The sequence below is a fragment of the Salmo salar genome, chromosome 26 (genome assembly GCF_965601325.2).
Source record: "Salmo salar chromosome 26, fSalSal1, whole genome shotgun sequence".
Classification (NCBI taxonomy): domain Eukaryota; kingdom Metazoa; phylum Chordata; class Actinopteri; order Salmoniformes; family Salmonidae; genus Salmo; species Salmo salar.
In genome coordinates this window covers 25,608,693-25,752,871 of record NC_138316.1, presented here as the reverse complement: position 1 = coordinate 25,752,871, position 144,179 = coordinate 25,608,693, and the positions used below count along the sequence as shown (strand labels likewise).

The 144,179-nt window shown below is 43.5% G+C and overlaps 6 protein-coding genes and 1 long non-coding RNA gene across 11 annotated transcripts; 4 read left to right on the top strand and 3 right to left on the bottom strand.

Annotated features, from left to right (window-relative positions):
- The first annotated feature begins 37,629 nt into the window (after window positions 1–37,629).
- Window positions 37,630–59,251, top strand: LOC106587508 (homeobox protein aristaless-like 4). Its single transcript, XM_014175957.3, has 4 exons — window positions 37,630–38,097; window positions 50,518–50,831; window positions 55,709–55,837; window positions 58,746–59,251. The coding sequence occupies exons 1-4, from the start codon at window positions 37,752–37,754 to the stop codon at window positions 59,064–59,066; spliced, it is 1,110 nt and encodes a 369-aa protein (XP_014031432.1). The 5' UTR covers window positions 37,630–37,751; the 3' UTR covers window positions 59,067–59,251.
- Window positions 59,252–63,689: 4,438 nt separating this feature from the next.
- Window positions 63,690–83,117, bottom strand: ext2 (exostosin glycosyltransferase 2). The gene is given in 15 exon segments (NM_001173607.1): window positions 63,690–64,887; window positions 65,060–65,142; window positions 66,522–66,650; window positions 66,949–67,092; window positions 67,744–67,910; window positions 70,758–70,947; window positions 74,469–74,600; window positions 78,855–78,948; window positions 79,111–79,250; window positions 79,817–80,012; window positions 80,200–80,316; window positions 81,341–81,430; window positions 81,636–81,859; window positions 82,031–82,367; window positions 82,984–83,117. Coding segments are annotated over 14 exon segments (2,175 nt in total). The 5' UTR covers window positions 82,361–82,367; window positions 82,984–83,117; the 3' UTR covers window positions 63,690–64,748.
- A 520-nt stretch (window positions 83,118–83,637) lies between these two features.
- On the bottom strand, window positions 83,638–123,809 carry LOC106587509 (diacylglycerol lipase-alpha). Of its 2 annotated transcripts, XM_014175959.3 has the most exons (20): window positions 123,040–123,750; window positions 107,625–107,726; window positions 107,232–107,443; window positions 105,068–105,169; window positions 104,721–104,859; window positions 104,419–104,506; window positions 104,140–104,274; window positions 103,920–103,997; window positions 103,695–103,819; window positions 102,061–102,211; window positions 101,234–101,317; window positions 99,630–99,707; window positions 99,272–99,352; window positions 98,956–99,098; window positions 94,152–94,220; window positions 93,987–94,059; window positions 93,641–93,849; window positions 91,862–91,988; window positions 88,126–88,298; window positions 83,638–87,116 (listed from the first exon to the last, which is right to left on the bottom strand). In XM_014175959.3, exons 2-20 carry the CDS (start codon window positions 107,717–107,719, stop codon window positions 86,042–86,044), a joined length of 3,237 nt encoding a protein of 1,078 aa, XP_014031434.1. In that variant the 5' UTR covers window positions 107,720–107,726; window positions 123,040–123,750; the 3' UTR covers window positions 83,638–86,041. The 2 variants fall into 2 exon arrangements, with proteins under 2 accessions (XP_014031434.1, XP_014031435.2); XM_014175960.3 differs by lacking the exons at window positions 83,638–87,116; window positions 88,126–88,298 and adding an exon at window positions 88,986–91,250 and having other exon boundaries at window positions 123,040–123,809.
- Window positions 123,810–127,096: 3,287 nt separating this feature from the next.
- On the top strand, window positions 127,097–130,579 carry LOC106587510 (uncharacterized). Its single transcript, XR_001324458.3, has 2 exons — window positions 127,097–127,259; window positions 128,099–130,579. It is a non-coding gene; the product is annotated as an uncharacterized LOC106587510 (long non-coding RNA).
- Window positions 130,580–131,973: 1,394 nt separating this feature from the next.
- On the top strand, window positions 131,974–133,055 carry polr2l (RNA polymerase II, I and III subunit L). 2 transcript variants are annotated; one of them, XM_014175963.3, is made up of 3 exons: window positions 131,974–132,123; window positions 132,493–132,609; window positions 132,773–133,055. In XM_014175963.3, exons 2-3 carry the CDS (start codon window positions 132,515–132,517, stop codon window positions 132,879–132,881), a joined length of 204 nt encoding a protein of 67 aa, XP_014031438.1. In that variant the 5' UTR covers window positions 131,974–132,123; window positions 132,493–132,514; the 3' UTR covers window positions 132,882–133,055. The 2 variants fall into 2 exon arrangements, with proteins under 2 accessions (XP_014031438.1, XP_045563987.1); XM_045708031.2 differs by lacking the exon at window positions 131,974–132,123 and adding an exon at window positions 132,151–132,347.
- A 332-nt stretch (window positions 133,056–133,387) lies between these two features.
- Window positions 133,388–137,274, bottom strand: cpsf7 (Cleavage and polyadenylation specificity factor subunit 7). 2 transcript variants are annotated; one of them, XM_014175944.3, is made up of 9 exons: window positions 136,758–137,038; window positions 136,207–136,416; window positions 135,934–136,037; window positions 135,377–135,522; window positions 134,913–135,267; window positions 134,673–134,791; window positions 134,356–134,503; window positions 134,020–134,254; window positions 133,388–133,837 (listed from the first exon to the last, which is right to left on the bottom strand). In XM_014175944.3, the coding sequence occupies exons 1-8, from the start codon at window positions 136,839–136,841 to the stop codon at window positions 134,020–134,022; spliced, it is 1,401 nt and encodes a 466-aa protein (XP_014031419.1). In that variant the 5' UTR covers window positions 136,842–137,038; the 3' UTR covers window positions 133,388–133,837.
- A 187-nt stretch (window positions 137,275–137,461) lies between these two features.
- sdhaf2 (succinate dehydrogenase complex assembly factor 2) lies at window positions 137,462–139,455 on the top strand. 2 transcript variants are annotated; one of them, XM_014175962.3, is made up of 4 exons: window positions 137,462–137,683; window positions 138,386–138,609; window positions 138,883–138,992; window positions 139,205–139,455. In XM_014175962.3, exons 1-4 carry the CDS (start codon window positions 137,657–137,659, stop codon window positions 139,333–139,335), a joined length of 492 nt encoding a protein of 163 aa, XP_014031437.1. In that variant the 5' UTR covers window positions 137,462–137,656; the 3' UTR covers window positions 139,336–139,455. The 2 variants fall into 2 exon arrangements, with proteins under 2 accessions (XP_014031437.1, XP_014031436.1); XM_014175961.3 differs by having other exon boundaries at window positions 137,575–137,707.
- The last annotated feature ends 4,724 nt before the right edge of the window (window positions 139,456–144,179 follow it).

Below are 144,179 nucleotides of genomic sequence, written 5' to 3'. Positions count from 1 at the left end.
AGCGTTAGGGTTAGGGTTGGGGCTAGGGTTAGGGTTGAACCGGAGTGTGGACATGGAACTAGCGTTAGGGTTAGGGTTGGGGCTAGGGTTAGGGTTGAACCAGGATGTGGACATGGAACTAGCGTTAGGGTTAGGGTTGGGGCTAGGGTTAGGGTTGAACCAGGATGTGGACATGGAACTAGCGTTAGGGTTAGGGTTGGGGCTAGGGTTAGGTTTGAACCAGGATGTGGACATGGAACTAGCGTTAGGGTTAGGGTTGGGGCTAGGGTTAGGGTTGAACCAGGATGTGGACATGGAACTAGCGTTAGGGTTAGGGTTGGGGCTAGGGTTAGGGTTGAACCGGAGTGTGGACATGGAACTAGCGTTAGGGTTAGGGTTGGGGCTAGGGTTAGGTTTGAACCAGGATGTGGACATGGAACTAGCGTTAGGGTTAGGGTTGGGGCTAGGGTTATGGTTGAACCAGGATGTGGACATGGAACTAGCGTTAGGGTTAGGGTTGGGGCTAGGGTTATGGTTGAACCAGGATGTGGACATGGAACTAGCGTTAGGGTTAGGGTTGGGGCTAGGGTTAGGGTTGAACCGGAGTGTGGACATGGAACTAGCGTTAGGGTTAGGGTTGGGGCTAGGGTTAGGGTTGAACCGGAGTGTGGACATGGAACTAGCGTTAGGGTTAGGGTTGGGGCTAGGGTTAGGGTTGAACCAGGATGTGGACATGGAACTAGCGTTAGGGTTAGGGTTGGGGCTAGGGTTATGGTTGAACCAGGATGTGGACATGGAACTAGCGTTAGGGTTAGGGTTGGGGCTAGGGTTAGGGTTGAACCGGAGTGTGGACATGGAACTAGCGTTAGGGTTAGGGTTGAACCAGGATGTGGACATGGAACTAGCGTTAGGGTTAGGGTTGGGGCTAGGGTTAGGGTTGAACTGGGATGTGGGCATGAAGTTAGGGTTAGGGTTGTGGTTGAGGATAGGTTTAGGGTTGAACCAGGATGTGGACATGAAACTAGGGTTAGGGTTATTCCCAATTTAACCATTGTGTTTGTGTTTGTGTGCACATGTGTGTGTCTGTGTTACAGTTGGGCAACAAAGACAGAGCCATCCCATGATGCACCTCCCCACCAATCCATTATAGTCTGTGTAATGTGTCTATGTATTTTATGTTTTAGGCCATTACCTTATCTCCTATTTTAAACCATCACCATATTTTCTATACTAGAGCACTTCTGGTTCTGGTACTGTTCAGTCACTGTGCATGAAATCCCTCAACCCTCTTCATTCCCTGAATATAGACAAGAGGTGTGTGGCACACTCCCTTGTCTCCTACCATTCTTTTTTATGAGATGGCGTTCTTTTCAGATGGCCTTTCAAACATGTGTCCCTTGAAGAGATCATACATGACATAAAATGATACTCCTATTACTACTACAAGGCAGAAAATAGGGATCATCAATAATTAAATCCTGCAGGGCAGAAAGTAAAGGGGTCCCAATGGGTACTGGATCTTTGGTTCTCTCCTCCTCTCATCTCCTACGAACTGAGAGGCGGGGTTGGATCTCACACCCTGTGCTGGATCTCAGACTTTCCTCCGGGGGTGATTGACTCCATCCAGGGGTGTTACTCTGTCTCCTACTAAATCTGAGCTCACCCACTGTGATCCAACTGCACTGCTCTTCCATCTCAGATCCAAGCCTGGACACACATGGAGGGGTCACATAGTAGAATGGGAGTCTGTGACCTGCTACGCTCAATGTTGGACTACACGTTTTGTCTGCTTCACTTTAAGTCTCATTTGAAATCAGCATCAAAGCACTTTGTGATATTTCTGTGTGCTCTGCCAATGAAAACCCCTTGGCCACACAAAGAGGGTCTCAACTAGATCACAACAGGAGGATAGGAGAAAAGACAGTGATGAGTTGACCTGAAATACCTAGCTGTGCATTTCTTTAAAACATTCTGCTCTTGTCATCAAAACTCTCTTGTTTTTTCAATTAAGCAGATGGAATCTGTCATGTTTACTTGAAATTCAGATTTTAATCGATTCAGATGGAAATCTAAACCCAAACTTGGAGCCAGAGAGCCTCCGCTTCAGACCGGTGTTTGTGTTCTAGCTTTATGGAGGGTTTTAGACTTCCACTGTTACCTCGGGTGAAATCTATCCATTTACGAAAACCAAAACAAAACTGATCTGTAGATAACAGAAATGGACATTTTATCCAAACGAGTCAAACGAGAAACATGTTTTTGGAGGTATCCTCATTCCTGTTGATGGTATCAATCCACGAGCTTGTTGAAATCTCTGAAGCAGAGCTCTTCGAGTAGATGGTCAGCTCCCTGGATAAATATGCAGCAAAATGAAAATAGTTGACCATTCAGTTTTTAACTAGGATGAGAGACCATTAAAATTATCTCTGCCTAAGATAGGAAGGGGAGGTGAGTAGTAATATTAATGCGATCAAGAACTACCCCTTTCTCCAGGGAACATCTTGCATACAGAAGGTGAAAAATATCAAGTGAGAGAGAAAAAGAGGGACTGGGAGAGGATGATTGAAAAAGAGAGCCTACACTCAACTGTATCACAGATAAAAGACATATGCTCCACATAAATCATGGGGACAGAGGAGGAGAAAGGCCTGCTCTGAAAAACACAGTATGACCGAACCTATGGCAGTGGAATGGTTATGAGAAACACAGGACATGCAATTACAGATCATAGACAAAATTAGCTATATGACTGCGCCCCAAAAAGAATGTGCAGTGCAGAATGCTTTCATGTGCATGAGCAAGCGTGCACAGATTTAGCCCAAACAGTGTGCGTGAGCATTTCTGACTAGCATGCTTACAGCTGAACACACATGCTGATGTCTGGTGTATTTCCATGAGGAGAAGGGTCTATTGTGACTCCTGTGTGTCCCAGAACTCCCCAGTCCTCTGCGGTGTCTCTCTGCAGTCTGGTTGGACTGGACCAGGGCTCTGGAACCTGTCACCGTTTCCTCAGAAGGAGACTTCAGGAACAGAGACAGGCTTAATTTAATTACCTTTGGTTGCTATTCTGAATAACATGAGCCACTCTCTCTCTTTCCTGTTTCTTTAGGGCTGACGTGAGGCGCTGGCTGACCCCATCGGCCCAGCAGGCCTCAGAATGGGCATGGTGATGGGTTGAAAGGCTGACGTGGTGGGGCTCTGTGGATGATCTGGGGTCAGGGTTTAGATTGAGGCTGAGGAGCTGTTAAGATAAGGTAGGGTTTGACATTACACCATGGGCATGCGTCAGTACCAGGAAGTCTGCGGAGCATACAGACTCCACATCAGACACACTTCCTGGCAGGCAATGGGCGGGTGGCGTCCAATCAAAGACCCTGAAAGGAGACTTCAAAACACACTATATGCAGTTGAAAGCTCATAAAGACGCACTGCAGAGATCCACCTACGTGTTTCACACACATCAACAGGCCTGTGTGTGTGTGTGTGTGTGTGTGTGTGTGTGTGTGTGTGTGTGTGTGTGTGTGTGTGTGTGTGTGTGTGTGTGTGTGTGGGTGTGTGTGTGTGTGTGTGTGTGTGTGTGTGTGTGTGTGTGTTTTTTTACGTGTCAGGGAGTGTAAGAGAGTGTGTGTACGTGTATATGCGTGTAAATGTGTGATTGGAGACAGTGTGCAGGCCCTTGCTGCGTGTGTGTCTGTGTTTGTGTGCAATGTTGTAGTCCAACATCAGAGACCAGATGGTTCATTATGTAGTTATAGTTCAGTTCCAGACCTGGTGGTGGTGTGACTGTGCATTCATTGTTGGAGAATGGCCTCACGTCAGGTAAAATAGGAAAACATGGCATATTGTGTACCTCTCAATTGATTTCACCCACAAGGGCCACATCCGCAGCTTTTGAATCCTGTTGGTTTATCATGCCAAGAAATGCTCAAAAGACCAGTCGACGTGTTTTATGCCACAAGATAGTGACTGCAGACCACCAGTATGCATTGGTATGTTATGTGATATTATGTGAATCACATCGTTTATTCAGTATCTTGTTTTTCTCTCGAATATAATGTAATATAACACTGTCATTATCACCTGACCTAAACCAGTCAAAACAAAAAATACCAACAGTGGACAGTGTGTCATTGTAACATAAATTAGATTTCCCTTTGAGAGCCAAAGACTGAAGAAATGACCAGAGTACTATTACTCCACACAAACAAATGTGTTTTTCAAATATGGTAAAACTGATGGTTATCTGGAAACGGAGCAAATGAGATTTGAGAAAAGACCATTACTGCTCACGTCATGATCTAACCATGACAACACACAGTACCAAACAATAAACAACTATAACTCTGCCTCCGAACTCTACGGGAGAGATTTTTGGACAGTGGATTATTATGACAAAGTTATGATGGCGTGTCCTCTGCAGAGAGTTGCATTACATTTGGTTGTGCTAATTCCAACCACTTACAGTTTACAGATCAGCCGAGGCAGAAAACGTCTTTTGGCACTAAATCCTATACTTAGTCACTTTTTCTTATTAAAGAATCAACATGTCTCTGCTAAAATGTAGACGTATGAATCAGGACGAACCTGTCATCAGAAACAGATCCATATCAATCCCATATCATCTCCTTTTCCCACCAAATCATGGAGCAGCAGGGAGTTCCGAGGGTAGACAGCTGGGGTCCTGACGAGAGGGGGAGAGCAAAGCCTAAACATAGTAACAGGCAGCAGGGTTCTGGCCCTGCAGGCTCTCCTGTTAGTGGAGTAAGGCCAGGCCAGGCAGGCTCTACCTACCTCCAGCAGGGCTTGTTTCTCCCTGACAGTGAAGAGAGGAGACCATGAGCAGCATAAACACTGCACTTCCTCCCTCTCCTGGTTTTCATTCACACCAGCTTCCTCCCACCCTGTGGGTCTCTCTCTTCAGGGGTCCAGCTACCCCCAGCCCCCACCTCTTCCCCCTGTGAGACATGGCCAGAGTGTTCCACTCAGTCTTGAAGCTCCCACATTGCCTTTCGGCTTGGCAAGTGGGCCTGGCATTTAGTCCAATCAGGGGTGACCCCACTGACCCCCTACCACCAGAGAGGGGGTTAGGGTCCAACAGAAACAAAGCTCTGTTTACAAGAGAAGGCTGGATACCTACCTAGCTGAGCTGATCTCTAAGTTAACATATGGAGTGGCACTCTGTTTGACGACGCAAATACTGCTGTTCACTTAGGAATGTCTTAGGATTCACGTTATGTGTGACGTATGACCAGTATATTTTCTTGTCAATTTGTTTTGAATCAATTGCAATGGCCTCGTCATATTTTGACATACCATCGGCACAGTCAGAGTAGTTCAGGACAGGCACATGACAAAGTAATTACCATGACCTTCAATGTAATCAAGAGCTCGGCGTCCTCCAGCAGTTGTCCTCTGCTCTCTCTGTCTGTGTGCCATACAACCATCTTAAGCATGTGTGTTTACTGCTTGTTCTACAAAGCAAACAATGACAAGAAGAGCCTCAGCAGTGATTAGAGAAATCAAACAAATCCTCACCAGGACGTGACCTCATGGGCCTCCAGGCCGGATCAGGTTCTTTGGAAAGGGTGAGTCAGTGAGGGTTGGGGGTGGGGGTTAAGGGAGGGTGCTCCGGGACCAGAGGTGTGAACTCAGAGCCAACGGTGCGCCCTGTCTCGATTCGGTTTACCATATCCGTCATGGGAACATCGCCTCTATTTTCTTTTCATTACAGGACCAATCCCTCTGCAATCCTTCCAAACAACAGTAGAATAACAGCTTATTTGCTCTATGTGGCCTAGGAGGAGGGTGGAGTGATTGTAGTATGCACTGAGGTCCATCGAAGACTCTTTGTTGTTGAGCTCGGCCCTCTGCAAAGGTGGAAACAATCTTTCCTCTCAGTGTAAACTTAATCAGTGGGGAATTGGTGAACCACTACAAGATTACATTTTTCCCACGCCAATAACCTGGCCTCCTCACTCAAGCTGGTCCACTGTCTTACTAACTCTGCTATCTGATGCTGTTTGGAAGTAGAACGTTGATGATTGACACAGCTAGGACATACAGTATGTTTTTTGAAAAGGGGTCAAATTAGATTAATATCTGACAGAAGTATCACAGAGGAAATCCAGACTGGGACACATTGAAGGATGCTGGCAGTGGACATTTGATGTGTACCTTTGTTGTATAGCATATTGCAAAACCAAAATATATTACTCTTTTCATTTGTGCTCTGCTTCAAAAAACATTGACAACAAAGAAGAACACCCAATTAAGGATGTTTTTTTTTTTTTAAATCCCCCCAGTTCAAAAACATGAGCAGATGTTGCAGTGTCTGGGACAATATGTCGGGGCAGGTGAGTGATGTAGAATGGCAAGGCCTGGCACGCCCACGTTGTCCTCAGAACAGTCTCTGCCTAATTGGCCTTTCCACACGCAGCCTGCTTTAGATCAGAGCTGACATTGCTGCGTGCAGCGGGAGTCCAGGACAACCAGCTCTACATACATGTACAACAATCCAAGATCTGTTTAGTGTTTCTCTGAGGACTGGTTTATGATGCGTTTAACTGAACAGACAGGTTTGGCTCTGAGACCTGGCAACATGGGCAGTGGGCACGGGTCTATTGAAAGAAGATGATGACAGACAGCAGAGATACAGCAACACCAGTGAGGGAGGGAGTTAAGGTGAGGATCTGCTCTATTATCAACAGGTATATCAAAGATCGACGTTCCGTATGCACCTGTGCTGCACCAAACCTTCCTTTTCTGCCTCCATTCCACATACCAAGGAATTTCCTCTCTGTCACTGTGTTAAAACACAAGAGAATCCAATCTGCGTAAAGAAAAACAAGAACAATGTCCATGTTTGTGATTTGTCAGTGTCATTCATACCATTCATATCAATCCTCAAAAATAGCTGTTATCAGATTAACCAAGACACCACCCGGAAGTCAGTCTTAGTCAATAGGATTGGTATTCTCTTTAGTAAAAGCTACAAGATTCTCAGCAGTCAGGAGTGCTGCAGACAGAGATTCCTGTCATGATGTGTGAATGAGATGGAAATGAAGATGAACCTCTAATTTACAAAATCATGTTAACACCAAAGAGGAGCTGGAGAATATCTCAGTTTGAAAGATAAATCCTGGACTTATTTTCTGAGGGTATCAAAGGGATAATTTGACCATTATGGCGACAGTTGAAGTCTGTGCATGACCGCACTATCCAGCTATTCCAACATAATCTTTTGAAATAGACAGACACCCTGTGTACCCCTTTCTCTGGCTTAGCTTTTAATGTAACTGCGATCAACCACAACAAGATTTTTGAGGTCCGGTGTTCATCCCTCCGAAATCCTGCTGAACGTGAGTAGTTTTGGAATTCTGGAGTGCCATGCCAACCGTGAAGCCTCCCTGCGTCTCGCCGGCACTCCATGGAGGGCAATTTTCCTCTGGCTGAGCTTACCAAAGCTGCCTCACCTGGAACCAATCTGTAATACAATCGAAGGGTCCTGACTTGAAAGCCCAGTCCTTCCCTTTGATAGTCTTTTCCTGGTAGCCTGCGTGGCGCTGGAAACAGTCCCTTTGTAATCTTCAGATACAAAAGAGACCGAGGGATGGAGACAAGTATTCACCCATCAAAGTGAATTATGCAAATAACCCAGAAACAAAGCTCAGATACTCCTTATTTTTCCTGGGAGGGAAAGAGGAAATTGGGCTGGACACAATTTTCCCGAACATCCATTGTGTTTTTTGTTACTTTACCATACACTGTAACCTACAGTAACATCATGGTATGTTGTAGATGTAGTAGTGATGCAGCACTGAGTTCTCAGGCTCGCAGGTGTCAGGTGAGCAGCATCCTCTGAACACCCACCCAGCTAACAATTATAGGGAGAGAGAACATTATCTTATGTTCTGAAAACATGGCAACTATGTTCTGTGAATGTTTGGCTCGACGTTGATGGAAAATTCTCCAAACCCTCAGAAAACTGGACATTGGAATATTCTTGCAATGTTCTGATGAAATTTGTCTACAACATTGAATATTGAATATTCTGAAAACATGGTAACCACGTTCTGGGTAAGTTCTGTTTGATATTAAGGGAGTGGTCTTGAAACAGTCCTTGCACATCACTGGAACGTTCTCATGAAAACATTAGGTAATGGCCTAATGACACTCTTAAGGGAATGTTCTCTAAAGTTGTGAGAGTGTTTGTTGTTAGCTGGGCAGACATCTCCTACCTAAACCATGACTGGGCCTTATTCAACAAATTACCTTCCTTCCCCAGTAGCTCAGCAATTTACCCCTACAGAGCTCTGAGGACTTCCATGATAGGCGAGGCTAGCAATTAAACTTTAATAGCTGTCCGTTGAGGGGTCCTGAGGGGCCTACTCCTGAGTCAACATGCCAGACCCCATTTCCTCTTCTTCACATCTTCCTCTGCAAGCAATCTCTCCCTTCTATGTGTGCTATAGGCCTCACCAAAGCCGTGCAGCTAGTGTTGTAGGGAGCAGAACAGAGAGGAGGGAGAATCCCTGGCTCTAAGTAGCCTGGGAAATAAATCTAAGGAATGCAAAAGAGAGGTAGACATTAAAACATGTAATTTAGGGGAATGATAATTGGATCCACTTTAAGAAGAATTTATATAACTTTAATATTGGTGTCCATATACTGTAGCATGGAGAAAACTACAAAAAGTTGTAACCACTGCAAAGAATAACGGTCCTAAATGAACCTCAGAACCTCCTGAGTGGGGTAGCGGTCTAAGGCACTGCATCTCAGCGTCACTGCAGTCCCTGGTTCGAATCCAGGCCGCATCACATCTGGCCGTGATTGGCCAGGGTAGGCTGTCATTGTAAATAAGAATTTGTTCTTAACTGACTTGCCTAGTTAAATAAAAAAATATACAGTATGTCCTCAGATTAATGTATTTTACTAACGAGTGGCCAATTTAATGGCTGGTTGTATAAAGGTGCTAAAAATGGGATAATGGGCCTGTTCTGCCATGTCATGTAGGAATTCTCTTCACCAGACATTCTGGGGGATGTAGAAATAGTTATTTTGGAGCTGAGGCTCTTGAAAAAGAGGTTACTTGCCCCTGCATGTGATTTTAATTGAGTGATTAGTTGTAATTGAATCAGCAGCAGAAGGGCATGGATGTAAGGCATGAAATGAAAAGGCCGGTTGCTCAGTGGTCTCTTTGTATCCCGACCCGGCCGCAGTCCTTACCTTTGATAGTCCCCTCAGTCACAAGTCCTGATCGGCACGTGGCCAGCAGCCCTTCTGGACCGGAGTACTGCCAGCCCTCGCACCACACACCCCCTGTCCAATCGTCTAATCAACTTAGCCCCTCTCTTGCTTTCATTTTTAGGATTCTCCCCTCACATGTCCAACGTTTTCACATTTTGGTGTGTTTCCATAATCATATTTCATACCCCAGAGGCCCTGAGAGGAATTCCGGACAAATATTAGATTATATTATCTTCCATCCAAACGTTTATCTTCATCCAAACTTGTCAGTTTAGTAATTCACCTTGAATTGTGTGTAAAGTTGAACCTTTTGGGCTGATATCTCACTAATCAGATATGTGTTATGGTCTAACACCCAAGAGTATTGTGACTGATGACTGTCCACATTGTAAACCATAGCAAACAGTAGCAAATCTACCAAATAAACGTGCACCATTTTCAAGGCAACAGTAGTCGATGGACCAGGACTACAACATGGCTGCCGTGCCCTCATTACGGGAGTCTGTGCCATACCAAGCCTGGTGTTAGACTTTGCCAACATCATACAATATCCAGAGAAAGGTCCTCTATAATGGCCATCATTATAGGAATATAATTGCTGTGTTATGCTCTAGTATGCTGCAAGTCACTATATTAGGAAATCATTAAATCTTATGGAAGAAACATGTGTTTCTAAACAACCATAGCTCATTAGCTATGAACAAAGACTGTGAGTCGAGCACAGCAAAGCTTGTCCTGGGGAGTTTGCTATTTCTGATTGGTTGTTAAGTTTTATTTCAAATCACTGCTACTGATTCCCCATGCGGGCAGCGGGCAGGACGCATTGCACTGCTTTATTATTACAGCCGCAGCAGCTGGCACCAAGGTGGAACCCAGAACTCAGCCTTGGATACCGCATGCTGGCGCTACTTATTACCCCTTTCACTACCTATTGTCAAGGTACACTACACTGAAACCTTCTGTACCGCTGGAAAGACATTCTGATGACAGACTGGTTTATCGCTTGACGCACCTGAACAGCTACTGCTCAATCACACTTTCACCATTTGAGTGGGCCCTTGAGATAGTGAAGTGAACATATACAGCCATACTAAATCAATATTTATTATCACGGCTTCTCATAAAACTAATCATAAAGATATCTGTTAACACTTCCATTTAAGGGGTCCTTGTTACAGTGTAATTACATGTGTAATTACACTGTAACAAGTATTGTAGTTAATGGTAACAACTCACAGTTACTGTGTAATAACAACCTGCAACTGGTAGTAATTGCAGTCTGTAATTACAGCATGGTAACAACAAATTATTGTTACCATGCTTATTACAAATGGGCAGATTTCGACTAAATTCACCAACTTCTTCTCAGCTGCATCCGATTCATTAACAACTGTGACAAAGGTTGGGAACCCTTGTGGATGCTCTTGGTGTCTGAGAGATTTTAGCCTATACTCAATAGGATCTAATTACTTACCCATGCACTGTTCAAAATATACTGAACAAAAATATAAATGCAACATGTAAAGTGTATTGTGAGCTATGTTTCATGAGCTGAAATAAAAGATCTCAGAAATGTTCCATACACACAAAAAGCTAATTTCTCTGAAATGTTGTGCATAAATTTGTTTAAATCCCTGTTAGTGATCATTTATCCTTTTGCCAAGAGAATCCATCCACCTGACAGGTGTGGTAAATCAAGAAGCTGATTAAACAGCATGATCATTACACAGGTGCACCTTGTGCTGGGGACAATAAAAGGCAACTGTAAAATGTGCAGTTTTGTCACACAACACAATGCCACAGATGTCTCAAGTTTTGAGGGAGTGTGCAATTGGCATGCTAATTGCAGGAATGTCCACCAGAGCTGTTGCCAGATAATTTTATGTTAATTTCTCTACCGTAAGCCGCCTCCATTGTCATTTTAGAGAATTTGGAAGTACATCCTCTCCACCCTCACAACCGCAGACCATGTGTAACCACGCCAATCCAGGACCTCTACATCTGGCTTCTTCACCTGCAGGATCGTCTGAGACCAGCCACCCGGACAGCTGATGAAACTGTGGGTTTGCACAACCAAATATTTTCTGCACAAACTGTCAGAAACTATCTCAGGGAAGCTCATCTGTGTGCTCGATGTCCTCACCAGGGTCTTGACCTGACTTCAGTTTGGCGTCGTAACCAAATTCAGTAGGCAAATGCTCACCTTCACTAGAGAAGAATCCTGGATGAATCCCGGTTTCAACTGTACCGGGCAGATGGCAGACAGCGAACAGAGTGCCCTATGGTGGCAGTGGGGTTATGGTATGGGCAGGTATAAGCTACAGACAATGAACACAACTGCATTTTATCGAAGGCAATTTGAATGCACAGAGATACCGTGACGCGATCCTGAGGACCATTGTCGTGCCATTCATCCTCTGCCTTCACCTCATGTTTCAGCACGAAAAAGCACAGCCCCATGTTGCAAGGACCTGATCACAATTCCTGGAAGCTGAAAATGTCTCAGTTCTTCCATGGCCTGCATACTCAGTAGACATGTCACCCATTGAGCACGTTTGGGGTGCTCTGGTTCAACGTGTCCGACAGCATATTCCCGTACCCTCCAATATCCAGTAAAAGAGGAGTGGGACAACATTCCACAGGCCACAATCAACAGCCTGATCAACTCTATGCGAAGGAGATATGTCGCGCTGCACACCAGATACTGACTGGTTTTCTGATCGACACCTCTACCTTTTTTTAAACGTATCTGTGACCAACAGATGCATATCTGTATTCCCAGTCATGTGAAATCCATAGATTAGGACCTAATTCATTTCTTTCAATTGACTGATTTCTTTATATGAACTGTAACTCAGTAAAGTCTGAAATTGTTGCATGTTGCTTTTATATCTTTGTTCAGTGTATATCTCCAGTCAATGTTGTTGCTAGCACTTGCCCCCAAAATAATGCATACCACATAGGTTAAATTGGTTGAGTTTATGAAAACAGATCTAATACGAGTGTCATCCCAGATGAGGAATAAGGCACAATTTCAAAGCCTAAGTACAATGTAATTACTAGTTGTCACACATGATTTAGCTAGTTAAAATGAAGTGTATCTTGAGGGGTACTTACTTGTAATTATACTGTACCTACAAAATACATTGCCCATTCTGACAATCTTATCGTCAGCTTCTGATAGTGCCATCCAAATGAAAAATAAACACACTAGTACACCGGAGTACATGTAATATCTGCATAAGTACAATGTAATTACTAGGTGTTACACAGGATATAGGTATTCCTGTATAATTACTTTGGCCTGCTACTCATTACCAAGTGAAAATATCTACAAACAATAGATTAACTTCTACTTTAGTCAACTTTATTGTCAACATGTAAAAAGAACTTGCATTTCTTACAAAATAATTAGGATTTTTATTGTTAGATTAATAATTTGACTCATTAGATTAAACAAGACATAACATAAAAATAACTATTCTAGTTGTGACTCAAATCTGTAGTCTATAGAGTGGTGAGTAGCCTAGATAGGTCATTTAGAAATATAAAATAGAATATGAATAAGAGTTGAATAAGAGTTGAATAAGAGTGAATAAGAGTTTGTCTTATGACCATTTAAGTGCGTTTATAAACCATTATTCAACCAAGCTTACAATTTGGCAAGCAGAAATGACTATTTCACTATATTTACCACAACTGTTTGTGTCTAAAATATTTAAATTGGTGGTTAAAACAATCAAACCATTGTCAAATACAGCGTTAAATGATTTAACATTTTAAACATTTTTTTTTTACGTGAACCATTAGTGAACCCATTTTTGCCATTGCGCTCAAAAGCTTCCATTAATTTGAAATGAAAACTTGACATGGGGCTGGATATCAGACTCCAGAGCTCTTTATTGCAGAGTTGTGTCAATGAGGTGATCGGTTCTAAGTTGGCTACCACATATTATGTGGTTTGTGGAGGCTGAAAATGGTGTGTTGGGATGCTATTGGCAGTGGTGTAAACTAAAGTACCAGTACTAAAAGATGCACTCATAACAAATAGTATGAATTGAATTCCTAACATATCATACAAATTGCACAACAACAAAAAATCAATGTTTTTTCTGCAGGGCGTAACATATCATACAAAATGGATGATGTAGCACACAATTTTATGACGTAGTACACAAAACATGGGGACCACTTTTGGCTCTCTTTCAAAACTACTGGCTAAAATTATACAAAAGTTGGAGTGTGCATCTTCAAGTAAAACCATTTTATTGTACTGTATCTGGACTTTACTATTTATATTTTTGACAATTTTTACTTTAACTCCACTATAGTTCTAACTTACTCTATACCTTTTCCCTGATACCCAAAAGTACTCATTACATTTTGAATGCTTAGCAGGACAGGAAAATGGTCCAATACACACACTTATGAAGTGAACCCCCCTGGTCACCCCTACTGCCTCTGATCGGGCAGACACACTAAACACAAATGCTTTGTTTGTAAATTATGTCTGAGTTTAGGAGTGTGCCCCTGCTATCCATAAATAAAAAACAAGAACATCGTTCCGTCTGGTTTGGTTAATATAAGGAATCTGAAATTATTTATACTTTTACTTTGATACTTAAGTATATTTAAAACCAAATACTTTTACTCAAGGAGTATTTTACTGGGTGACTTTCACTTTTTATTCAAGTAGCTTTACTTTTACGCAAGTATGACAATTGGGTACTTTTTCTACCACTGGCTATCGGTACACTATAATTACCAGTAAGTACCCCTCAAGAAACACAAGATTTGGCTAGTTAAAATGAAGTGTAACACCTAGTAATTACCTTGTACTTATGCAGATATTACATGTACTCTGGTGTACTAGTGTATTTATTCTCCCATTTGAGGGCCAGGTTGTCAGAATGGGTGGTGTACTGTAATGTACTGTATAAATTGGTGAACTTAGTGGAAACCTGCCCATTTGTAACAAGCATGGCAACAAGCATTCATTGTTATACTTCTGTAATTACAGACCACAATTACTACCAGGTACATCTTGTTATTACATTGTAACTATGAGTTATTAGAGATGGGAAGACTCACCCATATGGACATAACATTGTCACTTGTGATGTTTGCTTCTTTTCCCAACCATGCCATCCCCTGCTGGGCTGTAGCTGTGGAATGGGGCTCTGCCTGCTTGGGCCTCTGTCTGTGGCCTCCATTGTTGCTAGCTGAGCTATAGCCGGCCTCAGGCACAGCTAGCAGACCACTAAACTCAGCTTCCTCTCCCCTCCAGGCCCGGCCATCCGCTCCGTCCGCTCCCTTTCACTCAGCGGATGTCATAATAAACTAAGACAAATGGATTATTCTTGCCTTTTTTTGCAGCATGGCTCTAAGTTAATCAAATTAATTGGTTTACATTGTTCTTGTGCAGTTTAGTCATGTTGGTTGTATTTTAGAGTTCAGAGGAGAGGATGAGGGGAGAGACCATAAGGGTCAGAGGTTAGCCAAGTCTGTTCAGATTCACTTGAGATTGGGAGTTTTATTGTAGGATGTGGTGCTTGTCTGAAACCCCTCTGGAACCATTCCATTTATTTTAGTACCATTGTATTATGTTAGGGGATTTCCACCAAATCTGGAAGAGGACAAATCTAGTTTCAGTGTTGTATGGTCCTTAAGGACTGTTGTTTGCTGGCTCTCCTGTAATGTCCAGCCAGACTGAGGAATAGAGCGAGAACACTGACTTTGGATCCTGTGTCTGTGCATTGGGAGACAGGACGAGAGACTCAGGGCTCTGGTCCATACCACGAAGATCAGCATGACCCATGTGACCCAAGTGTCAGTAAACAGCACACACAGCTCTAACTGAAATCATTTGGACCTTCCAAGCATGATGAACAGGACTTTGTTGCCAACCTGGCTGACCCCCACGACCTGCAAAATCTAAGGTTTGGACCACATGGGCTACACTTTAAACTTCTACACCTCTACAATTACAGTGCAAATGTGCCCTTTATGCACTAAGTACTCACTAATAATACTGCTTATGTGTGCCCTATCAGTGACATCCCAGGTCAGGTCTTCTCCAGATGAGAGGGGTCAAACTGATAGCTGACCCAAGTGTATCACAGAGAAAACCATTCAACCTGTCAGGCCGTAACCTGCCAAGCCTTAACCTTCCTCAATGTAATCAGTGGCTACATACCAAGGCACTCACATTCACTTGGAAGGTCTTTGTGCGTCCTTATGTTAGATAATGTGATCAAACATTATTAGTAAATTTCATAAAAAGTCATGGCAGTCAGATTGCTCATTCGCCCAGCCTGTGACACAAGCACACACACTCAAATATACAAAATAAGATCAGATTACTATTGTTAAAGTTAAATTGCATTTACATTGAATTGGGTAGTGGACAAGTGAAGCAAGGAGTGAAATAAATGTTTGGACGTATGTATGGGTTTATGGAGGGAGAGATGGAGAAGACACCAAGCCCCCCCCCCCCCCCCCCCCCCCCACCACCTCTTGTGTTCCTCAATTCCCCTACTCTGGGAATGAATGAACTGTGAATAAAGGACATCTTAATCCATGCAAGTGTCCTCGCAAATGAAATGAAGAACATGACTCTGATTAGGGGGCTGTTTGAAAGGGCTCCTTTCTAGTCTCTGTCAGGACATTCCTAGGTATTAGGCCGATGAGTGGCCCTCTCTGTTTCCTCCTCATGGTGACCTCTGCTCAAGCTGTTTTTTTTCGCAATACCTGACAGCTCTGTTGGGCGGAGAGGATGCCAGCTGCTCCGGCTCCACAACACAACACGCCACCCAGCCCTGTTATCAGATAAACAAATACTGCCTTAGAGAGGCTGCAACTCAAACACGTCTGATCCAACATTGTACTTAGACCAACAAAGATTTGTGGCATTTCCTGTTCATCAAACTGCATCAGACCTGTTTGTCTTTATCTTATCACTGTAGTAATGACGTAGTAATGTCCTCAAATTCAGTGTCACAGAGAGATAATCAGCTTATTGGAGAAGCAAATGTGAAGAGATTATTTTAATGCTTGTGGGAAATCCTTGTTTCTATGAAAGATCAGGAAAAGCATAGTTTAAACTACAAATGTGCCTTACTGAGGCAGAGATTGTTAGTGTGGTATTCTTATGGTAGCCATCTCCTCTGTTGAGCCTAATAAGATCTGACATTGTTCTGACAGCCAAAGGATCACAGACTGTAGTTACTTTGGAGGATGGGCTACCGGCCTTCACAGTAAGAGATGGACTTTCTACCCACAGACCTCCTGGCCCACTGTCTGCCTCGCCTGAGCTTGGTGCCACAGTGCAATATCACCCCCTAACCCTCTAAGAAAGACCTGTGAGTGCAGTGGCAATGTCTATACGTGTCTATGGATTTCTTCCATCAATGGAGACTTGAATGGCCTTTGGCTACAGTCCAGCCAGCCATCAAAATGACCATCATAGTGGGGTTTCATGGAGAAAACACAAACACTTCATTAAGAAGTAAATGATATCTATGAAATATGCAGCTTTTTGTGTTGCAGACAGAAGCTGCCTTGACTGCAGTTTGTCTCTGTGCCACTTTCACTGAGTGTGCTCTGTAGATGGAAGACAGATTTGATTCTTGATTTCTCTACTGCTTGTCCACTGAAATCAAGCGCTCTGTACATTCATGTAGTTTTACTGTAAAGTATGTGATGTGGTGTCATGCTTGTTAAACCAAAGTAAGCAGTGGTGCTCTGTACTGTAGAAAAAAGTTCCTGTCTAGGTCGGAATCACCATCTCAAACCCTTTGATAAACAGTGAACCCCCCTCTGCGGCATCACACAAGAGTGTTTTATGTGGAAACCCATGTAAAATGAGATCGCCATCGAGAGTCTTTACAGCTGCTTCTCTTTTTCCAAATAAATGATAGAGTTCTTCTGGTCGTGTTCATTATCCAATATGGAAATGACTGACACAGCCAGGACAAACCAAGAGGCACACTATGTATCACCATAGAAATAGGACATGGATGATTTTTCTGAAGAATATCAAACCCATATTGACAATGAGACTGAGTTAATACACTGACAAATAGAGAATACAAATATTGGAGGCATATTTTCTTCCATTTCACAGTATTTTTAAAGTAGACGGGTTTTTCATTTGGCTCAGGGCTTCATAGAATTGTGTCCCCTCTTTGTAAGGCTGTTTTACCACAACATGGAAACCAGCATTACACGTCTTCCCTCCACTTGACTAAAGCCCTGATAACAACAAAACACAGCCACAGGTGTGTTCAGATGAAAGACGTATCAGTGGAAGGACGACACTGTGTTCCCATGGCTGGAGAAAACACTGCAAACATTTAACAGATACTCTACCATAAGCACTCTCATCTTCTCTTTATAGACTGTAAGTCAATCTGTATACAGTAAGTCTAGTGGGTTTCCAAGCCGGGTCAAAGATGGACCTTGAGCTTACATTCTACAAAGATGGATTTCTCTGTCCAGATTTGACAAATAAAAGACAGACTTTTAATTTGTGATGTTTTTCCTCTGTGACTGTACAGTCTACAACACAGGGTTATTATATAACATGTGATTGCTCTCTGTGTTGCCATTAACCGTGAGAGAGGCCACATTACACAGAACACGAGAGCGAGACACTTTAAAGGGGTAATTCAAACATCTGACGGAAATCACAGACACTTCACACACATGACACCTTTTATGAGATAAATAACACACTATTACTTTCCACTGAAACAAAACATTTAGGCAAAGTACAAGATATACAGTATTTTACAAGGGTTGTTTTGGGAGCTTGTGAGGACTCGTGAAAATATATGAATTCTTCCTTTTACATGTTGTGCAAAGTACTACGTTAGGTTTTGTAGGCTGCATAGTCAAAGAGGTACTCTACATATTTCATGATATTGAGAGTGAATGAGGACCTCCTGACTGCTGAGGGCATCAGTAAATCCATATGTCAGTATGGCTCTGTGTCCCATAGCACTGAGAGGTTTTGTCTGCAGTATATGCTGGAAGGCCTGTGTTGACCTGTGTCTGACCAGCCAGCCTCTTCCTGCTCCATCCTCTTTAAGAACATATTTAATTGAATTACAATGGCGTGCCTGGAGGGGGCATGGGAGGAGATGGAGGGGCAGGGGGGACACTGACCTCTGTCCAATCATAATATTTCCACTTGATTTGGAGGTGGTAGTTATAGGAAGGAAAAGGTAGTCCTGAGACTGGACTATGTGCCAGCCTGGAGGCAGGTGGCTGACCTGGAACTCTGAGACCCGCTCGCAAGCTTGGGAAGGAGGGAAGGAATCTGTGTGTGTGTGTGTGTGTGTGTGTGTGGTGTGAATGTGTGTACACTGCGTCTGCGAGCAAATGCGTGTGACAATGAGTGTACAGGCTTGAGAGAGAGTATGAGTAAATAGTGTAAAACAAAATAGAGAGTTCCTACCTCAGCCTTGGACACTGTCTGTCAACCGTTGAGTGATAATCTTAGCGTCTGTAGCTAGGTTTCCATCCAATCGGGGACAGATTTTCATGTGAATATTCTAAAATCTGCATAAAAACAATATGCACATTTTCCCACCAGAGATGTGTTTCACTCAAATTGACTTGTTGCGGATAAAAGGCTGTGTCATGTACCGAATAAAGAATACAAGTTAAATGGGTTTCTATCACATTTTCAACTTTACTGATGGTTTTGTCACAAAACATGTTGTGTAATATAGCTCGTCGATACAGTGCGGGTAGGCTACGAATATGATGTGTCACGCATGCTCCCGCTCTCCCTCTCTGGCGCTCGAGGGCGCCAGGCTGCCCATCATTACGCACGCCTGTCACCATCGTTATGCGCATCAGCGCTTCATTGGACTCACCTGGACTCCATCACTTTATTGATTGCCTCCTCTTTATCTGTCTATTCCTTAGTTTTATCCCCGTGTCCACATTAATGTCGTTAAGTTTCCCTTGTCCAGACGCTGTCCATGTTTTGTTTCATGTCTGTTATTTATTAAACATTCACTCCCTGTACTTGCTTCTCGTCTCCCAGCGTCTGTCCCCACATGATGAGATTATTATGGACAAAATAGCGAGATAATTTTTATTTGTCAAACGGCAGCCATGCATCAATCATCATGTCACCAGAATAAGACCCTCGATATTTACTGGAAATACCATGCACTTTCACCACCCTGTGAAGTTCATCATTTATTTCATCTGTAGCCTAATAAACTGCATGCTTTCCCAAGTCGTAGTGGGAGGACCACACAACATAAACGTTCCAAATGACACCAAGTTTCCACCACCATTTCTCGCATAATATATTTTACAGACACAAAAAGATCTCATTGTCTAGCATATTTCCTTTGGAATGTTACCGACAGATTTGCTGTTTCCATCAGGCCTGTCGTGACATTTTATATCTGACATGTTCTTTACTCGCCTAGAAAGGTTGGATGGAAACCTGGTTTGTGTTGCAATGTGTTTAACCTCTTCCCTTCCTTGTACAAAACGAGGGCCAGCAGGATTGGCAATGTATTAGTTACATGTAACACACTCTCGGCACAGACGTGATCCAAGCACACTATTTGCTGTTGACAAGTCCACTACATACCCTTCACTGATAACTATAGCTTTATTTAAGACAAACGCCTGTCCTGTCTGGGGAAAACTCAGCACTACATGAATACAGTTTATCAACTCTGGCTAACACACATAAGCCTCATAGTAATCAGACACTATGAAATGAGGCAGAGACGGTTGATTTTGGAGGTTGAGAGCAGGCTACAGATCTACATGAAGCTGGCTTTTGGCAATTCTTCACCACACTTGGATCAGGCTATTACCCTGTCATTCAGTAGAGATATCCATTGCACATTGGCTCAGAATTCATTTAAACCTCAGACAAAACTCTGAAGGGTAAATAACTGAGAACAAATCTAGAGACCAGATATACTGATGAATGAAGAAGAGAGAATGTGGTCCACTTCCTGACACATGTGCACATGGCCAGCATCCCTGCCCTCTGACCTCTGTGTGATTGTCCCAGGAGCCCCTGCGGCCCTCTTCTCTGGAGTCCTGGGGATTGCCAGTGGCCGAGGCCAGGGGTCAAAGCGATGACAGCGAGCACCTTGCTGCGAGAGTCCTGCCCGTCCCGCAAACCAAACAAAGGAGGGTTAGGGTCCGGCCCCTCCCCACCCCCTGTCCAGCTCCATCCAGGCCAGGCAGATAAAACGCCCAGGACCCAGCCTCCTCTTATGAAAACATTGCCAGGGTCGCAGGATGACCTGGGAGATCACACACCACTTTCATCCCAGAGACTTCTGACCAGGGAATGTGGCTTCACCCTGGTGAAGGGAGAGTCTATTCTGTTTTCCAACGCTGGACTCCCATTTGAGGCCCATTTCACCACCAACACTTTGCTGCCTCAGACACATACTGAGTCAATGTCTGCCTGTATTCAAGCTATATGCAATATACAATTTTTAGAAAAATAATGATATGGGAACTGCAATGAATTTCACAATACTGCGTATATGTTGTCATACCAGAACTCCCATAAAAAACGAGATGAATTCTCAGGGGGGTTTATCCTCCAAACATTTCTAAATAAAGTAAGATAAAATATGCCTTTTTTTACGGCCTTGGGAGACAAATAAAAAAGCTGTGCAGCATGGAGTGTGAGAGGAGCACTGAGCCAAATCTATAACTCTGAACTTCATACCGATGTTCTACCCCTAACTTTCACAGTTCAATCCATAAGGGAAACATTGAGACTGAACGCTTCTCACAAAACCCCAAATGCTATAGAAGACTATTCGTGTTGGAGCCAGGGAGTGTGGGGGCGAGACCTCAGTCTTCACACCCTGATCGTCTACCCATAATTCAGAGCAAAGAGCAGTACAGAGACAAAGACAGACAGGGCCGACGTACACGCACACATGTGCACTGTCTCTCATGCACACATTCATGCAGAATGAGTCTTACTCTCCCATGAACAATGACTAAAACGTTAATGTAGCTTTGTTTAGGACAGAAGAAATGGCTATAAGATCCAGACAAACAGGTGTATCAGTCTCCAGGAGATCTGAACCTCCACATGCCTCAGTGTCTGACGCTTCAAATGACTCTCTAATAGCCATGGTGTGACTGAAAACAGCAGATAGTAATACCATAGTCGTCTATGTCACCTATCACAGAAGTGGAGTCAGATACAGTAAAACCTGCAGGATACCTGGGAGATGACCATAGCAGAAGAACTGCCCAGTCCAGCAGATACACAGCTTGACCAGCTCTGTCTGGCTAGAAAAAGTGCTGTCAGGTAACTGATTTGTACCTAATTTTCCTTACAAGTGTTTCCATATGGTAGTCATATGCAGTAGAGGGGGGAGAGGAACAGAAAGACAACTCTCCTCTCTTCTCCCGCTCCATTCTTCACTCCTCCTCACATGCTCCTACACACTGTGACTGACTGTAAGAGAAAACACAACCTGAGAGCAGTAAAGTTCAGCTTCTGCAGCCTGTTGTCATACACACATACACACACACACACACACACACACACACACACACACACACACACACACACACACACACACACACACACACACACACACACACACACACACACACACACACACACACACACACACACACACACACACACACACACACACACAGCCTTTTTTGATACAAAGGGACACACAAAATTCAATAAAAATAGTTTTGATTGGTCTATAAAACTGCAGATGTCTTTCTTGCTATGACTTTTTTTTCAATGTAAAACGCAAAACAAACATGAAGAGCATTAGATGGGCTAGCTTTCAACAAAAATACAAAAAATGCTGCATAATTATTTACACGTGCACAAGCAAAGTGAAATGCCTTTCTTGCTAGCTCTAAACCCAACAATGCAGTAATCAATGTAATACTCCAAATGACAAGGTAGAATAAAAACACACGAGAAATAAAGATAAGAAATAAGAAATAAGAAGAACAGGAGAAAGTAAGAAGCTATATACCAGGTCAGTTCCAATACCGTATTTACAATATGCAGAGATACTGGAGTGATGGAGGTAGATATGTATAGGGGTAACGTGACTAGGCATCAGGATATGATAAACAGAGTAGCAGCAGCATAAATGTAAATGTACTTCTGTTTAAGTCATATTCACCTGATTTCCCAGCTAATTTAAACAAACTTACATTCAATTTAGTATTCTGCATTTGTTTTCATACCTTTAGGTATGAATTGAGGTTTTCTTTTCTAACAAGATTATAAACAAGTTAAAGAATCAAAGGGTTGTGATCCTCTTTATCAAAACATTGCTGTCATGTCACTTAAGACATTTAAGTGGACCTAACTAGACCTGCTGAATTGATACACATCACTAATAACACAATAACGCTCGTGGGAATACAATGTGCAAAGATGAACTACTCCACAACACTAGCATAATCATATATCCATGCAATTTCAATTATTTCATTGATGTGGATATATTGTATGGTGTGGATAGTGTTCAGCTTAATAAGCATCAGGTAGCGGTTTCCATATAGAACTGATTTTCCTTTAGGGTGCGATACTGAAACAGTGGTAATAAGAGCAGGGTTAGTGAAGGGACAGAGGGAGCTTGGTTTGGAGACAACAGTGCTGAAAATCTCCATATCAAGTTGGGAGGGCTCAAAGAGCCATGTGTACTATTTTCAAATTGAAGGCATTTGGCGTCCCATTAGATGTCCTTGAAAGTGAATAGCAGCTTCAGAAAATTCAGAGCAGTGCTTCTCTGTTTTTTTGGCAAGCACTCTCCTCCAAATGCCCTACAGTGATTATAACGGTCCTTCCCAGAATGCACTAGGACTGGCACTCTGTGTCTTAAATAGAAGTTTTGGACAAGACTGAACAGCCATATAATAGTACTCTATACAGCTATAATATTGTGTTTATGATGTGCTTATAGATGTGTATGCTTGATGATTATAGTAAACAGATAATGTAAATCGTTACCAAACTTTTAAACAACGGTAACACATAGTAAAGCACTGTAGCGATGCCAAAAACAGTGCATAACAATTCACCATCTGGCTTTTTCCACGGGAGAAGAGAAACAAATTGCTGTACATTTGAGTAATTTATTCAGAATACATTGCTGCCTGCAACCGATTTGCACAACATTATCAGTAAGACGTGGTTGTTGTTTGTTACGATGACTGTGAGGTGTTGATAAGGTATTCACTGCTTGGTTCTCTCTCATTCTCTAAGGAGAGGTTCACACCAGTGGAGGCTGTTGAGGGGAGGACGGCTCATAATAATGGCTGGAAAGGAGTCAATGGGTTGGTATCAAACCTGGTTTCCAAGTGGTTGATACCATTCAATTGACTCCATTCCAGCCATTACTATGAGCCGTCCTCCCCACTGCAGCCTCCACTGGTTCACACGTTCTCCACATCAATTAAAATATACCTTCTCACTTTCTGTGCTGTTCCCCATGCATCATTCCAGTTTGAGTTCTGAAACAATAAACACTACAGTATCAGTATGCAACTTTGGCAACTGCAGTTTCATGCTTCCAGAGGCTTTATGTTCATCTACCATTATCATATGAAGAGCCCTATCTGAATACTTGCGGCTGTGGACTGTAAAGCACACTAAGGACCTCCCTAACAACCTCCTGGCCCATACAACCAGAATGGCTGCATTTGAGAACTAAAGTATAGGTAGGGACAAATACCACACGTACAAGGCTGCCAAGTATGTGAGGCATTAGTTGTTTACATACCAGTGGGTGACTGTTAAATACTCTGAGTATGATTAATGGCAGTCGATATTCTATCTCCCCACATTCCACATGATTCCTGGGGTCTGCGTGTGTGTCACTTCACATGCAAGATCTGAGGACAGTAGGCTGCATTACGGTGAGGGACGTATCCTCTGTGGGCCTGTGTGTGTTCAAACACAATGACACAGTATGGCTAGAGGGAGCCAATACCATCCTCTTGAGGTTTATCCTATACATGTGCACTATCCAGGTCATGGACAAGTGGACCACTCTGATATTGACTGCTGAGCATCTGGGCCCGGCTGGACCGATAATACCTCACAGCAGACAGTGTTATCTGGGCCTCTGTCAGGGCCGTGGAGGATGGAGGGGCTTTCATGTGCCGCACGCACAGCGCTCCCCTCCTTCGCTCCTCCTCTCTGTGCAGCGCATGCCGGGTGTGCTCTGAATTTGATGAAGTGGGATAATTCACCCAACTGATCATATCACTCAAGGAGGAATCCCAAGATCAAGACCAGACTGCCAAGCCAGTCACATATGGGATGCATTTTTGCAAATCCTAATAAACTTTCATCTGCAGATTGGGGGGGCCGTGGGCATCAGCTCCAGACCCCCTACAAGTTCTGCAGGAGCAGATCCTAATGTAAGGAGGTGTCTGACAGGGGCTGGGTGGAAAATGAAAATCTGGGACTGACCTAGAGTCAAACCCAAACTATACGAGCAGAAAACTCACATCCCCACTCTGACTGTGCCCCCTCTTTTAAATAAGATTTCATTTCAGACAGTGAAAATGATTTCATAAACAATACCACATTCAGTATAATCAACATTTGACATAATATTCAGTCATTTTCACATTATTGTTCTTAATTTCTAATAGTTGTAGTATGCATATTGTACAGTCTTCTGACAAGATGAACAGTGATGCTTATGGACCAGTGTTGCTACCCAGGAACGTTACCTGTTCCACCTTGTACCCCTAGTGTTAGAGTAACAGGACCAGATGTGTGGCGCTGCGGTGCCCCATCAGGAGAAGACCAGCAGATGTTCCACTGATGCTGCTGATCAGTATGTTACGGAGGAACATACAATGTTCTACACTGCACTAGAACGGTTAAACCCAGCCTGGCCAAGGAGCAGAGACCAGAGAAACACTGATGATTTTTCTGTCTCCCTCCTTGGTCCTGTTTATTACATTAAAGATCAGTACAACCGCTGGCCCTTTTCCCTTCTTCTCTGTTTAATTTGATCAGAGAATCTGCTGATGCAGTCTGCCCCTCCACTCATGTGAAACCAATTTCAGCAGCACATCAAAATCTGGTGCTCTGCTCCAAATAGGCACGGTGAGGGCTCATCCTCACCCAGAAGACACTCACATATCCGGGGGTGTCTGTCTGAATACACAGGGGTAGGGACAGATCAGAGCTATAGGCCCATCACCCCACACAGGGACAGGGAAGGGGTAACAGAGTTGAGCAGACCTGGTTGAGCGTCGCGGGTGGGAATGGGTCTAGATGTTAAACTCCACCCGCCTATCCTCAGAAAAACCATGACTGACGGCACCACACAACATGCAGGGTGGAATAAACAAGCGTCAGTGAATGCTGTGGGTCATGCGTCATCCAATCAGCACCACAGGATGACTATGGTGGGGCACACCATATGGTTACTATGGTGAGGGGAAGATCCCCCCCCCCCCCCCCCCCCCCCCCCACTACGCTTCAAAAACACACTGTATCTATGATTCAAAACACTGGTCACACGCAGAGCAGTCTGTTGAATACACACCGTCTCACTCTCAACACACGCACGCGCACGCACACACACACACACACTCACATATATACACACACACACAAAATCGCAACATCTGAGGAACATTTCTATTGTAGGTTAGTAATTCCAAACTCCCCATTACAATCAATAGATTTAACAGTTCACCAAGAACAAAGAACACAAACGACATAAATGATGAAGAGATTTTCAAATGTCCAAGTTGAAACGACACACTCACTACACATTACACAGTCACCGTATATAAACAGCACACAACAAATCACATGAAGGAGTGACATGAGAGTAACCGCCTACACTGTCAGATAGAACACTGTGTGTGTATGTACACATCAAGGCATACAGACCAGACTCAACTCCTTGGTACACTGTGATTCGTTCATCTGGGCAATGTAATGAATGTCAAATGTGTTCAGGAGTAATTACTTGTGTTCACTTCCTGCCTGCCTGAGAAGGATTGTTTTCACCTCTGCAGAGCACGGGCCAGTCTAGATACCTGTGATGCAAAAACAGTGGACTAGATAGAGGGAGCAGAGCAGAGTGGAGCCTCAACCCAAAACAGACCCTCTGGAGGGAGATTGTGTTCATCAAACACGGCTGAGCTGTGTCCTCCTTGCTTTGGCTTCAGCAAGGCCAAATGGAACTATCTGGAACATACAGTGCAGTCCCACATTAGAGAGAGGAGGGATGTGGTAGTCATGTTATATCATGCTCAAATAGACTGCTTTGGAACAGTTATTTTATGTTAAATTAATTCAGATCGGCGTACGATCCACTCCTCTTCCTGTTCCTCTGTCCACTTTACATCCGCTAGCATCACTGAACAATGCTGTCAATTATTAGCGTCTCTCCACGCTGTATTAACAGCCATCAAAGCCTCCACCACCAGCCTAGCCAAGGGCTACAGTCAACATGGCTGACACAGTCACTGCACTAAGGATGTAGCCCGCATGGTGTCTCATCCATATCCTTGTGTTGTCTTTTAACTTCCACATTCACAAATAGATGACTCTTCCCGTGACTGGAATGAAGCGTTTGAATAGAGCAAAACACAATGGGTGCATGTCAAGGTCATTGACAACTGTCACTCCCCCCTTGTGTCATGAAGACAATGTGTTGGGCTATTACACTGGGCTGACTTCCTTCCAGATCAGTCACAAACTATCATTTAGATGGCTGCTAATACTATAGAATCAGAATTTGTAATACATAAGCTATTAAGACATTGTACCATCAGACGGCGATATTGCAAGATATTTGCAGAGTTGAACTGTGCGTTGCCTTCTTATTGCCTCTTCTAAAATCCAATATTATGAATCACATGCAGCCCCTTTACTAAAACAGATTTTTTTCTGATATTTTTTTCATATCTCGTTCGCCATATTTTCATAAAGTGTACCTCATTAAAATGGATGATTTCCCCCCTGTTCCATTATAGTGGGAACCTTATGTCTATATTCTATATACCACAGGGATTTAGACCCCAGCTCGGTGCACCGCCCGTCGACCAAATAAGGGTTTCAACGTTTTAATAAATCAGCAAATTTGTCAACGTTTCCACCATGCAGACAGTTTATTTCATACTTTTGACCCTTATACTGAATGTCAGGGACTGAATAGTTGGTGGTTCAGGGAACATACTTTTACCCTTATACTGAATGTCAGGGACTGAATAGTTGGTGGTTCAGGGAACATACTTTTACCCCTTATACTGAATGTCAGGGGACTGAATAGTTGGTGGTTCAGGGAACATACTTTGACAGAAAGACACAGATGACTTTGATCACATACAAAATAAACAACAAAACATGTGATATAAAAACCTCTGCATCTGATTATATCATTTTCAGACAAAATACATATATGATGCTAGCATTTTAACGAATCCCTAGAGAACAGTGAATGTAGATAATGTCAGGCATCCTCAAACATTGAAATAATTCAAACTGACAAACAAGTGTAAAAATGATGATGATCATTGGTCTCTCTGCTTCTCTTCCGTTAATAAAGAAATTGACATTGACATTAATGCTGTAAAGTCCAACGCTTTATGATGATAATAATAATCTTACCCCTAGTAATATACCCCCTGACTATTAGAAACAGAATAGTGGTTATTGTGACACATATTTCAATGATGACCCAAGGGGACTTGAGTTTGTAATTGCAAGAGCAGCAAAATAAATAAGACACATGATGTTGTAAATAATCAGCTAGGTAGAATCCGTATGACGGTACTTTCCCATCAAACTGAAGTCTTGCTAACTGAAATATACTGACAGGCTCTGCATTACTCCCGACACGTTATGATGGCTTACAACTGTTTCCTCAGCATGAGATATATTATATTACAACTAAAAACACGTATCATCCACTTCTTTCAATTATGACAAAAATGTTCAAATATACATAATGACACTTTCATGCAATAATTACAGTGTTTGAGGTTTTAAGTGCACTTACAGCGATCATATTGAAAGATATAATAACTTGTTTCTACATGACTTTGGACTAATGTTACACCTTATAAAAACAGCACTTAAACATTTGTTATTAAAAGCATCAACATTCTCCTATTATACAAAACAAGTGTGATACCATGGTGTGCCAAGTGTTTCTTTTCTTGATGTATATATATATATATATATATATATATATATATATTCTATTTTATTAAAATGCCACACTCAATAAATAAGGAGCCTTATTCAAGGCAGGTGGGCCTGTGGTCGAAGGGAAGCTTTTAATAGCTTTGCCAGAACACTGACACGTTAATAACTTTTCAATAGTCAGGAGTGTAATCGCTAGCTGGAGCCCCTCTCTCTCTGTGCACTGTGTCTATTCCAAGCTGCAGCACCAACGAAGGGCGCGTGGTTTTTATAATAAAACAATTACAGTAAGTGAGACTAGGGACGCTTTACCCCTGAAATAAACGGAGTAGGAATCACGCTTGTGGCCAGGACACAAACCACCCTCTGAATATGCCAATAGAAATATACAACATATAGTCCATCTTTATTTACAGTGTAACCAACATACTATTTTGCACAGTGTGGACTGTGTACACTATAGACTAAAGACAAAAGTAGTAAAAAATGTCAACCAAATGTTTGACAGTATTGCAAAGTTATATTACACTTTTGGGGTGCCATTTTCTGCTCACTACTGCTTAGAAAAGTGAAACAAGTCACTTTTGGTAGTAACCATGTAACTAGTCAATTGTGACACCTACTCTGGAGTCCATATCGATGTAGGATCTTAATTTGATCACTCTGTTGCAGCAGAACTTTCCTGCAATGCAGGATATTTAAAATGTGTTGTGTATTTGAGGTTTAAAAAGGCTTAATTTCCATTTTGAAATTTCAGACTTGATCTTTGGGGTTCCTGAGTGGCCGCGCAGGCACTGCTCCAGTGCTAGAGGCGTCACTATAGACCCTGGTTCGATTCCAGGCTGCCGTCACAACTGTCCGTGATTGGGAGTCCCATAGGGCGGCCCACAAATGGCCAAGCGTCGTCCAGGTTAGGGTTTGGCCGGGGTAGGTCATCATTGTAAATAAGAATTTGTTCTTAACTGACTTATAGTTAAATAAAGGTTACATAAAAACATGTAAAATTAAAATAAAAAACAATCCCTTACAAAAAGGTATCAACCACTACAAAAATGTCAATGAATTATAATTCACATTTCCTGTTGCAGGATTATTTTCCTGCTGTAGCAAACTGTCTCAAATTAAGATCCTACATCTGTAATTGCTTAGTTGGATCATCAACGTTTCTTGATCTAACACCTGCCCTAGGAGAGGGAAGAGGCAGTCTCAGCATTCAGCATCCAGCTGTGGGTGTGGAAAGCAGGCACAAGCCACATAAACATTTATTATTTGGTTTAGGTGGAGGTATTAGTCATTCACAGCCTCTTCTGAAAACCACAGCGAAAAGCAGAGAGGTATTTCGCTCATTGTAGCCTACTAGAGACATTGTGTGTAGCCACTGTGCTCTCCTAGCTGTTATTCAGAAGCTGGTGTCATCACTAACCCGTCTATCATTGCTGGGGTATAGGATGTGTGTGTTCAGCCTCTTAAGCCCTGATGGGCTTTCATTACCAAACACACCTGTTCCTCTGGCAGGGGGCAGGGGGACGGAGTAGGACACACACACAGTGGTTCAATCACATTGTAAAAGTGTTTCTTGGGTTGTTTTTTCCCCCATAAAATCTGGTATTTGAATCCATTTAACTGTCACAAACCTATGTACCTCACTTCTCAAAGGCTTTTTGCTGCTGGCTTGGCTGAACGTAAACAGTACTGAAGTATAGAGACAGCGGTACATAAACATAGAGGCACCTTTCAGCTGTCTAAATGCCCTTCAAATTTAATCTAGGGAACAAAGTGCTGCAAGTGCATTGCCGTATTTGACGTGTATATATGTGTGTGTGTGTGTGTGTGTGTGTGTGTGTGTGTGTGTGTGTGTGTGTGTGTGTGTGTGTGTGTGTGTGTGGTGTGTGTGTGTGTGTGTGTGTGTGTGTGTGTGTGTGGTTGCTCAGTATGGCTGGTTTGCATTTGTTCTGCTGTAGTGTTGGGTCCTCCACACGTTCTCTCTGTGTGCCATGTATACATTCCTCTACTGCCAAGAGTGCTGCTTTCTACCACCCTGGGCACCAGCCTCAGGCCTGTAACACAACCTGGCCCCTGCCCTGCCTGCAGAACAAATACACAATGTGACATCATGTCTCCCTCCATGTCTACCTGTCGGAGACAGGCTGGGCACATCAGATTAAGGTTGGGCGACCGGTTTCTGGACCACATCCGTAGAGGATAAGGGTGGACTGACCAGTCCCTGGAACATCCTGATCCTGTTCCCATCTATAACTGTAGAGGATAAGGGTGGACTGACCAGTCCCTGGAACATCCTGATCCTGTTCCCATCTATAACTGTAGAGGATAAGGGTGGACTGACCAGTCCCTGGAACATCCTGATCCTGTTCCCATCTATAACTGTAGAGGATAAGGGCGGACCGACCAGTCCCTGGAACATCCTGATCCTGTTCCCATCTATAACTGTAGAGGATAAGGGTGGACTGACCAGTCCCTGGAACATCCTGATCCTGTTCCCATCTATAACTGTAGAGGATAAGGGTGGACTGACCAGTCCCTGGAACATCCTGATCCTGTTCCCATCTATAACTGTAGAGGATAAGGGTGGACTGACCAGTCCCTGGAACATCCTGATCCTGTTCCCATCTATAACTGTAGAGGATAAGGGTGGACTGACCAGTCCCTGGAACATCCTGATCCTGTTCCCATCTATAACTGTAGAGGATAAGGGTGGACTGACCAGTCCCTGGAACATCCTGATCCTGTTCCCATCTATAACTGTAGAGGATAAGGGCGGACCGACCAGTCCCTGGAACATCCTGATCCTGTTCCCATCTATAACTGTAGAGGATAAGGGTGGACCGACCAGTCCCTGGAACATCCTGATCCTGTTCCCATCTATAACTGTAGAGGATAAGGGTGGACTGACCAGTCCCTGGAACATCCTGATCCTGTTCCCATCTATAACTGTAGAGGATAAGGGTGGACCGACCAGTCCCTGAAACATCCTGATCCTGTTCCCATCTATAACTGTAGAGGATAAGGGTGGACCGACCAGTCCCTGAAACATCCTGATCCTGTTCCCATCTATAACTGTAGAGGATAAGGGCGGACCGACCAGTCCCTGGAACATCCTGATCCTGTTCCCATCTATAACTGTAGAGGATAAGGGCGGACCGACCAGTCCCTGGAACATCCTGATCCTGTTCCCATCTATAACTGTAGAGGATAAGGGTGGACTGACCAGTCCCTGGAACATCCTGATCCTGTTCCCATCTATAACTGTAGAGGATAAGGGTGGACCGACCAGTCCCTGGAACATCCTGATCCTGTTCCCATCTATAACTGTAGAGGATAAGGGTGGACTGACCAGTCCCTGGAACATCCTGATCCTGTTCCCATCTATAACTGTAGAGGTTAAGGGTGGACCGACCAGTCCCTGGAACATCCTGATCCTGTTCCCATCTATAACTGTAGAGGATAAGGGTGGACCGACCAGTCCCTGGAACATCCTGATCCTGTTCCCATCTATTACTGTAGAGGATAAGGGTGGACTGACCAGTCCCTGGAACATCCTGATCCTGTTCCCATCTATAACTGTAGAGGATAAGGGCGGACCGACCAGTCCCTGAAACATCCTGATCCTGTTCCCATCTATAACTGTAGAGGATAAGGGTGGACTGACCAGTCCCTGGAACATCCTGATCCTGTTCCCATCTATAACTGTAGAGGATAAGGGTGGACCGACCAGTCCCTGGAACATCCTGATCCTGTTCCCATCTATAACTGTAGAGGATAAGGGTGGACTGACCAGTCCCTGGAACATCCTGATCCTGTTCCCATCTATAACTGTAGAGGATAAGGGCGGACCGACCAGTCCCTGGAACATCCTGATCCTGTTCCCATCTATAACTGTAGAGGATAAGGGCGGACCGACCAGTCCCTGAAACATCCTGATCCTGTTCCCATCTATAACTGTAGAGGATAAGGGCGGACCGACCAGTCCCTGGAACATCCTGATCCTGTTCCCATCTATAACTGTAGAGGATAAGGGCGGACCGACCAGTCCCTGGAACATCCTGATCCTGTTCCCATCTATAACTGTAGAGGATAAGGGCGGACCGACCAGTCCCTGGAACATCCTGATCCTGTTCCCATCTATAACTGTAGAGGATAAGGGTGGACCGACCAGTCCCTGGAACATCCTGATCCTGTTCCCATCTATAACTGTAGAGGATAAGGGTGGACCGACCAGTCCCTGGAACATCCTGATCCTGTTCCCATCTATAACTGTAGAGGATAAGGGCGGACCGACCAGTCCCTGAAACATCCTGATCCTGTTCCCATCTATAACTGTAGAGGATAAGGGTGGACCGACCAGTCCCTGGAACATCCTGATCCTGTTCCCATCTATAACTGTAGAGGATAAGGGCGGACCGACCAGTCCCTGGAACATCCTGATCCTGTTCCCATCTATAACTGTAGAGGATAAGGGCGGACCGACCAGTCCCTGGAACATCCTGATCCTGTTCCCATCTATAACTGTAGAGGATAAGGGCGGACCGACCAGTCCCTGGAACATCCTGATCCTGTTCCCATCTATAACTGTAGAGGATAAGGGCGGACCGACCAGTCCCTGGAACATCCTGATCCTGTTCCCATCTATAACTGTAGAGGATAAGGGTGGACTGACCAGTCCCTGGAACATCCTGATCCTGTTCCCATCTATAACTGTAGAGGATAAGGGTGGACCGACCAGTCCCTGGAACATCCTGATCCTGTTCCCATCTATAACTGTAGAGGATAAGGGTGGACCGACCAGTCCCTGGAACATCCTGATCCTGTTCCCATCTATAACTGTAGAGGATAAGGGTGGACTGACCAGTCCCTGGAACATCCTGATCCTGTTCCCATCTATAACTGTAGAGGATAAGGGCGGACCGACCAGTCCCTGGAACATCCTGATCCTGTTCCCATCTATAACTGTAGAGGATAAGGGTGGACCGACCAGTCCCTGAAACATCCTGATCCTGTTCCCATCTATAACTGTAGAGGATAAGGGTGGACCGACCAGTCCCTGGAACATCCTGATCCTGTTCCCATCTATAACTGATGCATCACACAGTTTCTCCATTTAGACAACATTTTACATTTTTTACATTTTAGTCATTTAGCAGACGCTCTTATCCAGAGCGACTTACAGTAGTGAATGCATACATTTCATACAATTTCATACATTTTTTTTTTTGCTGGCCCCCCGTGGGAATCGAACCCACAACCCTGGCGTTGCAAACACCATGCTCTACCAACTGAGCTACAGGGAAGGCTACATGACAACATATTCCACTTTACCATTCACTAAAGCATACAATGTTCTTCATTTCATCAGTCTGTCATGACAGATGCCTTACAGAATATATAATATAAATCATCAATCTACATTATTCAAGCTTGCTTACTGGTGTGGTATTTTTGCTACCTTGTCTTTTTTCTCTACCCTTTCATAAGGAACTGCACAATGTACCTGTTATCAAAGGACGTTGACAAACCTCCCACATCTGAGAAAAGAAGTGACAGAGGAGCTGAGAATATTTAATCTACGTTTAATAACAGTTTATATAGCAAGTAATATGGAAAAAACAAACGGACAAGTCCACAAAGCCTGTATTGCTGTATATCAGGTCATAATCTAGGATCATTGTATTATGATACCGATAAATAACTGGCAAACAAAGTGAAAGTAACTTTGTGTTTGACACTCAGATGTGACAAATACAAAACCTCTATGTTAAGACCTTGTGGAAATGGGAGTCATCCCACCCCCTGCTTCAGTAGATGGCTAGCAGAAATTATTAATATTATTAACTTCGAAATATTCGTTTTTCCAGGATTTACTCCTCCAGCAGATTTCTCAAGATTTTGGGTCCGTTTCTGGACTGTCTGGACAGAGACTGACTGTGAACACTGACTAGGAACACGTACTGTTGTTGTATCTGTCATTGTTGCTCTATTATTGTCCCATGTCTTGCTTAAGCAATACTTCACTTCATATGTCTTTTGTTTTGTACAAAATTGCTAAAGAAAATCCTTTAAAATAAAATACACAAAAAAGAAAAGACGTTGTGGAAATTAGATTCATTTAAAAGTAAAATAAAATAAACGGCCAGATCTAAATACATTGTGCCGTTTGATCTCTTTGATATGAATGACGAATGTCTGCAAACAGAACTTTGAAATAAATTGATTCCCACTGCCTTAGGGTGAAATTAATCGAATCTAGCAGTCCTTGAGACTGAGCGTTTAATCAAGCGCCTATTTCACATTAACGCAATGTTATCTACAGCAGTCAATATAACATTTTAGTGGGCCTCCACATTTCCAAAGTCCACTGCGATATGGTATTCATTCGTTTATGCAATTTGTGAGTCTTACTATATTAATATAATGAATGCTTCTCATTTAATATTTCTATGAATGATGCATTACAGAAAAAGTTGGAAGCAATTTGGAAGCCATAATAATTATTATAATATTAGGCTTATAATAATAACTATAATGCTTTAATAGATTATTTCGATTGATTGGTTTTGGGTTTAAATGACAACAACATCTCTGAGATGTGTGCATCCCGTGGAAACAAATGGTGAATATAGTCATTGGTTCGTTGGTGGAAAATATAATCACCGGTGAGTTTTACACAAGGTCTCTGATACCGGAGGGACTGAGGAAGAAAGTCCGCAAATGAGCAGCAATGTGGAGATGTGCTCTATTTAATTTAATATGGAAGGCGGCTTTGGATAAGCCTGTTTTATAGCGTCCTTAACGTCCCTGCATTTGCCTTTGTTTTTTATTGTTGACAGTAAAGGAGAAAAGGCTATCTCTAGCCCAATCTAACAGGTAAGATTGGCCTATGCTTTCTCTAAAGGCTAACTAAACCATGTAGACTAATTTACGATTATAATTTTTTATTTAACTTAACAATCAAAGGAATCACCAAACCAATCACCACGAACTGCATAGATAAAACAGCACACCGTGAAGGCCTAATGTGTACTACAGCGTGTGGTTACATTAACAAGGCCACTTTAATGCAGCCTGTATTGAACTTTGTTATGTTGGGTTAAATACGTTTCCCTGGGTAGTAAATAATACCAGTTCATTATTTAAGTGCTTGAATGCTCAAGTCCGTTTCCTGTAATATCACTATGTAGCCATGTCCAATAGTGTTAACCGAAATCTCTGTCGCCTCATTATTTTATTTAATGAACATTCGTTTTGAAAGCATCTGAAAAGCATGCAGGCCTTCGCTCTCAAAGTGATCTACAGCAAAAGGCACTCATTTTCAAATAGCTCCAACGATGCCTTCGACTAGGCCTTTGCTACGTTTTTGGGAAACGTTTCATTATAGGCTAATTATGTTTTTTATTTTGCGTTTGATACACTTAATTAAACATTAAATTAGACATTTATCCTAATTAAAAGTTTGACTCGATTTCAGCACACGCATGCAATATTTTTAAATAAACAATGAGTGTGAGATTGTGCTAAATTCGCTTAATTGATGACATTACATTTTAATGTAGCCTAATCATGTCTCACTACCCTGTCATCACCACTTCACTTGTAGGTTTTAGGAGGGTGTCAGTCTCGTTTCCAAGCTCATTACCTATGAACTACACCGTGAACATTCAGCGATCAAAGAACCATGTTGTTGCAGATAGCCTACTGCAGAGATATTTTACGCGGGATATTTTTCACCAGAGGGGCTTTGCACAGCAACTCCCTGTAATAAGATTGTAGCCTAATAGCCATATGTCCAATGCTAAATACAGTGTCTATAGTAGCCAAGCATGTTCTTCACCAATTCAATTAAAATATTTAATTTGCTGAGCAATATCCCACAAAATTGGAGATAACAATGAAATAAGTAACTCAACGAGGAAAATATGTTTTATTCCTGCATGTGACAAATAAATGTCCCAACGTCCCACGAGCTCATTAACATAGGTCTAATCTGTTATTAAAATATTGAAGTAAGTGGCAATAGAAAACACGATGACTCCTACCTCTACGTTTTGACATTTCAGTGATGTGCTTGTTGCCGAGTTTGCAATAATCGTTCTAATATAGATATATCTCCAATTATTAAGACATATTGAACTAATTTCACTGAAATGATTGGATAATAATTTTGAGCCCATAAGCCTTTAGGCCCACATAGTCTGATTTTGTTGAATTAGACGTGTTTATATCAGTGTGGTTCATTTATCGACGGGACCCATTCAACCTTTGCAAACGTGTCTAATTGGAGAACCCGTGCTATAGGCTAAAGGTAAATCATTTGCGTTAAAGCTTGAACCCGGCGATATTAAAAGCTATTAATGAACTTATGTCATTCACATCAAATGAATCACATCAAGAGTGGAAGGGCTTGACACGGAGATAAATTATAAGTGCAAGGTGATTTATTTCCAATCAGTTGATGACATGAGAAAAAAGGCCTTATTCATTTCAAAAAGTCCAAAAAGTTAGATCAACGGAATATAAGGATGAAGTTGTAGATATTCTGAATATATGCGAACTCATCTTTAACGATAGAAATTATATTCTGAGTGATATGGTTTCCAGAAAAATAAAATGTAATTCTGCTTAAACACATACCCCCCTCCCCCCCCCCCAAACATATAAATGGAAATCAGACAAATGTAGAATAGTTCTCCATGTCACAAATCACACAGTTCACATGAAACATGGATAGGCTATATTGTCCTGTATGTGTCGAGATTCCATTTGTCTGGAAGAAGTCCCCTCTTGACGAACCATTGCGAATCAATCATAAAATTGCGCTCTCGCTGTTGCCCTTCACTTACAATTAGTTATATATTCATACCCTAATTACATTAATGTCATGTGTTAAGTCCCCCCACATATAAAAAAAAAGAGAAAAAAAAGTTGTTTTCTTCTGAGGAAGGTCTGACATCACCCATTCATTTTATCAACATAATCACTCCTGAGAGGTCTTGACTTAAAGTCCGCACCGCTCTGGGTAGTGTATATCGGTGAGATCTGGGTTGCATCTTCTGAAGAAAGACGCATTTTTGTTACTTGTCTAAACCTTAAGGGGAGTTTTTAGCTTTTGGTCAGCGAGTGGTTCCTGGAAAACGTCTGAATCGTTTTATAACCAAACACAGCTGCCGTGCCAGTGTATGTGTGTGTGCGTGACAGTGTGTATGTGTGTGTTCATCCGTATGTGGAAGAGGGAGAGAGAGTGAGGGTATCTGTTTGCTTCCCTTTCCAAAACGGAAAGAAAGAAAAAAGTTTGGAAGTCTTTTTCTCCCAGTAACTTTTTTTAGGCATGAACGCCGAGACGTGCGTCTCATACTGCGATATGACATCCATGGATTCATATTATAGCTCCTCTGCACCGCAAGGTAGGGATCATCCGACGAACCCGTTTAGGACATTCCAAGTAAGTGACACCAAATACAGCCCCACTTTCCTGCCAAACAAAGGTCAGGCTTACGGAGAAAAGTCTCGGAGCCCATTCCAACAGGAGTGTCAGTCATTGGATGCCACCACTGGGGAAGGCACCTTTAACAAATACCACCTCTTCATGCAGAGGTCTTCTTGCAAACCCCCCCCCGAAGGAGGCAAACTGCACCAAGAAAGCGGACACAACGGAGCGCTCATTCCCTGCTATGGTGAGTAAAACCACAGTTCTGTTTCGAACGAACGGAGATTTCCCGTGTCCCATATTGTTTACTCTTATGGAAAAACCACATCAAATGACAACAGAAATTGTGCTTGTGTTCCGTATACACTGCTCGGTGTAAATATCTGTTCACTTGACTGACTATACCCCCAATTATGAGGGATGTTTTGAGTATTTTCTTAAAGTTGGGAACGTTATGCATGTCTCCAGATGCCTCGTAAACAGTTTCCTGTAAATTGAGAAATTCCTTCCAATAACCAGAACCGATGATAAAATAAAATAAATGGGTGAAGTAATCACGTCTGCTACCATTCCTGGTGTTAGGATAATATCACTAATCGCATATGAACATTTGTCAATGCATGAGTCTTTACAAACTCAATGTGATGGACTTCACAACTTACTACCAATATTACGGCCACAACTATCCCCTGTAACACAATTACGAAGAGGCATAACCTTCCCGACTATCACGTTTTCCCTTTGGCGATTGAATTAAAATAGGCTATATTTAATGCGATAATCTGCATTACAATCCTTAATATTGAATCTGAATCGGACAATTGAATTAACACGTTTTCAAGCATGAAAAATGACCGAGCGTCGAATTTACTTTAATATGGGAAATAGTTTATCAGCGGGACAATATTGTTATTATCCCAAGTCTCTTTACATCTATAGGCTACTTACTCAATATTGTCTCATGAGCAATAGATATTGGGGGAGTTTGCAAATGTTAAGAATCCATCGATGACATACATACACACACACCCACCCACACACACCCACACACACACGTTTCGGCACCTATATGATATCAAGGTAAAGATAATCCGATTCTTGTAGAAAATATTGCCCAAACTGATAGCCTATGGTGAATTGAAGATTGTAACTAAAACATTGCTGATCAAACAGCCTGATTTTCTGAACTGACAAAATAACACTGTAAAGGCCTCCAGCCTACAATAGCCTACGTGCACTCTGCAGTTGCGTTATCGTGACTTGGGTATTGGTGACCTTATAGATGTTTGTATAACCATACAATAAAACATAACGGATCACAAGTTCTTAAGAAATATTTGTTTATTTTACAATGAAATACAACCTTTAACTTTGCGTTGCATTAAATTAATATGTAATGTGTAAAATACCTACATGCAATTCTTAATTCTTAATAAGAAATAATACCCTCTACTGATTTACCGAACTATATCTTTATGTTGAAGATATTCTGCAGAGGTCTAACAAAGGGCACATCTTGAGCGCAGGAAAAATCCGCCCATGCTATAAATTTAACACAAATACCGCAAAATCCATCGCTTTCTCTAACCATCTGCGAGCAACTTGTGGGTGAGATGAAAACCCACGGACATACAGCGGCTTCTCAGATGATGAACTGGAGGGAAGCATCACATACTGCGGTAAAAGCTTTCTGGAACCTCTCTCAGGAGAGTGGCTACAAGTGCTAAGAATTTTTTTAGGAGTTATTACAAATTTCAAACGTGATTCATTTGTTGTTTATGGTTGAGTGACCAAAGCCAGATGATATTCGATACGTAGGCCATGAATCCTCAATAAAATGGTTTACTTGAACACGACTAAAGCAGTGCTAAAATTATAATAGAGGCAAAATATGCCTAAGACTTTCTGCCAAATAATTATTTCAGTCTCACGTTTCGAACTGTAAACCAATTGCGGCAGGTAGCCTAGTGATTAAAGCTTTGGGCCAGTAACCGAAAGGTTGCTAGATCGAATCCCCGAGCGGACATGGTAAAAAACCAGTCGTTCTGCCCCTGAACAAGGTAGTTAACCCGGTAGGCCGTCATTGTAAATACGAATTTGTTCTTAACTGACTTGTCTAGATAAAAAAGAGTAGTTAGCTCATTTCTAAAACATTTTCATTAAATGTGGTCCAATTCTGTCTCAGGTTTAGGCTACATTTAGATCAAAGATGTCCGACAGGAGTTCCTTCATTAAACGCACATTCTTCAAATGTTTTATTACAAAAAGTAAGAGTGCATAGACAATGATCGAACCACATGATAGTTTATTGAACGCTATAGGTAACATTATGCGCAAGAATAAGTAAAAATCACCCCAATTTCAATAATCCTTAATTAATCATGCTCGAAAATCAACCAAGCGCTCTGTGAGGGAAGCTTACGTATTTTTTCCATCCATCTGTGTAATTTAGAAAATGTAAATGTGTACCCATTACTCCTGACTTATAACATAACAATAACATCCGTTTTCCGTTTTTCCGGATCAATAAATAGAAAAACAAAACCGACACTAAAGATGCATGCACAGTGAACGTATGGACACTGGACAGTGCTGCTAACACAAACAACATCCAAATGAAAAGCAAATGCCAGATTACTGAAATTATAGAATGAAATTAGAATTTTTAACAATTTCCATCAATATACTAATATCAATTTGCACTCTTGTGCATGGGAACGGTTCGATTAAACGAAAGTATAGGCTTCACCAAACCTGTTAATGAATCCCTATTACAGATATTCTAATGAATATCTAGTGAAAACGACAGGAGTCCTGTCCTTCGTGAAAATGAGAAAATGGGGACACAACCAAAGAGGATATAACGAGTTGAGATGTCAATATGAAAGCGAAAGCACTGAATCACTGCTGTCAAGGAGGAGACATTGATCAAGTGTCTGGTCGAGCGGGCCAACGTGAGAAAAAGTACACATGAAGAAACTTCAGTTGAACTTTGCCATGCGGTTCTTACTGTTGGCTAATGGCTACCATGATGAGGATCAGGATGATATTAATGAGGATAAAGATGATATTATTGTTGATGACTAGACTATCATCATCATCATCATCATCATCATCATCATCATCATAACAGTAATAATATTATTATTATTACATAATTAAGTATTTACAGCTGAGTTACGGAGGAGGGCTGTGCACTGAAACATGCCACTAACGTGCCAGAATAGGATTTCTGTAAACCTTAATGAAAGCACATAAACCAATCAGTCTTTTCCTCGCTTCATAATTAGTTGAAACGGGTGACGTAACATAGCATAGCCATCAATATAAGATTTAATGATGGTCTGCTGTGCAGATGTTATCGAATCTCTTTGGTTTAATCAAATAACTTTAGACAACAACACACGAACACCAGACACTTGCTTTGTCAAGAGTATGCGACTGATTGATCACTGCTGGGAATCTATGCGAATACGACTACGACTACTACTACTACTACTACTACTACTAATAATAATAATAATAATAATAATAGTAGTTAAACAATAGTTAACCATATGAGCATATTATGATGAATCAGAAGTCATTTACCGTATGCACATCTTTATTATTCAAAAAGCAACAAGTTGCCTATTATATAGTCATTATATAGCTTCCAATATTTAGATCATTCTGAACAAGAAAATATTCACCTGAAATAAATGAGTAAATACTCTGATCCAAACTTGAACCCTTATGTCTTTTCTCTATTGGTCATTTAAGCACATTAAGCACGGGCGCCAAACGTGGTATGCCTATACCATTACGCCTACAAGTTATTCAAGTTAAACAGAATATTCAGTTGTTCATATATTTAATTTCCAATCCTGTGTTATGGCTTTGCTTAACCTTTGGTACGTAACGACTCACAGGAGAGGCGTGCGTAATATAGCGCGGAAAAGATCAGGCCTAGGCCTGCACATAAACCTGAAAGAAATTACGAATATGCTCGGCATATACAAAGTCAACTAATGAAAACGTATAGACACTGACTGAAAATTGAATGATCGATTTGAAGGTGCGTTTGAATCACATAGGCCTATACTAAAAACCCAAACACATTGTCACACTTTCCTATCAACTCGGGGTCATATTTGCAATGGAATGCGTTTGTGTCCGGGGAATAGTTTTTATGTTCCGTAAACCTACCAGATCACATAGTCATTCACGAGATCTTATTTAGGGTCACGTTTTAAAGACCCTAAACCTGGTCTTGGAAGCCTTATTGGTTTCGACCACAGGTATAAGTCATGGCAGGTAATTCAACGGGGACTTCGTGAGTTATTACTTCAATCAGGCTTAAGCAGGTAGGCTGAAATCCCCGGAGTCAATGTCTTTACAATATTTCCCGCTAGACACCGCGGTGGCCTTTGAAGATAATACCAGCACTGTTTTCGGGAGATTTCAAGGGAGTTTGTTTCTTTTCGCGTTCAGCTGAACTTGCCAGTGACCTGTAGTCTACATAACGTCACACACTCGGTAGATGTAAAGAAAATGATTGCCGCTGTTAATCCCAAACAAACCGCCATAAATAATACTTAGACTAATGATGCCGCCCTAATGTATCTTATTAAAGCAATAAGTGAGCCACTAAAAAGGAAGTTTACATATCTAATATTTTACAACAGATACCCTCTGGGCACATGTTTTGTTTTTGTCCTTGATTCAAATAACCAACTCATCATCAAGCTTTGGTTATTTGAATCAGCTGTGTAGTGCTAGGGGAAAAAACCCAAACTGCTCCCAGGGGAGGCCCAGGACCAAGTTTGAGAAACCCTGTTCTATGGTATCACAGAAGGACCTGGCTGGGTAGACCATGCACATTTTTACAGTGGAGGTCACCCTTGCAGCAGCCTTGCCTGACCACAGGTATGACTGACTCCTCAGATAGAGCGAGCGTTAAAGAGCAGGTAGGAAAGTCTCAGCACTACAGGAGACCTCCACCATTAATGTGACTCAGATGTACATCAGCACTTCCCCCAGTTATTTTCATACTTTCAAAGGCCAGCCCCTCGTAACCACAGGCAGTCCTTGAGTGTCCAAGAGGTGACTGGTTTGTGTAACCTTGATAAACAAGTGCCGCATACAAATACACAACATGTCACCAATACAATATTTGTTTATGGGATGGGTTGCAAGTGATTGAAAGGATCAGGGAATGATTTTGTGGACATTAACATGCTGTACTGTGCTTGCAAATCTTTACGTATTGTAAGAGGAAGGAAACAAATACTTTGTGCCTGCAACTTAGAAATGAGGCAAAGGGAAATGTAATGTTTCGTCAACCAAATTGTAAAGGACAGCATTGAATTATGGTAAAAACTGTTGCTCCAAAAGAGTACAGGGTAACACATGGCATGGTTTCAACCAGTCCTCCATTCAAACCTCTTAAGATGAAACAATGGGACACTTTCTATGGCCCATCAGTCCAGTTACATTGAGGTTCACTCAGATCCAGCAGCTCTGGACCAATAGTATGCTACTTCAGGGACAACATATACAAGGTCTGTGCATTAGCAGTAGGGGAGACCAGTCCCTTTCCTAGCCGGGTCTACATGCAGTGATAAAAGCTTGTAGACTCCACTGGACTCCAGGCTTCATAAACCACTCCTCTCCTCCAGGTAATAGGATATTTAGGGCCTGGCTCTGAACATCTCAGGGCAAAACTCAACCTGATCAAATCTGACAACAGGTGGCCTTTACATTGGGGGATTGTGTTTTTTTACATTCAAATATATAGTAGAATAGAATAAGATGGAATAATAGATCATTTCTTGACTTGGTTTGACACACACAAACAATGCACATTGTCAGAGATAGCTATCCATGGCTTCTCTGCAGTGTCAAGAGGGGTCAGAGTACCCACTGAGAACATAACCTTCAAACTAGGAACATCAATCTCTTTGTATTTTTCTTGAAGCAACAGGAGTTTTCCTCTTATGGTGTTTGACTGTCCTCCCTGAGGACAGGACACAGAGACCTTTAACTCTGGTTTCCTGCCCTTTTTAGAAGAGCTGTACCCCAAAATTCTCCAGAGAGAATCGATCTAAAACCCAAAAGAATCCAAACAGAAACGTACATTATATTTTCGCAACATTTGTAGTCAAGATCACTATTTACTTTAACATTCCAAGAGCTTTTCCAATGAACTATTCGTGAGCTATAGATGGAGAGAGGAAGATCCTTAGTTGTGACATTACAAGCATTTGGTATATAGTTGCGGTTACAATATCGTGTTTTCACTCAGAGGGAGGATATCGGAGTTGTGAATAAACTGTCCTGTGAGATCCTTTCAATCTAGACTGAAGCCACCAACACCCCATCTGCTGCCCTTTCTCTCTCTACCGTCTTTAGTACAGCACAACCATTTGAGCCTTTCTTTCTGTCCGTCTGTGCTGATTGATATGAGCAGCGGGTAATAGAAACCAGCCATGGAAGAGCTGCGAAACCTGGAGAACCAGGACACACTTCAGCAGGTTGCTGACATGACTAGAGGTGACAAGGACCTAGGATCATTTTACCAGTTAACTCGTATTTTGGCACAGCAATTTACATTAGGCTCAATCTGCCGGCCGGAGTGCGACAGGGCTACATTGAACCTCGTACTCCAGGCCTTCTCTCAGCCCGGCAGCCAGATCCTCTGCTGTGTAACTAAACCCTCCATAGTTGAGGCCCTCAGAGGATGCTTACTGATCAGGCGTCCAGCACAAAGAATATCCCACAAGATTAGTCTGTAATATCACCTACTGCGTATACATTTTCTCAGACGTTATAGTACAGTAAAAAGTTAGCATGTCCATTGGCCTGGACAGTGGCACCCATCACAAAAACTATAAGCATGTTGCTTTTTTCTATAAACTACCCATTGAATCACATTATTTCACATGGGGTTTCCTAATGACAGAGTACTATGTAAGTTCACATGGGAGCTGATGTAAAGAATTTTAAGAAGCCTAGATGAAATTATATATTATTTCAGAAGCAGATGATCATTTTTGCTTAGTTACAAGTGATTAACAATTTGGACCACCAAGGACAATCTAGTGCTCTTTCCACATTGTATTTACTTCAGTATAACAATGCTATTGTCAGAAGTGGAATCCACATTATGATAAGAGGACAGTGACCAACCTGTCTTTTATTATGGCATTCCCGTGCACTCGTAAAATGTATGTTTGCTTCATTGTGGTTTTTAACATCACCCGAGAGATTCAGACCTCACTGGGAAAGGAGGGAACATAACATCAACTGTTAGATAAACTGAGAGGATCTCACATTAAGAAGCCTTCCCCTCTCAAGGGGTCTTCCTCTGCATTCATTCAAATAACCTCAAATCTATTGGAACATGAAGGCTTTCTTTCTTTTAGTCATTTCAGTACAGTACTGGTTAAAACCACAGCATACGCAGTCAAATATTATTTTGCATGAACTTTGCATTACACTGGGTATTATATCTCCAACACAACATACAGTGTTGTTACAGTTATTACTGTGTATTTACATGGGTATAAGAGCAGGGGAAAGTGTTTCCAGATATGCTAATAAGTTGGTTTCAGAAAGACAAATAGAGCTTTGTTCCTTCATCTTATGTGTAATTGTCTAACACTGTCTTGACCTTGTTTTAGTGCTAGCCAAACTGTGGAAAAGGCACTGAGTAGACCCTAGCCCAGTCTCAGGCTAGTGGAGATCCTGCCATGCTCTAGGGCCTGAGAGAGACTCTCAGACAGATAAAGAACATTGAAGAGAGAGGGGTGATTTATCAGTGTCTCAGGCTTTATGGATACGCTCCCATAGCAGTTGTTTTTTGGCGCAGCGTGCGCACTTCACAGCAGCCTGATGGGATGAATCATCCCTCTCAGTATTTGACTTCAAAGTGGACGCTTACCTATCAGATGCACCCAAACTACTGTAGCTATAAGCTAGTCAGAGAGGTACTTATGGAACTTTCTCATCCGTTAGCTGAGGTTTTGTTTACGGCGTCAGGCATATGTGAGGGAAGCAGGGATATGAGAAAGGCATGGGCCTAGTGAGCACCAGCTTAGGCTAACCTTGAACTGTTTCAATGACTGCAATTGACACCATAGCCTACTCATACTGTGGTGCTATTCGTAGTGGTGTCATGGTGCTCCTGACCAGGAACAAGATCGTTTAAGAAGGAATGGTTTATAAGAACTGCTGAGACTCGACTCCATCTGCCTTTGGGTAGGCGATTAGCTCTGGTTTTGCAAATGGCCGTGTAGGCAGAGGGTTTGCTAATAAGGCTCTCCCTATTCTAATGTCTTGTGGTGACACACTCACAGGCTGCAATAAAATGGATCAATGTCTCTCACATCACTTTTCATTCATCATGATGTAGGCATGACAAAGTTTACATCTCAACACACCAGTCAGTCTCTGCATCCACTACCTGTGTTAGTTAGTGTGTCTGTCTTTATGTAACAGCCTAACAGCCAGCGGAACGGGCAGGAAGAGAGGACTTCACAGAGATGGCGGGACTTCAGAGCACAAAGCTTCCCATTATGATTCAATCCATATTTTAAGAAGGGAAAACAAACCAAATTAGAGTTACAAATAAATGCTTAGCAGAGAAAACAGCTTACACAAATTTCCTCTGCTCCCTGGGTCCAGTCAAAACAGGGATCTATCAAGCCTAGACTACACACACTTAATCTCTTTTATTTCTGTTTTCTAATATTTAGGGATATTTCTTCGGGTTTGGGAATATTTTGTCATTAATCGCTCTCAGTCACCACAGGGTGTCTAATTTATAGTGTTTCTTTTAAATGCTGTGAGCTGACCCTAGCCATCATTTTCAATAAAGAGGCTGGGGCGGCGCCCTGTCGCTTTACTGCCAGTTAAATTACACTTTGATGTTCCCCTCTCGTTTTTGACAGCAACTTAACGTCTGTCCCCGGTGAAGGTCTGACCCTTGCTAACTTTAAGGGGTCCAGCACGGATATCCAAGGGCAAGAACTATAGCCGTTTACCCCTCATAGCATAGCTGCTATGATGATCATATCTATTACTTTAACGGAACCATCTTTTTTCTTATTTTGACATTTTCTGTGGACATAACTTTTTAAACGACTTACAGTGCAAAATATAAAATTACGTTTGAAGACATTTTTTTGTGGGGAAATGTAGACGCTATTAAAAGGGGTTTACAAGACCCTGTGTTGCTCTGCAGGCAGGTGTGAATACTGTTAGGGTTAAACTGCCAATTAGTCTCTGGTTTAACCTCACCCCTCGTCTCTCTCACCCACTGATGAACTCTGCTTTCAGACCCTCTTGGTTTCAGCTTGGTCAGACCTGGACTGATTTAGTAGAGTATTCTGTTTCCTTGACATTGTAAAGAGTAATATGAAGATTTCAGTTCTGAACTACCTTGTACTTGGACACAGCCACAGTTCTGTATCACATCTCATTATTTCCTACTTTAAACAAACATACAAATAGCATAAAACAGCAGTTATAATACTGGAAAGGAACAGGGAAGCTATTTCAATTTTAGATCACAGCAGTTGTACAGTCACTGTAGACTTGGTATGTCAGATCCCTAACAGGGTTGGGGCAGACAAAGAACAATGGGCTCCAGACGTGCCTCTCTCCGTCAGAGAGCTGTAATTGGAACTGATGTGGAATCTTGGATCCAAAGTAAAAAATAAAAAAATCAGTGAACACTGTTGTAGAGCAGATTCCTCTAAATGAGAAACACGCATTCTATGAGGTTTTAGCAGAAGGGACTGAGGAGTTTATTGTCTGCTTGCTTCCAAGTGTTGTATCAGGGATGCTGAGATCTAGATCTGTATAACAGGTGAAAGGTGAAAATGAGAGGGGGGTTAACTGTAACCACTGATAAATTACAGCAGCATGTCAGAACATATCCTGGCTTAGAGACAGAAGTGTCTTTGCTTTATATAGTATATAACATATCATACTTTCACTAAGCCCAAATATGATTGTTAATCCGATCAGCTAAGGTGAAAGTGTCTGAGTATCAGTTATCTTCAGGAAAATCCACCATGATGCTAAATGGAAATGTCTGCCTCCCCAATCAGTGGAATGCCACTCTGACATTGCTCATCCTAATATTCATACATTCCTTAATTCCATTATTTTACATTAGGTTGTGTGTATTGTGTGTATTGTTGTGAATTGTTAGATATTACTGCACTGTTGGAGCTAGAAACACAAGCATTTCACTACACCCGCAATAACATCTGCTAAACATGTGTATGTGACAAATATAATTTGATTTGATTTAATGATGCTGTATTTCTGAAATACTTTAGTGATGACTACTTTTAGTGATGACTGATAAGCTCTTTACCGCCATAGTTGAGATGGAGAAAATATTACCTCTGCTATTTCAGAAGGACCTCTCCATGCCAATTACGCTCAGTGGCTTCTTGCTACAGTCATATCTCCTTCTATCCGTCTTTTACTAACCCAAATCTGTTAACAGGAAGAAACAATTCAACATTAGCCTTTAATGGCTGTGTTCACTCAGGGCTCCCTCCACTGCATGGGATCCTGACTGACATTATTTGCAATAAGACTTTCTGATGTTCCTCATCCATATGGCCCAGCCCCCAGGAGGGTCCACTGCTGTTCACCTTGGGCAGTGGAGAATGCCTTGCCTCGCAGCCACGGCCCAGCGCACGAATAACAAGTGAGAGATTGTCACAATACCCTGCGCCTGCCAAAAACCATCAATGACACAGGGCATAAACAAGAGTCTTTGATCAGCAGAGAGCCCTTGATTTCAAAAAGCCTGACAGCCTTGCCTTGTTGGGACCATCGGTGCAGAACATATGATGAGGGAATAACTAGAAATGATTTACATTTTGGTAAATGCGTTGAGCTTGCTCGTCTCAGGCTTAACAGGATGTGTCAGTCCTGGGCAGGCAGCAGGCAATGTGGGAGCCATTATACCCCTGGCCAGGGCCCGGGCCCCAGTAGATGCCGCCTGCCTGCCTGACAGTCCACAGTGGCCAGGGTGCTCAGCAGCAGCCTGGAGAAGGCAAACTGACACAGCCAGAGAGAGTGAGCATGCTGCTGAGACGGCTCAAATCAGACCCTCACAATTATTTACCAACACCAGGAGTAATCTTTTTCCTCATATCCAACTCTGAGGGAAAAGCTCTAACTAACAGTATGACAATAACAGACAGAATGAGAGTTGGAGGTTTTGAGAATCAGACGGGTGAAACATAACAGTGCAACAGTGATTGGTATAAGTGAACAACTAAATTACAATGTTATGGTAGGAAGTGGGGCTTTCCCTAAGTGTGGCCCCTGCAGTAAACAAATCCTACAGCACAAGGCTTATATTTCTCATGGTGTCATTGACTGTTATGCGGCTCCCTTTACCCAAGTCCTTGAAAGGTGTGTAGGGCGGGGGACCGGGGGTGTGTGTATCATCAGATGAGCTATCAGGTCCCCTCACCTTGCAGCACATTACCCAACAAGGCTCTGTGTGGAGGGCCGGAGGGCATGCTGCCCTGCTGTGTTGAAAGCAGTACGCACACCAGAAGCTCACATGCACACCTACACCCCCTGGCTCTAACTTGACAAGGCTTTACCCCAGCCTCAGATAAGAAATGAGCACATCCCAACCCTGGGCTCCCTAAAATAACTCCCTGTCTCTTAGAGCTAAGCTAAACAGAGGGGAGCGTAGTGCCTGGACTCACCACTAGACCGAGCCAGAGGGGACGTCACCAAGCAGAGGGGTTGAGAAGCAGATGTGAGGTTTGGCTTGGACTCCAAACCATATTCTATACCCCCTTGAACAGCCTAGAGACCAAGCGGGAGGGTTTGCAGTTCATATGAGTGAGTATGACAACACCTTGCCTTCCCAGGACCCCAAACAGACCCCTTAATAGAAGCCGTAACGGAGAGAGTTTAATGATCCACTGGCAGGGAGGGCAGTAAGGGCACAGAGGATTGGCACTATAGTGGAATAATGAACGAACGGCACACTGGCACAAACAGCATCATGGGAATTTATGATCAGTAGGCTGACTGAGGTTTCACGGATAGGCTGCTGTGTGTGTTTCCCCTCGCTACAAATTACCGTCCAGCAAATTGCCACTGACACTCTTGTTGCAGGGTTAGTTTGGTCGCGTTAGTAAGTGAGCTTCAGCTTGCAGCCGCACCACAGACCACGCCCGGCCCACGCGTCTGTGTTAAAGACCTGAGTTCCCCCAGCGTAAGACCTGACTCCAACCCCAACCACACTGAGAGAGAGGGACGTGAAAACCTGTAATTTTGTACTATTCTGCAATTACTGCCTGCCAGGGTGTCTGTTTCCATGATTTATGAGCAGCAGTATGGAGGGAGTGTTCTGGGAGTCACACAGCTTACACCCCCACTCCTAACCACACCATGAACCAGAGTCCAGACCTGGAACTAACTGGCCAGGGAGCTTTCAGAGAACAACATGCTGCAAGAGTCATTTGGTCCTTGTGCTAGTGCTATATAATACTGTAAACACAGTCTAAATGAGTTTTCTGTTGCACATCAGTCCCAAAACATATGTTGTCAATAATAACCACATCCATAATAATTGAGCACAGTACGAGATATAATGTGCTCTAACACCTTCCTTCTCTCATCCTCCCTCCAGGTAAAGACAGCTCAGGACTGACAGACTCTGACCTGACCCCGAACTCTGACCCCTCTGGGATGGACGGCAGCTACCTGAGTGTGAAGGATCAAGGCGTGAAGGGCCCCTCGGACCGACCGGGCTCGGACATGGCCAGCCCCATGGACAAGGGCGAGGGTGAGAGCAACAAGGGCAAGAAGAGGCGTAACCGCACCACCTTCACCAGCTACCAACTGGAGGAGCTGGAGAAGGTCTTCCAGAAGACCCACTACCCAGATGTGTACGCCCGCGAGCAGCTGGCCCTCCGGACTGACCTGACTGAGGCCCGGGTACAGGTAAGACTGGCTCACCTGAGAGGAGCTCTACTGCTAACCGCTACTTACTCAGGTCCTGTGAAGATCTGGGACTTCAGTCTAGCAGTATCACTCTCATTACATATCAATAACAGTTATGATCACCATTATAAACAGAAGCACAATTGGTAGAGGTCTATACTTGAGCATCCTTTACTTTAGGCCACGACTGGCTAAACAGGAACAAGGACCAACGCTATCTCGAATCAGATGGCAGCTGTTAGTTACTGAGAGGACTTGAACAAAAACCGGACAAAGCCAATGACTAGGAGACTGTGGATAGAACCACATTAATCCCTCAACATCTGTGGCTTTGGAGAGATAACGTCACCAAGACACCAGGGTGAGAGTGAGATTTATCTGGTAATGTGGGAGTAGGGGCCAACGCAGGGCAGGGGGCCCCAAGGGGCTGAGGAGGGAGCTGGGCCTCATATGTTCACTGTCAAGAGAGCAGACTTTCATCCACATATGAGGAGACACGCTTGGTTCTGCTCAGCTCCACACCCTAGCCTGCACCTGAACCCCTGGACTTCTGAACCTCTGAACTGAGCTCTGCAATTGGCTAACCAGGCCTGGGGCTACAAACATAGAACCTTCCTGTGACCTTTCATTTACATATAATCCATCCATGACTACTGCCACATTCCAGCATTGGTGGATAGATGATGAGACTCCCCTCGTTCGGAGCACAGACACACACACACACACACACACACACACACACACACACACACACACACACACACACACACACACACACACACACACACACACACACACACACACACACACACACACACACACACACACACACACACACACACGTGTGCACACGCAAAGTCTACCAAATGCCCTTGGATTCATTGTGTTTTTCTTTCATTAACATCCTGTTCAGGAAGAATGTGTCCCTTCCGTGGTCTCGGGGGTAGGTGTGAAAACCTTCCCCTGAGTCTCTGGTAAGTTGTGAGGTTCGAAGCAGCCATCATGCACTATTCCATAGGAAACATGCCACGATATACAGTACAATACCAACACAAATATCTGTAAATACAAACGTCATGTGATAGTAAAGAGCGCAAGTGCTCTTTGAAAGAGTCTGAGGGATGAGATCAGGCTGGATATTTATATGACGTCCTGGCGCAGTGGCCAGAAACCCCTCACAGTGAAACCCAGGAAGTCCCTGAAGCCAGGGGGTTGTAATTCAGCCTAGACCTCTCTCTCTCTCTCTCTCACACACACACACACACACACACACACACACACACACACACACACACACACACACACACACACACACACACACACACACACACACACACACACACACACACACACACACACACACACACACACACACACACACACACAGTTGGGCCCTTTACAGCCTAAGCTCTCCCACTGACCCTCTTAAACCATTCAAGTTAAAAGACACAAGATGCCTCGTCAGTCAAAGAACCGGAACATCCGCTCTTTACTCAGAAAAAAGGAGCTTCACACCTCATGAATTCTGCATCTAAAGTGGACAAACTGTTAAACTAAATCCACAAGAATTTGTCCTGCTGAAAAGCTCATAGTACTGTGGGTTTCTGTCGATTGGAATTCCACTGAGATTTCACTTTTGTGGTTGTCAATAGATTTCCAAACAAATAATTATTGAAATACCCTCTCTTTAGTCCACTTAATAGGACAAAACAAGAGGAGCTTGTAAACTTGCCTGACTATAAATGTTAGCCAGAGAAATGTTTGTTTTTTCTGTCTACTGGTTTCAAAGGGAGGAAGTCAGTTGAGCTCTGAGTCATCTGCACTCCAGATACATCTACAGGTCACAGGTCAAGGGTTTCAATAACATCACGTCTCTCAGACTACCTTGCTGTCAGTCCACAGCTCTGAGGCTGCTGGACGTTGTTTGACATGGGGAGTATATAATGCAACATGAAATGCCAATATGAGTTAAGGACCAAACTACAGACCTTAGTTTAGATAAAACAGGACAGCCACCCATCAATAAGCATAATAACAAATCATATAAATATGATATTAGATGTTGTGCTCACAGCTGGGTAACTATACAAGTTAGAAATACTTAGTCATTGTGTAACGCCATTGTGTGCTATTTGCAGGTCCATTTGGGCCTTGCTATAGTATGGAAACAGCAGTGGCAGATGGTCTCTCCAAGCTGGTCTCTGAATTCAAAGTGGCTGTATCTCCATGCAGCTTCCCTGCCAGGACAGTTTGGCATTTCTGTGTTCTTTCTCTCTGTGCTGGAACATAACTAAAGCCTCATAGTAAGTCTCTAAGCTACTTTAGCTGTCATCGTCTTTACCAATTACTGTCACTACCCAGTGAGCACAACACAAATACTTAGTTCTGCGGAACAAATCCTGTCTAGGGAGAAGTCGGACAGAAAGCACGAACAAACCGTATCTGTTGGTAGATAGATATTTACTGTCCGAACATGATCAACAACTCTACTGGTGGATCACTGTCAAAAGACACAAAGGGAGAAGGTGCATGTGAACCAAGGAGTGAGTCCATCCAACTACCATACCATACTCTTTGCAATCTCTTCTCCACATAATTTAGCATTGTAGTTGAAGAGGGGCTTCATGGGCAATAGAAGTTAGTGAGTATTTAGGTTGTATGAGACTGTTGAAAGAAAGACATGAAGACAGAGAGAGAAGGAAAGAGACAGATGACAGCAGTGAGAGGAGAGGAGAGGTGAGGAGGGAGCGTAGCTGTCCTTCTCTCTTGTCTGTGTGGCTCCTCTGGGCTGGAGGGGGAGCATCGGAAAGCCAGGGGTTTAGGTGTCAGGAAATTAAACATAAAATGAAAACAAGCTCTGGTTTGAACATTCTCCCATGTCACTTTTCAATTTCCCAAATTCCCTACTCAGATTTATAAAGGGAGGAAGAGTGTGAGTGAGTGAGTAAAATATAGAATAAATGACCAAGGAGAGATAGAAATCATGTCAGGGGTGCAGAAAGAAAAAGGGGGAATAATTGGCTAGTTATTGTGCTCTCTCACAAAAATGCTGTGATACCATATACTGCCCATATATTCCCTGTATCAGTGTAATCAGTGAGTAAAGCTTTCTAAACAGACGATGTGAAGCTGAGGGACAGTGCTCTCTGTGCTCTCCGCTCTGTGCCTTGACATGAAGTGCAATCAGAGTCAGGCAGATATCAGGTTACCCAGCTCTGAGATAGGTCCTATGACGTTGTGTGGGGGAGGGCGCCAGGCCTAAGCCCATCTGAGACCGACTCTATTCAGATCACTTTCACCAGCTTTGATGGAAATTTAAACACAATAATGCTTTCAATAAACAACCGTTTTAGGCTCAGATGTCAAAGGTAATTACAGCACACTTTTGTCATGAGAAAATTGCCCTGTTCCTGTCAGAAGACAAAGAAAGGGAGGGAAGGGTCTGAGAACGTTTTGTTTTGAGTACTCAAGTGAAAACCTCCTCTCCACATTGTCTGTATTAGAGGCCTAGAGATCCTTCTTTTCTCCTCTCTGATTGCCCAGGGAATCAGACCAACGGATTTATTACTTCACCCTATTTTTAATTATACCTCTGAAAGTGTGTGTGTGTGTGTGTGTGTGTGTGTGTGTGTGTGTGTGTGTGTGTGTGTGTGTGTGTGTGTGTGTGTGTGTGTGTGTGTGTGTGTGTGTGTGTGTGTGTGTGTGTGTGTGTGTGTGTGTGTGTGTGTGTGTGTGTGTGTGTGTGTGTGTGTGTGTGTACCCATATGTATGTGTATACTTGGTTGACGGAGAGGGAAAAATGTATGGCAGTGGCTGTATAAACCACTAACTGATTGACCATAGGCTCATCCTCAGAACCAAGTTCAAACTCTGTGACAAATCAAGATTGCAAAACAAAGGGGGCTCCCCCTTTGAATAGTCCTCCACTTCACGAATCAATAAATAGATGGAGTTAATCTGAGAGTCAGAGGGATCACAGGGGAAGGAATTTCTGGCTGCTTTTGAGACTATAAGCTTAAGAATAGTTTGCTTTATCTACAGAGCAGCACATACTTTCACTTTTTTCCACTAAGAGTTTCGGCACATTGATGTCTGTGCAGATAGAACAGTCGCTTTGGCTGTGATCCTCAGAACCCTTTTTCCATACAGAAAATAATAGTGTTATTTGTATCTATCAGAAAGGCATTCTCCTGAGAAGTGGTGGAAAGTTTAAAGCTTCAGGGTTACTGGGTCCAGTACTACCTCCGCCCCGGCCGCCACTGACTCCCCCACTCCCCCATCTCCCCTCCACATCTCCCCCTCCATCCCAACCTCCTGCTGCTGATGGCGCTGATAGGAGGGGAACTCAGAGGAGGCCTTCACAAGGCCTGTCAACTCCCCCAGATGTCAAACTCCAGCCAGGTCTCTGCTTTCTCTGAGAGGGAGACTGTAAAAAATAAGCCATGCACACAGGCCCAGGCCCAGGGCTGAGGGCAGAGAGTCCCCTTCTCTGTGATTCCCCTGCCAGGCCAACCCTGGAGGTTCCTGGAGTGTTTCTCAGGTGCCTGACCATGCTGCTGTACAGTGCTTGCTCACAGTTCACCCAGCCTAACTGAGCCCCAGGCTTGAGAGACACACGGCAGTCTCTTTCCTCCCCTTACAGCCAAAAGACACAGACCAGCACCACAGTTATAATCACAACAGTGTTTGTGCAAGTTATGTGCTTTGTATATTGTACTGTAGGCCTACATATTATTTTAGTTCTATTGGATGTTCAGGGGAAAAAAATGTATGACTATATTCTTCTTTCAATTTTGAACTATGCTCTAAAAATGAAAATATATGTATCTATGGATCTTATGTGACTATGTGACTCAGTCCTGACCTTTGCCCAGCAGGTGTGGTTCCAGAATCGCCGAGCCAAATGGAGGAAGAGAGAGCGCTTTGGTCAGATGCAGCAGGTCAGGACACACTTCTCCACGGCGTACGAGCTGCCTCTTCTAGCCAGACCTGAGAACTATGCACAGGTAATAATAATAATAAGTAATACAGTAATTGAAGGTATTTACAGTTGAAGTCGGAAGTTTACGTACACTTAGGTTGGAGTCATTAAAACTTGTTTTTCAACCACTCCACAAATTTCTTGTTAACAAACTATAGTTTTGGCAAGTTGGTTAGGATATCTACTTTGTGCATGACACAAGTCATTTTTCCAACAATTGTTTACAGACAGATTATTTCACTTATAATTCACTGTATCACAATTCCAGTGGGTCAGAAGTTTACATACACTAAGTTGACTGTGCCTTTAAACAGCTTGGAAAATTCCAGAAAATGATGTCATGGCTTTAGAAGCTTCTGATAGGCTAATTGACACCATTTGAGTCAATTGGAGGTGTACCTGTGGATGTATTTCAAGGCCTACCTTCAATCTCAGTGTCTCTTTGCTTGACATCATGGAAAAATCTAAAGAAATCAGCCAAGACCTCAGAAAATAAAACATTGTAGACCTCCACAAGTCTGGTTCATCCTTGGGAGAAATTTACAAACGCCTGAAGGTACCACATTCATCTGTACAATCAATAGTACACAAGTATAAACACCATGGGACCACGCAGCCGCCATACCGCTCAGGAAGGAGACACGTTCTGTCTCCTAGAGATGAACGTACTTTGGTGAGAAAGGGAATATCAATCCCAAAACAGCAACAAAGGACCTTGTGAAGATGTTGGAGGAAACAGGTACAAAGTGTCTATATCCACAGTAAAACGAGTCCTATATCGACATAACCTGAAAGGCCGCTCAGCAAGGAAGAAGCCACTGCTCCAAAACCGCCATAAAAAAGCTAGACCACAGTTTGTAACTGCACATGGGGACAAAGATGGTAATTTTTTGAGAAATTTCCTCTGGTCTGATGAAACAAAAATAGAACTGTTTAGTCATAATGGCCATCGTTATGTTTGGAGGAAAAAGGATGCTTGCAAGCCGAAGAACACCACCCCAACCGTGAAGCACGGGGGTGGCAGCATCATTTTGTGGGGGTGCTTTGCTACAGGAGGGACTGGTGCACTTCACAAAATAGATGGCATCATGATGACGGAAAATTATGTGGATATATTGAAGCAACATCTCAAGACATCAGTCAGGAAGTTAAAGCTTGGTCGCAAATGGGTCTTCCAAATTGACAATGACCCCAAGCATACTTCAAAGTTGTGGCAAAATGGCTTAAGGACAACAAAGTCAAGGTATTGGAGTGGCCATCACAAAGCCCTGACCTCAATCCTATAGAACACTTGTGGGCAGAACTGAAAAAGCATAGGCGAGCATGGAGGCCTACAAACCTGACTCAGTTACACCAACTTTGTCAGGAGGAATGGGCCAAAATTCACAGTGGGAAGCTTGTGGAAGGCTACATGAAACGTTTGACCCTAGTTAAACAATTTAATGGCAATGCTACCAAATACCAATTGAGTGTATGTAAACTTCTGACCCACTGGGAATGTGATGAAAGAAATAAAAGCTGAAATAAATCATTCTCTTTACTATTATTCATTTCACATTTCACATTATTACAATAAAGTGGTGACCTAACTGACCTAAGACAGGGAATTTTTACTTGGATTAAATGTCAGGAATTGTGTAAAACTGAGTTCAAATGTATTTGGCTAAGGTGTATGTAAACTTCTGACTTCAACTATTTATAGCATTTTTTTCAAATGCTCAAACAAAATGCTTACATAGTAAGGAGGAAACTCTCCTCAACCACCACCAATAAGTGGCACCCACTTGGATGAAACACAGCAACCGTTTGTGCCAAAACGCTCACCAGCCATCAGCTGTCATGGTGGAGAGGTGAGGTAGGTCTTGGAGGAGCAGAGAGTGGGGTTACTTACATCTTCTGGGTGTTACAGACAAAGGATTTGAGAGAGTAGTTCAAGCTGAGGGGGAGGCCTTTCTCTGAGATGCATAGACAGATCAGCAGGCCCAGATGAGGCAGCTCCCCTTCCTGTTCTCTCCTCTCTCTGTCTGCCCCCCAGAGAGTGAGGTCAGGCTGGCTCCAGTGACAGGCCAGACACACCCTCACATTGACCCAGAGAACCCCCCATGTATTATTCATCTGCACAGAGGGTCAGAGGGCAGGTGTGTGTGTGTGTGATGCTGTGGAATGCAGCTCTGTGCACATCTGGCCACTCCATGCAAGCCTCCAGCACCACTACCCCAGCCCCCCATCTCAAACACCCCCACACCCACATCCCTATCAGCTCCCTGACCACCGCAGCTCTCTCTCTGTCTGTGGAGGAGGGTGACAGGAAGCATGGAGATTACTAAGACAGCCAGGCAAGGTGTTGAAGGACTGAGGTAGGAGGGAAATGTCTTTCCCTTCAACTTATGTACCGACCTGCAGCAACACTCCAATAGGGTTTTCAACATTCAAATATCAGGCTATGGATAAGTAGAACATAATGTGAATGTTGCTCCACAGAGTTGATAAGTTAATGAATTATTCAAGTCGATTTGACAGACTATGGTGGGTATCGTAGGCTTCCTGATCTTCATAGCCTATTTGTAAAGCGTTTTACCATAAAAGGTCTACCTCGTCTTTAGGCCATTGAGCACGCCGGGCGAAATACCAAGGAAGAGACAAGTGGAGACTGGTGCACAAGATAGCCATTTTTTGGGTGGTGAGCATTGTAGACTGATGTACTTCACTGAGGAAGCAAAACATGACAATAAATAATTTTACAACTTGTGCTGTATTGCATTAGTATCCTAGGTTGGTTCTTTTGTTTGTAAACAGGATGTCAAACACACACCACATCCTTCATTCTGTAATAATCATATTCAGTCCACAGAGGGTGTCTGAAAAAACTAAGCACTGACTCACCCAAATAGTTTTGGTATTTAAAGTGACCCTGTCCTCTCTCTGCGTTTCAGATACAGAACCCATCATGGATTGGTGGTAGCAGCGGAGCATCTCCTGTCCCAGGCTGTGTAGTGCCCTGTGACTCAGTCACGTCCTGTATGACCCCTCACCCTCACTCCGGCAGCGGTGTATCTGACTTCCTGGGCGTCCCGAACCCTGGGGGTCACATGGGACAGACACACATGGGCAGCCTGTTTGGGGGTCCTGGCATGGGGTCAGGGATCAACGGGTACGATCTGAACAGCATGGACCCGGACCGCAAGTCCTCCAGCATCGCCGCCTTGCGTATGAAGGCCAAGGAGCACAGTGCAGCCATCTCCTGGGCAACATGATGCCTCAACAGCAGCAGGACAGGGGCCTCTGGGAACCCCATCACGTCCAAACCAAGCCAAAGCAGAGAGGGGGGCCAGTCTGTGCTACTATAACAGAAATATTGATAATCTAAAATAATAATGATGATAAAAGCCATAAAAGCCATTGCAAATTGCTGAAGAGGAGAGAAAAGAGACTAACAAATCTGGACAGTGAACTTCTTTACTTTGTGTCTCTGATGGGAGAGACCAGTGGACATCAGAGATGAACAACAGTCAGTCAGTCAGGTAGTCAAAGCTTGAGGTGAGAAGCAGGAAGTCAAGAATCAGACCTATCCTTGAAGAGACTAATGAATTGGTTGCTTGTTGGAAACAATGTGCTGGTTATACAGTAGCTATAAATTATAACACAACAAAAATAACAAAAAAAAGCTGAATAGATTTGAACCAATCCCTGCACTTATTCAGTTAATACAGGTAATGCTGTTTGTACAGATATTGAGATGCGTCCGCTAACACACCTGCTATTGAGTGTCACTATAGCTTTTTCTGTTCAGGTGTTATTATACTTTCTTGTTTTCCGGTATTTAAATTTGAAGTGTGTATTTTTTTATTCATTTTGATCCTGGTTTTGTCACAGAATCCCTTGTCCCTTTCTGTCAGACTGTGTGCGAATGCAACTATTCTCTCCACATAAACTGCAAACTGATATTCACATATTTACATACATTTGGCCTGATTTAGGTCTGTGTGTACATTTGGGTTTCCTTAGGTCATTTTGGTCAGCTTTACTTCAAGGAGAGGGCTGTAGGTAACAGTCAAGCCCAAAGCCGATCCATTTCCGTCAGACTAACTGAAAGAATGCTGATAAAATCTGTCATATTCTTCAGTCTGGGAAAGAGGTAAACCATTTCAAAGGTAGCTTACTGTTTCTGGTTTGCATGGTCAGCACTAGCATACTTTAGGTTGGTGCTACCTTCCAACATTTAAATGTCAGATATTAATCCAGGTTTGTTTAAGTGCGGGCAGACGGAGATCCCTACTTGCCCCACTGATGGGCCGTCACTGAGCCAGAGAGGGACGGGGACGAGGAAGCGGTGTGTGTGAGTATGAGAGAGAGGCACAGCAGGCCTGCTGGGGCCTACAGGTCTGAGAGCACCAGACAGGCTCAGCTCTGTTTGCAGGAGGAGATTCAAAGTGGACATGCCATTTCCTCACCTCGCATTTCCACCTAGGGAGTTACAGGAAAAGTGCCCTCCAGTCCCATTGCCAGAAATAACACCCAGCGGCAGCCTTGAACAGCAGAGCGGCAGTGTAGATTATACAGTTTTTGTAGATTATACAGTTTTGTAGATTATACAGTTTTTGAGGGGGATAATAAAATGCTGACTAACGCCATCAATGTTGACCACTGTCAGTTTTCATGCAAAGCCTCACCACCCCTTATAGCCCCCCCCCCCCCCCCCCCCCCCAGGCAACAACCGGATCCCCCGTCCCTGCACCTCAGTGTGGACATGGAACAATGCGGGGGGCAAACTGGCATCCGTGCTTTCGATGGCTCCATGTCACGATTTGCAGAGGTGACAGAAATAGTAGACGTGTTCCATCATCTTATGCATTATGAGCTTTCTGTTTTCCCAAGGTCCCATTTGGATCAAGTCAAAACAAAAGGTCTCATAGATTTGAAGCCAAATATGATACCCCATGGACCTTAAGCAGAGAATCCAGCTCTAATTCCGTAACACAAGCCTCATTATTTCCCCTTTCACTAGGTAGCTCTGCTAGGATATAGTGGTATGTATGATCCAGGATGAACTGTCAGCATCTACAAACATTGGATCAGAAACCCTTTCCAAATGACGACTCAGATTGGATCCAGTTTTACATGGCAGTTCAAGCCTAATGCATGAACATACTGCTGACAACATGGCTTGTCTCTCAGTGTTTGGAGGTGCTCCTCTGCGATTTGGAGATGGGGCCCCTGTGCTCTCATAGGCCGCTCTAAGGGGTTGCTGGGAGGGCGAACGGGCCGCGGCGTTCCGGTGTTCTGGGAAAAGGACAGTGCACACAGCTGCGCTCAGGGGATAAATGCAAAACAAACATGCCTCGCACATGCTTCCCCTCAGCTGTCATGGCTCCGTTTTCAAAGAAGCCCCCACACTGCACTAGGGCTCTCCCTCTCGCTCCTCTGGCCGAATGCCTGCCCCTCCGGCACTACGGCCATACACAGCCGCACAGCCAGTCTGCAGCCTTTTTAATTAACACTGGGACATCTGTGGACAGGGATTCTTTCTGGGATTGTGTGACAGAACAGACAGAGCCGCCTGTGGCTCTGTGCTTCAGGTTTGCCTATAGCTGTCTCTGACTAGGGCTTGGGGGGTTTACAGTGCTGGGTTGGGTGCTTCTCAGAGCTCAAACACACATGAAGCTCAGGTCGACACAGTTGATTTGTTTACCGTTTTCGTCATGTTTTTGAAAACATTTTAATTTCTTTATTTATAGACATGTTCTGTTATCTGCAGTTCTCTATTGATTGAAAAGGACAAAACCGAAAGCTCAGCGTTAAAGACTGCAGAAATGTACAAGCCCATATGAAGCCTTCTTGGATGAATCACAGGTTAATATGTAAATGTTCTCTTTCTCATCTATCCTAATCGAGGCACAGCTTGCCTTAGGGCCTTAACTGATCAAATATGCAGAATTTAAGTAGTTGCGAAACAGCTTGTATATCAGCTCATCCTGTTGTAGCCTGCAGGGGTCCCAGTCTGTCCCTCGGTGATGATGTCACCTTTCACACCACCCCTATCATTTCTAATACTACTGAAGCAGGGCAATAAAAATAAGTAAATACTTATTATAATATAAAACTGTGTGTTGTGTGTGCATGTAAAAACATTTTTTTTAATGTAAATTGGACTGATTTACAGTAATTTACAAAGACCCTTGAAATGTTACTAATTTGATGTAAAGTTCTGCATTATTTTTGTGAGATACTTGTGGGTTGGTTTTTGAGTGATCCTTTTGAAGGGGGTGGGTGTTCTTGGTTTGTTGAGTTTCCAAATATTTTGAAAGGTTTTTGTGGCTTTAAGCTATATTGTATGGCTTTTTAATTAATGATGGTATACTTTTACTTGTGTTCATGTTCTCATATATATTTTGTGTGAGTTACTATAGTACAGTAAGTTATTGCACTTACATAATATTTTAGAAAATTGTTTTACAAGCAGAGAGCAAAACGGTTGTTCATCACGTACTTATTTTTTAAAACAGCATCAACTATTTTTTTATGGATAATTGAAGTGCAGCTTCAATTGTCACAAATGATTTCATATAGTTCCCGCCAATTCTTTAAAGGTCCAGTGCAGTCCAAAATGTGATTTCCCTGGTTTTATATATATTTCCATACTATGAGGTTGGAATAATACTGTAAAATAGTGAAAACGATAATGGCCTTTTAATGTGAGATCAGTTTGAAAAGACTGCCTGAAATTTCAGCCTGTTTTGGTGGGATGGAGTTTTGGCCTGCCTGGTATAAAATTTGTTAGACCATTAAGAAAGAGAGCTCCAACCCACTCTGCCAATTTCAGCTGATGTTCAGTTCTCCCCATTCAGACAGTCTGGCAAAATTCTTGCTTGAGAAAGTGCTCTTTGCTAAGAAGTTGTTTCTTTTGACCATTTACATTGAAATCACATTAAGGTACTTCATTGCTACCCTGAAATTATTTTATATTGCAATTAAAAAGGCTGCATTGGACCTTTAAACAATAAAACACATTTAGTCAGAGGTCAGAGCTCAATATTTGACAATTTTTCTATGCTGTTGTGTGGTGGGAATGATGCTACTGCAGAAGGATTCCGATTCTCATGGAAAGGTCCTACATTTAAAGACTGGGATGTTTTTAGGATGGCAAGACTCTCAGAGGATTTATTAAGCGTAGCAGTTTTTACAATATCCTCAGCAATGTGTAACATCTGACCTTAATAACATGTGTGGAGATTTGTGTTGTTCTGTTTATACTGATGTCTATATAATTAGGATGGAGGGGTGGGAGGGCCATCAATAAAAATCTAGAGGGTTCCAAAAAAAAAAAAGCACGTCCATCTTCTTGCATTACATATCATCTACCTCATATGTTCCATGACTGTGTCCGTTTCATTGACAGCCTAAAATCCCTCTGCATTTCAGACATGAGATCGCACAACCCCCAAGAATGTCACACTAATTAAAGTCGACAAAAATACTAACAGAGTTCTTTTGAACTGCAGACATTGTACAGGGTGGATTAGGGAGCGTATATTAACAGGTGACAGGCGAGGCTGAACAGTGGTGCTGCACACGGCCTGGCTGTCACAACAGCCCTGGTCAGACATGGGCTTTCACCATATCAGAATGAGGACAGAGAGTGTGACAGACACAGAGGCCTGCTACTGCTGCCTGTGCATGATAAAACCAATCCAATAAACATACATAGTCTTCCACGTCTAGAACACTTCCGATGACATAACTTCTTTCAAGCACTAATCAACTTCCCCTGTTCTCCAGTAGCTGAATTTCCCCTTCACTTTAGTTTGCTCAGTTCATGCACCTTGGTTGGAGTGAGGCAGCGCCATTGTTCCTTTCTCTAATCGCAGGCAAATAAAAGGGCCATGGAAAACATCTTTATTTAGCATGTATTTCTTCCAATTTATATTTTGGGACACATTTATCACAAACAACAATCCTTACGAAAGTAAAAAAACAAAGGCAATATTGACATGTTAAAAAGTGTGTGCTGACTTGAACTTAATGCTTAGGACATTCCTTTAGAGAGATGAGCAAGCCTACACAGACTAACAGAAGCCTAAAACAAAAAGAGACATCAGAATTGGGGAGTTGTACATCCTGGTGCCTACATCTCCATGAAGCAGACAGTCCAATGTCACCGCATCAATTACAGTAGCTTCCCTCCTATACCAGACTAGATGTTACTTCAATAGTTTATATATTACGCAGCAGAACACTTAAAAAAAGGTCATTAAAATGTCCAGATACCGGTCATTCTTTTGAAAAGTGTTAGCAGTAGAACAATTGGCAGTAAATATATAGTGTACATATTATTTGCAATATATCCTCTATGCAGAGAAAGCTGATCATACACATCTGCAGTGCTCACCTAAACAAATAAAAATAGCTCATGCCATGAAATGACCTTTGTCAAGAAGCCCCCTCTTAAACTACCTTGTTTTTCATATTATTTATCATTTTTTAAAATTCATCAGTTAGAGATAAGTGACATGGGATATATTATCTCTATGGGTTTTCAACATATTACACATCCCCCTCCCCATATGCTTGGCAGACAGTGGTCCTGACTCACCATGCTACATTAACATTTAGTACTGCTGTGATTTATATACACTGATCCCAGATCAGCCAAAGAGCCCACGGGGCCTCTGACTCGAATACAGCAGCAGACATACACAGACTAGTCATCTCTGTCGCACAGTGGATTCTGTCTAGTCAACCAATGAGCACACACACCTCAACTCTCACCACTTCAAACCAGTATTTAGGAAAGGAAACAATACAGGTGCCCAACACCACCCCACAGAGAACAACCTTCCAGATAGTTCTATCATGGACAGAAACTATGTCTCCCCTGAACTAGAAGATGCTGGGTATGTATGGGTGTCTGGGGGTTGCTGGGCAACAGCCCTGTCCGGTCAGAGACTGCCGATGTTGGGGAAACTCTTGAGTTTCTCTGGGAAGTCGTCCTTGTAGAGGACTGGGTCTGCACGGTGTTCCACTACCTTCAGGGGCATGGTGCCAAACACCGACGCAAACTTGTTGATGCACTCCGATCTGGGGAAGTGTACAGAAGTTACCGGCGTTAACATTGAGGCAATCAACCACAGAAGAAAAAAAACGCGTTCAGATATTGTATGTCCACTACTACCTCTGTGAATATTGATTTGGCATATACACACCCTTTCTTGAGTTGCTAGGCGATGAGCATGCTCAGTGCAGGACGTACCTCTCTACCATGTGTGTCTGGTCCAGGGACAGACCGTCAATGGCTGTGCACTCAGGACACTTGAACTTCTTCCTTGGGGTCACCTAAATGGAACCAGGACATTGACCTTTACAATCTACCATTGCTACACAACTAAGAAACATACAGTACAGAATCTAGTGTGTGGTGAGATCAAATCCCTGTGCTGATGAGAGAAGTCTATAACCGTCACAGTACTGCATAAAGGGATACTTCGGGATCTAACCATCACAGTATTGCTTAAAGGGATACTTAAAGGGATCTATTTCTCCAGAGTCAGATTAACCCGTGGATACCGTTTTTATGTGTCTGCGTGCAGTTTGAAGGATGTTGCTAACTAGATTTAGCGCAATTGTTAGCATGCTAGTAGATACCATAGACTTCCAACCATTGTGCTAATGCTAGTTAGCATTGGCTTGCAAAACTACCTCCAACTTCCTTCATACTAGAGACATACATAAAAATGGTATCCACGAGTTCATCTGACTCTGGGGAAGTAGATAAAGGACTTTATTGCCCAAATCCCGAAGTATTCCTTTAAGTTGCAGTTCTCTAGAATGTGATAAACCCATCAGATAAAGTCATGCTAGTTGTGAAAGCAGGTCCAGCAGTGGTTGTTGCAGCAGAGTGTGATTGAGGGCTGTTGCGCTGAGGGAGAATGCTGTGCTGCTGTATACCTGAATGGTCATTCAAGACCAGGGCATGCTGCTTGCGTGCCGAGGAGAAAACAGCTGTATGCTCATTAAAGGGGTGATGTATGGCCTTCCCCCGTCTTACCCACCCCACCAATCCGTCTAACTCCAGACTGGAGATCAGTGCTGAGGAGGACGTGTGGGAGATATGTGGGGTGGGGGGGTAGCCTACTGCAGGCGCAGAGAGATGGAGGGAGAAGGCATTGCTTTGACGGTGGGGTGAGTGAGCCCTGGTGAGCTTAGGAAAACAGTCGGAGGGGGAGCGGCAGTCAGTGACACCCAGATAAGAGAGGTTAAGGCTGGGCTTTAGGGGCGGTCTCTGCGTTGGGGAGGTATCAGGGGACACAGAGGGGTGAGAACTGATCAGAGAGAGAGCCTCTATCAGGACAGGAAGAAACAAATATTTCTGCATTCTGGGACTTTTCCACCTCTGTGGAGTTGGAGTTATGGTCTTCAGCTTCCTGATATGTGGTGCATGTTGTAGTACTGCTCCTAATGAGATATTAACGTAGCTCCGTCCCAAATGGCACCCCATTGACTAGGAAGTTCACTGATTTGGACCAGGGCCCATAAGGCTCTGGTCAAAAGTAGTGCACTATTATAGGGAATAGAATGCAATTTGGGATGCAAGCAATGGCTCTGGTGAACATCCAATATTGAATTTGACCCCCTAAGGACCTAATGTCAGCATAATGGGTTGGGTAGGACTGTTGTGTTTAGGTGGTGTGAAAATGTTGTGCACTGTTCTATACCTTTATGGGGGCTTTGCCAGTGATGTTGGCCACCAGGAAGTTCATGGCGATGTCCTCACAGTTCATATGAGCATCCACCCAGTTCTTGATGTCTCCTGGCATCTTGTAAGTGTACAGGTAGTTAAAGTACTGGAAAGGAAAGAAGCCTGTGTCACTCAACATCAAAATCAGCAAGCAGTGGAAACTACATGCAGATAAATACCTTTGTCATCCTACTCACGTGATATGATAAATGAGTCTAACCCCTGAATAGAGGGATGTGTTTTCACAGAAGTATTTACTTTGAATCAAAAGGAAAGCTTTTGGTTGACAGTGAGACAGATAACCTATGACTCTTCCCTCCTCTCTGTGTGTGACCTAACCCTGCCCCCTCCACATACTGGGCCTGGCAGGGGGACAGAGGGAGGGGCTTCTGTCTGAGGCTAACCTTGTGGTAGAAGGCTGCTCCAGTCAGAACCATAGACACCTCGTTGGTCCACTCGGACTCGTACTTCCACTTCCCCATCTCGTGGTCCCATAGGTGGAGCCGACCCGGGTACCCCACCAACCGGTCTGGTAACTCCCTCCACACCTGAGGGGGATCGTAGGGAAAACACACAGTTAGACACCAATTCCAGGTTTTCCAGGAATTTGGGTAAAGTTTCAAGTTAATGGAATTAGGCAACACTAAAAACATTCCAAGTAGCCTCCTTTCACCTTCATCAAGGTAGTGCTAGAAGACCGCCATCACTGAGATATTTTGAGCCCCAAGGTTCACTCTAAAGAGATGAAAGCTACAGGCCCGCTCTGTGATGGGCAGAGAAGTGTGTGGAGACTGGATAAGAGCCCAGCAGCCTGTCCCGCTATTGGACACAGCGAGAGGCAGTAGAGCCAGACAGCCTTCCTTCCCCACAGCAACCTGCCTCTCATTTCATGTCATTATCCTCAATTGTCTCAATAGGTCCTAAATGCCTTCAGGTGAGTGCCAAGCTGGGCTGTATGCATGGACAGCATCAGCTCTGGCTTGTCACCATCCGTCACACATCAAACATATCTCCAGCACCCGGCAGCCGCCTCACAAATACCACTACTGGAGGCTGACTTAAGCTCCCTGGATGAGTTTAAACTCTGGGGTCAGCACTAAGTGGCCAGCGTTTACCTGCCAGTATGAATGGACTAAGCCCAAGGTCAAACATTTGGGGTGATATCTCCCAGGCGAGATACAGGGTATCCTCTCTCTCACCTCGTAGCCAAACTGCAGTTCGTCAGACGTCAGCATGATGATGTCATCGTCGATGGCCAGCACGGCCTCAGTCTCGATCTCGTCGTAGGGGAAGAAGCGGTTGCTGAGCTTGTTCTCTTTGGTGCGCACCACCTTGAGAGGCACGGCAATCTTCGGCCATAGAGAATCTAACCGAGGGACAGGGACCAAGGGAATATGAGTGATAAACCTACATTATACAGACAGGTCATAGAAAATCCATTCTATCAATGCAATGGAGGCCTTGGCAAACGGGTCAGTTAGCATTGTGTGCTACTTGAGAAGCTGCAAGACATTAAGTAAACTGTGAAAATTACTTCCACACATTCCAAACCTGACAGTATATATTGCGTCACCCACCTACACTTAAGACATCAAACCAGACTGCCAGTTTTCTAGGTCAAACTAACATCTAGACTTCAGTTGGAGAGGAGTGGAGTTGCCATCAAGGGAGATGTTTCAAAATGGCAATCCTAGTGGAAAAGTACGCTAGCAGTAAAACTAATCACTGACTTGAATCGCTACGCCAACTTGAATCATGTGCAAGCCTGACCACACCAAGATTCCTCAAGGCAGAGCAGCAACGTTAGCTTGTTTTAAAGTAGTGTTTAGTGAGCTTGGGATGTGTCCACGGCACGGAGCAGAGTCAGACAGATGGCACAGAATGTGTCACCCCATTAAGGCTCTAACTGGGGCCTGACAAGCGGGCAGCGCTCCCAACTGACCGACGAGCTCTGAACGTCTCCACACTAAACTGTCAACGGGAGCAATGCTGTGATATATTCAAGTGCTTTCCTCTCTTTCCCCCTCTCTTCCTTTTCCAAAGATGAGCAGGGAGATGAGTGCAGTGCAAAATCAGCTTAGATCTGATTGTACTGATTCAGCCTGGCCTTTTTTCGGTATCGGTTTGCACACACAAACTGAAACATTTTCTGGCTGCTGGAAGCCCATCTACTTTGCTTCTCATTTTTGGACTTTCTCCTGGGCTAACCAGGAGATCCTCTCCACTACAGAGAAACAGAATCCTGCTGCAATCCCCATCTCTCCTGTTGTTACCTCTGTCTCCATGCTCTGCAGCTCCATAACTGTCTTCGACTGATGTGAAAAACAGGTTTCTTGAGGTCATGAAGCTAAGATTGTATGAGTGAACAAACAAAGTACGAAGTTAAATCATGACATCCAAACACAGTACAATCTCTGTGCATGTCAGAAGATAAAGTCTACAACATAGAATAGTATTATTTTATCTTAGTACTCCAAGACCTAGGCTCCCAAGCAGCACCTTGTTAAAATGCCAAACGTGCAGGACTTGAGGCGGCAGCCGCTTGAAATAAACACAATCAGGCCTTGTGAGGATGAGGAGGAAATCCGTCCTCATCCCAAGCAGAGGCCCCGAGTTGACCCATGAACGGCCCCTTGTTAATTCTAATGGGTCACAAAGCTCTGGCCAGGCTCCACTGACGCCTCTAATCAAAGGCTACGCTGGGCCATTAGAGTGAGCTTCAAAGTGGCCCGCTGCTTCATTACATTACACAACTCTATGCAGAGGATAGATTTAATTCCCTGCTCTCTCCCTGCCGTCCCGAGCTGTCAGTGTTAAGGGGCGCCATAAACAGCCGCATACCTAATCGCCTTGTAAAGAGGAATCATTAGAGCGAAAGCCACAATAAATAATGACTAATATCAGCTTACTGTGAAACATCTCTAATGGGCTCTAAATGAGGGCTGTGGCAGGAGGACAGACAGGCAGGACTAGCAGAACACTGCACACTGTTTGATGAACTGGAGTGTCTGTAGTGGACAGTATATCAACATGAATGAAAGGCATCCATGTCGTCTGGCTTGCCAGTACCGAGGAGACCTGTTGACATGGGAAGGTTAGAATGAGGTGGCTGCTGCAGCACCGAGCGGGGTGGGTAGGAGGATTGTTTTTCTGTCCGACCGGCTGCAACATGCCACGGAGCTGCTCCAGTTTCCTGATTCTCAACATGAAGCAAAGCCAGAGAGAGGTTTGGCTCCAGCCTCGAACACGTCATGCTTTTCAGTGTCTAAACTTCTAGAGAGATGGGTCTTGGCTACTGAAGCTGTTATCACTCATCTGGTACACATCAAGAGCTCCATTTTGTGTATTAAACCATGGCATGGTGAAATAACCACTTCTTCTCACATCAAGTTGGCAGTTAACATGGAGTGTTCAGCCACTTTCCCATTCCTTGTCTGTATCGATCTGCCAACTTTAGTCTCTCTCTAAACAGAGAACATGTATTTTGACTCTATGGTAGCTATGAAGTAAGGCAATCTGACAGAACACTAATGTCCCATCTTTGAATATCCAACATAGCATCATCGTTGTCACTGAAAAGGTTAACTCCTGAAAACTCCAATTGCTGGTGTGCTTGTTTAAGGGTAATATTAGAATCAATAATGGGTTTAATGAACAGTATGGGGAAGGGAGGGTCAGAATCAGAGGTGTATTCACTAGAAACCAAACAGAAGAACATCTACCTAAATGGAGAGGGACTACCTGAACCTGTCCAATAACAAACTTATTTTAGTCCCCCCCCTCAAACATTGTTACCCTACCGTGTGCGCTAATGAATGCAGCCTAGGGCTCACCTTCAGGGGGACTCTAACGAATACAGCCTAGGGCTCACCTTCAGGGGGACTCTAATGAATACAGCCTAGGGCTCACCTTCAGGGGGACTCTAATGAATACAGCCTAGGGCTCACCTTCAGGGGGACTCTAATGAATACAGCCTAGGGCTCACCTTCAGGGGGACTCTAATGAATACAGCCTAGGGCTCACCTTCAGGGGGACTCTAACGAATACAGCCTAGGGCTCACCTTCAGGGGGACTCTAATGAATACAGCCTAGGGCTCACCTTCAGGGGGACTCTAATGAATACAGCCTAGGGCTCACCTTCAGGGGGACTCTAATGAATACAGCCTAGGGCTCACCTTCAGGGGGACTCTAATGAATACAGCCTAGGGCTCACCTTCAGGGGGACTCTTGTTCTGGTTGTTCCACACCACCAGTAGCTTGGCCAGGCTGGGAACCTTGGAGATCTCCGTGATGACCCGGAAGAGGCTCTCGATACGGTCGTAGGTCAGCACCACAGCAGTGAACCCTGGGGACCTCGGTGGGATGAGAGGCAGGAACAGAGGGCTGTTCACACTCGACCACTTCTACAGAGGACAAGAGACCAAAAGCAAAAAGGTTAGAGTCACCCTCTCCTACAATGCAGACGTATGCCGAGCTAGCTTCATCTGTCTGCCATCCTGGCCCGCATCATGTTTTCCATCGTGATTTAAGCTGCCATTCCATTTCTTGACTCAGCAATGATGTCAAGTGCAGTGATTTCCGGACAATGGTTTTACTAGGGAACAGGAATCATCTATTCATTTATTTGAAAGATTAATAGACTCACAACCGGGAATGCCAAGCACCCAGCGTGAAGTAGTGTGGAATGCCAAGCACACTATAAAAAACTAGCAGTAGCTGAGCTGCTTCAGGAGCTCCACCCTCATCTCAGGTACGTGTAAGTTGAGTCCACACACTATGACTTGGCAGTCTTGGCCTCTCCTGCTGTTTCTACACTGCTGCTTTGAGATGTTATGTGACGTTTTGTCATGAAGCTCTGGTGAGCTCCATGCAGCAGGGGTCCAGATGAGTTTTAGTGGGGTGGGGGGAGAGAGAGGGGGAGGCAGGGCAGGGGGGAGAGAGGGAGGCAGGGCGATGCAGGCGACGGTGTCGGCGGCTGTCTACTGCCAGTGTGGGACTTGGCTCCTCTTCCTGGCCCCGTCTTAAAATGGCCCGTTAACTCTGGAAGATGCAAAGACCCTAGCCTAGATCAAGTGACGCTGTAAAAGAACATACTGGCACAAGGAGGCACACACACACGGAGACAAAGAGACACTCAATCCAGACCTCTGAACTAACATATAGACAACAATTGACATTTTGAGTAATGCGATTATACAAGCGTAACAATATGGCAACATGCGACACAGAGGAGACTCACTGCAGCAGCTTAAAGTGCACTACGATGTAGGTTATATCATCTACAGGACCAACTTCAACTCTCCCGTTCTCTGTTAGCAGGAGCATTATGTTGACTGGATGATGTGGTTTTAACCCTTAATTAACTGTCAAACATCACAACAGTAGCATTCTCAAATGAAGGAGGTTGCAGCTGACTTAATCAACTGTACAAAAGGCTCCCCAAAGCCTCCAGACCTCCACTACAGACATGTTCTGACCTCATAGGGAGGGAACGGAGATTTGAAATAAAACTGTGGGCTTCTTGAAGTGCTTCTCTGTTCTGCTGCAGACAGGTGGCCACAAACAGACTGGTGTTTCTGTGGCTCTTTCCAACAGCGTCCACCATATCTATTACCATAAACATGGTCACCCCATATACCCTACATCAGTCAGTCCTCACCAATAAAACAACTCAACTTCTCTGTGGTGGTGGGAGAAATAATTTAACACGGTGACACATAAGTGGTGAGATGAAGAGAAGAGAAAATGGACCACTTAAGTCATTTGTCAGATGACAAACAAGATGAAAGAAAGACAGCCACTTCTCCGACATTAATTAGTTAAATTGAGTTCACTGGTTACAATGATGAATTTACACAAAACGGGAACATGCAGCCATTTGGGTGATTCAGGCTACACATTGTGGTGGTGGTAGGAAAAGTAGATTGATGCAAATCATCGTAAACATCCTCATAACGCAACACCGAGAACAACATGGCATTTGAGTGTTAGACAAACAGTGTTTTCTCCTCAATAACAAACGATTTCCCAAGGCAAAGCTCCAGTGATGACTGGAGACAGGTCCATCTAGCCAGCAGGGGGCCTTTGATTTGTGTGGTGTGTAGTTTGTGTGTGTGTGTGATGATTTCCTACCAGGGATTAGGAGAAGCAGAGATAGTGCAGCCATCACATCTTAAAGAGTCCTGATATGAGCACATTCACAGTGCAGGCTTCGTCTGCTCTCTACCAGTGAAGGAATCGTCTGGCCAGGTTTCTTGGCCCATTTAAACCACTGAACAAGCCCCGACTTAGCCTAAATTGAAATGTTAGATGTCCCCTAGAAACCAAAGGTCAAGCTTAAAAAAAGAATCAGTTGCCATCACATGAATATTTATTACGATGTAAGGTGTAATTAATTGGACCGAGACCACCCTTTTGAGAAAACCACAGTGCGTTGTTTAGTGTGCACCCAATTGCGGATAGTGTGTTCACATCAGTCCAAACTAAGGGAGAAAACAGTTCAGAAGAAGAAAACTCTCCAAACCAATCTGATATGAAAGCCCCCTAAGGTACAAAGTCTCCTAACCTTCAGCCACCTTTCACAGGCTGAACCATGGATTACCCGTTTCATATCTTACAACTATGCCCACGGCCATACAAAAAGCAGCCCGTCTGTCCCTCCCTAGCCTGAAAACCCTTCTTAAAGGCACTGCTACTAGCAGAGAGCCTGTGAAATGTGCTTTCAATTATGACCCCGAACGAAGGATACAGAACAGCAGAGAAAAAAAAACGCTTGATTTATTTAGTGTCCTGTTCCAATTCTGCTCGACGTGTTTCCACTGAATACGTAGAGATAACACTTCTCTAGCACTGGAATGGTAATAGGTCTGTGGCCCTGCACAATTAACCTCTTGTGATCAGGGACTGAGACAGCAGACCTAAATGACGACGATTGGTTGGGAAAAAAGACAGACAGGAGTTTGACAGAGAGAGGTGGGTAATGTCAAATGTAACTGTTGATTAACCAGCTACCCACTCCGAAAAAAAGGCAAAACCAGCTGTGATTGAGCAGTTGGCTTGAGTAGAAAGAAATTAGACCTGAGATCTTGAAGAGTTTGAATTACTCTGAGAAGCCAAGTGTGGTAAACATACCTTCAGTCAGAGTGACTTGACTTGTTCAGACCAACATAACCTGACTGGCTCACATATCACCACCCATTGGTAGGACTGGGTAGGGCTGTCCAATAAGAAGGGGCCCCCCCTTCTCTACCCCACAGACAGACGGAGGGCGGAGCTGCATGTGGTGTCTTTGGGGACTGCAGCAGATCAGGCTGGGCTGATTAACAGCCCCTGAGAGGTGGTAGCTGAGCCAAGCTGTCTGCATCCCCACACTCCCACAACCACAGAGAGGTTACACACACTCACTCCTTAAACAGTGTTCTCTCACACATACACAATGACTCAAACACTAAGGCATGTATTTTTCACCACACTGGAGGCATCCTCCCAGTGCAGAACTGCTGACACAAACACACTGGCTGTTTCAGCAGTACTGGGTGTTTACCAAGCAGCCAAAGACCACTAGGCTACATGTGTGGAGAGAGGGACCTATAAAGAGGAAGCTGCCCTGCCGATACACTGGGAAAGACTTACCAGGGAAAACTGGGTCATATCCGTCACTGAGGGAGTCAGTCACTGTGTTGTGAGGCCAGCACAGTAGTGTCAGGTCACACATCAATACCACACACATAAATATGACTCGTATGCCTAAGAAGATTCAGTGGTTAACCACAGTAAAATACAATAACAGTGGTGTAGGCTAGAGGGCCATAGATTATAGCAGGCTCCAGCAGAAGACTTGATGTATCCAATCAAGTTAAAACACATCTAGCCTAAAATGCATCTTTCCACTCTTTAAAGACCTCGCAACTAGAGGTATACTCACCACCAGAGGGGGGTTGTTCCACTGTTCGTAGGTGCGGGCAGCATAGGGGTAGATGCGGTCATTGATGATCTGAAGCGTTGTCATGCCGATGGCCTTCATGGAGCTGAAGTAAGCGTCCCAGAACCAGCGGGCCTGAGGAGAACAGAGTTGTTAAGGAATAAAAACATATGGTCTGGACCCTGGACAAACAGACAAGCTGTCATGAACTTCAACACACATTCAGAAGGCATCCCAGTGACTAGAGAACAGGAAGGACTGTTCTAGACAGTTAGAATCTCTAACATCATCTGTCCTACAGCAGGCCAAGACCTTCTACAGCTCACCTGACTTTCAAAGCACAGGGCAGCCAAATATCAACCTGGCCAGTGGTTCCCAACCTTTTTCTGTACCACCAACTGAATTTTACTCTTCCAGGAGTACCCCTGAAGTACGCCCTCATGTGCATTTTACCAGTAGACCTATGGTCTCAGTCTTCTCAAGTACCCCCAGTGGTCCTAGTAAACCTGGTTAGGAACCCCTGCTTAAGGCCCATTGGGACGAATACATGTTCATCCAAGACGTATGCAAACTATGTACGCATCTACCTTTAGTTGCGTATCAAAAATGTATTTTTAAGTCAATTCACCACCAGTCCATGGTAACAAGGAGCAGTACGGTGCCAGAGGGGAAGGTGTAGCCTAGCAGTCAATCATATTTCAATGCAGATGTTACTTGTACAACATCCCCAGGCAGCACCCCAGCTTCCCTGGTGCTCCCCTCCCACTGATCCATTAAGAGACAGCTATGGAGGGAGAGGAGCCCATAACAGTTAATGATCCTTACAACAGAAATGTCTCCTGCCAGGAGTGACCCGACTCCACCTCAGCAGGTCCTAGGTGACCCTGAGTGCAGCACTCTTTAACAAGCACATGGGGGAGGTCCATACTGGACCCCTCAACTCCAACTGACATTTGCCTGGTTTGCCAGAGCACACCCTAGAAACTCCTCACACAGCCTGAAAGATATTAATAGCATGTTTGTTGGGTGAGAATAACACCCCAGCTGAAGAAGTTCTCCTGTTTGGGATTAGGTGCAGAGGAGGATCAAGCGACGAACAGACAACAACGGAAACTGCAATTCAGCAAACACAGTGATAGCATTGGCTGCTACAGCTTAGCCAATGAGCCAACCGTTTTACTAGAGCTGTGGTAGTCTTGGCCTGGCTACAGGGCTCTGTCCTTCCATAGCAGTGGAGCAGCTTGTCCTGGTGTTTTTGTTGTCGTATGGTCCAGAGAGCTCTCAGCAGCACATGAGAAGGAACCAGCCCCCACTCCACACCCCCACCCTTAGTCCCCTTTAACACTGGAGAAATACAAAAACAGCGTTTATTTTTATGGAGGGGGTGAGGAGTATTCAAAAAGACTTTCTAATCTCAGGGGAACCCAACGGCCCATAAATCAGCCAGTGATGAAAGTTTCCTTTCCGACCGGGAGGAGGCAAAAAGCAAACTGCTCCGGCCTAAGAGGCCCGCCCCCTCCCAGCGCCTGCAGGAATTTTTATGAGGAGGGAAGAGACGGAGTCACAGCAGAGAAAAAGGCCAGTGGTTTGCTTCACTGCAGCACTGTTATTCCCTTCCTCTAACATACGGCGCTGAGCAAAGGAGGCTGAAATCTCTTTGAGATGTGCTTGAACTTGGACCATAAACAACATCAAATGTATTTATATAGCCCTTCTTACATCAGCTGATATCTCAAAGGGCTGTACAGAAACCCAGCCTAAAACCCCAAACAGCAAGCAATGCAGGAGAAGCACGGTGGCTAGGAAAAACTCCCTAGAAAGGCCAGAAACTAGGAAGAAACCTAGAGAGGAACCAGGCTATGAGGGGTGGCCAGTCCTCTTCTGGCTGTGCCAGGTAGAGATTATAACAGAACATCGCCAAGATGTTGAATAGTTCATAAATGACCAGCATGGTCAAATAATAATAATCACAGTGGTTGTAGAGGGTGCAACAGGTCAGTACCTCAGGAGTAAATGTCAGTTGGCTTTTCATAGCCGATCATATCCATCAATTCAAAACTGATTTGGCTAATCTTTGCTACAGCAACTAAAATAAACCTAATTACTTGCGCCTCTTAATAAGATATAAATTGTGTAAAAGTAAAGTTGTCATGGTGAACAATTCTTTGTTTAGCACAAACTTGCTTAGGAGGCCATTGTAGTATTACCACGATGACACACAACTGATCATCAATAGTGGTTCCTGTGGGACTGAGAAATCATACTAGAAGACAGACTTTCACCACCAGGGTCAAGGGAACAACCCAGTCTACCATCTCTTTCTCTAGCTATACTCTGCTGTCCGTCAACTCCTTTTAGACAGGGAGGCTTCAGACAGGATTACATTGGGCTTGGTACTATAGCTGCAGCCCTGTGATTGACAAGTACTCATTTCAGCTGTACTGATCTAACCAAGCATCCATTCTATTCCTAGGGTCTGACACAAACAAGGCTCAGAGGAAAGCCTCAGGTGACCACCGCTAACATTTAGCAGCTGTTAAGCAATAATTGGGACCTATGCGGATGCTACCACATCAAATGTTGAAATCATTTTTTTCTCCTGAAATGGTGCTGCTGGCTTCTGTTGGATTAGGAGTTTTACATTTGACCTTAGTTGTGAGGCCCTGTATAAGTGAGACAGAATGTCTCAATTATCATTCAATTCAGGACTTAGTAAATCATACAGATAGTCAATAAAAGCTGACATGGAGTCATCATGAGTAAGGCTGTGTTATTCTGATATTTTATCCACTAATTGGTCTTTCGACCAATTACATCTGATCTTTTTCACAGCTGATGTGATTGGTCAAAGGACCAATTAGGGAAAAAAAGATCAGCATTGTGTATTTTAGTCATACTTGGCATATGGTCAGGGACCTTTTAAACCCATAAAAGGATTGAAGATGACAGTGTGGAATTCAGAACCGCAGAGGAAGTGAAGACAGTTAGACCCTCTGTTGGACAGTGAGTAAATACTTCACTTGAGCTCTTCAATAAGATCAATCAAAGAAAAATGTTCCTATAGCACTTTAAAAAAATTAAAAGAAGAAAAAAAAACTATTTTGCACACGTCCAAATGAGCTAGAGTTGAAAATGTGTTGTCTGTACTACTGAAAATGAAAAGTCTTTATGGGGGACCAACTCAGTGATTCCCAGCGTCCTCTCCTCTCCAGCCAGTGAATGTGAGTGAGGAGTCTCTCCAGATGTGTGCAGGTGTGGACTGATATGGAATGGGCTATACAGCACCCCATAAATCCTGGATAAGATGGGCCTTTGTGCTCCGGCCCCACCCCACCCTTACACGTCCTGAGCCCGGCTCCAACACCCTTCTCCCATCAGTCCTGCAGGGGCCACAGGCATGCACACAGCAGTGACATACCTACCTACGCCTCACGTTCCCCTGGCTTAAGATGTACTCACTACTCAACTCAGACCAATATGATTTGGTTGTGTTCCTCTGATCTCCAGTGAATTGATAAAATGTTTATTATCAGTATTTGTTTTACCCCCCCAAAAAACTACAATTCTTCCCCTTATCATCAGTCCTCATCTCTACTGAGAACTTTTTCCTGACAGGAAGACAACTGATTACACATCTCATAGCTAAATTCCAAGCCCTAGACAAGACAGACTGACAGAGAAACACTAAACAGTGGATAAGCATTTCAGATCCACACAGCTACAGAGACAGGAGGGGGACCTCAAGGGAAGCCATATTCTAGGCTTGGCAAATGAAACAACTCCAACAGGGTCTCTGAGCTGTGGGTCTGATATGTCTGTTTGGCCAGTCTAATTGGTAAATGGACTAGCGTTGATACAAGGGAATGAGAAACAGCTTGGACGTGCAGAGCTCTCTGAGGGCTTTCACTTCTGTTTATTGAGGCTCAGTTGGACCAGAGAAAGGAGGGGATTTGTCATTGATTTGGCGTGACTGAAACTAACACTGAAGAACCTTTATAAGAGCTTTTTTATCAAGATTAGATTGTCTCCTCGTGTTCCCAAACAGACAACAGGACAGAAACTCTAGTCCTAAGGGCTCATTACAACGTGTCTGTCTCACCCTTCAGTCTGCCTGTGTTACGGCTTCCATTGGGCTGACAGTGAGGCCCGCGTCTCACAAGCACACAGGTTGGAATGGGAGCGTGAAAGTCACAACTCTGTTGACCCCGTCTTCACACTAACTTAACCTGAGAGGGCAGGAGGTACTTTCTCCTGAGGTGTATTCATCTGGAAATAGACTATTACTACAACTCTATAAAGAGTGCCCTATATGTGCATCTAAAAATCCCCAGGAAAGGGATTCAGTCTATTTGAATGTTAGCTGAAGAAAAGATGTGATCTGACTGTCACCTGTCTTTGCATCTCCTCCACCTGCCTGTGAGGGATACTCTTCAAGATGGTGTACATCTCTGGGAGCTTCTCCTCTGGAATGACCACGGATGCCCTGTACAACACACACACAAAATGTCAGTCAGTATCAATGTCAATGGGAAAAAATGGCCACTGGCATTAAACTAGATCAGAAATCACAATACGAGCTCAGAAAATCTAATGCAGAGATGCATGTTGAAGTTGGTTGGAGTGAAATCATGAGCAGTGTCTTTACCTCTTCCAGTCGAGGACCTCAGAGAAGGGCAGGATGTACGAGTCTGCTAGGATGACAGGGACACAGCCAGCCTGCAGCACATCACTGAGTGTGGCCTGTCCCAGCCGAGCCCCGCGCAGCACCACACAGAACGACGACTCCTGTGGAACACAGATTACAACAAGGTATGGAAGAGTTTAGGGTGGGGAGGGCAATGTCAAGGTGGATCAATTACAGACGTTAAAAGTATACAAGCAGGCAACCTAAAATATTATTCTAAAATACAGGCATCACTTATAGCGAACCTTTCCACTGTCAGAGGTGGAGAAGGGCGCTTTCACTGAGATTCTGCCACCCCAACCCTCCACCCCCTCTCCTTGGTGGGACGTCTCCCAGATGTGCAGCTATGCTGCACCCATACCAGATGATTAGCGCACTTCCTGTCTAGACAGGCCAGAGACGGGCTGGAGATGCACTCTGAGCAGACAGAGGCGCACACCGGTTGACTGACTGCCACAGACATTGCTGTAGTTTCCCAGGTATACCCTGCATAAAGTTACCCACAGACTGCTAACTCTTAGAGTTGACCTACACAGCTGAGCAGAGCCCTCAAATGCATTTAAGTCTGAAAATGGCCATGCTAATCTATGTTAAACATCAATTTCCCCCTAAGCTGTGTAATGTCTACAAGTGTGTGTACATGGTAGTAGGTCTGTGCGCGTCTCACCTGGAGGATCTGGGGGTAGTCGAACACCTGGCCCTTGTAGCAACGTTTCCTTGCTGAGGCGGCTCCCTGAGATAGGTTACTGCACTTGTCCAGGAGGAGCAGAGCCTCCCCGTTCTCCTCCTTCAGCCTCTCTAGCTCTGCCCGGTACTCACGGTGGATGGCCGTCTGAGACGACAGAATGAAGTAGCGCCGGGGCCTGCAGCCGGGACGGGGACACCATTAAAAATAATGTAAAACTCTGTGACTGATGATGGTGACTCTAAAAGATAACTTCCCAAATGTTCCCATTGTCACATGAAGTGAGGATGCCTGTTGTCTTGCTTGAGGAAGTGATAAGAGCCCTATTCTAGGTGCTGAAACAGGGTGGTGGTGTTGCTGCTCACCCAGGCTGTCTCTCGGGCAGCTCCACGTCTGCAGACAGAGGGCTGTACACAGGGATGCTGATGTCATAACCCTGCCTGTAGGTCCACGTGGAGAAGCCTCCCCCTGCAAGCAGAGCCCTATAACACACACAAAACAAACACACGTATCCAATGTTACACCACTGTCACATAGGCTTACAGAGTTAAGACAGAGAGAAGAGACAGCTATACAGAACTTTGCAGCAAGACAATACATGACAGATGTGCATACGCCCTGGCTGTTTCTTGTCATATCTGCTTAACAATGCTATTGAGTAACATGAAGATCATGAGAAGTATTCACATGGATCCTTTTGGAAATCTGTGTATGTAATAGTTATGAGAACTGACGAACAATCTTTATGCCGTCCTACCTGTGGATGCAAGGACAACCTCACTCACACACACACACACAGCTGGTTCTGATGAGGCCCCACGCCAAATGGAGCACAGCTGGATGAGCCCAGGAAATTCCCTACAGCTCCAGATAAGTGTTCATCGTCTCAGAGCTTTCTGTTCACAAAACCCACCTTTTCCACCCAAAAGGAGCGAGCGGCCAAGAGCAAGGCTGGGAAACATGGCCTCTCTCTGTGGCAGTAAATACTAGGAGATTAGGCATGTCTGCCTGCTCAAGGCCGCTAGAGGTTCTGTCATCTCTGGACTACTTTTAGGTTGTACTTTCATCTTAGCTGAATATTTTTCAAGCCCCCTTGTAATTATATGCAAGTTCTGTAGTTGTGCTGGAAATAAGATGGAATTGAATCTGGATTATCTAGTCAAGTCAAACTACAAAATATGGAGAAAAAGATTTATTCAAAAACAGAGTCAACTTAACAAAAACGAGAAGAAAAAAAAACAACTATTCTCTGAACATAACATCAGACTAAGGACATGTAAGGAAACTGAAAGCTAAGATAATACCATGCTTCCCTCTAGTGGTGTCTTGGTAGAACAAAATGCACCTGGCAGTATCTCTGCTAACAAACACTGATCACACACTGGAGTAAATATTAGCTGGAAGTTAAGGTTGGTTGATGAACCAAAAAACAAAAATGTGAGTTTATCATCCAACTATATTCATTGTAATTGACTCATTTTTCCCCCTGGGTTTAATTAATGTTACCTGTCTCTTGGCACATCAAGGGCTGTGTTGTAGTCTGGAGGTCCTCCAGGTAACATGTTGAACAGAAGGTGGTTCATCCCTTTATCCCACCTGGAAATGCACATCTTTAAGGGTCAAAAACCTACAAATGTGTGCACTTAGATATCTGAAATGGGCAGATAGATCAATGTAGTAGATGAGAGGGGAGAGCAAGAATGACAGAGGGTAAAAAAGGATAAATATATATGAAGAGAACTCCCAGCTTTGGGGTGGAGGAGAATACAGTGCAACCCGAGCAGTGTGCAAGAAAGGTTACCTGGGGAGCATGGCCAGAGCCTGGGCAGTCTCCCGGATGCGCAGAGAGTTCTGATTGAGCACATCAATAGAGGGCACGAACAGGCATGCCCTGGTGACGTCATCTGTGTAGAACTCACTGTCGGAGATGGCACTGAGCAGGTCATTGTACTCTCGGGACAGGCCTGTGCTGCTGATGGGCACTCCTACCTCATCCACAAAACGCTGCAGAGGATAGATGTACACCTGCCAGACAGACAGTCATTTCTGATGGTCCACTTTAGCTGCTGTTGGATATATAACATCCTTCAAGCCTTTAATCATGTGGTTCAAAAGACAAGGTAAAGAGACTAACAATAGCAGATGAAACTAACTTCACATATCTGTAATTTGTGACATGTGATAGACTAGGCTCACCTTGATTCTATTCTTAGGGTTGTAGCCACATCGATACACATCAAAGCAAGTGTGCATTCGGCAGCTAAGGTCCCCTCTCTCAGGAATAGGGTTGGAGATAGGCAGTCGGACGAGAGGTGCATCGTGCACGCTGCGTCGGTCCAGGCCCCAGTCTGCAGTTGATTCGATGGAGTGTGGCCAGAACTGGAACATCCCTGTGGCGATGAGTCCCAGCAGCACCACAGAGAACAGGGTGATGTAGTAGATGCGGTGCTTAGTCTTCATCCGTGGAATCAGAGCCGGGCCCCGTGAACTGTACTTTCCGGACGCGCACATACTGAGCCTGACCATTCAACCACTTTGAGAGAGAAAGAAATATTAGCATGGCTCCTGGTCCGTTGACACACTGCCAGGGTATGTATCAACAGTCTAAAATGGCTTCCTCTCCTAAAGGAAATGAAGCCATTTTGGACTACTGTCAGAGTTACAGCAAGAAATAAACAAGTTAATGTAACGTTACTTGGCCTTGCCTAAACGAGCCAAGCCGGTCTCGTTATACAAAACTACATGACAACTTACAACACTAGCTGTCAATCAAAGGCATTCTAGTGAGGTAAAGCTAGCTAACGACAGGCCAAACTGAACTAGCTAATGTAGCAAAACATACAACTTAAAATACTCTGGCAACAAATTAGCAAACTCAATTTAGCGAGCAGACTGATTGGCAAGCTACATTGACGTTCAATGATTTCTTAACGGATTCGCTTAAAACCAACTTATTTTCGTCGGTGTTTATTATAAAATACCACGGAATAAATATACATATAACTAGCTAACATCACACTTCAAAATAAACCGAAATCTTGAAAAGTAAAAGCAAGTAACGCTAGCCAGCTAGCTTCAAGCTTAGCTACCTACGCGTTAGCTGGGTAGCAGGTTGAGGCAGCGGGCTTCGATTTGATCAGTAAACTTACCTTCACGCTTGACCGGTGCAGAGTCGATCACAAACTGTTAATTCATACCCTCTTTTTAGCTAAGCGGCCATCCAATCATGTATAGTGTTTTTACATTTAACGTTAGGTAGCTAGCTAATTAAACGATGTTGACGTTATCGTGTGAATTATTTGATTTCCGGAAGTGGAACCCTTCTTCGCATGTCAGAAACCCGTGGGCTACTCTGCAAGCACTGGCTATACTGCCACCTAGTAAGGCGGGGTATCATCACACCCACCCAGTAGCATATCTTTCACAAGGTGCGTTGTTTTTCTCCGGTGAATTAATTATACCCTCTTTAACTTCATTTGTGAATGGATAGCTATAACCTGGCATGAAATACCTATATACTAAGCTATATACTCAGTCTACATTTAACATAAAAATACTTTATAATTTACATGTGAATATTTACTTGAATGTGCAATCAACGGAAGCATGTCTTCAGACATCCAGATAGTTTGAAGTGTTCTAGGCCCTAAAGCCAGCTGCCATCTGGGCTGTTTGGTAGCAACCTACATATGTTTTCCACTATTCTCCACTGCACAACCACCATTATGGTAGGCATATCTAGCTCAAAATATGCAGCCTGTTGAGAGGTTAGCAAATAGAAATGACGTTTTAAAAAGTTCCAGTAATTTCCCTTAAATTGGTTTTGCTTTATTCCATTACAGGCAGGGCAGTGAGGTGGCGGGGGTTAAATACATTCTCAATCTGGGACAGGAAGGGAAGAGAGCAAACCAGGTAAACATGGACAAGACATCATTGAATTATTTATCTGTCAACACAGAAAAATGAGTTATCAATTCTGCCAATAATCTGTCATATAGATCTTTCTCACTAAATAGATTCCTTTTTTCCCCCCATACATTTGTACTTTTTCTATATATGTCAATATTGATATAGATTTGTAATATACCTGTTATCGTAGTCATTTCCTATGTTATTCTATTTTCATGTCATCTTTTTTTAATATATATTTTTTAACAAAGACAGGAAACAAGACATCTGCATTTAAATAATGACAAAGAAGACACTGCTGTACATGTCATGGTGAAAAGAGAACGTGGCATCTTCCTATGGTGGTGCTGATATAGCCGACACTGGGCCATGACCCACTGCAGCAAAGCTATTTCACACTGGTTGTTCAACACTGTGCTGGCAAAGTAGACTACTGTGAGAGCATGGATTTGTGTGGTGTCAAACTGTAATCTGGTCACAGAGTGAGGCCTGTTGAGTGATACCACAGCAAAGCCATTTCTAAGAGTACAGCTTCTATAGGTCACCACAGTGACCCCTTCAGAATGGCTGTATTGTATCAGAGGTCACTATAATGACCCCACTTCCTATTATAGAGTCTGTCTCTCTGCCATCACCATGGCAGCTAGTGGAGGCTGCTGAGGGGAGAACGGCTCATAGAAACCATGTGTTTGATACCATTCCACGAATTCCGCTCCAGCTATTACCCCAATTAAGGTGGCACCAATCTCCTGTGATGTTGACACCCAGTACTTTTTCACTTGGACAGAGATATTTTCCCAAAGAGATATACCCTTATTTTGAGAGTCGGCTGAAATTCACCAGCCTTTCCCAGCAACTGAAAGTCGAACTCATAGAAAGCAAACCAAACTGTTACAAGAGTAATAAGGATAATAATACCATCAATAATAGTAAGAAACAGTAATAAATAATGTATGTTTGATCCAACTAATACAACCCAACTGATAAAATATGTTTGCCACATGTTTTAGTAAAATGTAGTGAAAATGGGCACTACAACCCGTACAGTTCAACCTCAATATGCTTGAGATGAACCAGTTTAAAGGGAACCAAAGACTTAGAAGTCATTGACATAATTGTGTACCTCAGCAAGACCCCTTTAAGAGGAACACTCTCTTACAGTGCATCTCATGTTTTTTTTTTTAGCATAATTGGCTTGGTACAAACACTTGGAGAGAGACATGTTTTGGGAGATATGTGCCATGGCAGTGTTGTAGGGATAGCTTCCCGATCCTCTCCAGGGTGTTTTAACACCGTTTGAACGGGAATAGACTGATTGGCTATTAAAAGGGAGCGATACCAAAATGTATCTTCTCCCTCTCAGAGTTAAACTTGAAACCTGTATCTTTGTTTTGTGAAAGTGTACATTTTGCAGTATTTCACAAACAAACAATATCACACCTTATAAATACATTTGGCAATACATTTTTGGGCAAAAAGGGGGCAAATTGTGCATTTTGATGTGTGTGAGATGGTCCGTATGTTAGTAAGAGTTGCTGACTGACGAGTGATTTCTGTTAAAAAAATGAATACTATGTTCCTCATGCTATAAAAGACAACCAAAAGACCAAAAACCACATTCTTAACATTTGTCACAATCACTGTTTTAAGACACATCAATTCTCTATGATCTACACTCCTCTTCCACACTGTAATTTCCTGATAGACCTGAGAAACAAACCATAACGTCTTCTCTCTCTCTCTCTCCTCTGTTGTTCAGCATCTGTCTCTGTTTTTTTACTTTCCTGATATTAAAGATGAATAAGCTTTAGGCACTGATGAGGGAGGAGGGTAAGTTAATTGTGGTTATGTGCCAATGAAAACCCCACCTAGTGTCTAACTCCTCCCTACCCCTGTTCAGTTGTCTCCCATTTGATAAAGTCACGTCACTGCAGGGCTGTAATGCTACCATGTGTTGATGTGAGTGAGAGTGTGTGTGTTGGAATGACAGTCAGTGGTGAGGCTTTTCACCCCAAAGCAGCACAGGCCCCTGGCATGCAGACAGAGATTCAAATGTATTATTACAATAGTAGTGAAATGCTTTACACAGCTTTTGACATCTGAAAATGGGACAGGAGTTTTTCATCTCAGTCTTATTCATTATGGTCTGCCATGTCATGTCTTTGTAAGGTACTGTAACAGCATAGCAGATTGCATTCCATCGCATGCATGTTCAGTGATACTTTAACATCAGATGGATGCAGCAACGGAATAACGAAAGAGGAGAGAGAAAGAGTCATGGAGGGACTGAGTGGGCCACTATACCATAGACGCCAGTGCGTTTTCTTCAGGGTAGGGACAGGGAGTGGAGGTTCGTAGTGAGTGAGTGGGAGGAGGTGCTCCGTCGGCAGGAGAGAGGTCATTGAGCTCACCAGAGGAAGAGAGAGGGAATGAGGGTGAGAGGGAGATGCCAGAGGAAGGGTCAGCAGATCCAGCAAAGGTACGCGGGGGCTTGGGGACCAGGTTAGGCTCCATTGTGGCCCGAGACAGAAGCTGTGTATCGTCCCCCCTCTGTCCTTCCCCTGGCCCCTCTCCCTGACCATACGACCCCCGACCGGACTCAGACTCCCCGTCAGACAACTCCAGAGGCGGTGAGCCACTGCCATCCAGCCTGAAGAGAGAGTCCAGGTACTGTGCAAACTCCAGCACTGCCTGACTAGGATTGCCGTTGGACAGCTGGGCTGGAGGACTGGAGGAGGAGGGCTGTGACTCACCTGTCTCTGTTTCCCATCCTTCTGCCTCTACTCCGTCCTCCTCCCCATGGCTGATCCGTGGGTTGAGGAGAGCATTAGGGGTGCTGCCTGGGCTGTAAATGCCAGGCATTTGATGGCAAGGGGCAGCACAAGGCTCTTTTTGTGTGAAAGGCTGACCTATGACACTCTGGGCCAGTGGTGCTGGGGAGTGGTGGCCGCTATAGCGCGGGGTGGAAGGGGAGAGGCGCATGGGGTAGTCTGGGGTGGAGCCGGATCCCAGAGGAGTGAAGTAAGGTCCTGCCTCTCCCAGCTCGTGCTCTGGGGTGGCCTGGTAGAGGCAGTCGGCAGCCAGCAGCTCAGTGCGGGAGCTGAGAGAGGGGTTCTCCTCAGGGATAGGTGCATTCAGTTGGAAGGGAAGGCACCCCAGCATGGGCGAGCCCCTGAGTGCAGCTGAGGAGCGTCTGGAGTCCAGGCTGTAGAGGGACTCTGCGTCTGACAGGCTCTCCATCACGGCCAAGGGGGCGTGGCGGTCCCTCAGCTCCACGGTAAGGCGCTCCCTGGCCCCCTGCAGAACCACTGGCACTGGGGGAGGGGGGCACTCCGCAAAGCCATCCAGTGATATCTCAGAGCGAGCACAGGAACTGAGAGGGAAAGAGGAGGAGAGAAAAATAAAGGGGGGAGATTAGAGGGGAGGTAGGGTGTGGTAACAGATATGTTTTTAAAAAATGGGTCAGAGTAACAAATGAAATTATTTAATGAAATCAAAATAGGATAGAATGGAGGCAGAAATGGTAAGGGGTCAAGTAAGAAAAAAGTAGAATATAGTAGGAATATTAAGATGGATGTGAGTAAGGGTGGTATTATAGAGAGTAGAGATGATAGAGTGATAGAGGAGAGGGGTTGGAGCACAGAGAGGTAAGAGAGAGGGATAAAGGTTAGGGTTACACTTCACAAATCACTACCAGTAGACTAGACTACTTCTACAGGGGCTAAACCAGAGTGTACTACCATACGTTGCCACTGATCTGGAGTCAGACCAATGACTGTGGGTCAGAGAGCAAGGAGCGTGCATGAGAGAAAGGTACAGTGGCAGAGTTAATGCTGTCATGCTTTACTTATCTGAACACAGAAGAACAAACTTTGAAGGACTAGGTACATTCTTGCAGACTCTTGCACATATCATACATTCAACTGCCAAAATAAAGGAAACACCAACAAAGTGTCTTAATAGGTTGTAGGGCCACCACGAGCCAGAACAGCTTCAATGCACCTTGGCATAGATTCTACACGTGACTGGAACTCTATTGGAGGGATGCAACATAATCAATTTCATGCTCATCCACCTTTCAGTGGATAGGGGTATTGTCATCCTATGGGGGCAGAGCCATGGTAGCTAAAATAATGTCAAAAATAACAGCCAGCCCAGCATTTTTAGACGTGACGGCATGTTAATTGCTTCATTAACCACACGTGTGGAAGCACCTGCTTCAATATACTTTGTATCCTTCATTTACTCAAGTGTTTCCATTATTTGGGCAGTTACCTGTACACATGCATGAGATTTTGATTAAACACAGTCAGTCAGCCATAAATGTTTCCAGTCTCTGCCCAGACCCTCCCAAAGCTCCACCCGTATCCCAGTGAACTGACCGAACACTGCTGTTCCTGCGGTGTTGGGTGGTTGGGGTGGGTTGTTGGGAGGCAGGAGGCGGGGCGGCTGCCATGAAGATGGTCTCTGGGTTCAGGTCCACCTCGGTTGGGCTCACCATTACCTTAGCAGCCGACAGCAGGGCTGTCTTCCCCTTGTTATAGTTCTCCAGCACCTGTCAATAACACGATAGGAGGAGCAGTCAATTTACTGCTACCAGCATTGTAGACATTATTGACTGATTTGGAGGCTCTGGAAGGACTGAAGGAGGAGGGAGAGCAGTAACAGTGAACTAAGGTGATCAGTAAGGAGAATTGAAGTGCTGTAGAACTGGAATTGCCTGTAATATGTAATTGACATCAGCACGAACAATGGATTGACAGGTAGGCTAGTACAGGAAAAAGTGAATGTTAACATTATTGAAAACAAGGCATTGGAGGCGAGTCAACACTGTGTCAAGTGAAGGGAAAGATGAAGGTCAGAAACATTAAGTCCATCCACCCTCATTTGTTTAAACATGGTACTTGAATACTGAACAAACCTGGATAGCAAAGGCAAACACCAAACCCGAGTAGATACCAGTCATGTACTATACCCCTAGATACAAATCTCAGACTTTCACCTGACACGATGCTGCACAAGTATTCCATAATATGTAGGCCTACGCAGATGTATGGTGTGTACACCCTAAGTAGGTTATTCATCTAAACTGATGATAAAGAGAGCACAGACAACAGTTACTACACACTCATGGTAATCCCATCACCGCACAGACAACAGTTACTACACACTCATGGTAATCCCATCACCGCACAGACAACAGTTACTACACACTCATGGTAATCACGTCTCCACACAGGTAAATATGTTATTTGTCTTTAATGAGTTAAAACACAATATGGAAAAAAAGCATTATTCAAAAGCATACAATATCATGAATAAATATGAAAACATTTGTATCACATGCCACGCATTTTTTAAAACACATTGTGACATGAATACAACATTTCAATATGAAAATGACAAATGGCTATAATGAAACAAGGAAATAAATGATAATGGGAGTTAACATTGAACAAACATGGATGGTATTGGTATGAAAGCTATGTGTAACAAACAGGAAGAGATGGACAGAGAGGGATGTGAGTAAAAACAGTCAGCTAATGACGGGTGTCAATCAGCATATAAAAAAACTAAATGAAGTACAGTACTTTTCTGGATATAACTATAGCACATACTGAGAACCAGGCGAAAGATCAATAAGGCAGCAAGCAGCATTCCCATAGCAACAACAACAATAGAAAAAGGCACATCAACACCCCAGCAGCACCATAGGGGACACAATCAGAAACAAAGTCACCAAGATCAAATACCATAAAACACATCAACCAGTAGGTGCATCTCCAACAGTGCTCAGAGTCATCTCCCACAGCGCAGAACAGTACCAGGGAAGTACTGTTCTGCCTCCATGACCAGTGCTGGACTTGGACTGAAATAGGTGCCAGAACTCATTTTGAGTGCTGGTACTGTTCACATTTAGGTGCGGGAGCTCAAGCAGTAGAAAATGTGAGGTGCAGGTATTCAGCTCTGGTGAGCTCCTGCCCAAGTCAAGCACTAACCATGACTAATAGACAAGCACGTCCTCCCTCTTTGTAACGAACCCACGGAGATATATTATTAGGTCAATTTATCTTTTGACTAATTATATCAATGAATTGAGAATAAACGAGGGCTAGCTCAGTGCTCCATCATCTCACTAATATAAAGTCAACTGGTCTGAATGGTGGGAGGTTATTTCAGGCTGGTCAATCTGTACAAGTAGTCATCCCCGTCAGGTAACAGGCTACTCTAATATAAAACCAGACCATTAGAATCTATTTGATGTGACCACACGGTCTACAGTAGCCTGGTTGCCAGTCTGTTTGTGCTATCATGCCAACTGTGGGGGAATCAGAGGACTCAGAGAAGCTTAGCACATCCTCCTTACTCAGGACACCTTGAGCTGCCAATTTGTAACAGCAGGAGGCCACAAGGAATAATGAGGAGGGGGTTCGTGTTGGAGAAGTGGGGTAACCATGGAAACCTCACTGCATCTAGAGAAAAGCGTGCGTTAGTAAGTAGGGTGTGTGGTGGTTTCTCAATCTGAACAATTTGAAGCTAAAGCAAAGAGCAAGACGTGCTTTGTAAGACTGAAGAGGCAGAGGAGGACTGTGAGCTGGAAAGGAGAGGTAGAGACTAACGTTAAACCAGAAGATTTGGGCTAGGTAGTGGGAGAGTGGAGGATGGTGTATTTGAAGAGTCTACTTGGGGAGATGAAGGGGTATTGGATAGTACAGGTTCAGAGGGGCTTGGTGGAAGGGTACACCTGTAAGAGGAGGGGGTCTGTCTGTCATGATTGTGGGGGAAAGGGTAGGTCTGTTTGGGGTGTACTTGATGCTTGAGGGAAAGAGAGTGGGTGTGACAGAGGTATAGAGAACAAGTCAGTTTCCTGAGTAGAGGGGCCATTTGACAATTGGGAGACGGCGGGTTGGTCTGTGTGGGAGACGGCGGGTTGGTCTGTGTGGGAGACGGCGGGTTGGTCTGTGTGGGAGACGGCGGGTTGGTCTGTGTGGGGGAAGGTATTTGATGGTTCAGTGGGGGAAAGACTACCTATAAGAGGAGGGATAGAGTGTGTTTGGGGAAAAGATGGGGTAAGAGGGGTAGATGGCAGCTCTATTTTGGGGGTAGAGGGACAATCTGAACGAGAACAGGGAGAGGAAAGGTCTTTGTGGGTATCAGAATATGCATTTGAAAGAGGAGAGAAACAGAGTGGGTCTTTCTTGGTATCAGAGGAGGTATCTGAAAGAGGAGAGGTAGAGAGTGAGTCTTTGTGGGCGTTAGAGGAGGTATCTGAAAGAGGAGAGGTAGAGAGTGAGTCTTTGTGGGCGTTAGAGGAGGTATCTGAAAGAGGAGAGGTAGAGAGTGAGTCTTTGTGGGTGGTAGAGGAGGTATCTGAAAGCAGAGGTGTAGAGGGCAGCTCTGGTTCAGAGGTTATGACCACAACAGTGCTGGCTGATTGGCCCTCATCCTCCATCTCCATTGGCTCTGCACCTGCCTGCTCAGAACTGAGACCAAATGGTTCCAGTACCTGCAGAGACATCATAAGTATCACACAGACATACAAACACACCACTGCAGTTTCAATCACACCACGCTTACACCATTACACCATGGGAAGCTCTTGGAAGGCTACCCAAAATGTTTGACCCAAATTAAATTTAAAGGCAATGCTACCAAATACTAATTGAGTGTATGTAAACTTCTGACCCACTGGGAATGTGATGAAAGAAATAAAAGCTGAAATAAATCACTCTATTATTATTCTGACATTTCACATTCTTAAAATAAAGTGGTGATCCTAACTGACCTAAGACAGGGAATTTTTACTCGGATTAAATGTCAGGAATTGTGAAAAACTGAGTTTAAATGCATTTGGCTAAGGTGTATGTAAACTTCCGACTTCAACTGTAGAACATTCATCCAGTGTCATCACCTGCCAACTCAGTGTATGAATGATGTTTGATACTTCCCTCAGTGCATTTCACCAGCGCTCCGGTACCTTTTTCTGTCACCTTCCCCAACAGAGCATCTGACCAGGACTCCTACACTCATTTTATCGACAGGAAACCTCCACTCATCCCATCCAACACACAAAGGAAACCCAGACAGACATGGACAGTATCTATTATATTCACAGACCTTGTTGAGTCCCTCCATCACCATGTGAGGCATGTGCTCGTTTAGCATGGCAGGGGAGATGATGACCTCGTTGAAAGACTTGTTATCCCCCCAGAGAGCTGAGTAGGTGGGCTCCTCCTGTCCACAGCTACACACAGAGAGAGGCATGCTAAATGATATACGCAGCAAAATGATGTATGCACATTTATACCAAAAGTAATGTCTGTGTAAAGCCAGTCTTTTCCCTAGTACAGTTTCTATCCAATTAGCATAAAGATGTCACACTAGAAGTGTACTAAATTGATTGGTAGTATACACTGTCCTCACCCACCTGGACAAAAGGAATGTATGTGAGGATTCTGTTCATCGACTACAATACCGCTAAGCTCATCACAAAGCTCTCAGCCTTGGGACTGAACTCCTCCCTATGCAACTGGGTGCTGGACTTCCTGACGGGCTGCCCCCAGATGGTGAAGGTAGGCAACATCACCTCCTTCACACTGATCCTTAACACGGGAGCCCCACAAGGGTGCGTCCTCAGTCCCCTACTGTACTCCCTGTATACCCACGACTGGGTGGCCTCACACAGTTCCAACTCCATCATCAAGTTCCCTGACGACACAACAGTATTAGGCCTTAGTACCAACCATGATGAGACGGCCTACAGAGAGGAGATAGGCATTCTGACGGAGTGGTGCCAGGTAAACAACCTATCCCTCAACGTCAGCAAAACAAACGAGCTGATTGTGGACTTCAGGAGGAACCAGGCTGGGCACGCTCCCATCCTCATCAACAGGGCCGCCCTGGAGACGGTCAGAGAAGGCCAGCATCCCGGAGTCACCTCTCACTGTTGACGTTGAGACTGGTGTTTTGCGGGTACTATTTAATGAAGCTGCCAGTTGAGGGCTTGTGAGGTGACTGTTTCTCAAACTAGACACACTAATGTACTTCTCCTCTTGCTCAGTTGTGCACCGGGGCCTCCCACTCCTCTTTCTATTCTGGTTGGAGATACTTTGCACTGTTCTGTGAAGGGAGTAGTACACAGTGTTGTACGAGATCTTCAGTTTCTTGGCAATTTCTCACATGGAATAGCCTTAATTTCTCAGAACAAGAATAGACTGACGAGTTTCAGAAGAAAGTAATTTGTTTCTGGCCATTTTGAGCTTGTAATCGAACCCACAAATGCTGATGCTCCAGATACTCAACTAGTCTAAAGGCCAGTTGTATTGCTTCTTCAATCAGAACAACAGTTTTCAGCTGTGCTAACATAATTGCAAAAGGGTTTTGTAATGATTAATTAGCCTTTTAAAATGATAAACTTGGATTAGCTAACACAACGTGCCATTGGAACACAAGTGTGATGGTTGCTGATAATGGGCCTCTGTACACATATTTTGATACTCCATTTTTTTTTTTAAATCAGCCGTTTCCAGCAACAATAGTAATTTACAACATTAACAATGTCTACACTGAATTTCTGATCAATTTGATGTTATTTTAATGGACAAAACATTTGTTTTTCTTTCAAAAACAAGGACATTTCTAAATGACCCCAAACTTTTCAACGGTAGTGTATATAGAGTATATGCTGTCCTGTGATCTTTTTCTATTCTATTATTTTATATTACTACTATATATTAGTATTACTACTAATATTATTTGTACTATTGTTTCACTCACTTCTCTTTGACCGGCATTGTTGGTCAGAGGATTCCACAGTACCCTGAAATGACATCTGTGACCCTGTGAATGTGACTAATGAACTTTCTTGTGCCATCATTGTAATGCCAGGGCTCTTACCATGTCTCTGAGGGGTGGTTGTGAACCACGTGGATGACCTTGCCCGGGGGGTAAAGGGGGGTGGAGGCTGACAGGGCGATGCTGAGATCACTGGGGTGCAGCCAGAGACGGGTGCTGGGGGGCACGGGGGCTGCCTGGGGCTGGGGGCCGTCGTCCACAGGCAGCTCGGACTTAGGAATGCACTTAGTTCCCCCTGCAATGATCCTCCACTGGCAGGGAGATATCAGCAGTTACAACCTATACTGATAGCGGTTAGAGCACAGTGTTGATGCTTCCTTTCTGTAGAATATACAGAGTTTGATCACACACACACAGTTTGCTATCTAATTAGAAATACATGCGCTACCTTTGGCTTGTTGCTCTTCTGTAAGACTTCCAGCAGGTGGCGCCGAAACCCCTCCAACTGAGAGAGACCAATCCTATGAGAGACAAACAAGAGAGAAATGAGTCCAGCTGTACACCATAACATATGATACTTGAAATAGGTTGGGTTTCTACACAGATTACATACCTCGGGACAAGGTCCTTTCCCAAAACGACAGAAGTGACAAACTCTTTGGAGTACTCCATAGCATCCTCACTGTAGAAACAAAACGACGAGGAGAGTCAAATCAAATGTTATTGGTCACATACACATATTTAGCAGATGTTACTGCGGGTGTAGTGAAATGCTTGTCAGAGACACAAAAAGGGAAAGAGGATGTGAAAAAAGGAAGAGCGGGTCAGAAAAACGAAGTGTTTGTCTAGTAAGAGTGTGATGTGTACTCTTTCCCTCCGTCACCACTGAAACTGCTGCTGCTGAATTTCCAGCCAGACGTTTTCCACACACAAAATTCACGAGTCTGATCTCATTCCAGCTAAATAATTCAACATCTCTCCACAGCAAACGTCGATGTGTTGAGGCATCATGGCCCGCGATGAGTTGCCCTTCAATAAAAAGCATCCAAGATATCGACATCGGTGTCATAAAAGGGATTGGGATCTAATCAATATCAATAGATGAGATCAGAGACAAACGGGCTAGATCACAAGTCACGACTGACAAATATGAAGAAGAAAAAAGATCTCAGCACAGAAAACACTGGTGTATACAGAGATGGTGCTTCTGAGTTCCCTGCTTTATGCTATAATCTACAAACTGGAGGACTTGACAAAAGGCCTCTACCTCATCTGATCAGCACAGAAAATCTAGAACCAGTTCTAACCACAAATTACCTTCTCAGAACAGCACTGGACTGGCAGAGCACTGGAACATGTCATAAGTTCACACTACCTCTCACCATGATTTACATTGCAAATCCAGTTTGAGGGGACTGGCCGCTTTATAGAGGTTATTTAGCTATGCCACAACGCAAAAAGAAACAAGCCCCATAATAGAGCCTAATATCTCCTGAAAGAAACAAGCCCCATAATAGAGCCTAATATCTCCTGAAAGACACAAGCCCCATAATAGAGCCTAATATCTCCTGAAAGAAACAAGCCCCATAATAGAGCCTAATAGCTCCTGAAAGAAACAAGCCCCATAATAGAGCCTAATATCTCCTGAAAGACACAAGCCCCATAATAGAGCCTAATATCTCCTGAAAGAAACAAGCCCCATAATAGAGCCTAATATCTCCTGAAAGACACAAGCCCCATAATAGAGCCTAATATCTCCTGAAAGAAACAAGCCCCATAATAGAGCCTAATATCTCCTGAAAGAAACAAGAAGAAACAAGCCCCTGGCAGACATATCAGTGTGGATGACGGATCACCACCTCAAGCTGAACCTCGGCAAGACGGAGCTGCTCTTCCTCCCGGGGAAGGACTGCCCGTTCCATGATCTCGCCATCACGGTTGACAACTCCCTTGTGTCCTCCTCCCAGAGTGCTAAGAGCCTTGGCGTGACCCTGGACAACACCCTGTCGTTCTCCACCAACATCAAGGCGGTGACCCGATCCTGTAGGTTCATGCTCTACAACATTCGCAGAGTACGACCCTGCCTCACACAGGAAGCGGCGCAGGTCCTAATCCAGGCACTTGTCATCTCCCGTCTGGATTACTGCAACTCGCTGTTGGCTGGGCTCCCTGCCTGTGCCATTAAACCCCTACAACTCATCCAGAACGCCGCAGCCCGTCTGGTGTTCAACCTTCCCAAGTTCTCTCACGTCACCCCGCTCCTCCGCTCTCTCCACTGGCTTCCAGTCGAAGCTCGCATCCGCTACAAGACCATGGTGCTTGCCTACGGAGCTGTGAGGGGAACGGCACCTCCGTACCTTCAGGCTCTGATCAGGCCCTACACCCAAACAAGGGCACTCCGTTCATCCACCTCTGGCCTGCTCGCCTCCCTACCTCTGAGGAAGCACAGTTCCCGCTCAGCCCAGTCAAAACTGTTCGCTGCTCTGGCACCCCAATGGTGGAACAAGCTCCCTCACGACGCCAGGACAGCGGAGTCAATCACCACCTTCCGGAGACACCTGAAACCCCACCTCTTCAAGAAATACCTGGGATAGGATAAAGTAATCCTTCTAACCCCCCCCTTAAAAGATTTAGATGCACTATTGTAAAGTGGTTGTTCCACTGGATATTATAGGTGAATGCACCAATTTGTAAGTCGCTCTGGATAAGAGCGTCTGCTAAATGACTAAAATGTAAATGTAAATGTAATAGAGCCTAATATCTCCTGAAAGACACAAGCCCCATAATAGAGCCTAATATCTCCTGAAAGAAACAAGTCCCATAATAGAGCCTAATATCTCCTGAAAGACACAAGCCCCATAATAGAGCCTAATATCTCCTGAAAGACACAAGCCCCATAATAGAGCCTAATATCTCCTGAAAGCAACAAGCCCCATAATAGATCCTAATAGCTCCTGAAAGAAACAAGCCCCATAATAGAGCCTAATATCTCCTGAAAGACACAAGTCCCATAATAGAGCCTAATATCTCCTGAAAGACACAAGTCCCATAATAGAGCCTAATATCTCCTGAAAGACACAAGCCCCATAATAGAGCCTAATATCTCCTGAAAGAAACAAGCCCCATAATAGAGCCTAATATCTCCTGAAAGACACAAGCCCCATAATAGAGCCTAATATCTCCTGAAAGAAACAAGCCCCATAGAGCCTAATATCTCCTGAAAGACACAAGCCCCATAATAGAGCCTAATATCTCCTGAAAGAAACAAGCCCCATAATAGAGCCTAATATCTCCTGAAAGAAACAAGCCCCACAATAGAGCCTAATATCTCCTGAAAGACACAAGTCCCATAATAGAGCCTAATATCTCCTGAAAGAAACAAGCCCCATAATAGAGCCTAATATCTCCTGAAAGAAACAAGCCCCATAATAGAGCCTAATATCTCCTGAAAGACACAAGCCCCATAATAGAGCCTAATATCTCCTGAAAGACACAAGTCCCATAATAGAGCCTAATAGCTCCTGAAAGAAACAAGCCCCATAATAGAGCCTAATATCTCCTGAAAGAAACAAGCCCCATAATAGAGCCTAATATCTCCTGAAAGAAACAAGCCCCATAGAGCCTAATATCTCCTGAAAGAAACAAGCCCCATAATAGAGCCTAATATCTCCTGAAAGACACAAGCCCCATAATAGAGCCTAATATCTCCTGAAAGAAACAAGCCCCATAATAGAGCCTAATATCTCCTGAAAGACACAAGTCCCATAATAGAGCCTAATAGCTCCTGAAAGAAACAAGCCCCATAATAGAGCCTAATATCTCCTGAAAGACACAAGCCCCATAATAGAGCCTAATAGCTCCTGAAAGAAACAAGCCCCATAATAGAGCCTAATATCTCCTGAAAGACACAAGCCCCATAATAGAGCCTAATATCTCCTGAAAGAAACAAGCCCCATAATAGAGCCTAATATCTCCTGAAAGACACAAGCCCCATAATAGAGCCTAATATCTCCTGAAAGACACAAGCCCCATAATAGAGCCTAATATCTCCTGAAAGACACAAGCCCCATAATAGAGCCTAATATCTCCTGAAAGAAACAAGCCCCATAATAGAGCCTAATATCTCCTGAAAGACACAAGCCCCATAATAGAGCCTAATATCTCCTGAAAGAAACAAGCCCCATAATAGAGCCTAATATCTCCTGAAAGACACAAGCCCCATAATAGAGCCTAATATCTCCTGAAAGAAACAAGCCCCATAATAGAGCCTAATATCTCCTGAAAGAAACAAGTCCCATAATAGAGCCTAATATCTCCTGAAAGAAACAAGCCCCATAATAGAGCCTAATATCTCCTGAAAGACACAAGTCCCATAATAGAGCCTAATATCTCCTGAAAGACACAAGCCCCATAATAGAGCCTAATATCTCCTGAAAGAAACAAGCCCCATAATAGAGCCTAATATCTCCTGAAAGAAACAAGCCCCATAATAGAGCCTAATATCTCCTGAAAGAAACAAGCCCCATAATAGAGCCTAATATCTCCTGAAAGACACAAGCCCCATAATAGAGCCTAATATCTCCTGAAAGACACAAGCCCCATAATAGAGCCTAATATCTCCTGAAAGAAACAAGCCCCATAATAGAGCCTAATATCTCCTGAAAGACACAAGCCCCATAATAGAGCCTAATATCTCCTGAAAGAAACAAGCCCCATAATAGAGCCTAATATCTCCTGAAAGAAACAAGCCCCATAATAGAGCCTAATATCTCCTGAAAGAAACAAGCCCCATAATAGAGCCTAATATCTCCTGAAAGACACAAGCCCCATAATAGAGCCTAATATCTCCTGAAAGAAACAAGCCCCATAATAGAGCCTAATATCTCCTGAAAGAAACAAGCCCCATAATAGAGCCTAATATCTCCTGAAAGACACAAGCCCCATAATAGAGCCTAATATCTCCTGAAAGAAACAAGCCCCATAATAGAGCCTAATATCTCCTGAAAGACACAAGCCCCATAATAGAGCCTAATATCTCCTGAAAGAAACAAGCCCCATAATAGAGCCTAATATCTCCTGAAAGAAACAAGCCCCATAATAGAGCCTAATATCTCCTGAAAGACACAAGCCCCATAATAGAGCCTAATCTCTACTGAAAGACACACATGGACATGTTACACAGTGATCTTATGACTGTTGAAGGCGAGACGTTTCAGTGTACTATCGGTAATTTCTTTCCCAATACAATTCCAGGCTATACATGCAATGGGATGTGGATGTCTGATGCAAAGTCCTCTTGATCCGAGTAGGTCTTGGTGCTTTCTATCCTGTTGCAATAGCTACAAGTGGCTACAAGCAATGGGCCGAGCAACTACATCTACCATATAGTTTGATGAGATGATGAAGGCCATATTTACCTCAGAAGGCCACCTGGTGGAGAGTAGGAGTAGCACTGCAGTGTGGGGTACTGGGGACGGAGTAGGAAGGACAGAATGGCTGCTGTACCGGCACCAAGGGAGTGTCCAACTATCACCAGCCCGTAGTGCATGGTTCCCTTACCCTGAGAAAAACATTAGGATTAGACTTGTATACACACACCCTTCAACAAAATCTTCTATTTCTTCTAATGCTCTGTTCCCATGAAAGTGTTAGTTATGAAAACCTATTACATTTCAACCAATATACACAAACTTTCTACCACACTCCACACAGACATATTCATCACTCATGTACCAAATCTCTTCCAAACGCTTGTGACAAGATCATTTCCTGCTCCAGTTTCTTCTTAATGTACTCTGCTGAGTAAACCATCCCCTGAGAGAGGAAGAGAAAGAGGGAGGGAATAGGGGAGATGGAGCGAGAGAGGCAGACTGTTACATTCCATCCATTTTTTCTTTGCATTATTTATTAAATAATTTTATTATCCACTCATTTCACATCTATAAATCATTCCTCTTTTGAGAAGTGAAATGGCCCCTGTGCTTTGGGAGCACATTGGACCAATAGCTCTTGGGGATGGCTTGTAACAAAGGGTTAACACCCAAGGGAACCTCTGATGTGACTAGGTCTGGCTGGGTGAATGCATTCTGACCTTGTGGCCCAGCCAGTTTCCATGCTGCTCCTCCACTGGCAGACGCTCAGAGTCCCCTGTGAGATCAGTCAGGGCATCCTAACACACACACACACACACACACATTATGATACAACTACATGCACTTAAAGAGATTCTCTGGTACTTTTGTAAACTTTTTAGCGACTTGTTCTGAAAGTAGCACTCACGAGCCAAAAGCGGTCCCTGAAAACTGCGTACTACTTCACATATGCAGATATGTGCACCATATCATTGCTCTCGGTCTCCCGGCAACCTCATTGGATTACACTGGGCAGGCCTATGCTAGCTGTCACTCAGCGGCAGGTAGCCTAGCGGTTAGAGCGTTGGGACAGTAACCGAAAGGTTGCTTGTTCGAATCCCAGAGTTGGCAACGTGGAAAAATGTGCCATTCTGCCCTTGATCAAGGCAGATGTCGATTAAGGCAGCCACACGGCACCTCTCTGATTTAGTTATTGGGTTAAATACGGAAGACACATTTCGGTTGAATGCATTCAGTTGTGCCCTTTCCCTTTCAAATGAGAGGGACTGAACTCGAATTGCTAGGGGGCTGGGCCACATTGGGGGAAATGTAGAGAAAATGGCACGGCACAGCTTGAAGAAAACAGTCGCTTTCAAACTAGGGATTTCGTGGCTAGTTGAGGTAAAACAGTAATTCTGCATGTATGAACTAGACATTGACACATCCAGCCGAAAGCGTGAGGTTTAAAAAATACTTTCTTAGTTGCCGGAGCATGTCTTTATTGGAGGAGGTGAGAGAGAGTGAGTGAGTGAGTGAGTGAGTGAGTGAGTGAGTGAGTGAGTGAGTGAGTGAGTGAGTGAGTGAGTGAGTGAGTGAGTGAGTGAGTGAGTGAGTGAGTGAGTGAGTGAGTGAGTGAGTGAGTGAGAGAGAGAAAGATGGGCCTCATTTCCTCAAGTAAAGAAAAAACTATTTTGCTGTGAGAAAAATAACTGTGAGATTTTAAATAGATGGGTTGACACATATTCAAGGGGAGTTCTGAATACAGCTAGCAAGTGCAACACATTTTCTTCCTGCTCCAGTTAAATAATATTCTCCTTTCCTTGGACACTGTTAAAGAAAAGTTACCTCATAAATCGTGATGCGCAGTATAGTGATTTTTACAGTACTTGAGCAAAATTGAGCCCAGAGAATGTTCAGCCAACAAGAGAGGTGGTGTGGGAGTTCAGTTGAAGATGGAGACTTCATGGGAATTTGATGTCATAGAACTGTGAGGAATTTAACTTCACTGAAAGTCGTTGTACTGCATAACATTGTATTGTGCTCCATAATTGACTGACATGGACTTTGGTGACTATCTGGTCATTCAGTTGTGATTCATTGTCTGCATCCCAAATAGCATCTTTTGGCCTATATAGTGGACTGTGTAGGCTGTTGCAGTCTTTTTGGGAGGTGCCATCACCCTGACTCTTTTTTTAAACCCTACATGCACAACTTTCAACCAGAAGCTCTTGTCAAAAGTGTTGCAATATATAGGAAATAGATTGCCATTTGGGACACAACCATGGTAGTTAGATGACTCTCTGGTCAGTCACTTGTGAGTCATTGGTTTGTCACTGTGTCTTACTTTGGGGGACAGGGTTCCTCGAATGCTGATGACAACTTTCTTTTTCCCATGATCCACAGCCACAAAGAAAGGTGTCTCGTAAACCTATGAAGGGGAGAGAGAATAGTGAGAGGTAGCAGCTAAATCTAGTTATTTTAGTTACACACATCAATAAAAGGTATCGCAGAAGAAACAGCCAAGGACTATAATGATGACTTCCATCATGGAGTGTCCTGACCTAACTCCCTCTGTGATGCGAGTCAGCAGAGTCCAGACCCTCCACTCTTCTGCTAGCTAGCCTGCATGGTGTGGTTTAATGGATGGAAAGTCAGACTTGGCCCAGTTAACAGAGAAGTCTGCTTTACAAATCAGTTAGTGTGTTTTGAGTGCTCTCTTTATCGCTACGGCAACTTCCCTCTGTGAACAGAAAATAATTAACAGGTGGAATATTTTGGATGTGATTGGGATAGTATTTGTCCAGCCAGCAGATTGGCAGTGTGATTTACTTCCCTTGGTACAGAGCAATGCAAGGTGTTATATTACATGCAAGGTGTTATATTACATGCAAGGTGTTATATTACATATATTATTGAGGGAACTAAGTGCAATATATCATCAAGTGATTATTTAGAGAAACAATTCCAAGGAGAGTGATACAGCAAATTTTTGACTGACAGACAATATGACAAATCATGTTCATGATTGACAAACCTGTTCATCTGTACTTTGCAAATTGCTTCTACTAACACTGCATGTTGTATCTTCTGTATTCTACTCATGCCTGGTAATTGTCCAGACTGACCCCTGACCTCTAAGGCTGTCACCCATCCATTTGGTACTCTACTCACCGCGTCGTGCCAGGATGTGTAGACAACGTGGACCTGCTTCAGCTCTCTGTCCAGGAAGTGGCGGCGGATAGCCAGGACGTTACAGCCACAACAGTTATCCTCCTCCACTGTCACTGTCTGGGACAGCCTAGAGCCAGACCCTGATGTACAGCTGAGAGAGGAGAGAGAAGAAAGAGAGAGAAGAAGAGAGCAAAGAAAGAGAAAAAGAAAGAGAGCAAGAGAGAGAGCGAGAAAGAAAGAGAAATAGCGAGAAAGAGCAAGAGAAAAAGAGAGCGAGAGAAAGAGTAAAAGAGCGAAAGAGAGCGAGAGAAAAAGAGAGGGAGAAAGACAAAAAGAGAAAGAAAGAGTAAAAAAAGAGTAAAAGAGCAAAAGAGCAAGAGAAAAGAGAGAAGAGAGTAAAAGAGAGAAAGAGCGAGCAAGAGAGGGAATGAGAGAAAGAAAAAGAAAGAGCGAGAGAGAGAGAAAAAGAAAGAGAAAAAGAGAACGAAAAAGAACGAGAGAGAACGAAAAAGAACGAGAGAAAAAAGAACGAGAGCGAGAAAAAGAAAGCGAAAGAAAAAAGAAAATGAAAGAAAGAAAGCGAGAGAAGAGAGAAAAAGTAAAAGAAAGAGAGAAAAAGAAAGAGGGAAAGAGAAAGAAAGGGAGAGAAAAAGAGAACGAGAGAAAAAGAGAACGAGAGAAAAAGAGAGAACGAGAGCGAAAAAGAGAACGAGAGCGAGAAAAATAAAATGAGAGAAAGCGAGAGAAAGAGAGAAAAAGAAAGAAAGAGGGAAAGAGAGAAAAAGAACAAGAGAAAGAGAACGAGAAAAGAGAAAAAGAACGAGAGAAAAAGAGAATGAGAAAAAGAAAAAGAGAAAGAAAAAGAAAGGGAGAGAAAAAGAGAAAGAGAACAAGCGAAAAAGAAAGAGAACGAGAAAGAGAGAACGAGAGCGAGAAAAAGAGAGCGAGAAAAAGAGAGCGAGAGCGAGAAAAAAGAAAATGAAAGAAAGAGAGAGAAAAAGAAAGAAAGAGGGAGAGAGAAAGAGAGAACGAGAGAGAAAAAGAAGAGAACGAGAGAGAAAGAGAGAACGAGAGAAAAAGAAAGAAAGAGGGAAAGAGAGAAAGAAAAAAGAAAGCCAGAGAAAGAGAAAAAGAGGGAAAGCGAAAGAAAGAGGAAAAGAAAGAGGGAAAGAGAGAAAGAAAAAGAAAGGGCGAGAAAAAGAAAAAGAGAGAACGAGAGAAAGAGAAAAGAAAATGAAAGCGAGAGAAAGAGAGAAAAAGAAAGAAAGAGGGAAAGAGAAAGAAAGAGAGTACAGACAGAGACGAGAGAAAGAAAGGGGAGCGATGGAGAGAGATTACTACAATAGGTCCTTAGACTGAGTGTGTGAGTCTAAAACCCAAACATATGTGTGATTCAGTGTTTTTAGGTCTTTGTATCACTAGTCAAGTGGTTAGTGCGTGGGTCAGTGTTTTGTCTGAACAGTGGAGTGGAACACGCTGTGTGTCAGTGCTCCATTGTTTACCCACTCTGTCAGAGAGTGGGGTTTGACCAGAGTGTTATTGTCCCAGTGGATTACCACTTTGTCAATACTGATGAATGTGAAATGTGAAACCGGTGTAAGTGTATGGGATGGGAGGGAGGCAGGCAGACTTACTGGCAGGAGCTGGCCAGGCGGCACAGCCCACACGCAGGCTTCCTCATCAGGTACATGGGCCAGCCGTACGCTGCCAGGGCAAACAGCATGTAGTAACACACCTCCTTGTACATGCCCATCTCCGTCTGAGGGACACACACAATGTTAAAAATACATCCACAAACAGAGACAGAGGCTACACCGCTGCCTTAGATGTTCAATATAAATCCACAAACACACACTCACCGAGTTCTTAAGGTCCAGGTATTTGGTGTTGCGAGTTACAGGCATTCCAGATAAGAAGGCTAAAATGTCATTGTTGGCCTGAGGGAGAAAAACAACAATTTCACACACTAATAAGACTGTCAAACACAAAGAGGCCCTCCAACTCTGTTACCATTTTACCTGTTGCCTATCCCACCATCCCTCTCTCTTTCGCTCTCCACACTGGACCCCATCCCGTTACCTGGTCCAGGATGGCATCTCTGCTGGACCTCTGTCTCTGGCGAAGCAGCACCAGGCCAGCTATGATGTCACTAGGCACAATGTCCAGATCTCTGAAGAACTCTGCAAACAGGCTGGCCACCTCAGAATACGCATCCTAATAGAAGAGGATAGACAGAGGTTGAACCATGAATAACCACAAGAATGGATCCCAACCACAACCATTGATTGTCACTAAATAGCTTGTATCATATATGAAGTTGGGTGATGGATAGAGAAACATGAATTCTATTTCCCTCACAGACTGTGTGTCCTGGGCTCGGGTGCAGCACATGAAGAACTTCAGTCTCCTGCTCCAGCTGCTGGCTTGGCCCTCCTCTAGCCTGTGTCTGAGGAAGTGAGGCACAGCAGGATGGTTACCTTAGTGTGCTGTGCTGGGTATGGACAGAGTAGGGCAGAGAGGGTAGTAGTGTGTAGGGCAGATGGTAGTAGTGTGTCGGGCAGAGGGTACCAACCTGAGGGTTTAGAGATGGTAGTGTGTAGGGCAGATCGTACCAACCTAAGGGTGTACAGATGGTAGTATGCAGGGAAGAGGGTACCAACCTGAGGGTGTAGGTGGTGAGGTTGCGTTGGCGTCGCCGGGTGGCTTTCAGTTTGACAAATGTGCGTCCCGTGGGGTCAAAGGTACACATGAGGGTGAAGCACACGCTGAAGATCACCAGCCAATTGCACACCACAATCCCTGGGGGGGGAGACATGATAGTTTTGATATATTGTGATCTTCATAACGAACCACCCAATGGTGTAAGAAAAGCAAAACATGCCCATGGGCATTTCTACTCCATTACTTTGTTTTACAAGTCCATCCTTGTTCTCTTCGAAGATTACTCTAGTCTACAACATATTTACTCTAGTGATTGCTGCTCCCTCATACTCCCTCTCTAACTCACCCAAAGCAAGGTTCTTGGCAGTGACATCAGAGCACGGTTGGTAGTATTGGAAAAGCCAGGCGATCCCCACCACTGCATATACTAACTCCACCAACAAGATGGCTGAAAGAGAGAAAGTAGGGAGGGAAGAGAAACAACATTACTCAATCTTGTGAAATTAGACAGGATACTTCGGAAAGTATTCAGACCCCTCAAATTTTTCCACATTTTGTTACGTTACAGGCTTATTCTAAAATGGATTTTAAAAAAAAAGAATCCTCAGCAATCTACACACAATACCCCATAATGATGATGAAGCAAAAACAGGTTTTAGAAATGTTAGCTAAATTTTTGCAAAAACGAAACCTTAGGTTCTTATTTTTCAGAGTAAATAACTCACGGACACTAGAGAAGCTTTAACCAAGTTTAATCATTCCCAAAGGTTCTGTACAGCTGTAATCAGACAGCAAAACATTTCTCACATCACAGTTTATATACACATCCTACTTAAGACACTCCCTCTCTCCATCCTTAGTTTATGCCCAAGAGAAAGAAGGTAACCAGATACTAACCCTGATTACTCTCTTAAGGGGAACTGACCTCACCCCTCACCTCCTGACCTCAACCCCTCCTCCACCTAATCCACAGATGTCCATCTGTCTTCCCTACATCAACACATCGCTCTCCTCTCCTCCATCAAACACATTCCAAAGCCTTCTGGGTTGCTACAGATTCTTTCTATTCAAGGCTTCGTCTCTATCATTTATTGAATATCTCAATGTTCAAAGTTTAGCCGATTCCAACATTACATAAGTATTCAGACCCTTTGCTATGAGATCCTGTTTCCATTGATCATCCTTGAGATGTTTCTACAACTTGGAGTCCACCTGTGGTAAATTCAATTGATTGGACATGATTTGGAAAGGCACACACCTGTCTATATAAGGTCCCATAGTGCATGTCAGAGACATGAGGTCGAAGGACATGAGCTCCAAGACAGGATTGTGTCAAGGCACAGATCTGGGGAAGAATATCAAATAATGTCTGCAGCATTGAAGGTCCAAAAACACAGTGGCCTCCATCATTCTTAAATGGCAGAAGTTTGGAACCCCCAAGACCCTCCCTAGAGCTGCCTGTCCGGCCAAACTGAACAATCGGGGGAGAAGGGCCTAAGTCAAGGAGGTGACTAAGGACCCAATGTTCACTCCTCTGTGGAGATGGGAGAACCATCCAGAAGGACAGCCATCTCTGCAGCACTCCATCAATCAGGCATTTATGGTAGAGTGGCCAGATGGAAGCCACTCCTCAGTAAAAGGCACATGACAGCCCGCTTGGAGTTTGCCAAAAGGCACCTAAAGACTCTCAAACCATGAGAAGCAAGATTATTTTTCGCCTGAATGCCAAGCGTCACTTCTGGAGGAAACCTCGCACCATCCCTACGGTGAAGCATGGTGGTGGCAGCATCATGCTGTGGGAATGTTTTTCAGCAGCAGGGACTGGGAAACTAGTCAGGATCGCGGCAAAGACGAACAGAGCAAAGTACAGAGAGATCCTTGATGAAAACCTGCTCCAGAGCGCTCAGGACCTCAGACTGGGGCGAAGGTTCACCTTCAAACAGGACAACGACCCTAAGCACACAGCCAAGACAACACAGGAGTGGATTCGGGACACGTCTCAATGTCCTTGAGTGGCCCAGCCAGAGCCCGGACTTGAACCCGATCGAACTTCTCTGGAGAGACCCGAAAATAGCTGTGCAGCAATGCTCCCCATCCAACCTGATAGAGCTTGAGAGGATCTGCAGAGAAGAATGGGAGAAACTCCCCAAATAAAGATGTGCCAAGCTTGTAGTCATACCCAAGAAGACTGTGATAATTGCCAAAGGTGCTTCAACAAAGCACTGAGTAAAAGGTCTGAATACTTATGTAAATGTAATATTTCCGTTTTGAATTTTTTTTAAATTAGCAAACATTTCTAAAAACGTGTTTTTGCTATATGTCATTATGAGGGAAAAAATACAATTTAATCAGTTTAAGGAAAAGACTAACAATAAAATGTGGAAAAATCAAGGGGTCTGAATAATTTCCGAAGGCACTGAATGTTAAGCGTGACATACATACATATATACATACATACATACATACATACATACAGCGTGTGTCTGTGATAACAGGCTGGTGTGTCTTACCTAGTCGTATGTAGATGACATACTGCACAGCTTCTCTGGGCTGTGTGTAGAGGATGCTGCCTCTCATACTCAGCCATATGATGGCGCTCTCACAGATCAGGCAGCTGACCAAGATGCCCAGGTACCCCCGGCCATGGTCCACCAGGGTGACCGAGCAGGACTGGTCCGAGCCATAGGGCAGGCCGAACAGAACCACAGACAGAACCACCAGCCTGGAGGGGAGGGAGGGGCATGGTCACACAGATGACACACCCATGGTTCAGACAACATTTTTGGGGGTAAATATTCCATCTCAAATACAGCTTCATACTTTTAGCTTGGTGTGGGAACTCCGGACCACAGACACACAGGAACATACACTCACAGAGAGAAACATCCAAACGCAGTACTCACCAGACGCAGTGCAGTAGAAAGAGGAAGAGGGCGGGCAGCACTAGGTCATCACTGCCAACTGACCAGCGCCGCCGAAACATCACCATACCAGGCATCACTGCCCTGTGAGGGAGAGAGGAAGAAAACAGCACGTTATGACAAATCTTTATAATCTCGAACAAAAGAGCGCTTAAAATAGTGGTTTAACACACACCCTTGGCTTTAACAAATCCTGCCCACAGTACCCAGCATTGCTGCCCTCTGAGAAAGCAAGAGAGAACAAGAAATAAAAAAGCAATGTCCACATTATGGTGTGATCAAAAGGCCAGACCCTCTTTCCCCACTGACCAGCTTTCATAATAGCCAAGACTTCCTCAAAGCTCTGCAGCATCAGTCAGACTATAGCAGAACGCTCTGTTTCTTCTCACAATGAAACTCTCCAGATGGAAAGAGAGAGGTGAAATGGAAATATGGAGGGAAAGAGAGTGTGAGAGGGGGAGGAAGGGAGACAGTGGGGTAATGGCTAAGATGGTTTATGTGGATAATGTGGCCCAGGTAATGAGTGAGGGTGTGAGAGAGGACTTGTTTCAATGGGTCTGTTTGTTACCATATGCTCTGGTAACGTGAACACCCCTTTCCATTCTTCCCTTCCCTTTATCCAAAACAAGTCAAAAGTGCCTTAGGCCTAGATTGAACTGAAGTAAAAGAGAGGGAGAGCGTTAGCATATCTGGAGAGGTGGCTAGCCTTAGCCTGTAGTGGTATGCCGTTAGCATATCTGGAGAGGTGGCTAGCCTTAGCCTGTAGTGGTATGCCGTTAGCATATCTGGAGAGGTGGCTAGCCTTAGCCTGTAGTGGTATGCCGTTAGCATATCTGGAGAGGTGGCTAGCCTTAGCCTGTAGTGGTATGCCGTTAGCATATCTGGAGAGGTGGCTAGCCTTAGCCTGTAGTGGTATCCCGTTAGCATATCTGGAGAGGTGGCTAGCCTTAGCCTGTAGTGGTATTCCGTTAGCATATTTGGTCAAAACAGAAGCAAAGCCCACTGTCACAAAACACATGGGTAGCAGATGGTTAAAACCGTGTAAGGAACGCCTAGTGTGACAGTGTACCAAGTTTGTGACTCATTTTATAGAGAATTTAACTATAGCGTGGGGGCAGGGATCCTAAAACTGGATAAAGTCGGCAACTACATATTCAATGATTTTCAAGACATACTATGTCTAGTGTATGCTTCAATAAAGGCTGACTAAACACAGTGTGACAGGTCTATATGGTCTCACTACAGATTAGGACAACATTACTGCTCTGCCACCCCGGTCGCCGGCTGCCACATGGCTTCCTGTGGGTGTGACTCACATTATAGAGAGGAGGGAAGGAGGAGGGGAACAAGAGAAGAGGGAAAAAGGAATAAGAGAGTAAACACCTCATTTAGGCCGAAACAAATCAGGCTAATGAAATATAGCAGGTCCCACAATGTAGGAGGTCTGTCCTCCACCACTTGGGACAGTGACGTCCTCATTCCAAACCTGACCCTCCTCTCCTCCAGGCAGTGTGTTATAGCCTAGATACAGGTTGCCGTCCCCATGGGGATCTTACCAGTGGAACACACTACCACTTTAATTGGAAAGGCTATATCAATAGGATCAGTGAAGCAGCACACACTCTCTCATACCAATAAGCCCATGTGTTTTTATTGAATCTGATTAGGCCTAGATTTAGAAAAGTCTGGGACAGGTATTAACGGAGAAGATGACAGAGTAGAAGGCTCCCGGGTGGCGCAGCAGTCTAAGGCACTGCATCTCAGTGCTAGAGGTGTCACTACAGACACCCTGGTTCGAATCCAGGCTGTATCACAACCGGCTGTGATTGGGAGTCCCATAGGGCGGCGCACAATTGGCCCAGCGTCAACTGGGTTTGGCCGGTGTAGGCCGTCATTTTAAATAAGAATTTGTTCTTAACTGACCTGCCTAGTAAAATAAAAGTGAAATAAAAATAAAATACAATTGTAGGGAGAAGCTGAGTTTCTGTTCTCAAACCCCCAACTGTCCCTTTGTCTTTCAGAAAGTATAATAAGTTACATATTAACTATTAACATTGCTTGCATTTTAGGGCAATGGCTCCTAGAACCTCTAACAAAGAGAGTATGGATTTAATGGCAGGCGTAAACAGCTTTCCTTTGCCAACTGGTAGGCTATTCTAGGAACCATACATGTATGACAGTCAACACAAATCCACAATACCCAGGTTATAGACACTGTATTCCATACAGCATAATTCATTTGGGATAAATTCCTTTGACGATAAAAAAAATAGTAAGCCCAAGTGCTACCATAGCCCTTGGTTTGGCTGCACTCCATTAGTGCTCATACAGACAACACCCAGCTCATCTCACAGTCATATCCACTGTCCAACTCCAAGCCCTCCCATATGGCAGTGATCTACCCAGAGCCCACCCAAGCAGAGTTCCACCGTCCAGCCGGCCAGTCAGGACTGTGACCTCTGCTGAAGTGGGTTTTTCTACTGAAGCTTCAAAACGAGGATATTAACCACTCATCAGTGCATGTCTTAAACCCACAGGCCAACGCATGCGCTTAGCGTAGGGCATCCATCACCCTAGAGATGTGCAAGACTGGGTAAACATTTATCAAATGGACTTAGGTCTGTAGAACTGGGGTTCTGTTGAATTGGAAAACTTTTGAAAGTGTTTTCTTTTGTGGTGTAAAATGAAGAAAGAATTGAGAAATATTGTAGGGATATAATAATGAGCCATTTTATTCAACAGACTCAGCATCAACATGGCAGGAAAGCTAAGTGATACCAAGAGACTTCCAGGTCATAAAGACCTCAAAGAAGCACATTTTAGGAATGTGGATGGCACCTTCAGCTTGGAAATGCAAAGACCATATTAAGCTGTTAGAAATGTCTCCAAACCAGTTGAAGAGAGAACATACAGTACCAGTCAAAAGGTTTGGACAGACCTACTCATTCCAGGGTTTTTCTTAATTTGTACTATTTTCTACATTGTAGAATAATAGTGAAGACATCAAAACTATTACATTTCACACATGGAATCATGTAGTAACCAAAAATAAATGTGTTAAACAAATCAAAATATATTTCATACATTTGAGATTCTTCCAAGTATCCACCCTTTGCCTTGACAGCTTTGCTCACTCCTGTCATTCACTCAACCAGTTTCATGAGGTAGTCACCTGGAATGCATTTCAATTAACAGGTGTGCCTTGTTAAGTTAATTTGTGGAATTTCTTTCCTTCTTAAGGCGTTTGAGCCAATCAGTTGTGATGTGACAAGGTAGGGGTGGTATACAGAAGACAGCCCTATTTCTTAAAAGACCAAGTCCATATTATGGCAAGAACAGCTCAACTGAGCAAAGAGAAATAACAGTCCATTAAATGAATTTCTTTGTGTCCCTTTGGGGAAATGTAGTATTGCGTATGCGGTTTCAGGCCACTCTGCAAGACAGTTCTCTCCATTCTGTCAACTGTGAGTCATAGAATCTCTCACTACTACGATCTATTCTAATTTGGATCTGTGAATCTAATTTGGATCTGTGAATCCAACTAACATGTGTTTTGTGAAATGTTTGTATGACAAGTCCCTGCATGTGAGAAATGTTTGTTCCCCACACAGCACACTCGGAGAGAAACCTCTTCAGCATAGTGATTTGTCTGTCCAGTGACGTCACTCAAAACAATGATTAAAACCCTTTCCTGTATTAAAATGACCTAGTGGCCTCATGGGTGGAATACTGAACATTTTCACAATTTCATAACTACATATGAACTCAGCAAAAAAAGAAACGCCCTCACTGTCAACTGTGTTTATTTTCAGCAAACTTAACATGTGTAAATATTTGTATGAACATGACAAGATTCAACAGACATAACCTGAACAAGTTCCACAGACATGTGACTAACAGAAATGGAATAATGTGTCCGTGAACAAAGGAGGGGGAGGGTCAAAAACAAAAAGTAACAGTCAGTATTGGGTGTGGCCACCAGCTGCACTAAGTACTGCAGTGCATCTCCTTCTCATGGACTGCACCACATTTGCCAGTTCTTGCTGTGAGATGTTGGAAGAGTGGGGTAACAAGGCACCTGCAAGTTCCCGGACATTTCTGGGGGGAATGGCCCTAGCCCTCACCCTCCGATCCAACAGGTCCCAGACGTGCTCAATGGGATTGAGATCCGGGCTCTTCGCTGGCCATGGCAGAACACTGACATTCCTGTCTTGCAGGAAATCACGCACAGAATGAGCAGTATCGCTGGTGTCATTGTCATGCTGGAGGGTCATGTCAGGATGAGCCTGCAGGAAGGGTACCACGAGGGAGGATGTCATCCCTGTAACGCACAGCGTTGAGATTGCCTGCAATGACAACAAGCTCAGTCCGATGTGACACACCGGCCCAGACCATGACGGACCCTCCACCTCGCGAATCGATCCCGCTCCAGAGTACAAGCCTCAGTGTAATGCTCATTCCTTCGAACAATAAATGCGAATCCGACCATCACCCCTGGTGAGACAAAACCGCAACTCGTCAGTGAAGAGCACTTTTTGCCAGTCCTGTCTGGTCCAGCGACGGCGGGTTTGTGCCCATAGGCGACGTTGTTGCCGGTGATGTCTGGTGAGGACCTGCCTTACAACAGGCCCGACAAGCCCTCAGTCCAGACTCTCTCAGCCTATTGCAGACAGTCTGAGCACTGATGGAGGGATTGTGAATTCCTGGTGTAACTCGGGCAGTTGTTGTTGCCTTCCTTTACCTGTCCCGCAGGTGTGATGTTCAGATGTACCGATCCTGTGCAGGTGTTGTTAGACGTGGTCTGCCACTGCGAGGACAATCAGCTGTACGTCCTGTCTCCCTGTAGCGCTGTCTTAGGCGTCTCACAGTATGGACATGGCAATTTATTGCCCTGGCCACATCTGCAGTCCTCGTGCCTCCTTGCAGCATATTCATGCAGATGAGCAGGGACCCCAGACATCTTTCTTTGGTGTTTTTCAGAGTCAGTAGAAAGGCCTCCTTAGTGTCCTAAGTTTTCATAACTGTGACCTTAATTGCCTTCCGTCTGTAAGCTGTTAGTGTCTTAACGACTGTTCCACAGGTGCATGTTCATTAATTGTTTATGGTTCATTGAACAAGCATGGGAAACAGTGTTTAAAACCTTTACAATGAAGATCTGTGAAGTTACTTGGATTTTTACAAATTATCTTTAAAAGACAGGGTCCTGAAAAAGGGACGAGATTAACTTAACAGACGGATCCCTATTTCACATACTAGTTACAGCAGGTTTATTGTGCCAAGCTTGTTTAAGCCCAGGCTAGTGCAGCACATTAAACCAAACTGTTCCAGTCTCATACAGCAGTTTGAGTGTAACTGCGGCAGTCTCCACGTGCCATTTGCATCAGGTCAAGTGTAAGTGGGTCACACAGTGATGCTTCACATTTCAGTTTGGTAAGCAAACATCTTGCCTCCCTCTCCCTCTCCGTTTTAGGCCAACTCAGGAGGGTTCGCCCGTAAAAGCAAATAGACTGTCTCTAGACCTTAGGACATCTCTGCAAACACACAGAGCAATACAACTGGTTTGAAAATAAACAAACAAACCGTGTAATCACTCCCATTACTGTCATAAAGCTCTAAAAAGTGTGGTATTTGTAATGCTTTCCTTCAGGTGAGGTTGATCTCATATAGGCTAGGCCTACTACTAAATCAAACATTACAGAGAAAATTCATTTTCAAACTGCTTGGTAAAAACAGGTTAACTGATCAAATTGAATGAGGTATTTTGTAAACATACTGCCTATCACCCTAGGTGGCCTTTTACCTGATAGAAAATCTCATCATAGTGAAGTAATTGATGCTATGACCCAAACCCACCCACTCCAAACCATCAGCACTATCTTCGACCCACATTTCATTTCACAGCCATTTGAGGCCAGATGAATTTGAGGAGGTAGGATAGATGGAGGTATATTGGTAAGTAATTCGATGTGTGATTAGTTGATTAGATGCAGTCCAATTATTCCCAGTCCAATGCTTCAGTCTCTATGTCGGTATGGCTGGTTGACATTCTTTGACACTTAATCTGAAAGCTAGCTGTCACCTCATCACAATGTCTTTGGAGGTGACTGTGTATACGGTGGTATCTAGAATTATTGGATCCCTTGATAAAGAAAAGCAAAATAATACAGTATAGAATAAATAATACTGAGCTATATTGTGTGCCCCAAAAATACAAACAATTGTATGCCCTAAAAATATAATTTCTCAGAGAAAGAGATTTTGTTGAACAAGTAATAAAAAATCAAAATCAAAAAAGAAAAGGGCTCAAAATTATTGGATCCCCCGGTTTTCAAAACTCCAGCACGCTCCAAGGATAACGACGCTGAGCCTTTTTCTAAAATGTTTTATAAGACTGGAGAACACATTGGGATTGATCATAGACCATTCCTCCATAGAGAATCCTTCGATATCCTTCATCTATGCTTATGGACTTGTGTGTGCTTGGGGTCAATGTCTTGCAGGAAGTTTCACATGTTTCAGCCTCCTTGCACAGGCAACCAGGTTTTTAGTTAAAATGTAGTGGTACTTGATACAATTCTTGATGTCATTGACCTTATCCAGTGCCCCTGGAGTTTGCTAAACGGCATTGGAATTTGGATTGGAACCGGTGCTATGGGTCATTTCCATGTAAAATTACCCATGAGCACCAACATGTCAAATTGGGTGTCAAATGAAAACTACGAGTCATATATATCTATATATATATATCTGTCTCTGAGAAATAAAGGAATATATAAAAAAAAACATTTTATCCTAAAAAAAAAATGGATAAACAAAGGCGTTGATTTCTTGTCAAACATGAAAAATCTACCAGAAAAAGTCTTAAAAAGATATCATAAAAACACAATAATGTTTAGGTAAAGACCCCATATCAAAACACATTTACACTGAACAAAAATATAAACACAACATGTAAAGTGTTGGTCCCATGTTTCATGAGCTGAAATAAAATATCCCAGAAATGTTCCATACGCACAAAAAGCTTATTTCTCTGAAATTTGGTGCAGAAATTTTTTTACATCCCCGTTAGTAAGCATTTGAAATTTGCCAAGCTAATCCATCCACCTGACAGGTGTGGCATTTCAAGAAGCTGATTAAATAGCTTGATCATTACACAGGTGCACCATGTGCTGGAGACAATAATAGGCCACTCTAAAAATGTGCAGTTTTGTCATACAACACAATGCCACAGATGTCTCAAGTTGAGGGAGCGTGCAATTGGCATGCTGACTACAAGAATGTCCAACGCCATTGCCAGAGAATTTAATGTTCATTTCTTTACCAAAAGCCCCCTCCAACGTTGTTTTAGAGAATTTGGCAGTACGTCCAACCGGCCTCATAACTGCAGGCCACGTGTAACCACGCCACCACAGGACCTCCACATCCAGCTTCTTCACCTGAGGGATCATCAGAGACAAGCCACCTGGACAGCTGCATAACCTAAGAATTTCTGCACACACTGTCATAAACATCTCAGGGAACCTCATCTACATGCTCATTGTCCTCCCCAGGTCTTGACCTGACTGCAGTTCAGTGTCTTAATTCAATTCTGTGGGCAAATGCTCACCTTTGATGGCCACTGGCACGCTGCTTGTAGCGGGCAGATAGCAGACAGTGTGTATGGTGTGGGCGGTTTACCCGCCCACATGTCAACGTTGTGAACAGAGTGCCCTATGGTGGTGGTGGGGTTATGGTATGGGCGGGCATAAGCTAGGGACAATGAACACAACTGCATTTTATCAATGGCAATTTGAATGCACAGAGATACTGTGACGAGATCCTGAGGCCCATTGTTGTGCCATTCATCTGCTGCATGATAACGCACAGCCCCATGTGGCAAGGATCTGTTCACAATTCCTGGAAGCTGAAAATATCCCAGTTCTTCCATGGCCTGCATACTCACCAGACATGTCACCCATTGAGCATGTTTGGGATGCTCTGGATCGATGTGTGCAACAGCATGTTCAAGTTCCCGCCAATATCCAGCAACTTTGCACAGTCATTAAATAGGAGTGGGACAACATTCCATAGGCCACAATCACCAGCCTGATCAACTCTATGCGAAGGAGAAGTGTCACGCTGCATGAGGTAAATGGTGGTCACACCAGATACGTACTTGTTTGCTGATCCACGCCCCAAATGTTATTTTTTTAAGCATCTGTGAATAGATGCATATCTGTATTCCCAGTCAGGTGAAATCCATAGATTAGGGCCTAATTAATTAATTTAAATTGACTGATTTCATTATTTGAACTGTAAAATCTTTGAAATTGTTGCATGTTGCATTTATATTTTTGTTCAGTGTAGTTTAGGATACTTTTTCTGCCTTCTGGAAGTTTAAGAAACATTGCCTTGTGCCTTAAAATTCCATTACCAAAACCCCACATATCTTTAAGATATTTTCAAATCTTTCTCCCTCATGAGAAGGGAGGATAATTAAAGTTCACAGAAGTAACAAGGTGGAGACCTATCAACTAGTTAGTGTTTTTTACTAATATAAATTTTGTTTATGAATGATTTGGTTATTAAAAACTGAAATTATGTTACCAAATCTGTAACAGAATATCTGCAATTAAATTGGCTAAAACTGGGAAATCCTAATAGTCACAAACCACAGTTGGGTCATCTGCTACTGTCCTCCCTTCCACTGCCATACTGTTATGTTCAGCTGATAACAGTTTTCTTACCATTTCTGTCATCTGGTGGTCAAAGCAAGAGTGTGAAAAGTCTGGATAACCCCTACCGGCAGGTAGCCTAGCGGTTAAGAGTGTTGGGCCAGTAACTGAAAGGTCACTGGTTCAAAATGGCGGAGTGATTTCTGCATATTGCACCCTTAAATGTGAAAGACACATTTCGGTTGAATGCATTCATTTGTGCAACTGACCACGTACCTCGCTCTCTCCAATGCATGTCACCTCTCCCAGCACTTACTGACGTCTACCCATGAGCTCCCTCTCGTTCCATTTACTGTAACCAGCATCTTCACCCACTGAGCACCGACCGACACCGGACAGAGTTTTGTCAGTCCACCCAGGCCTTGATTTCAATGTCCACAGACAGTTTTTTTGGGGTCCAGTCCGGACCAAATCTGAACCAATCATAGACATCTATGTTTCGCAAGTTTGGACAGTAGAGTACAGTACAGAGCATAACAGTAAAGAAAAGTAGAGATTAGTTCAGTACATTACACTACAGTGGAATTGTGTGGAGTAGAGTTCAGTACACAGTATTGAACACTAGAGTATAATGTACTGTACTCGAATTTCTGGTATTGAACACTGCTGTAGTGAGATTTTTTCAAACTCAAGGTGTCATGTCATAGCTGACACCCCATTCTTTCTGCAGACATCTTTGAATTTGGAGCAGACATTTTTTGGAAAAGAACGGTCAAACTGAGTGAGATTTTACCTAAATGATGTTCCCATCTTTGCTTAGTTCTTTCAATGAATGTGGTTTTGTAAAATATTCAGTGTACATTTGTTTAATTACTCCTTGTGCATAGAGTTGTATGGGTTGATAAACTTTAAAATCAATAGTTTTTGTTTGGCATAGATTTTAAGTGGGTTTGCACTTCGAAAGCGGTGGGTTTGGCCTTCGAAAGAACAATGCATATGCAGAAAATACCTCATTGTGTAAAATATGCTGGTGGATCTTTGACACTTTGATGACACTCGGGAGGCAGTGTTATCCAACTTCATAAAATATTTTAGAAAAAGGCTTAGTGTCGTTATCCTCACAATGGGAGGGTGTTGGAGTATTGAAAGGGGATCCCCAAAAATGTACCACCATCTTTAAAAAAAAATAAAAAAATTACTTGTTATACAATTGCTCAGAGAACGAGAGAGTAAGTATAAAATATATATTTTTATTTTTTGCTCATCTTTATTAAGGGATTCAATAATTCCAGACCCCACTGTACATACACAAACATCGTGCTAAAACATTGTGTGCATGGCTGTTTGAGGCCACGTGAACTAGCTGGTTCCATTCCTTCTGCCTCAAGTGTCATACAGTATGGCACTGAGGGGTCATGGATAACCAGAAGAATTGAAATCAAGGAACATTCCGTGCTGACTTTTGTTACAGTTTCAAGTTATGTAGAGGAAACTCTGACATTGAACAACTGTAATAATACATTTGATCCAATTCCTCTAATAAATCCTTAAATACAGTAATCCAATTCCTCTAATAAATCCTTAAATACAGTAATCCAATTTCTTCTCATAAAACAGGGAGAAACCACACGGTTCTATGCGACACAGGAAGGCTCTATTTTCTCTGTCCAGACTCCAAGACATCAAAATGAAGAGAGTCACACACTCCATATATAAACTCCCAGTCATTTATTGGGTAAATCACCAACGTTTCGGATGCCGAGTTTATATATGGAGTGTGCGACTATTTTTATAGCTTATTCTCTGTTAGTCAGCACCTCTACATAAAATAATGTTCTCTGGGTGTGTGCTAGCTCATGTTTTTTATCAGACTCAAAAGACAGACACTTCACTGCACATAATGCATAATGAGTACGCACTAACAAGTGGGCTACACAATCAGAACGTCATATTTACACAAATACATCCAAATGCATATACTATCACACAAAGTCACAGAATAGAGTGTGGAGGGAGGAGAGGTGAAAGGGATTGAGTGGGCGGGAGTGTGAGCGAAAGACAGAGAAAGAGGCAGAGGGAGAGTGGGAGTGAGTGGCACATGGCTTTCAGTCTAAAAAAGGGAAAGAGCGGCATGAAGCCAAAACAAGAACCTGGATTAGCTAGATAAAGAATGGGGAGGGGGGGGATAAGAAAGAAAATGTAGGTTTCTTCACTGTGGAAATGGTGCAAACGCATGACACTGTTTTCGCGGTCACAAACGTCTTCTAAAATATGAATAGACAATGAGCGTGTGGGTAGAGTGAGAAGAAGGTGGTCCAGGGAGAAAGATGGCTAGATGGCTGGATAAAGCAGGAAGATGAGGAGACAGGAAAGAGGGGGAGATAGGCTAGAGATTTCATGTTAAAGGTAGGCTGGATGGTGCATGGAAGAGGATGTCGTAATAACAGACAGAGGTGAAGGAGGAGATGGAGGAGTAGGTCTACTAGGAGAAACGGAGGAGGAGAGCGTGTGACGAGTATATAGGAACTCACAAGAGAGAAGCTCTGTGTATAGTGTGACACTGACCCAGGCAGAAAGGGAGAGAGCTGCACATGGAGGCTGGAGCAGACGGGTACAGGGCTGGGAGCCGAGAGACAGAGGGAGGGAGAGACAGGGCCCTGCTACAACTGCACCGCTCTGCCAGCCTGGGTTAACATCCCCCTGTGGACTCTCTCAATAACGTCCCAATCTCTCCCCTATTCATGCCGAACACCTCACCAATACACTTCACACTGCACCCCTAATATCCTCCTCAGTCCTCACACCGCAAGGCTGGGCTCGCAAAATACACAACGCACTGGGAGTTCTCCCCCTATGCTTCCACAAACACCTGTGTCCTCTCACCACCACACACTAGAACAAATACAGTATGTGGCATTCAGTCAGGTCCATAATTATTGCCACCCTTGATAAAGATGAGGAAAAAAAGACTGATCCCTCCCAATGTGTTCTCCTATCTCATAAAACATTTTAACAAAAAGGCTGTGCTGCTATTCTCGCAGGGTGAGATATTGAAAACAGAGGAAGCAATAATTTTGACCACCTTTTTTAGAATAAATATTACTTGTTAAACTAAATGTATTTCTGAGAAAATGCATTTGCAAAAATAATATAATTTCCCCCAAAAATGTTGCATACAATATAGCTCAGTATTTGTATACATTTTATAGTATTTTCTGCTGCAAAATGTTTGGTCCTAATGTATGACCATATGTGACTTGATAAGCTCCCAATAAACCTGTAGCTGTAAATTACTTCACTAGTCAATCATTTACAGTCTTTTTGTAGTCCAAAAATGCCATGACCATCACAGTACTCCAGAATAAACCTTTCCCTCTAGCCACCGTGCTTCTACACCTGCATTGCTTGCTGTTTGGGGTTTTAGGCTGGGTTTCTGTACAGCACTTTGAGATATCAGCTGATGTAAGAAGGGCTATATAAATACATTTGATTTGATTTTAATACAAAAACCGTCAATGACATACATTATATGTGGTTTGGCACATTGAGGCTGTCAAAAAGAGGCACCCTATTCCCTTTATAGTGCACTACTTTTGACTAGGGTTTGTAGGGCTCTATAGAGAATATGGTGTCATTTCAGACACACTTTGTGAAAGACACAACCGTCAGGTACTCTGTGGGGGTTGAGGAGTCAGCAGGGAGGGAGTAAGTGGAAGCAGGTGTAAACAAAACAGACAGTATTCCGTTGTGCTGTGGCTAGGAACCTCTTAGCCCCCTACTGTAGATCTAATGGATTATTAGGCTTTTAAATGGTTGTGTTTGTCAGACAGGGACACCAGGTTTCTGAGAAAAGCAGTTTCATTTCAAATATGGCCATACCACCAGTGTGATCTTTCCCATATCAGATTTAATCTCATGTTGGAGAAATCCGTGTACATTGTGGTCATGAAGTCCAGAACGTGACACTAGTTTGTTGTGATGGGAATTATTGGCTAGGGAGTGGTTGCTGTGAAATGACCAAAACAAAATCACAATAGCACCTCTACTGGAAACAGATCTGTGCGTCTGCAACATGAATGTACATCTCACACATACACACTCCAGTCCCATCTCAGGTATTGAAATCAAGCTTGTTCCATAAACGATGGGAAAGAGGTTGAGAAGGAAAAAGTGAAGAAAGCAGTGAGAAAAGGACAGGTTAAGGTAGAGAAGCAGCAGAGCCACAGTACTGAGGCGTAATTATTAGTCCAAATGGAACGTGTTGCAACTGTAAAGAACAAAAATATAAAACGCAACATGCGCTAAAAGATGCCAAACATTTTTCATATGCACATAAAGCTTATTTCTCTCAACTTTGGTGCAGAAATTTGTTTACATCCCTGTTAGTGAGTATTTCTAATTTGCCAAGCTAATCCATCCACCTGACAGGTGTGACATTTCAAGAAGCTGATTAAACAGCTTGATCATTACACAGGTGTACCTTGTGCTGGGGGCAATAAAAGGCCACTAAAATGTGCAGTTGTCACAACACAATGCCACAGTTGAGGGAACGTGCAGTTGTGACTGTAGGAATATCCATCAAAGCTGTTGCCAGAGAATTTAATGTTAATTTCTCTACCATAAGCCGCTACTACCAACGTTGTTTTAGAGAATTTGGCAGAACATCCAACCGGCCTCAACTGCAGGCCACGTGTAACCACGCCATCACAGGACCTCCACATCCAGCTTCTTCACCTGCGGGATCATCGGAGACCAGCTACCCGGACAGCTGATGAAACTGTGGGTTTGCACAACCAACGAATTTCTGCACAAGATGTCAGAAACTGTCTTAGGGAAGCTCATCTGAGTGCTCATCATCCTCCCCAGGGTCTTGACCCGACTGCAGTTTGGCGTCATAACCGACTTCAGTGGGCAAATGCTCACATTCGATGGCCACTGACACGCTGGAAAAGTGTGCTTTTCACAGATAAATCCTGGTTTCAACTGTACCGGGCAGATGGCAGACAGCGTGTATGGTGTCATGTGGGTGATCAGTTTGCTGATGTAAACGTTGTGAACAGAATGCCTCATGGTGGCAGTGGGGTTATGGTATGGGCAGGCATAAGCTACGGACAATGAACACAACTGCATTTTATCGATGGCAATTTGAATGCACAGAGATACCGTGATGAGATCCTGAGGCCCATTGTCGTGCCATTTACCTGCCGCCATCACCTCATGTTTCTGCATGATAATGCACGTCCCCATGTCACAAAGATCTGTAGACAATTCCTCGAATCTGAAAATGTCCCTATTCTTCCATGGCCTTCATACTAACTGGACATGTCACACATTGAGCTGGTTTGGGATGCTCTGGATTGAAGTGTACGACAGCGTGTTCCAGTTCCCGCCAATATCCAGAAAATTTGCACAGCCATTGAAGAGTGGGACATCATTCCACAGGCCATAATCAACAGCCTGACAAACTCTATGCGAAGGAGATGTGTCGCGCTGCATGAGGCAAATGGTGGTCACACCAGATACTGACTGGTTTTCTGACCCACACCCCTATCTTTTTTTTAAGGTATCTGTGACCAACAGATGCATATCTGTTCTCCAAGTCATGTGAAATCCATAGATTAGGCCCTAATGAATTTATTTAAGATCAACTGATATCTTTACAGTATATGAACTGTAACACAGTAAAAAAAAAAAAAAAACTAGAGTTTCTATTGGACAACTTCAGGTAGGTCCCCTGTAGGTCCCGCCCCGTTATGTTCCAGTTGCTTCCGTTTAAGAAATGCTTAGCAACAGAATGAGCATAATGAATATGCCCCTGGGTAAACTGAGTCTGAATGTGAGATTACTACAGGGATTTAAACCAGCTTTAGGGGGCAAACTGGGTCTCAAATCCACTGAAGACGCTTTGAACGTGACCGTAATTCATGTACACTGCATCTCTCTGCCCACTGGCGTTTGTCTTCTAGTATTACACAACATTCATAACAACTCTCTCCAAGTAGTAACAACTTTCAGGACATCACTTAGATCACTTTTACGCTACCGCAAACAGATCGTGCTTGATACACAGACATACACCTGTGATACAAACTCACATAGCTTACATGATCCACTTGTCCATGTTTGAGCCTTCATGAAAACATGCAGAGCACCTAGGGAAGATATTTTGGCACTCATGGAAATAAAGTGATTGTGACTGGGCATTCTATTGGTATGACATGCATTTCTCTGTAGGCAAGCTATGAGGCTGATTAAAAGGCTCTGTCTTCACCCATTGAGCTACATGTGCTTTATCCAGTCTCTCTCCACCTGCTGCATGTCTGCACATGAGCATCATAGCCTGCCCTGTCCTAAAGGGTTATTGAGAGGAATACAAAAACACTGGACATTCTGCAGAAAGACTCCACAATGATGCAATAATAAAGGAGCAAAGACATGGTAGAGAAAAGGTTTGAATACATCTAGCCTAATCTTCGAGGTTTGCTGTGGGTTGAGCGTTCCTTAAATCAATAATGGACCTGTCACTAATTGTTGAGCCATATAACCTAATGTCCGGATTTGCCTCATCTCTTCCTTATCACCAAGGTAGGTAAAGCTAAGAAAAAAACGCATGAGTAATATTGCTACCCCAGTTGATATTTTAGAAAAGGCTATTGTCTAAATAGATAAGAAATTCACGCTGTCACTGTATGACACCCCTCCCCATCCCATTCCATTGATCAGGCGTTGGGCTTCTCTCTCACCTGTATTGTGACGATGCTTTGCCAAGACCCACTGCATCTGTTCTGTTCGCTCTCCCATCCTACGCGTGTCCACCTCGAGCTCACCTCCACGCGGAACTGGACCAGTGCTCTGCCGGGGATAAACCCTGTAAAATTCCGCAGCGACAATATTGCGCTGAACCGTGGCTGACAGAACACACACGTACTTCCCTATGAATCCAGCCACGGTACTTCAAGTGACAGGTTCCACTGGAATCCGGGCCAGGCAATCAGATACGGTTCGCAGCTGGATCATACCCTAACCTACAGTCAAACCCATGCAGACACGCGCTCCATTTACTCTGCCTTGGAATTCAAAGTCTTAATTCTTCGATAAATTGCAACACGTCGTCGATATGTAGGATATCCGCTGACCGATGTCTCTTCACGCCATGTATGAGAGTCGGGAGGTTCATCCATACAATGTTTCTCACTGACAGACAGTGAAGTTGAACAAATAAATGGCTACACAATCTTTATATATTGTGTGTATCATCTGTGACAACCAACCGGACAACTCCCGAACCCAATCAGACTACTTCAAGTAGCTGGTCCCAAGAAATTGGTTGTTGTAATACCAGCCGACAGACAAATTTTTACCACTGAAAAGATACGTCGTTTCTATTCCCATTCCCATTCCGCAGCTGCGGATCAAACACCGAATCACCACTGCGTCATTTACGTAGGAACTTTACGTCATCCATCGCCCTACAATCGAGCCAGTTGGATTTGCGTCGTTCACGCAGGCTTCGGCGATTGTATGCACTGTATAAACCACTGGCATACTGTGAAATGCACGACTGGTGGTTTGTGAATATCGAGGAATCTCCAACTGTAGTTTGGGCGTGGACCCGCGTCATTTCCTGAGCTAGACTTTTATTAAATAGGTGTGCCCTGCGATTAGACTGGCTCTAAATGCAAAACACGGGCAGACCACATTTTCTTTAAAATATCAGCAAAACAAATATTATTACAAGCACATAATTAGCCAAATGCATTTTCCATGAATAGGCAAACACTATCAGACTACACAACTTGGGAAGGCTACCCTACTGCCATCAGTCTCCTGCGACCTCAATAGCTTTGGGTCATCTGTCCATGGCAGACTGTCAGGCATCACCCTAAAATAGAAATAAGCTGTCTGAAATATTCATTCTTAGTAATGTCGACACTGTTGACAATAGGCCTACTTGATATCCCAAATGGATACTGATTTTCAGAGTTGTAAGTTTATAACACATAATCATCAGCCCATCTTACAGTATAGGCTACAAGGCACAAAACCTGACTGTTGGCATTGGCATTGCATTGACATTCATTTGAGTATTGACTGAGCCCTGCTGGCCATGCTTGTTAATGTCATACATTACTGCTGTGTGTTTTAGGAACGCAAAAATGTTGCTATAGGCATCTGCCATGATGTTCCTCCTACTATAAGTCATCCTGCTTCCTCCCATATATTAGTACATGGAGGTAACCACCTAAATGCATTACTACAGTGGTGAGAAAAGGTTTAAATGTTAGAATTGAATTGTCAAAAACAAGACAAAAGCAGCCAGGCCCAGAAAACATGTTTATTTTTATTTAATTTAACAAGGCAAGTTAGTTAAGAACAAATTCTTATTTACAATGACGGCCTACCAAAAGGCCTCCTGCGGGGACGGGGGCCTGGGATTAAAAAGAAAAAATAAATACAATATAAATATAGGACAAAACACACATCACAACAAGATAGACAACAACATAGCAAGGCAGGAACACATGACAACACAGCATGGTAGTAACACAATATAAGAACGACATGGTAGCAACACAACATGGTAGCAGCACAAAATATGGTACAAACATTATTGGGCACAGACAACAGCACAAATGGCAAGAAGGTAGAGACAACAATACATCACACAAAGCAGCCACAACTGTCAGTAAGAGCATCCATGACAGTCTTTGAATGAAGAGATTGAGAAAACTGTCCAGTTTGAGTGTTTGTTGCAGCTCGTTCCAGTGGCTAGCTGCAGCGAACTGAAAAGAGGAGCGAACCAGGGATGTGTGTGCTTTGGGGACCTTTAGCAGAATGGGACTGGCAGAACAGGTGTTGTATGTGGAGGATGAGGGTTGCAGTGAGGACTAAGAGGGTTTTATAAATAAGCATCAACCAGTGGGTCTTGCGATGGGTATACAGCGATGACCAATTTACAGAGGAGTATAGTGCGCAGTGGTGGCAAATCTGATGGCCTAATGGTAAAGAACATCTAGCCGCTCGAGAGCACCCTTACCTGCAGATCTATAAATGATGTCTCCATAATCTAGCATGGGTAGCATGGTCATCTGAATCAAGTTTAGTTTGGCAGCTGGGGTGAAATAGGAGCGATTACGATAGGCAAAATAAAGTCTAGATTTAACTTTAGCCTGCAGCTTTGATATGTGCTGGGAGAAGGACAGTGCACCGTCTAGCCATACTCCCAAGTACTTGTATGAGGTGACTACCTCAAGCTCTAAACCCTCAGAGGTCGTAATAACACCTGTGGGATGAGGGGCATTCTTCTTACCAAACCACATGACCTTTGTTTTGGAGGTGTTCAGAACAAGGTTAAGGGTAGAGAAAGCTTGTTGGACACTCAGAAAGCTTTGTTGTAGAGCATTTAACACAAAATCCAGGGAGGGGCCAGCTGAGTAAAAGACTATCATCTGCATTTAAATGGATGAGAGCGCTTCCTACTGCCTGAGCTAGGTTGTTGATGTATATTGAGAAGAGCGTGGGCCTAGGATCGAGCCTTGGGGTACTCCCTTGGTGACAGGCAGTGGCTGAGACAGCAGATTTTCTGACTTTATACACTGCACTCTTTGAGAGAGGTAGTTAGCAAATCAGCCCAAACTCCCCTCAAAGACACCAATACTACTTAGGGGACACAAGAATGGAATGGTCTACCGTATCAAAAGCTTTGGACAAGTCAATAAAAATAGCAGCACAATATTGCTTAGCATCAAGGGCAAAGGTGACATCATTGAGGACCTTTAAGGTTGCAGTGACACACACATAACCTGAGCGGAATCCAGATTGCGTACCCAAGAGAATACTATAGACATTAAGAAAGCCAGTCAGTTGATTATTGACAATTTCTCCAACACTTTTGATAAAATAGAAATAGGACTATAACAGGATCAGCTTGATCGCCCCCTTTAAATAAAGGACGAACCAAATCTAATGGAGAGTTTGAATATTTGAATTATTATTTTTTTAATCTCATATGTAATTGATGGGGGAATACAAATAATCATACTTGGATAGATGAGGGCTATAGCCGACTGATGAAAATCAGACAGCTCAATAAATCACAGTAGACTTGTCGGTAGAATACAATGGTTGGCAGGTATCCTAGCGGTTAAGCGTGTTGGGCCAGTAACCAAAAGTGTTCTGGTTTCAATCCCAGAGCAGACTTGATGAAAAATATGTTGATGTGCCCTTGAGCAAAGCACTTAACCCTAATTGCTCCTGTAAGTCACTCTGGATAAGAGTGTCTGCTAAATGACAATGTAGGCATACAGTAAGTAGTATTTGACTGAACTAGGGCTGTATTATTTGAATGATGTCATCCCCTTAGCATCACAGGGAGATATTTTATTTAGATACAGTCAGGGACAGTGGTTCAAGAAAGTACTCAACTGAATCCATGTACTGAACACACTTGAGATAACATTTGAAACACACAAACAATAAGCATATTTTCCCCTTTACAAATGTGACAGTGACTCACAAACACACACATTTTGAGGCAGCATGATGCCACACATTGGGTATGCAAATCTTTGACTTCTATTATATATTTGTACAGTATATACAATTTAATTACTATTGTGGTAATTATTATAGTAGGCTTCTACAAGAATTTCACAATAATTGATTAAAAAAAAAGACATCCTAAGCTCTAGGGCTAGGCAGAGAGAGATACAGTAAATACTACCAAGACACACTGCAGTCTAAAGAAACGGACACCCCCACTGTTTGCAGCCCAGATGGTACATCCCAGTCCTTCTCCTTTCCCTCCCTCTGTTTTCACTGTGCCCTCCATCTCTCTACCTACTCTCACTCCCTGTCTTGAGGACATTACTGAGTTCCGTCTGACAGCCTTTGAGCAGCAATTCCATCCCTCCATCCTTCCGGCCATTGTTACAGAGCTGTTGGAGAACAGAATAGCCTGAGGGTATGTACTCCCAGATTTATACCTCCTCACCCTTCATGCAATTTCAGTATTTTGGTCTATGGGATTATCACAGCCTGTGCAACTCCTATCTTCATATCCTGTGCCAGCATCGAGCATCCTCAGATGCATCCGTTTTAGTATCTGTTTTTTTCTTTAATTCCTCTCCCTCTTTCTTATTTTCCTGCCTTTGGATCATTCTGTATCCCCACTATGTTATTACTCTCTCCTCTCCTTATTCCTGTCTGCTTTCCTCCATCTTGACCTCCATTAACAGTACATACTGTATGACTCATGCCATTTTAGAGATAGACAGAGAGAGAGGGAGATAAATAAATATACAGAGACAATATTTATTGCTTGCTGAGACTGGATTAACACTTGTGTCAGACAGTGTGGTGAGTGCAGAAGACATGCATGCACCTCTGTCAACTGGGCTCTTTTTTTAGCAGCTGCAGCAGCGTGATTACTCCGTCTGTTACAAAACGTGCAGTTAACTTTCCCATGAGATTGCTCTTGACAGGATGCTGGACTTAAAGTGTTGCTTCCACTGGAAGTTTGTTCTACAGATGTAATAAACAAACCAGATAATGTTTATAGCAGGGATAATATGGTTCTGTTAATGTCATCTTGTCTGTCAAGGTCACATGGTGGCCCTGTCTCTACTGACATGAAGCAACATGATGACATGCTTCATTCTGCAGTGAATAAGGAGGTGTAAAATACTTCCTGTGTATGTTGATGCTCCCTGTCTGTATAATAACACCAAGGGACAGTAGAGCAGATAACAGAGTCTAATCTGTGTGATTATCTGTCTGCCTCTGTTTGCCGTTTTCCATCAGTAAAGCAGCACTGAGCTGAAAGACACTCCTGACCAACCCCACCTGTTTCTGGATCCTATGGAAGCTAAGGCTAAGAGCGGGGCACCAGCGCCCAAGGCATCCTCTAAAGCAGAGAAGAAGGAAGCAGCTCCCCCTAGAAAGGTTGACCCCGCTCCAGTAGAGCCTCCACCCCCAGCGGCCCCTGTGGAAGAGCCTCCAGTGGAGGATGGATCAGCTGAACCAGAGGGGGAGGAGGCAGCAGAGGCCAGCACAGACTCCCTGGAAAGCCTGAAGCCCTTCCTCATTGGTGGTGCCATCATCGCTGCTGGTGCCATCCTGTTGGGGGCACTGTTGTTGGTACGAAGAAATTAATCACCACCACTCATCATAAAAACCTATTGGTTGATGGGTTAACGAGTCACTTGCTGATTGGTTCATAGACTATCATGCAGCTGGTAGAGATGGGGGATGGGGAGTCACTTTGCTTCTTAAGTTTATTTCAGTCTGACCTTGCTTGTAGTGAATATAAACATCAGTGAACATTCAAGTAATACATTTTTGGGCCCCTGCTAGTATACTCATGCATGAATTTGCTCCACCCCTCTAACTGCACCTACTTATAGGTCTACAGGCATTTAATCAACATACAAATGCACTCCAACAGTTATACTGGACACACACACACACACACAGTACTTGAATACCCTATTTATCCAGTATGCACTGATAAACATTTTGATGTTTCTGGGTCTACTAATACGTAAGTTAGAAGTAGAAATACAGTAATTTTATATTGTTTGATTTGAAAAAGGTCATATGAAGTGAAGTAAGAAGTATATTAAACACACCATTGTGAGTGCCTAGCAGGTTTGGGGTGCTAATTTCATTTAAATTTCAGTCAATTCAGGAAGTACACTGAAATTCCAATTCTCTTGAATCCTTTTCAATATAGAACATTTGGAATTTGAATTTTGTTTAATTTCTGAATTAAATTTAAATGGAATTGATCGCAACCCTGGTGCCTAGTATGTGCTATTTCTATGCTCTTGCTGTAAATACATGATCCCTGCAGATTAGATGTGAACCCTTATGAATAATGGTTTTAGACCAGGAGATATCGTTATATCAATTCAGGGGAAGATGCATGGTTTAGGGAAGGCTGTGTGTAAGTGATGTCAGTAATGGCAGATAATTGTGTGACAGATGAAGTAACTTAAATAATTGTATGTGATAGACTTCCATTTCAGTCTCTACGGATGCTGAGGTAATACCATTTCATAGTCAAATTGCCCATATATCCCAAATCAATATGTACATTGAGATTATAGTCAAAGTTATGCCTGGCTGCCTGCGTTTACTGCCCTGGTGACACAAATGGAGTATAAACCAAAAGCATATACACTAAATTGCCAAAAATATTATATTAATTATATTTTAACCCTGTGTGTTAACACTAAAATCCCTTGGTGTGTCTATTTGTCAAATGTATTAACAACTTGCATACTACAATTTCTCTGGAGCAATAGTGTAGCCTCTATTTATTTGAAGACCATACATGTTAGACAGTGTTAGTGCGAGAGACTGTGCAGCTACTGTAATAGTACATTGTATGAATTTTGATTCAGAATGAAAATATTCTACATGCAATATGTGGTGTACAAATGTATGTAGTAGCTTGGCCAGTCATGCTCAGCAAATCAGCATATACACAAATATATTACATCCATCTCCAACCTCCAGGATAGCCTTGAAAGTATGATGAAATGATGATAATACATGCATTACGGAGTATTTTGTAATACATTAATATTTCGATAGTTTGATGAACCTAGAATTCAAGTAGAAAGCATGCCTTATTGATGAGAGTAGAGAAATAGCTGGATTTATTTAGTAGATAAAAGAGGAAACAATCTCAGTTTGTTTCCCTATTAATTACAGAGAAGCTCACCTATTTTTGATAACATACCAACAGTTTTTTTTTTTTTTTTTATAAGAGGCCTAGGAGTTCTTCAACACCCAATCAAACATCTTGCTTGAACACTGGCATGTAGCGTACCATGCTGCAATATCAATACCTCCAGCACAGCAACATAACAGACACATATTCTGCGAACACATGTTCAAATAGCCTAGTCATCACGTCACAGAGTACTAAATAAAATCTATCAGTTATTTTCCTTGGTCTCAAAGAGCGTATAAATGCAATAATTCCAGTAGGACTTCACATTTTAGCACATGTTCTGTATTATATTAAAATGATGGCAATGGTGAAATGTTGATGGGTAATACGCTTGATTGTAAATGGAGAACGAGAACCAGATGATGATGTGATAGTGGTGATTACAATGGGGATTAAACCTAGATTTTCTTGATATCCCAGCTCCCTATGACATATTTTCCCTCTTGCACACTCCCTCCCCTGCCCCCAAAGCTCCTTGTGTAAATCCAAATGGTTGTCTTGTGACTTGACCTGACCTTTATTAAAGGCAATGAACCAGCTTGCATAGACTAAACGGTCTCTTTGATAGCTGTGAATCATTTTGTGTCCTACACTCTCCACCAATAGAAATCGCTAGGGTTCATTGTGTTGAGGTTGATGCACTCCTCTCATTGTTTCTTTTCCTCCATCATCACTGATATGAATAGGACTGACTGGCTACAGGCTGTATTATGTCCACCACTCACATGTTAGCGGTCATGAAAAGCAGACATTTTATAAATGTTATCATGCTGGCCAATAGGGTTTCTAAACATTGTGCCGTTTTAAAAATCTGAATTCTCAAAGAGATACAGTAGCCAGTTCCAGATGTGATTAATGTGAATCTAGTATTCTAGTAACCATGTCTATGTGACCAATAAAATAAAATTTGATGATTTGAATCTAGTATTGGACTAGTCCAAAATAGAAAACTGAGGGGGAGTCATATTCTAAACAGACCCCTAATATATTCAGAAAATCTAATGTGTACCATGAAAACAACAATGTGTTAAAGGTAAATGGAGCTATGAATGAGGTGCAGCTCATTCAATTCCAACCTTTCTAGAACCCCCTGTGACGTTGCAGCCCCTGGACATGCCCCAGTCAGTGTTGCCAAATTAGCGACTTTGTCGCTATATTTAGCGAGTATACAGACCCCTCTAGCGACACATTTTCAAAAAAAGCGACAAATCTAGCGACTTTTTCTGGTGATATTGGAGACTCTTACGTGAAAGCACGTATCGTTCTTACTCTTCTCAACGAGCAGCGGATGCTACCGTGGGCCCCACCCCTGTCCCAAAGCACTCACAGGCGGCCCAGTTCTCGCGCAGGAGACGTTCACCCCTCCGCGTCCAGAATGCAAATGAATCGCGCATGCGGGAAGCCGCCGCTGGCTGATCCCGCCCTGGTTTAGATTTACAAAAAAAATAAAATTAACCTGAAGTAGGGCCAGACTAGTTATCATAATTTTCTCACATTGCCATTGACAGTTTTTTCTAGTCTCTTTTTGGCCCCATTTAGATTGTTAATGTAGATTGTATACATAAAAAAAAATTATGGTTAAAAATGTTCATGTTTTACTGTGACTTGTTGTAGGCTCCTAAGTGGATTATAAGGTTACAAACCAAACCAAATTAAGAAAACTAAACTAAAAAAAGAATAAAATAAAAAAATAAAATAAAGTAACTCTGCTAGTGTCTCTTTTGCCGCTCCCAAGCCCGGATAAAGGAGGAGGGTTGGAATTGTGACATTAAAAAAACCAAGAACGGACAGAAGAAAGTTAATTTGTAGTTCTAAACATATTTAGGGTGTTTTTTACTCACGTTTTGTCTCTCCCACGACGTTATTCCTCTCTCCTACAGCTTCCATCACAATTACATGCCAATTATACAAATTAGGTGATGACGTAATTTAGCGACTTCTCGCTACTTTTAGGACAGCCAATAGCTACTTTCCTTACTGAGGAGTTGGCAACATTGGCCCCGGTATTGACGGAGGAGCGACGCGCGTTAGCTACATGTTATTCCTGTGTGCTTTCTTGTCTGTTTGCAAGGGTTACTACGGAACAGTGAGTCAATAACGGCTTTATTGTTTGAGTCTATATTTCGCCATGATATAAAACATGTCTATGTTGTGTGCTAACACTTTTTGGTTAACTAGCTAGCTCTATGCAAAGGGTTTGAAAACGTGTGCGCTAGCTAGTACTGTGTAGCTAGCTAGCACGCTTGTTGACATGCCCGCGCTAAGACTGAGCGTCAGTAAAACATAGCTGGCAAGTTATCTACAAAATTGGTAGGCTATGCTGTTTCATGTAGTTATGCATTTTTCGTTGAATATCTACATTTTTCTTCAAATCTGCCGTTTGTCATTTAGCAGATGTTCTTATTCAGAGCAATTTACAGTAGAGTGCATACATTTTTTCATAATTTGTTTTCAGGGCCCCAGTCGATCGGATCAAAATGATTATCCCGGTCCGGTGCTTCACCTGTGGGAAAATCGTTGGGAATAAATGGGAGGCGTACCTTGGCCTCCTTCAAGCTGAATACACTGAAGGGTGAGAGACATGTCTGCTGTGGTCATGGTTTACATTGTATTTCCCTAAGATTAATCTCTTTCTCCAAATATTGTAGTGTTCACTTATTTCATTAGTAGCTACATAGGTTTATCAGGAGTAGCCTATTACAAACTCTAGTGTCTCCCTTTTGTTTGGTTGGCAGTGATGCCCTTGATGCTCTTGGTCTGAAGAGGTATTGCTGTCGGAGGATGCTGCTGGCTCATGTAGACCTCATTGAGAAGTTGCTGAATTATGCACCCCTGGAGAAATGATGGATACAACAACCACAAGAATCATATGGCTTATTTATGGACAAGCCCTGGCTGACTGCCAGTGAGGCAGTGCACCCTGATGGATTGACATCCTCGAGACTTTTCACACCTTGTTTGAATCGTACATGTTTTTTGTTGTTGAATAAAGCAATAAATACTACTCATTTATAATAAGTGCTTTGTAAAGTGGAGTCAAAGTTCTTTAATATGGTTTCTTTGTGTTGGCTCAGTGACCTAGTTTCACTTTCTCACATGCACTATCCTGAGAGAACATAGAACCCTGGCAGGCAAGGCTCATTTCACTAGGTGTCATTCAATTCCTGCTGCTTTCTGGCAAAAACATGGCTTTACTTCAATCAATAAGGCTACAGCCACTTGCCATGTAATTTACATTATTGTGTAAATAAACAAGACAGTAGGCCAACCCCTTTAAGCAGCATGGGTCAGGCAAACTACCTGGTCCCCTTATGTAACAATCCCTTCTTGTAATAAACACTTGTTCCAACTGATTTTAACAGCCTTTTTTAATCAGTTCAAATTTGATACAAAAGAAGGGGGAAGAGGGAAAAAACACTACACAGTTCAACATAATAAACATGTACTTCTGCTTTGTGCATGCAGGTGTGGCAAACAAAAGTTGCAGCCACGACCCTGAAACGGTCAATTCATAATCAAAAATAAAATTACAGACAGTAACACTGAAAGAGGGGGTTGGTGATGGCCGAGATCAGAAGATTAGAAGGTAAAATGCTTGGCTGCTGAATACCAGGGAAACGTGAACATGGGACATGGGGGCAGTAGGTTGTGGAGATATGGGGGGGGGGGGCTATGGACATTCATTTTGTCTCACCATCAGTTCATCCATTATCCCAGACTTTTAAGCAGCTTGGTGCAGAAATAAAGTCCTGCCTCCCCTCCTACTCAGCCTGACAGGGACAAAGACAGCCTAGAATGTCCTGAAAAGAACACAGACAAAAGTTCTGTCAGGAGTGTGTAAATACAAAGGGTTGACTGAAAAAAATTGGTGCTTGGCAATTAGAGGTGGTGGTGTATTTCAGGATGTGAGTAAGTGGTAGTCTGTAGATTACAGAATTGGAGGGGAGATGTGTTGGAGATACGACAGGGTCAGAAAGCTTACCTAGCGGTGACGCTCGCGGTGCTCCCTATGTCTATCTCGTTCCCGAACACGCTCCCGGTCTCTCCCATCTCTCTCCCCACTTAGGGAGCGTTCTCGGTGCCGGCGGGACATTCCTGCAGCCTCCCATTCCTGGCTGTAGGACTCTTCCCTTTCCCTGCCTCTGTCCCGTTCTCTTTCCCTGTCCCGCTCTCTATCTCGGGAACGGTGTTCTCTGTCACGGGAACGGTGTCTTTTCCTACAAAGAGAGAACAAGTTAGGGGTGAGGCCATATTACAACTTCCATTTGTGATGAAAGAACAGTCTATGAGAGGTACAAACAATTTTTCCAGCACTGACCTGGAGCCGTAAGACTTGCTCTCGATGGAGAAGAGGCAGTCTTTCAGAGAGGTGACCAGCGCTCGACAGCGCTCATCCCCATACACTCTTGACTGCTTGATGACAGCAATGGCAGTCAAAAGCGTCTCAATGGCCAGGGGCATGTCTCCTACATGAGACGAGGTTACAGAGAGTTTATTACAACGGCAGGATTTAAGATGACCATGATCTGCATTGTGTACTGCACATGTCAATGTCTTTGGGTCTCTAGTCTAGATTTATCATCATGAATCTGTATTTGAGTGTCTACTGTAGGCATTTTTCAGTGAAAGTCTAACCGGCAGTAGCTCCAGACACAGCCTTGGTGATGGCGCTGCTGGCGATTGCTCTGTTTCTGTTCATCAGCTCATCAAACTCTCCCTCTGGCATTTGGGGTGTGGGCGTTTCATTGTCCCTGCTACTAGAGAAAGAAACACTCCCTTACTGATCATCATACATATCCATACAACCTGTGATAGACATGTTTTTGTATTAATTGGTAAACATTCCATAATATAAAGTACAGTGGATGAGCTCACCTGTGCTGGTTGTACAGTGTGTTGTGTTGTTGACTGTAGTTGTCATGTTGTGTTGGAGGAAAGAAGGCGGGGTTGAGATGCAGGGAGGGAGGAGGATGGCTGGGGAGACGTAGAGGTGGTGGAGGGAAAAGGTGGGGCATGGGGGGAGGAGGGATGTGTGGGGGAAGGTGAGGGAAAAGAGGAGGAGGCAGCCTAAAGTATGGGACTGACAGAGGGGGAGGTTTGTTGTGAATGTGTTGGGGGTGGATAGTGTGAGGGACAGTGGAGTGGTTCTGGTTGAGCACAGGAGAGGAGACAGAGGTGTTTTTATCCCCAGTATCTGACGACTCCTTTGAGTTAGAGCGCTGGGGGACACCTATGGAAAAGGAGGCGCAGTTTGATTTTGTTTCTATGGCAGTATTGGATATCGCTTCTGAGAAAGACTTGACTACCTATATATTTGCTGTAAGTAGATGTGTGCTTACGTTTATTAGCCTGGGCTTCAAACACGGCAAGATTCTGGCGTGTGGCAAAGCGGCAGTCCACCTTTTCCCCATTAACATGACAATTTGGCAAAGTCTCCAGCAACCTCTGCAATGACTCTTCTGTGGCCACCACTACCTCAGCGTATCTATAGAGTAAAAGACAAATATCAGCTAGTATACTTTATGTTACCAGCTGGATAGAAAGGCTATTTCAGAGCTTTGAAAGCCCATCACAACATAATCAACTAGCCATCAGTAGACCACCAGAGCAGCCCTGTCCAGTTCTTCAGGGTCTGGAGACAACACTTTGGCTCTGGATCATGCACAGATAATAAATAAAACATTGGTAGTCATCTGTAAGATCTGTATTTAGCTTAGCTACTGGAGCATCATATTTATTTGAAGACTAATTTGACTCAATAGGTGTCTGTCTCCATTTCTCCCTAGAACACCATGGCCAGACCCAGTCATGAAATGACAAAACACCCAGTTAATAAACAGTGAAGAAATAGATCACATTAGATTAGAATGATGCCCAGTGGATAGGCCTAACTCACCCCCTGGACTGGCCATTAGCTCTGTTCTCAGCAAATTTGATCTCCACAATGTCCTTCACACCCAAGGTGCGCGCCACGTTAATAAGGTCTTTGTCGGAGGTCCACTGAGGAGAGGGGTAAAGGAAGACAAAGGAGAGAAAGAGGAAGAAAATGAGAAAAATTAAGGATAGGGACAGAAAGGTAATAGGCCTAGGTGGCTGTATCTCATTACAGAACTGAGGCTAATAGACTAGCAGACTGAATTGAAGATAATGTTGGTGGTGGGAGACTCACCCAGGAGAAGTTGCCCACATATACAGCCAGTCTCTTGTTCCACACTCCACTGTAAGTGTACAGTATTGCTGGTTTGCTCTCCTCTTTCGTCGGCTGGTCCTTGCTGAGAGGCATAGCGTCCTCTGAGAATTTCCTTTCCCGGCTCACAGAGCCAGTGAGCACATCATCATAAAGATCACTTGCCTCTGCCGTTGTTGCAAAATCTCCATCCTATAGAGTGAGAAGATGGACAGAAGATAGACGTCATCCCTCAATGCCTTGCTTATCACTCACAATGACCATTCCTGAAGAATCAGACAAACTACAAGAGAACACTAACTGCCACATTTGTATTGTTGATATCAAGGTTAAGCAATTGAATAGTATGACTTTTTATCATATATTCTAAATGTAGCTATTGACATTAATTCATTTAAGATGTTGACATGTTGATCATGCTAAAAATCAAACAACCTCATCCAACAAGTTATTTTAGTTCCCACTTTATTAATCTTCTGCATTCACTATTCATGTCTACAGCACTTTTCATAATCGCTCTCGGCCTGTCTCACCTCCCCGTGGTTTTGACTGAACTTCTCGTCGTAGATGTCTATGAGGTCAGTTGCACCACCACCATCGGCCGCTTTAGCCGCCATCCCGAGTCCTGGGTTGGCAGTGCAGCCTCTGGCTACGTTAGCAACGTTCTCTCAGCAATCGACACTTGGCAATAAACGCAAGGAAATAACTAAAGGTGCATGTTTTGCACCTTTCCGGACGTCTATGTTTTATTGATGTAGCTAGTCCAGCTGGCTAACGTTACCCAGTTAGCACCGCAATATTGTTGAACTAAATAGCTAGGTAGCGAACGTTAGCTAAATGGCTAGCTAGCATTCCCTCCCCTTGCAGGGAAACTGGCGTGGACGGAATACCAAAGTCAAACAAAGAAATGACCAACCCAGATTAAAAAGTCAACAAATATTATACTTTCAAAATGTGATATAATTGTAATGTAAGTCTGCATGCAAAAACGGATAAAATTAAGGTAAGCACTCAGCTAGCTTGTTGCTGCTACATCAGAACAGAAGCGGAATCGAGGAGTGCATCTTTCAAATATCTCCGGTGTGAAACAGGCATGATATTACGACGTTCCGAAAAAAATGTTTAGCTACCAGCTAAATAATATATGTTGTTACATACGTGAATATATAATGTAAATGTGTGACATGTTGATACAATTTATATTGTTTAACATGCATTTCCAGAGTCATTTGGAAGAGGTAATAATTGCCCTTACCAATATGGCGCCAATTATTTCCCCAAGCTAGAGCGGACATTTCTTGCTGTGCTCCCCCTGTAATTATGTGACGGTCTTTGGCTAGCAGGGACTTGTGTAATTTTACGACACTGGTTGTTCTCGAGTCAACAAGAACAGTCACATCAAGATTCAGCAGTCACAAGGAAGAAAGACACAATGCTGTCTGCTCTCGTTGCTAAAAGAGTGAGTCGTATTTGGAATACAAACGTGAGGCTACACGGACTATCTGAGTTAACCTTGTATCCTTATTGACTTTTTGTTTTTTTACTGTCTGTTTGCTAGCTAGATAACTAATGTCAAGGCTGGCAAGCTAGCTGGCAAGAAATGCTGTCTATTCTGACTGAAGCTAACTCAAGTTTGCCCGTAAACCTACTGTAGTTTACTACTGAGTTTGAAAGTCATTTTCTGTAAAGTTGTGTAGGATATGAAGGTACACTTGTGCAACCATACCATGGGAGGGCAGCAGATAATGTTATGCAACCAACCTCATGTTTTGTAGCTAAAGGAAGTTAGCTGTCTGGCAAGAACAGCAGTCCAAAACATACATAGTGGTAGCTAGCTAGGTAAAATTATGCTCAAGGACAAAGGTACTCTTCAATCGGACTGTCATCTGAATTAGCCTAGGGGCGCTATGATCTTTGCCAGTCAGACTTGTGAGTACCCTACAGGACAGTCATTGTAAGCTACTTTTCTAACAATTAAACTATCAAATCACATTTTATTGGTCACATACACATGGTTAGCAGACGTAATTGCGAGTGTAGCGAAATGCTTATGCTACACTCTCAATAACATCTGCTAACCATGTGTATAATTAAAACCATCTCCATGTTGTTGTGTACAGTCATTCCAGTTGTTAGTAATGATGTTGTTTCTCTTGTCTAGCTGGTAAGTGGGGTATGCCGGGAGTCATTGAGACCAGCTGTGGTAGAACTAGTTACTACACGGGGTTACAAAGGAGAGGCACCTGATGACTCTAGGGGTGACCTAATTGAGATCCCCCTGCCCCCCTGGACAGAGAAGGATGGCGAGACCGCGGACATCAAGAGACGGCGCCTGCTCTTCCAAAGCCGAAAGAGGGGCATGCTGGAGAATTGCATATTGCTCAGGTGAGTGGACCACTAATCATACTGTATATATTTTAGTATTGATTTTAGTCTTCTTTTTAGTCCTGAGCAAAGCTCATACTATGATAGAGCCCATGATAGAGATATAAAAAATGGATAAACCATCAGGTTTAGGGACAGGCAGCATATTTGTGGTCAGTGGCAGAGGCATGATTTAATTATAGTGTACAACTTACAATATGTGTTTCTGAGTCTTGGACATGTCTCAAAACCATACACTTGCACATACCAATCAAATTGTCTTTCCCCTTTCAGCCTGTTTGCCAAACAATATCTTAATACAATGAACGAGCCCCAGTTAAGACAGTATGACAGACTGATCAACGAGCCAAGCAACGACTGGGACATCTACTACTGGGCAACAGGTGAGGAGAGTGGTTCAGCTTCATATTATCTTATCATCTGTGATTATCCACTCTGATCTACACCAGGGCAAGAAAAGCCATATAAAACAGGTAGATATACTGTTGTTTAGAAATATTTCTTATTTTCAAGCTGATCTGCTGACTTGCCCATTCTATATGAAATGTCAGTTGAAGTTAACTGAATGTGTGTTGTCTTTCCCTCCTCTCAACAGAGGCCCAGCCTGTACCTGATGTGTACGCAGGTGAAATCATGGACCTACTGAAGGAGTTCACTAAGAACAAAGATCAGGAACAAAGGCTGGACGCACCCAACCTGGAATACCTGGACAAGGGGAGCCAGTGAAGCCTGGCTGACACATCCCTCTCAGGGTGTTTTCACATGTAGTCTTCTTTAAAATAACTGATCTCAGTCCTCTTTAAAGTGAACTCTGAGGGTAAAAAAAATAAAAAGCTAAAGATCTGTTCTCTTTGTATTCACACTGCCCTTGCCTTTGAATGAGGACTTAACTCTTTTGCCAGTTCACTTCACCTATTTTGTTGTCTGAGTCCTCATTGCATTCACACTGCTATGTTTAGAATGGAACCAAGATCTTTTCCCAACATTCATTCAATGCACTGTGGGTTTTTACAAAGTGCAGGACAAGCCATTCCATCAGATGATGCTATCAGACAGCTAGATATACCATATACCTACTTACATTTTGGAAGCTAATAGATTGCATTTTGTTAAAAATGAGACAGAATAATTGTAATTAGAAGATACTATTAACATGTAAATATTATTGGTAACAGAATAAATAGCAGAATAATAACTGCAGATTAGATAATGCTGTAGTAGAACATTTTACACCCATTGTAGGCTACTGCCCCTTTAAGAGCTAGAATCGATTTTGTACCCCATGTGATTTTTACCAAATTATGTTGTCTCCTCACACTATTCAAACCCCACAGTCGAATAAACAGCGTAAGAAGCTCTTAGCCTATAGATCACATATTGCAAAAGAAAAATCTGAACTAAAAACTTCACGCATAAAAAAAACAAAACAGTTATAGGGGGGGGGCTGAACAGTCATTGCTTTTGTCCAATCACAATGCAAACCAGTTTTGGGTTACACATATCTTTGCATCCTTGACAATTGCTAATCAATATCCTTAAATAGCACACGTTTTATCCCCCCGCGAATAACATCATTTATCTAATTTGTGGTACCAATGCGAGGGGCAATTGCAGGGAAAACGGTGTCGCTGTAGTCTAGTGTGTGTTTTGCGTGAATAATGACAAGCGAATCTGGGGAGCTTTGTGTTTACATTGCCCTAAAAAAAGGGAGCCGGACCGTGGAATTCATGCGAACCGAACTCAGACTACCTCTCGTTATGGTCTAAGTTCGCTTCGGGGGCTCTATCTTTGAGTGGTCTGAGTTCCATTGGGGTTTTCAGACAATCACACTGCACTAAAAACTAAGCGACAAAAAATTGTCTGAAAGGGACCAAGTGTGAAAACACCCTCAGAGAATGGTAATGATCTCATCATAATTTACCAGAGAAATTTACCTCCTTGACAAGGACAATTCCTACAGCTACATGCATATTTCTATCACCGGCCTTATTCATAAGACCTTCAACACAAAATCAAAATAATGACTGTAGTACACGGATGTGTGAGTTAACTATACCGAACAAAAATATAAACGCAACATGTAAAGTGTTGGTTTCATGAGCTGAAATAAAAGATCCCAGAAATGTTCCATACGCACAAAAAAGCAAATTTCTCTGAAATGTTGTGCACAAATTTGTTTACATCCTTGTTGGTGAGCATTTCGCCCACGGTGCTCATGTTTATTTCTAGTGAAAACGACCCAGGTGCTTGGGTGGGTTACAGTGTCAATGCATGGACACCAGGGGGAAGCAAAACTACGGGTTCATTCCCTTTAACCACCTCAACTGCACATCACTGCTAATCACAGGTTTAACGTAACATGCTGGGAATGCAGATTCAAAAACATGAAGCTCAATACTCACTCTTAAGTGCAGAGATGCATGCACCAAAACAGTTAATATAGCTAAGCTTATTGCGGGTTGCCCTGGCAAGCTATGGACAATCATCACTGTCCTTGATGTCTGTAATTAGCTTTCAGCTCAGTTACTCAGGCTAAGATGATTCATAATGTAGCTAGATATCTGCATGAAATTAATAGGTAAGGCTCTCCTTTCAACATGAATGAGTAAACGTATGAAGACCTGGCTATAATGAAAAGTGTATCAGGTGTGTGAGTGGGTGCACCTGCTGTGCATAATGTTTGTGCGAGTGTGTGTGTATGTTTGCACTGTGTGTGTTTGTAGGGCTGCATGCTGGTGAGTAGGAGTTTGTGAGTGTGTCAGAGTGTCAAATAGTATCAGTACTTAAATTGCAGATTCTATTTGCCCTGAAGCACATAAACAGTGTTTCTTTCTCCCTCTCCCCCTGCTACAACAGTAACTTGTGTTGAGAGTGGTGAGAGTTTCTCTGTTATCATATACTCTCAGTGGAATGTTCTGAGACCAGCAGGTAGGTGCCATTTGGCCAGGGGCTGTGCAGAGAATTAGAACAGAAATGAGACAAGCCTTCTCTCTGCCTTGTTCTACCCGCAAGTCACCAGAACCATTGTGCTGGACACTCAGGCGATTACAGAAGACATTTATGATTTAAAAGATGATGTCCATCACCTGAGGGAACAGTCTCAGCTCACCATCACAGACACAATATGCACTTCAGTAGTCTTCAATAGTCTGTACCAAGGCTACTTCCTCATTTGGCAATAATTTAATAAAACCACTTGGCATGAATCTTCCGCGTTAAAGTGGTGATTTGCACACAATTGGTCATAGATTAAATTGCCACACAAAATGATTTTAGGTACAGCTCCTGCATGGACAGGGTGAGGTGGAGATGCTGGGTGTGTGTCTTTAAATAGCACACTGTGATGTCAGCAGAGTCCCCCTCTGTGTCATCTCTGTGTCATCTCTGTGACTTTGCTGCCATCTGTTCCACTTCATAGACTTGGTCTGGACACATCTTCTGACCTCTGTCTGTCTGTCCTTTTTTATATCTGTCTCTGTCGGTGTTCGGCTATTTACCTGACTGACGGTCAGTCTGTCTGTATATCTTTGTGTTCGGACGCTCATCCGGGTGTCGTTATTTCCAACACCACTATTGTCAAAGATGTATTGGCCTGTGTCAAGTTTGTATCTTCATATTTCTTCAATTGATTTCTTTATCATCTTACTTCTTAATTGTTTGTCTTGATTAGGTTTTAATGGGAAAGAATTAGAAACCTGCTGAGAAACAGTTGTCTGATGTGGATGTTCAGAGCGCACATTCTGTAGGACGTGTATCTGAACATATCGTTTCCTGTACTGCATGTTCTGTAGGAGCGTCTGTACATGTGTATCTGAACATATCGTTTCCTGTACTGCATGTTCTGTAGGAGCGTCTGTACATGTGTATCTGAACATATCGTTTCCTGTACTGCATGTTCTGTAGGAGCGTCTGTACATGTGTATCTGAACATATCGTTTCCTGTACTGCATGTTCTGTAGGATCGTCTGTACATGTGTATCTGAACATATCGTTTCCTGTACTGCATGTTCTGTAGGAGCGTCTGTACATGTGTATCTGAACATATCGTTTCCTGTACTGCAAGTTCTGTAGGAGTGTCTGTACATGTGTATCTGAACATATCGTTTCCTGTACTGCATAAAATAAACTTAGATCATGTGGGTGTGACTTTAATCAAACACAAACTCAATCTGCACTTTCCTTTGCTCACATGTCAATGGTCCCGTTTCCTTTTCCTCACATGGCAATGGTCCCATGTGGCTCAGTTGGTAGAGTATAGTGCTTTCAACGGCAGGGTTTTGGGTTCGATTCCCATGGGGGACCATTACCAAAATGTACTCACTCACTCTGGATAAGTCGCTCTGGATAAGAGCATCTACTAAATTACTATACTGTAATGTATCCCTGTTCTCTCACTATTAAATGATACGCCGCACCTGTGAATTCTGCATATTAGTCTTTCATGTGCTGCACAGTTCATGTTTTTCCATTCCCGTTAAGCTTGTTTGGAGTGTGGATCTGTCTGTCGCCCACAGCCGCCCACTCTCCCCATCTCCAGGCCGACGTGTTCCTGTCTTCTTCTAGCGCCGTGTCTCTGTGTCGTGACAGCTCTCAGTTTTATCCTCCGCTCTACACTACCGCCAATCTCTGCTCCTCTGGAATTAAAATTGTACCCCTCTCTCTTTATTCACTGTCTCTCTCCCTCCTCCTCAACATGTCTTCTCATTCTCTCTGTACTTGAGAGAAGCCTGCAGGAAGGGAGCTGTACAACAGAGAGAAAATACTGTAGTAGTTTCACTATTCTACTACTAATAACCTGTATTCAGGGCCAATTTTCTTGCAAGGTCATGTGGTCAGGAAAAACTTCTGTTGTGCACAGGTTTAGAATACTTAACACAAACATGCACACATCCCCGCTCCTTCATGCTCAGAGTTAACAGGGTTTCTGTAGTTGACTCAAAAATAACCACATGTCAAAGATCAATAGTTTAAATTAACTATTGAAAATAAAATGTATTAAAAAGAAGCCCAAAAGGAGGGAGTAGGGCAGATGTATGTAGGAAGTGGATTTGTAAAATACTGAAGATCTATTCTGTTCTTGTGTTCTGGTTGTAACTACAGTGTGTGAGCATTAGGAATGAACTGTGTGGGAAGCAATGTGTATGGGTTGTGGTGTTTTTTAAACACTTGAGAAAAGGACAAAATAATACAACTGTGTGTAAACCAGCACCCCATTTCCAGCCTGTCAAAAATGGTCAAAACATACTCCTGTATGGTCTCGTCCAAATTGAGCTAGCTCTATCTACTCATTAGATTAGCTACCAACTTCTGCAATGCATACAGTGCCTTGTGAAAGTATTCACCCCCCTTGGCATTTTTCCTATTTTGTTGCCTTACAACCTGGAATTAAAATATATTTTTGGGGGGTTTGAATAATTTTATTTACACAACACGCCTACCACTTTGAAGATGCAAAATATTTTTCTTTGTGAAACAAACAAGAAATAAGACAAAAAAAAACGGAAAACTTGAGCGTGCATAACTATTCACCTCCCCAAAGTCAATACTTTGTAGAGCCACCTTTTGCAGAA

Bases quoted from the DNA above. Each gene is read 5' to 3' on its own strand.
- LOC106587509 (XM_014175959.3), bottom strand. From the start codon at position 107,719: ATGCCTGGTATGGTGATGTTTCGGCGGCGCTGGTCAGTTGGCAGTGAT. The intron at 102,212-103,694 runs GTAAGTCTGCCT...CTCCTCTCTCAG, and splicing joins CGCCTGGCCAGCTCCTGCCA to CTGTACATCAGGGTCTGGCT. The intron at 94,221-98,955 runs GTAAATATGGCC...TTGTTTCTACAG, and splicing joins CCACCAGGTGGCCTTCTGAG to TGAGGATGCTATGGAGTACT.
- polr2l (XM_014175963.3), top strand. From the start codon at position 132,515: ATGATTATCCCGGTCCGGTGCTTCACCTGTGGGAAAATCGTTGGGAAT. The intron at 132,610-132,772 runs GTGAGAGACATG...TTTGGTTGGCAG, and splicing joins CAAGCTGAATACACTGAAGG to TGATGCCCTTGATGCTCTTG.
- cpsf7 (XM_014175944.3), bottom strand. From the start codon at position 136,841: ATGGCGGCTAAAGCGGCCGATGGTGGTGGTGCAACTGACCTCATAGAC. The intron at 136,038-136,206 runs GTGAGTCTCCCA...CCCTCTCCTCAG, and splicing joins ATGTGGGCAACTTCTCCTGG to TGGACCTCCGACAAAGACCT. The intron at 134,792-134,912 runs GTGAGCTCATCC...TTTCTCTAGTAG, and splicing joins ACACTGTACAACCAGCACAG to CAGGGACAATGAAACGCCCA.
- LOC106587508 (XM_014175957.3), top strand. From the start codon at position 37,752: ATGAACGCCGAGACGTGCGTCTCATACTGCGATATGACATCCATGGAT. The intron at 50,832-55,708 runs GTAAGACTGGCT...TTTGCCCAGCAG, and splicing joins TGACTGAGGCCCGGGTACAG to GTGTGGTTCCAGAATCGCCG. The intron at 55,838-58,745 runs GTAATAATAATA...TCTGCGTTTCAG, and splicing joins GACCTGAGAACTATGCACAG to ATACAGAACCCATCATGGAT.
- sdhaf2 (XM_014175961.3), top strand. From the start codon at position 137,657: ATGCTGTCTGCTCTCGTTGCTAAAAGAGTGAGTCGTATTTGGAATACA. The intron at 137,708-138,385 runs GTGAGGCTACAC...TCTCTTGTCTAG, and splicing joins GTCGTATTTGGAATACAAAC to CTGGTAAGTGGGGTATGCCG. The intron at 138,610-138,882 runs GTGAGTGGACCA...TTCCCCTTTCAG, and splicing joins GAGAATTGCATATTGCTCAG to CCTGTTTGCCAAACAATATC.